Source organism: Saccopteryx bilineata, chromosome 11 (genome assembly GCF_036850765.1).
Source record: "Saccopteryx bilineata isolate mSacBil1 chromosome 11, mSacBil1_pri_phased_curated, whole genome shotgun sequence".
Taxonomy (NCBI): domain Eukaryota; kingdom Metazoa; phylum Chordata; class Mammalia; order Chiroptera; family Emballonuridae; genus Saccopteryx; species Saccopteryx bilineata.
In genome coordinates this window covers 10,584,885-10,725,910 of record NC_089500.1, presented here as the reverse complement: position 1 = coordinate 10,725,910, position 141,026 = coordinate 10,584,885, and the positions used below count along the sequence as shown (strand labels likewise).

The 141,026-nt window shown below is 45.8% G+C and overlaps 1 protein-coding gene across 3 annotated transcripts; it reads left to right on the top strand.

Moving 5' to 3' along the window:
• The first annotated feature begins 61,567 nt into the window (after nt 1–61,567).
• On the top strand, nt 61,568–130,799 carry ZCCHC2 (zinc finger CCHC-type containing 2). 3 transcript variants are annotated; one of them, XM_066246509.1, is made up of 14 exons: nt 61,568–62,505; nt 79,535–79,646; nt 82,338–82,414; nt 84,845–84,916; nt 88,946–89,058; nt 91,666–91,760; nt 94,683–94,766; nt 96,368–96,425; nt 99,709–99,844; nt 100,933–100,997; nt 101,381–101,475; nt 106,937–107,065; nt 111,223–112,659; nt 130,100–130,799. In XM_066246509.1, exons 1-14 carry the CDS (start codon nt 61,579–61,581, stop codon nt 130,171–130,173), a joined length of 3,474 nt encoding a protein of 1,157 aa, XP_066102606.1. In that variant the 5' UTR covers nt 61,568–61,578; the 3' UTR covers nt 130,174–130,799. The 3 variants fall into 3 exon arrangements, with proteins under 3 accessions (XP_066102606.1, XP_066102607.1, XP_066102608.1); XM_066246510.1 differs by lacking the exon at nt 130,100–130,799 and adding an exon at nt 113,581–115,639; XM_066246511.1 differs by lacking the exons at nt 79,535–79,646; nt 82,338–82,414; nt 84,845–84,916.
• The last annotated feature ends 10,227 nt before the right edge of the window (nt 130,800–141,026 follow it).

The window sequence follows — 141,026 nt, the reverse complement described above, 5'->3', positions numbered from 1 at the left end:
TTTTTAAAGGGCTTATAAAAAAAGGAAAGAAAAAGATAAAAGGGACAAAGTATGTTCTATAAGGGCAGCACTTAAGACTTACATATATGCATGTGTTATCAGTGACGAGGCAGCCTGGATTATAAAAAGTATAAGAAATGAGAGTGTGATACACTTTTTTTTTTTTTTTGTATTTTTCTGAAGCTGGAAACGGGGAGAGACAGTCAGACAGACTCCCGCATGCGCCTGACCAGGATCCACCCGGCACGCCCACCAGGGGCGATGCTCTGCCACGACCAGAGCCACTCTAGCACCTGGGGCAGAGGCCAAGGAGCCATCTTTGCTCCAATGGAGCCTTGGCTGCAGGAGGGGAAGAGAGAGAGAGGAAGGAGGTGGGGGGTGGAGAAGCAAATGGGCGCTTCTCCTATGTGCCCTGGCCGGGAATCGAACCTGGGTCCCCCCCCGCACGCCAGGCCGACGCTCTACCGCTGAGCCAACCGGCCAGGGCCGAGAGTGTGATACACTTTGTGCAATAGGAACTATTAAGTTATTTATCAAATAAATAAATAAGGAATCCTAGATAATGTGGCTGAGAGTTTCTGCATCTTTCACGTTGACTCCCTATTACAGTGGAAATGCACAGTGTTAAACAGGTCAGATTTATTTCTTCTCCACCCTCTAAAACTAAAGGGCAGTATGTTAGTGACAAATATAAACTAAAAGATGTTCCAAATAACTAATGAGCCTTTCTAAGGAAACAGCAGGTCTTTAAAATTATATTTCTAACCCTCTCAAAACACTGGTCAGTGCGTGACCTCATGGTCTTGTCTGGTGTTGCCCACCTAGCCGCATAGACCAGGGGTCTGGATGGACGAGGATGTGGGAACTCCGGACAGTGACCGCGGCACTGTAGAGTTCCTGCTTCTGCATCCTCTCCCGCACCTGTGACCGACTGGTCTTGTGGGCTTCTTTCTGCCTGAATCCCTGACATCTTGTGGGTTGCATGTGTCCCCATAAGACATGTTGAACTCCTACCCCCCAGGCCTCGTGAATGTGACCAATCCAGAAATAGGATCTTTGCAGGTGTCATCACAGTGTCAGTCAGAGGAGGGCATATTGAAGGCAGGCGGACCCTCATCCAGCCTGCTGAGGGCTGCTATGAGAAGGGTTGCAGAGACACTGAGTGCCCACGGGAAGACCCAGGTATGCATGGTGGGAAGACGATGGGAAGGCACAGCAAGAGCCTCGTGGGATGCTGGCGGGAGACACCTGAGTGCTGTGTCCATAGGCTCAGGAACGCCAGGCCTGACCGGCAGTGCCAGGCTCTGGCAGGATGGCACGCCCTCTCCCCGGGTGCCTGCAGAGAGACCTGGCCCCACCAACATCTTGATCTTGGACCTCTAGCCTCCGGAACTGGGAGAGGACACATTTCTGTTGCTTTAAGCCAGCACTCTGGGGTAGTCTAGTCTACGTCACTGTTCCTAGCAAAGAACTTCCAGGGTAGCTGGGTGGTGGGTGTTTGTTCATCTGGGCAGTTTTTAGTTCTCTGACTCTCTAACCTTATAAGATTGTGGCAAGCTGCCTCTAAACAAAAGGGATGGAAGGGTTGAAATCGTGTGTGTTCAGGCCACGCTGAGCAGCAGGTGATGTGGGGAGGACAGGAACACATAGGATCTGTGTACGGTGCCAGCCCACCTGGGCGGGGCAGAGACGGGAGTTTTCCTCTTGGTGGCTGAGAGCCAGCTCCTGAAGCCTCTGTTTCAGGTCACCCGCCTGCCTCTGTGTTCGTGAGGATGACATCCGTTTAATCTGCCCATGCCTGATGGCCAACAGAAATTTCCAGGACATTTGCCTTGTTCTCTCCTCTCCTTCCCTGCTTCCTTCCCTGCTGCCAGGACTGTGTCCCAGCGGGGATAACAGATGCATCTGCTCTCTCCAGTCGGGAGCAATGGAATCCCAGCTATGAGGCTTGGAGATGTCCTCGCTCCATTAATATGCGCCCTGTTAAAGTCCATGATGTGTTAACTCGGCTTATTTGGATTTAGGAAATGCCCAATCATCCTGTTGACACAGCACCTAAAATAGGAAGCAAATGCCAGGCCCCTGACGCAGAGGGACGACCTTGGCAGCATCTCGCTTGTATTTGAAGACAATTCCACTAGAGGGAGCCCCAGTGAAGGCTGGGGCCAGGATCCTTGCATTTCCCTTTGAGTCTGGGCATCTGGAAATGAATGAGGATCTCAGGAAGGCAAACCTAAATTGCTCTGGCATTCCTTATTCTTAACGTTTGCCTTCATCTTCAGATTAGACAGAACTTCTGGCTGCTTGCCTCCCAACAGCCTCATCTGTCATCAAGTTCTCCCTCCCTCACTCCTTCCCTCCCTCCCTCCCTCCCTCCCTCCCAGGCTCAGGGTCAACACACAACCAAACCATAGAGTCAGACGGAGGCCAATGAAGGCAGGCTCTCAGAGCTCCAGGATTAACATGGGAGGAGGCACCTGTATGAAGAGAGCTGGTGCCCAGCCTGGAGGTGGTTGGGGTGGGCAGGGAAGACACTGTCAGCCTCTCGTCGGTGGTGCCACCTGGTGCTGGTAAGACTAAGCAAAGGGCCACAGGAAATGACCACTTTGTGCCCAAGACCACCTTCTGGAGTATGCAGAGAGTGACCAGCTGAGAAAGACAAGATGACTTGATATGACAGTCGGACAGAAGGCAGGACCTGAGCCAACGTCTCCCATCAGGATGGCTGTCAGCTATTGGAATTTGGGAGTACAGACAGACATCAGACTGGAAACAAAAGGGACAGAAGAGCAATGACATTCTGAGTAGAGCTCTTCGGTCACCACATGGTGTACCCCTTTGTATGGGTTATAGAAGAGTTTGTTTTTTCTAAATGGCAAAGGTCTTATTCAACACCAGCTTCATGACATCCTCCTGAGCTTCAATTTCCTCCACTGCGAGTTGGGAAAAAATAGATCTTTCCTCACGGCGCTGTGCTGAGGCTTGGGAAGAAGCCAGGAAGCATCCGAGCAAAGGGCTCGGACCCAGCAGGTCCTCCATCAACAACTCCTCCTCTTCCTGCTGCTCTCCTGAGAACTTTGGAGGAAACAGACTTATACACACAAGAGATAAGTCTTAATCATTGCACATGAATTACCAAAGCTAAGCTGCTAAACACCCAGGTGCAGCTTTCCACAGTATGTATGGCTGGTAAAAACCCTGCCGTCTCCACAGTCCCGTTTCAGTGTTGGTCACTGGTTTATGAATGGCCCTGAGCAAGGACCCAAACAGGCAAATCCAGGTGTGCTGCTGCCCCCAACCCCGCCCCCCATAAACCTAGTGCTGCAGCCTCAGGGGCGGGCTGCATGCTGTGCGTCATCCCACTGCCACTGGACAATAGACAAATCTGATCCTGGGTCCCTTCAACTGCTTCTTCTATAAACCTTTCTTTCCTCTCTCATCGGAGTGGCAGGCTCCCAATCTCTTCACTATTCTCCTTTGTCAAAACTTGATCTCAGGGAAAAAAATTGGTTTTCAGTCACTCTTAAGTTAACAGACATCTGTGCACAACTCTCTCTAGACAGCATTTACCCTCACTGACCACCAAGAAGTTGGCAGGAGTGTTTTGGGAAACAAGGGTCTCTGGTATCCCTGAGATCTCCCCAAAGGACACCTCAGCCCTGTGTCCTGTCTAAGCTGATGGAAGCGCTAATAATGCATCTCAGAAGCCTCTCCTCAGACACAGGCGGAGGTCTGGAATAGCTGGGTACTTGCTACTGGAATCCCTGAAAAAAAAAAAAAGCAGCAAATACCCATGAATAAACGTTAGAAATAAAACATGGAACACTTGGCATTTAACATAATGTTAAAGCACTGTTTACCAATTCTTCCCCGCTTTACCAACTATTAGTGTTGCCAGGCAGCACTTTAAGATTTGGCCTGACCTCACCTCTCAGGTTATAACCCTGGCTCGGGGAAAGCATGATTTGAATTCAAACAAGCCCAATGTGTATTTACACAGGGGTTACTAATCGGGCCTCGGTGTTCAGTCTCAGGGAGCAAGGACAAAGGCTCGTGGTCCTTCCGGTGCAACTATTTGAGAGTGGGCGTTGAGATAAAACCAATCAGACTTTCATGTGGGTCCCTAGTGGGAAGGGCCAAGGCCATCCACTGGTAGTTCCAGTCTTTAAGACAGTACAGAGCAGGTCTTCCAAAAGAAACAACTGATTACCCCTAAAATTCCTCCCAACCTGTTGGCTAATACCTCAAATTCTGCCATTCGCACAGCCACCCCTGGAGTCCAGAGCCTCAGTGCCTACAGGGGAGTCACAGTACGAAGTCCTCCAAACATGTGTGCTCACTTAACTTTCCTAATCTGCCATTATCCCCGGAGAACGGGCTGCCCAAGGTCATCATGCATCCAGTAGGTGGCAGAGCCAGGATTATCAAAACGAGGTCCACTTTACCCCAAGCCCCTCGATTCCTGCTCTGTATCCCACAGACGTCTGAGGGTGAGAATTCGAGAAGCAGTCCAGGGACCAGAGAGTGTGGGAGGCAGGGGAATTCAATTCCCGAAAGAGGAGGGAGCAGAAGGAAGGCTGCAGGGCCACAGATAATCACCCACGTGGTCCAGTCCTGCCTCTGCTGGTCATGGGTTGAAATATGGAAACCGGAGAGTGGAAGCTGATATTTCCCAAGTCAGGATGCATTCAACAAGCTCCAGCTCTCTCCCTTGGGTCAGCCATGAGGAGAAGCACTGTGATAAAGGTAACCACAGGAATGGAAGCATCAGCGTCGTTGCCTCTGTTGCTGTAAAATTATACGTCCTTATTCTTCTCTCCATGCAGGGGAGGGCAGGAGCTCCTAGAATGCTCCGCCTGCTCAGGTATTTCACACCTGGAGCGGATTCTTTTCAAGAGCTCTCCTACCATCCAACAAAGTTAGCAATAGCAGTAATCATGAAGTTGAAGAAATAACAGCAGGGCAAGACATGCAAACAATGCAATGTTTCTTTAGTTAAACTTTAACTCTATAATCATGGCAGTTAGCTCAATAAGTGAATAAATAAGTCAATAAACAGGTCATGGCCAATAAAAAGGGGGGAAAGTAAATATTTTTAAATTTAAGTCCTTTTATTTTAAGAAAAGGGGAACACCTTTTGCCTACATGTTGGTTACAAATAGAACACAACAGTTTTGTTTTTGAGCCTTCTGCAAGTGTGTTGATTTCATCAAAAGTGATCTTCCTAGAATAGTCACACACAATAGGCAGCGTATCCAGTTTCAATCTATCTCACAGTTGATTGAGGAATATTTTCCATCCACTTTGATTTCTAAAGTTTTCTTTCATCTGCAACAAGAGACATAAGTAGTTAAGCAGAGTCTTATGCGTGAAACTAAGTTTGGCAGAGACCCATGTGAATCTCGTGTCCCCAACTTCCAGAGACAGCAATGCAACCCACATTCTTTGTTTCTTCGGAATCAATTCTAGCAGCTTTCCAATGTCCCTCCAGTTGAAATATTTTTCACCAAAAAAATCCCCCCCAAAAAACAACAAACAAACCCATCACAAATAGAAACTAATCACAAATTTCTACTGCATTTAGGTCTCAAGTTCTCCTTCTGCAAAAATCAGAGAATGGGTTGAATAACATCACATAGGGACTTATTCAGCCCATTGCATTCTTGTCCAGGTCCTGGTAAAAGTGGCTCAGGTTTCGGACACAGTTCTTTTCATTTCACCTGACAATGTGAGACCAGCACCTTTGGTCAACATTTCTTCTTTACATTTGATTCTCTTTTCTATGTAACTGTCTGTTGCCTGATTATTTATTTATTTCTTTTTGCTGAAGTAACAGCCCTCTCCACAATTTCTCTCACTGATCTTCAAGGAAAAGATCAGTACCTTGTTCGGTGCAGATTCTGACAGTTGGCAAATGCTTTCGTGTGGTCACGTAGAAAAATGGGCTTGAAGTCACTCGAGCTCATGGCTCTGTCTCCGATGGCTCCCACTGCTTACCTCTCACGCACTGTTTGGAAACAAAAGCACATAGCTGAGTCCTTGCGAGCTGATAGCTACATTGATTTCTACCGAGATTACAATATTTATTAAAGGAGAGACAATAAGAATGTGCTAGTTTAGGTTCAAGTGTTTAAGATGAAACTCAACAGTAACCCCAGCTGGTTCGGACTTAGACCGACAGGATTATTCAGGGAGGAATATTATATCACTGAGTTAGAACTGCCAAAGCAGGATGAAAACAAAAGGCACACCAACTCCTAGGTGGTTTTAAGTGTTTTTAAATTCTCTAAGGGCAATGCCTCCCTCCCCTTATTCCTGCATAAGTCAGACTGCTCCCACCACCCACTTTTATTGTGTGACAGAGACAGAGAGGGACAGACAGGGAGGGAGAGAGATGAGAAGCATCAATTCTTCATTGTGGCATCTTAGTTGTTCATTGATTGCTCTCTCATATGTGCCTTGACCAGGGGGCTACAGCAGACCGAGTGACCCCTTGCTTAAGCCAGTGACCTTGGGCTCAAGCTGGTGAGCCTTGCTCAAACCAGATGAGCTCGTGCTCAAGCTGGTGACCTTGGGGTTTCGAACCTGGGTCCTCTGCGTCCCAGTCCAACGCTCTATCCACTGTGCCTCCGCCTGGTCAGGCTCCTTCCTATTTTTTGAGAGTTCCTGGATGCCTCCCATATTTTATCGGCCGGGAGAAAGAGATTCAGGTCATGCCTTTTCTTTAATTTATAATTATTACTGGAAATAATAGGAAAGCCTTAGCCACCTATGCTGTATGCTTTCATAAACTTAAATAAAAGACCAGCCAATAGTCCTTTATCCCCTTTGCAAAAGAAAAATACTTTATCCAGCAAAGAAGTGTCCTCGTAATGATGACTTCAATCTCCGTGGCATTGTTTACTCCTCTTTGGGGGTGGGAGAGGAGCCATCTTCAGAGCCCTGATAGTTTCTAGACAGAACAGTTGCCTGGCCCCTTCTGCTCCCATTGGCCCTGGTAGGTGTCTATAAAACCAGGACTGGAAAGGGTCAGCAGGAGCAAACGGGAAGGGGGACAGACAGGCCACAGCATCTTTGTGTCCCTGGGGTATGCTGTGTTCCCCCGCCTTCTTCCCTTGGACGAAGCCCCCTGTGCCCTACTCACCCACCTCTTTGCTCCGAGTGTGTCCCTGAGGCTGGCTCAGGGGCCCTCTGGGCCCGGGACCTCCTGCAGGCCGGCAGGGCAGCCCGTCCCTCCTTGAGCAATGAAGTGCAGCCAGAGGAAGGCCGTGGGAGCGACAACAGGAGCAGAGGCCCCTGGCTCCAGGCTGCCAGGAATGGCAGCGGTTTCTGTCACACCGCCCAAAGAGCCAGCGGCCCGGATGGCACGAACCCTGGCACTGTTTACGTCTCCCTGCCGGGAGGCCCACTGCCCACCTCACCCGGGATGGGGCTACACGGGAGCAGGGAACATGGCTGAACTGCTGCCACCTGCTAACAGGGCCTCCCCGGGGGCCCTTTTGTCCAGGAGTCCTCCTCCTCTGCCGCTTCTCTCTGTGGCTTCAGTGACACCCTGTGTCGACTGCAGCCTGAAAATGTTAAGTAGAAAATTCCAGAAATAAGCAATTCGTAAGTTTTAAACTGGAGGCCATTCTGAGAAGAGGTAGGAAGTCTGGCGTGGTCTGCTGTGTCTAGCCCGGGGTGTGACTCATCCATCTGCCTGGTGTCTCCACTTAGTAACCCTCTCAGTGAGCAGGTCGGCTGTTTGGTATCACAGTGCCCTGTTCAAGTCACCCCTATTTACTTAACAATGGCCCTGTTTACTTAACAGGGCAGACACCCCACCCAGGAGTAGTAAACTACTCTCTTTACATAAAAAGGGGAAAGTTCTCGACTTCATGAGGAAGAGGGGAAAACATGTGCTAAGCAGGTGCTAAGAAGGCTGGTAGGAATGGAACTTCCAGCCGTGAAACTGTGGAGAAGGTACAAGAAATTCCTGCTCGTCTTGCTGTCACTCCTCAAACTGCATAAGTTGTGGGCGCAGCACGTGGTAAGTGCTTAGTTAAGATGGAAGAGGCATGGAATTTGTGGGTGGAGGACCGAACGAAAGGCATGTTCCGCTCCAGCGCAACAGTTGCACCAGAAAGCCTTGAGCCTGGAAAAAGGCTTCAGCAAAGGATGCCCAGAAAAGAGTGACACCAGGCCACTGACTGCAAGGGAGGGATGGTTACAACAGTGGTTGTCAACCTGGTTCCTACCGCCCACTAGTGGGCATTCCAGCTCTCATGGTGGGCGGTAGTGGAGCAACCAAAGAATAAATAAAAAGATAGATTTAACTATAGTGAGTTGTTTTATAAAGATCTATTCTGCCAAACTTAGCGAAAATCCAACATAAAGTACTTGGTAAGTAATTATTATTATATGCTTTAACTTGCTGTAACTCTGCTTTATAAATTTTATAAAGTAAAGTTACTTCCCTACTTTATAAATCACCATTACTGTGGAACCGGTGGGCAGTTAGAAAATTTTACTAACAGAGATACAAAGTGGGCGATAGGTATAAGAAAGTTGACTACCCCTGGGTTACAAGAATCAGGACTGGGTTTGCCATTTTTTGCATCTCACGTCATCACAAGAAGAAACAGGGTGAGTAGTGTACAGTAAGATGTTTTGAGAAAGACCACATTCCTGTAACTCATTGCACTATATTGTTGTAATTGTTCCATTTTATTATTGGTTATTGTTGTCAACCTCATCTTGTGCCTAAATGCTAATGTAAATGTCACGATAGGCATGTATATATAGGAGGAATAGAGCATCTGTATGTAGGGTTCTGCACTATCTGCAGTGTCAGGCATCCACTAGGGGTCTCGGAAGGTATCCTTGTAGATAAGGGAAGAACACTGTATTTTCAAGATGTGCACCAAATCTATGCTTTATTTTCATGAACGCTGAACCATATTTTGGTAAAGTGGAGTGATTAATGGGATATATTTTAAATAGAGATCCACTTTTCCACCCACCTGGGCATCACCTGTCCCAGGATGCTGTGTAAAAACTCAATCACTCCAGAAGGGCAGTATCTTCCAAAAGTCAGAAGAGACTCACAGAGCTGCCTGGAAACCTGCCATGATGTGTGTGGTGTGTGGAGGGGACAGGGGTCAGGAGCCCCAGCGGGGCAGGGACTGCGACCGGTCTGGATCTAGCTCTTTACTAACTAGCTTTCACTACTAACTAGCTCTCAGGTGTGGAATTGTCCCCCTCTTGGTCTCTAGAGAGCTCCCCTGCAGGGTGGGCAGGTGGTGCTCTATGATGAACCAGGCCCCATCTACTCCCAGTGTTTCCTAGGCTTGGAACTTGCTGAGCATCCAGGTTATCCTCAGACTACTGGACAAATGCCCAGTGGTCTTCTCGGATGGTTCAAAACTCTTCCTACCCCCCAAAAAGCTTGTAACTGAAACGGAAGAGGAAGACAGCTGGCTGCTGGTCTCCCTTCCCGAACAGTAAGCTCGGAGAACAGCCCCCTTCCTGGAGGCGTGGAGAAAATGGGTCGCTTAGAAATAAGGGGGTGACAGTTCAGGACAGGAGAGAATGTACAAGGGGCACCTCCAGGCGTGCTGTTAAATAAAAAGAGGGCTGCAGACTCCCTTTCCCTAAATTGTCACAGAACTAGAGGAGCAAACCGGTCATCATGCTGTTCGCTAAGTGACTATGTGAGCAGCAGCTGGGTAGAGGTGGGGAGAGAAAAATGCTACCCCAGCTCCCAGTTATGCTATGATAACTGTTTAAATTTTATTGAATAATTATCTCTGTGGGTTTATAAAAAAAAGAAAAGAAAAGAAAAACACAGCGTGACACCCATGAGTCATCTGTCTGAGGCAGGGCTTAACTATATATTGAACATTCGTGTTTTTGAATTCAGCGCCCTGATTCAGAGCAAAGCCTGAGCTAGTCATACCTCCAGGGCCTAAACGACTAGTTCTTTTGATAAATTAGGTTTTTGTTTTCATCTCTTGTTAGAAGTTGTGTTTTTGGTTTTTCATTAATTGGGAGCCAAAGGTAAGAACAGAGCAGAATAGGCAGGTTTCTGGCCATGACTTTTGTGGGGGTTGGGTGTGTGCTGTAGGAGGTACTGCTAATCCAGGGGTGTGACCGCTGGTCCAGTTCCCAAGGAACCAAGAGGCACAGGAGTGTGCGGGACAAGAAGGGAGGTGGACAGCAGAGCTTTGGGTACACTGATTTGTCTTTCAAAGGGCAGCTAGTCAGCCCTCTTTTGTAATGTCTGCGCTGGACTGAACACAAAGGACAAGAAGAGCAGGTGCAATATTGAGATAAAATAGAGGGGTGACTTCTGACGATAAGACGTCAAATGAAACAAAGCTTTATGTGTCGAATCAGGGGACAGTTCTCTAATTAACCGGTGAGAACTGGGTCGTCTTCTGGGGTACTTAGTCTCTGAGGTCTGGTTTCCCCTCTGGAGTCCTTCTTGGTCACAATTTACATCTAGATGTTCTTGTTCACACCATACAGATTGAGGGAGTTGAGATTGTCTTGGGAATGGGGGTGATTACAGGGACTTGAGGCTGAGTGGCAAAGCTCTGTCCTCACACAGTGGAAGGCTGTGAGACTCCTGCGGAGAGGTGCCAGGGAACTCGGAGTGGGACCCCTTGGCGAATATGGCACGTCTATACAGTGTCATGTTTTGGACAAGTTTAGATAAGGCTGAGCCTTCTGGTAGAACTTAATGAAAAATTTTGTGTTACATATGGATTTCTCCACCACCAGGCACCACTTCCTGAAGAATCCTTTTATCTTGGTTTGCTACTAAGCCTTGGTTTCCTCATGGGGAAAGAGAAAAACAGAAAAGTTTTCCTCTTTGTTGACTAAGCCATCTTGTTCTAGCTGGAATCTCCTGGAAGCATTATTTGGTTGCCCTGGGCACCCACCCAGGTGCTCTTTACCTGGCCAGCACACCTGTTCCCCAGTTGCTTAGAGCCAATTCCCTGGAGGGTTGGCCTGGCACATAGGAACCACCTTGCTCGTGGCTGGCCGGCCACTAGTGTACAATAATGGGGTACAAAAGGCTGGTCCCCTTACATCATGGGACATTTCTGCCATGCAGTTAGTGTTTCAGAGCTTTCTTCAAGTGGAGTGACCTTAGGTCCCCATAACTCCTTGGAGAGTTTTGTGTAGGGGATCATGGTGGCCTGGACAAAACATCAGAGCCTTCTGGGTGGAATCCTGCAGTCAGGAGTGGTGGCCCGGTTCTCCCCTTGGTCAGAGAGGTACTGAGGACTTACTCAAGCTGAAGGTGGCATCTGCCCTTCGTAACCAGCTCATCCCGACGTGCAGCTATGTAGGAGAATGGTGCCGGGAGCCGACGGAGGCAGCTGACACCAGGCAGACAGCATGGTCTCAGGAAAGGACATGCTACCAAAGCCAGAGCTCATGGCAGTAATAACAACTTTGACGTAAACCAAGAACTATTCACACATAATATTGATTGCACCTTGAGCAGTGGGCTTAAATGAAAGGCAAACCAAATCTGATCAGAACGCCAAAAGTATCTTATTGCCAATAGTCACCATTTAGCTTTTCCTGCAATAACCTGGTAGGATTTATAAAACTAGTTGAATGTACTGAGCATTGTGTTCAATGGCTGTGGCTCATTTCTGTCTATAAGGAGGTCCAGGGTGAAGGCACAAAGCCGAAACCATGACACAATGTCAGTTCTGTAAGTAGAGAGTAAGACAAGAACACGAATGGGTGAAAAAGTAAATTAGATATAGTTGAAAGACTATTTTATTTAAAGGGGTGGGTGGCATCATCCCTTGTTATCCCGTAAGACCCCCAGGACTTGCCCCCTTACCTTTCCATCCACATGGCTTCTTTGCCAGGCAATCACATTTACCAAGTGTATTCTTTTCTCTGGGCCACTGTACTCTCTGTTCCCTTTGTCCAAAATGCTTTTCCCCCCACTGTTTTCATGAGTTGCTTCATTTTCTTCAGATCTTTACCCAAATTTCATCTTCTCAGTGAGGCCTTTTCTGTTCTTTCTACTTAAAATACAGCTCTGCTCACACCCCTTCCCTGACTTACAGTTTTTAAAACATGATGCTTTGTATTATATTACTTCTTATAATCTATTTTGTAACCTATGTGCCTGCCAGCAGGGGCTTTCGTCTATTTTCTTCACTGCTATATTCCACGGCCTAGAACAGTAGTTGACTTGTGGTAAATAGTTAATAAATATTTTTCCAAGGATTAAATAAAATAGTCTTTTCAACTATATCTAATTTACTGTTTTACCCATTCGTGAAGATACATTTTTTAACTTTTACAACTCTCTTTCATTTTTCAAATCTACTTTCCCCCAAAATCTTCCTTGTCATTTTTATAGACTGTTGTTTATTTTTGTGATTTTTTTAAGTCTTTAAAACATTAGGCACATTGTTATTTTATATATCTTTTTAGTCAGATCATTTCATTACCTGGGGGGTGGGGGCTGAATTCTATGGTTCTTAGACTTGGATGATTCTCACTTATGGTGGCCTATTTGCTTATATTTTTTTCATGTTCTTGGTTCTGAACTCATTGGTTGATCAGAATTTCTGGGAATCCTGAGGGCCTAAGGATAGGGATGCTTTTATCCAAAGAGGACTTGATTTTGCTTTTCCTGAGGGCTGGGAGGCCTCATGCAAGAGTCCTCATTTCAAAAAAAAATTTAGTTCAATTTTTCCATTGATTTGAGGAGAGGGCGGGGAGGGAGAAAAAGAAGCATCAGCTTTGTTGTTCCACTTAGTTGTGCACTCACTGACTGTTTCTCATATGTGCCCTAACCGGGGATTGAACCTGCAACCTCAGTGTGCCAGGACGAAGCTGTATATCCAGTGAGCAACCTGGCCAGGCCAAGAGTCCTCATTCCTGCTCCCCAGCCATTGGGCTGTGGCTGGTGGCTTAGCCTAGTCCTTTCAGTGCTGGCCGTGTGGGGCCAAGCTCAAGGCAGTGCTGTCACCCACATTAACTCGCTCCTCAATCTTCCCACTCTGGGTTCATCTCACTTTTCCCCTCCTTATCTAAAACGAACCTAACAACGCAATAAAAAAGAAAGTCTATTGTATACAGGGTTAGTTGTGGGGTCGTATACAATACTGCCAGAGTAAATCTGTTTTCCTTCTGCCCCTGTGTATTCCCCTGTAGTTGAAGTTGTGTGTGTGTGGTGGGGGTTGGGGGGGCATTAGGACGGTCTCGTGGCTTTATCGCTCAAGCCTAGTGCTTCGTAAATAGGAAGTGTCCCATACAGAACTCCTGACTTACTGTGTAATATTCAAACATCAGATCAGGCGAATTCACAGGCTTCCTAGCTGTGCCCTTGTAGGGCCAGCCCCCTTTGTCCGAGGTGTGGCAGTTGGTAACCACCGGGCGCACATTGTTATCCAGCGCTTCCTGCCGCCACTCACAAGGATCAGCCCCGCTGTTGGTGCAGCTGCCCACTGCCACCTCCGAGCCCAGCCGAGACCTCTGGGAGGCCCCCTGGCTTGTCCTGGTAGTCACTGTGTCTTGGTTGCCCTCCCACCCGCTGCCCGTGCGGAGTTATTTATACCCAATCCCAGCAGCTTGAGTGCGCTTCGCTGTGACCACTCACCCTCAGAAACCCTGCATCCCCAGGCCCTTCCCACGTGGTAGCCTCACAGGAAGCCCTTCCCCGCAGGGGAGGGGCAGCTCCTGTTGCCTAGGGGTGAGGTGAGGGTGGGGGTTGGGGAGGCAGCTGCTCTGTCCATCTGTCCATCTGCTGGGGCTGATAGGCCGTCTATATTCGGACTGGGAGCCCGGCCCACAGAACATGCCCTGGCTGGAACAGGCCCAGAGGCCAGGGCAGCTGAGTCGCGGAGAACCACGTGGACGCTGCAGTCCCAGGGACAGGAGAGCGCCGCTCAGCCCAGTCCCTTGCTGGGTGCCGAAGCTTCCGGCAGCAGTGCAGCTGGTTAGAAGTCCCCCATCTTCCTGTGGCCACGCCTGCCCCTGAGCTCTGCAGCACCATGACCTGTGTGTGCCCCCCTCAGCGTGACGGTCCTCAGTGTCACCTTCTGGCTGGAATTCATCAGCTCTCAGGTGTTTTTTTTTAATCAAGGTAACTTCATTACTTCCATCGTTTCCCGGGGACAGACCCAGATTGGGACCGAAGGAAGGCCTTCTGATGTTCTGACGGTGCCCTGCCTCAATTAACAAATTAACCTGAGTCTGCGAGGGCAGATCTCTAAAGAAATTAGATCACCTCTGAAAGGAGAGGGGTGTGGGGAGGTCCCTGATCACCGTGAATGAGCTTGGGCAGCGCACTGACAGTCAAAGCCACACTCTCCGTGGCTCTGGGGAAGGGGCCGGTGAGAATGTTGGCAGCCTGGCGAAATTTTATGCCGAAGATGAATATTCATAGCAAGTTTATTTATAAATTGGCAGACTATCAAATCATTATGCAGGGAAGCTGTTACCAGGAAGCCTGCTCCTCTGTCAGCCCTCTGGCCTCTGGGAGAGAGTTTCTGCCCAGGGAATAATCAACATTGCCCCAGCGAACCAATGTTGAAATTCAGCGGGTGCGGGGAGGTGCCGCGTGTAGGTGGTAAGTTTCAAAACACTCGCTTTGGAAACACCCACTGTGCCTGGCTGGCACCACAGGTCTGCGTCAGGCAGAGTCATGCTTGCTGTTTACACATCCACAGAGGTCACTGGGATTCTTGCATCCTAAGCAGGCCGTTTCCAGTTCTGGAGGAGCAAAGCTGGCTGCTTCCGGCTGGGTCTCTTTTTTTTCCCCCTTAAATGCAGCGTGTGCCTCGGCATGTGGCCATCAGCTAACAGTGTCCCCTTTGCTCTAAAGGATTCCTTTTTCATTCCCTGAGGGTGAGTCAGAATAAATATTACCAGTTGGACTTCAAGCTTAGGACAAGCAGATGTTAACTGCTCTGTCATTTTCGTTTCTGGAGAAAGTGAAATAGGTTCTGGTTTCTAGACCTGGGTGGTGTTCTTAGACTGTTCGTGTAGATCAGTACTTTATTCCAAAGATAAAACAGTCAGAAATAAACTCTCCCACTCTTGTTCGTTAGGGAGCCTTTGAACGATTTTTAAAATTTGATTTGCAGCATAGAATATAAAAAATCAGGAATATTGGGGTGGGGACCTTTGAGTTTTGATTTAGGTTTTGTCTGTTTCTCTCCATTCTCACACCTTCAACATCCTGTTCCCCCTTTTGATTACTGGCAATTGATTGTATTTCACCTAGAAAATGAAAGGAATCGGAAGAAGACTTCTGTGTCCCACCTCCTCCAATCCGCTAGCCTCCCTATGTCCACCCTGTTGGCTTGAGCTCCACGCCATGACTCTGGTGACCTGTCCTCACACCCCTCCCACATACCCCAAACAGCTCCTGTGACTAACCGTTCTCTTTCTGGCTCCAGCTCCTTCCCATGAGCATACACACATGCTGTCATATTTCCCATCTTAAGAACCCCGCCTGACCCCATGTCCCTCCCAACCCACCCCTGCCCAAACTGCATGCAGTCCCATTTCTCTGTTCCCTTTATAGGGATTTCTTTAACTAGGGCTGGTTCCACCTCTTCTCCTATTCTTGCCCGAATTCAGTTGGACAAGCCTTTTGTTCCCTCTACAACAGCGAAACTACTCTTATTGAAATCAACCAACACCCAAGTCGTGTCTGGGTTGAGGGTGGCGTCTCCACCAGGCCACTTCTGTGAAATGCTCTGGGGCATCTTTCCTCTTTCAGAAACCCTTTGGCCAAGCCTGGTTCTCCAGCCCTCTTAATATTGTTGGCACCATTTCCTTTAATTCCATTTGGGTTTAAACTAGCTAGAGCTGGTTCCTGACACTTGTAGTCAAGTGCCCTGTACTTACTTATTGGGGGAGCTGGACCAACAAGTTTCTAAAGAGTCATTTCAAAACACAAAGATTTGGGAGATTTCCCTAGGCCACGCAGTGCTAGGAGGAGTGGGCAGCATTGCGGTTTCACTTGCTAATGGTTCAGCAGTAGCCAGTTCCCACCACCAGGCCTGTCGTCCTTTCCTCCCAGGGCTGCCCTTGGAGATGGCTCTCCCCTTGTTGGGATTGACCATGATGCTCATTCTGTCCAGGTTTGTTCATTTAAAAATGGGGCAAAAAATATGAAGGGGTTCACAGAAGCAGCACCACTGGCCAACAAACACATGCAAACCTGCTAGAATTCACCAGCAATGAGGGGCGTGCAAACCAAAGCCCAACAAATAAACACAACCTGAAGTCTGGTGCTCCTGAGTTAATGAGGCTCTAGAGCAATAGGAACTCAGAGGCACAGCTCTCTTGGACAGCGAAGGTGCAACGCCTAGAAAAGTTAGTGCTGTGCAGACCTTCTGACCCCAGCTGTCTAGAAACCCGAAGGAATTTGCATACGACTATGTACAAGAATCTGGTGTCATTGTCTTCTGTAATGAAACCAGGAACCGCCTAAATATTTATCATTAAATTTTTGGAAAAACAAATGGTATATACACACTAAGGAGTATCAAACAGCAGCAACACTTGAGCTACCTATTCAGCATGAATAAGTTTCATGGACATTATGGGAAACAAGGCAAGTCGCAGAAAAAAGCATGCAGTGTCCTTATAAAGTTTTAAAATATATATATGTATATACACACACACACACACATGGGAAGCAATGCTATGTTTTGTTTACTAATGTACACAAATGTAGCAAAGTATAAAGAAACACTTGGGAGTGATGACCACTAAATGGTGAATAGACATTATTTCTGGGCAGGGGGAGTGGAAGTAGGAAGAGGAGAATATAATAATGAATAAGCAAAATTCTACTTATAACATTGTAGTTGATAATCTGGGTTGTGGGTGGGTACGCCTTTCCACAAATCTAAGATATACTGTAGTAAAAATTTAATGAAACAAAGGGATGAGGAAAGAGAGTCAACCAAAGAGGTTTTCCCAGGTCATTCAGTGACATCTGTGGATCCTGCAAACACTGATTTTTCTAGAAGTGGCCTCGGAAATCAATCCAGGCTCTGATCCAGACAATGTTTCCACCAACATCCTCTAGTTTCCTGGTTCATGAAGTAATGATTCTGTTGATACTAACTACCTGCCTCCTGACTTGGTCAGATAGCTCGATTGGTTAGAGCATCATCCTGAGGTGCATGAGGTTGCTGGTTTGAGCCCCGATCAGGGCATATACAGGAACAGGTCAATGTTCCCCCCCCTCTCCATCCCCCTCTCTCTAAAATCAACTTGAAAAATATTTTAAAATATGCAGCTCATATTACAAGACTTGTTGGGAGGAAATGTGAGCAGCTAACAATTAGTTTGGTTCATTTCATCTCCACCTTTCCTTCCCGTTGTAGATTGGGTTTATTGGGGGGGGGGGTAGGTAATTGATGCCTGGCAACGCTTCCTGCTCTCTGAGATCTTCTCAGTCTTGTGCTCACTAGCCTTCTCCAGCAGCAGTTGTAAAAACAATAAAGCTTTTGAATAAAATAGGGGGGAAGCTGTTACTGTGGGCTTAGTGACACCATCGTACCATAGAAATGATGGGGAAGTTAGTTCATGTCCCCTGTGTGTCAGGACACTGGTTGTTGGGCTCTTACTCAACCAAGAACCATCTGCCCGTATGTTGGGCACCTGCAGTACAGATGTAAGTCAGCACTTAGATGTGGAAGAGACATAGGTATAAACTTTCTGGAAATAAATTAGTATTTATCAAGATCCTTTCAAATGCTCATGCCCTTTAACCCAGAAATTCTACTTTTTGGACACCAACTAAAGAAAATAATCAAATTTTATCAAACATTTATGCTCCCTCCCATTACAAAACAAATCTAAAGTTCCTAAACAAGGGAACAGTTAATAAAATTCTAGCAAATCTCATCAGGTATGATTATGGTACCATTGCGTATGATATGTATAAAAATTTTAAGTGACATGGAAATAAATAATAGCACTTTAATTGGAACCAAGTAGGATATGAAATCTAAATGTATCTACTATCTATCAACTCAGATACATAGGAGAAATCAGAAACAATATACAGGAACATTCGCAGTAGTGACGTCTGGTTAAAGAAAGAGATTACAAAAAAATTTAAAATATATTTTCTGATGTTTCCCAAGTTTTATATAACTATGTGTTACTTTTAAAAATGAGAATAAAAGTTATGAAAAGAAAAAGCACTTTTGGATTGAGAAACAAGTATACTGAATGGATTAGCAAATGCTCTTCCACAGTTCTCTTCTGGGTCTCCTTGTCCCTGCTGTAAGTAGAAATAATATCTCTCCCTTGCCCAGGTAGGAAACCCTGAATGGGAATTGATCAATTGCTGGTGGCGCAGTCGGGGCAAGTCTGAGAGTTCAACACTCCAGGGGGACCCTGTGAGCTTACCTCCAGGAGCTCAACCAGGTTCCCTCCGGAAATCCAGGGGGAAAATCCCCTCCTGCTTCAGGCAGGAATAGCTAGACTCTATCCCCTCAGGGGATGAAGTTAAGCAGAGTCTAAACTAACAGCCTGAGGGAAGAGAAACACTGGACTCGAGCCTCCTCTAACCATCTGGCCCCACCTACGGAAGGAGATAGAAACTGAGAACCACCGCACCCCCACATTATAGCCATGCACTGAGGAACAGTCGGTCAGTGACAGGCCACACATATGGTGGTGGTCCTATAAAATTATAATTACAGTGGAGCTGGAGAATTTCTTTTGCCTAGTGATGTCATAGTTGTCTTAACATAGTATAATACACTATACAAATACTTACCATTGTGTTGCAATTGTCAGCGTTCAGAACAGCAGGTTTGTAGCCTAGGAGCTCTAGGGGAACATTTGTGTCATCCAAAATATGTCTCTTTGGCATAAAGATTATGTTAGACTGGTTAATTTTAAGAAACAGCAGGCATTGGAGAAGCTCTGAATACCAAGTAGAAGTTATCCTTTGTAAAAGGTGTTTCCATCGGTGAGGGTGTCTGCCTTCTTATACAAGGAAGAGGCGTTGACCTCATTTCTAGAAATTCTTACTGATGCAGAAGGCAAAGACTTAAATCTGCATAATAACCTTACACTTGTTTACTGTGCTTTTCCTGGTCCTGTCATAACTGACTCTCCCCTAACCCCAACATCTTCATTTGTCTTCAGCTGAAGATGGTGTTTAAGGTAGTGGCTTCAACCGTGTTGGTGAGTTACTCAGTTTTCCTGGGTCTCTTCCATGTAATCAGGAACTGTATGTATTGTTAAACTTTTGTTTATGATGTTTACACAATGATGAAATCACCTAGTGATGCATTTCTCAAAACATATCCCTGGTGTTAAGAGGCATATGAATCTTTTAAAGGCATATTTACACCAGTTACTTTAACCTAGCACATCACATCTGGCTATCAAGAAAAAATAAAATTACAAGGCACAAAACAATTTAAAGACACAGAACAAGTATGGAACTAGACATAGAGATATCTGACTAGGAAGCTTAAAGAACTATGATAAATAAGGGCTTTAGTGGTTAAAGCAGGCAAGAACAGGTGAGCAGTGTAAGCAGAGAGATAGAAATTCTAAGGAACAAAACAACACAAAAAAAATGCTAGAGACCAAAGCAGAGACCTGTAATAGACACGAAGAGCACCGTTGGTGGTCCTATCAGTCGAGTAGACATGGCTGAGCAAAGAAAATCTCTGAGCCACGGGACATATCAGTAGAGTCTTCTAAAACTTAAAAGTGAAGAAAACAAAGACTGGAAAAACCACAGAACAGAATATTCAAGGACTGTGGGACAGCTACTGAAAATATAACATGTATAATGGGACTATTGGAAGAAAAGGAAGCAAGGAAGGAATAGAAGAAATATTTAAAACAGTAATGACTAAGAATTTCCCCCAAATTATTGTTAGACACCAAACCACAGATCCAGGAAGCTGAGAGAACACCAACCAGGATAAATACAAAAAAAGAAAAGGAAAGAAGGAAGGAAGGAAGGAAAGGAGGGAGAGAGTGAGGGAGCGAAGGAAGAAGGGAGGAAGGGAAGGAAGAAGGGAGAAAAAGGAAATTGAGAAATCACCTACACCCAGGCATATCATTTCAAATTATGAGTAGTCAAAAATTAAGAAAACATCCCAACAGAAAGCAGAGGGCTGATAGCTGCAGTGTCTGAAGTGTCAAGGTCACCTACAGAAGGGATTTGGACTAGGTGAGCTTGAGGTCTGACATGAAGACTCCATGATTGTGCGCTTTGCTCCTCTCGTGAGAATTAATTCCCGATCCTTTCTCAGAAGGAGATTTGGATAGAGGCTGCACCTACGCCTCTGTTATCTGAGGAAGGGGGAATGAAAACAAGGGAAAGCAAACCACATTTGGGGTTCCTCACCTTCGTTTCCACACAAGTTGGCTCTCTCCTCTTCCAGGGGCGGGGCTGGAGTGGGGAAAGCAGGGGAGGCATTTGGTCTCAGGGTTTGACTTGAAGAAACTGACAGTCATGGCAATTTACTTGCTGCTCCGGGACGAAGAGCCTGCCAGGATGAAGAGCCTGCCACTGCAAGATGGGGAACAGGATGAAAGCTATGGGTTGAATTTTATCTCCCCAAAATTCATACACTAAAGGCCTAACTCCTGGAATATCACGATATGACCTTATTTAGAAATAGGGTCATTAAGGATGTCATTAGTTAGGATAGGGTCCTACTGGAATAGGGTGGGCCCTCATCTCATTAGCGTCCTTTTGAAAAGGGGACATTTGGAGACAGAAGGCAGAGCCCACGTGAAGACTGAATTTAGCCACCGTGAGCCAAGGGAGGACCAGATGCTGGAAGAGAGAGGTGGAGAGGTTTGTCCCTTGCGTCAGGAGGGAGAGCCCAGCCCCGCCAACATCTTCATTTCAGACTTCTGGCCTCCAGAGCTATGTGAGAATCCACTTCTGTGTTCCGAGCCACCTCGTTCACGGTCATTTGTCACAGTGACCCTAGGAAACCGATACAGCCACCTCATTCACGGTCATTTGTCACAGTGACCCTAGGAAACCGATACAGTGAGCCTGCAGGGATTCTGGCTTGGTGAGAGAGAGAGGCTCATCACGGGTCAGATGGGGTGCAGACTGGCTCCTTGGCTGTCTGCAGCCCCATGGGCACTGGCCTGAGTACATCAGAGTTCCGGGGCCCCTTTTCCAAAGGGAGCCCACCCCCCAGGGGATAGGAAGGGTCACCAGAACCCCCACCACACAGGAGCCCTGTCCTGGGGCATAGTTTGTTTAACGGTCTATTCCATGGTTACTACTGATGACACAACAGCGTGTCAATGGCTCATAACACTGGATATAAAAGGGGGGCAGTATTGTTCTTAATACCTTTAATGTAATGTGCGAGAACTAATCATTTATCACAGCGGACGACAGAAAGCCACTCAGAAAAGGTTCTCTCCTTCTTGAAACTTGGCAGCGGAAAGTTCGCTCCCCATGGTTTTTTCAAAATCTTTGCACCATTTTTTTTAAGCTTCTTCCATAAAGAAGGCCCTAAGAAGCAAACTGGAAACCAGGAATGTCACTCTGCAGACGTCAGCATGAAAAGAGAATAAACGACCAGCTAGCCACTCAGAAGAGAAGGCCCGGGTCTCATTCACTCACTACTCACACTCAGCAATTGCTCTCTCCTCTCTACTGAGGACCCCTAAATGCTTTGCAAAGGGAACTGGAACTTCTTAGTGACCCATGGATAGACATAATTCAGCTAAATTTGCAACAAAGTAGGGTAAAGGAACATACATATGGAGACAGGGCCGATGGGGCCAGCTGGGCCACCCAGATTGGCCGGGTTCCTGGTCCAGTGACTGCCTATGCCAGCTTGGCCCTGCAACCACCCAACCAACAGGCGCTCAGTGCAAGGACATCAGTATCCCTCCCCGGAGATGCTGTTTGTCTCTTTAAGGCTCATCCCTGCCCCTGACAAAGCCCACACTGCTCCCTTCACTGCTCAGACTCAGCCCAGAGAGGCAGCCATAAAGAGCCGGATGTCACCAGCGACCACACTGCGGGGGCACAGCCAAGGTGGCATGGCAGCACGCGGCCCCCGGCTGCCAACACTGCTGCCATCGGTGTCGTTTACAAGGCTCCTGCCGCTGTGGCATGCGCCAAGCTCACCAAGTGAGAGGAGATAGGACCAGTGCCAGGCAACCTAAAACGCCAAAGACCAACACATACAACCACCACCGAAGGGAGTTGTTAAAGCTACTTAAAAAAAAATTCTCTGGCCCTGTTCGTGTATTACAGATTCAAATGGCAAAGTACAGGAATGTTTCCAGCGTTTTTGATTCAAGGATAAATGGTGGTTCCAAGAATCGGGCCCTTTTGCTTCCAATAAGGAATGTAATAAACCGGCAGGTCACGCAGGACCAGAGGCTCTTTGGTGTTTTTGTGAGCTGCCTCCTGCCGCCTTTTGTTGACCAGGCTGGGAAACCTGGCGAGAAGGCCCCACCCAGCGCAGGCGGCTTCATCTCCATCAGCTCGGGGGCCACTCACGTCTCCCTGGAGTTGGCCTGTGAGCTGTGCCCTCCACAGACTCCTGTGCCGCAGCCCACGGTCCCTCCCGCCTCCCTCTCTGGAAGGCCAGCTGCTCTGGAGGACACGGTCTGACCATTCCACAGGTGCCAGGCGTCCAATGTCATTTCTGCTCTGCATTCCATCTGCAATTTGTTGGGTGTCTACCCTGTGCCCAGTCCAAAGCACAATAAAAGACTTGGGTATGGTCCATTCTGAAAATGGCTTATGTCACCTAGACCCACGTATTTCATATAAGAGCATGCTTCGGTGTTCACATCTCTTCACTTCTTGAGTTTTGGAAAGTGATAGCAAGCCATCAGATAGCAAGGGGCGTTATTTGTCCGAAGAGCTCCACTTCAAAATTTTTATCTAAATGCTTCAGTTCCTGGGTAACAAGGAATAAGGACATAGCAGACGAAGGAGCAATTGATAAGATGCTTCCAGAAGAACAAACTGATGTTCTAAGACAACATGTATTTCCGACTTTTGAAAATGCTAATTTGACACAGTCCCTCCCAGGAATGGATTTTATTGTATGTGTGTGTGTTTTTTTAAATTTTATTGCTTGAAATATTAAAACAAAAATAACAGAAATACTAAGTCTTTAAAAATAATGCGAAATTCTTCTGCACTAGCAAATGAACCATTTCATTTGGCATATTTCCTGCTGGCCTTTTTTAAAATGTAGACTTATTTTAAACGTAATTGCACAACCGATGGAAATTTATTGTCCTGTTTCCTTCATTTTGACCCCGAATCATAAGCATAAGTCAGAAACCAATCCCCCATTTTGACCTTAAGTTATAAGCATCTTTCAAATTTCCATACTTATTCATGTTTACTGATTCAAGATATTCACGAATATCATGGACTTAAAAAAATGTCTAGTAAGGCCCTGGCTGGTTGGCTCAGTGGTAGAGCGTCGGCCTGGCGTGCGGGGGACCCGGGTTCGATTCCCGGCCAGGGCACATAGGAGAAGCGCCCATTTGCTTCTCCACCTCCACCCCCCTCCTTCCTCTCTGTCTCTCTCTTCCCCTCCTGCAGCCAAGGCTCCATTGGAGCAAAGATGGCCCGGTGCTGAGGATGGCTCCTTGGCCTCTGCCCCAGGCGCTAGAGTGGCTCTGGTCGTGGCAGAGCGACGCCCCGGAGGGGCAGAGCATCGCCCCCTGGTGGGCACAGCATCGCCCCTGGTGGGCGTGCCGGGTGGATCCCGGTTGGGCGCATGCGGGAGTCTGTCTGACTGTCTCTCCCTGTTTCCAGCTTCAGAAAAAAAAAAATGTCTAGTAAACACGCCACAATTAACCTACCGTTATTTGCTGTTACAAATAGCTATAACAAAGATCTTCATGTATCTATTGTTTCATTCCTTTGATGGACACCATTTCCTTAGGAAAATTCCTAGGATTTGGATTATTTGTCTGAAGGGCCCTTTATTTTATTTCACTGTTTTCAGTAAATTGGAATGTGTTTGGTTTGGAAAATTTCACAACAGTTTTTGAGGTCACAGGAGCGTGAAAGAGTTACAAAACCAAGGCTGTGGACCTTTGCGCCTGACATCCCGTCTGCTCTGTCTGCTCTGTCCCTGACACAAGGACACACCCGGACAACAACCTTCATGCCCAAAGGAGGGACTTGAAGGAAGAGAGAAGGAAAGACTGACATCTAGAACCGCACAGCCATTACATACAAATGGCTAGATGATAAAATGATCTTTTGCCTTCATTGATTTTCTTTTTTCTGCTGTTGTACTGCATGTTATGAAAGTGGAATGAGTGTCCAGTTTTCATTTATTTGTGACTCATCAGAAAATCTTTTCAGCGACATCCTGGGCCAGCTGTAAGCCTTGTCATAACAGGCATTCAACAAATATTTATGGAATTAAAATGAAGGGAACTAAAAATTTTTTATGACATTATTCCATGTTTGCAGTGCAATGGACATACAGCATGTGCAAAAGAATAGGCCACTGTTGTTGTTAGCACAGCGAGTAGGGGCTTGTTTGTTACTCCGGCATAACCTATACTCTCTGCTGATGTACCACCTGCCAAGTGCTTTCTCTAAAAAATGGCTGAATGCACAAAGGTATTTATTGCAGCATTGTTTATACTTGTAAAAGAAAAGAGATTGGGAATTGAGAAGTAAATAATGCAATTTCATTCAATTTACTATGCAATCATTAAAATTAACATCTACAAAGACCTTGAAATTACATGGAAAATTCTCATACTGTATGGTTAATTTTAAAAGGAAGACAATGGTTTATATACATTAAAAGTTATACATATGGAAAAAGGATGAAAATAATTAACCATATAGCAATAGCTTTAAATTTCAGAGAACAAAATTGATTTTATTTCTTTTTAGTTTTATTTGTCTAAGTGTTTTTTAAGAGTGTGCATTGTTCTTATACGTAACAAAAATGTTTTGCAAAGGGTGATTGCCCCTGGAGACCAGCTTTTTCTTATCTATTTATCTTACAGTCACTCATTCATTCAACAAATATTTATTATGGAGCATGTACTATATGCTTCCTACGGTTCTATGTGCTGAGACACAGTCATGAACAAGACAGACAGTAATATTCCTGTTCTCACAGTGCTTGCATTTCAGTAGAAATCTATAAGCAGAAAATTTCCATAATAATTAGTTACTTGAATTATTTTGAGACTTTCTGGGAGAAATGGAAGGAGAGTAGTATCTCAGTGGGAAATGTGATCCTTTTTTAACATCAGATGTTTAAGGATCTGGGTGATTTATTTTCTCCTTTAATGAATTTGTTAACACTTTTAAAAATCTGCAACCAGTTTTAGAATGGTGTCCATAGTGTGCAGTTTTAGTTAATATTAATAATTGTTATTAAAATTTAGAAAAGCAGTCCCCATAGAATACTGGTAGATATCACCCAGTGTTCTCATAAAGATGGTGACTGTGGACATAAACAGTATGTGACAGGGACATGTTTTCTGGAACCCAAGTTTTATAGAAAAGCTCTGCTTGGTTCTCTGAGCTCAGAATCCAAAGCCAGACTCACGAAGTAGCAGAAAGGCCTTGTCCAACCGGGGCAGGAAGTGGGGGACCAGGGTTTCCTCTGTCACACTTAGACTCATTTTCCTCAGTTCTCCCAAGCTACCAAAGAAAATTGCTCTGATTAACAAGTTTGTTGTTTGTTTTCCTAAAAAGGGTATACAACACTTCAAAATTAAAAACAAAGAAAAATCAATAGGACACACCATCTGATTTTCTAATAACATTTGTCATTTCACTGATTGTAAAAATGTTCTTTGTGGAAAATTAGAATAATCCCGAACATCAAGGAGATGATAAAGCTCATCTGTAATCTGCCTCGTGAAGATGATGGCCGCTGTGGTGAGGATGGTGAACGTCTGTGCAGTCCTCCAGGGCGGGGCTTGGCACACCTCCTGGGCACAGGGCCAGATGGTAAATATTTCAGTCTCTGCAGGCCTTTCCTGTTGCAACGACCCACCTCTGGCACAGTGAGAGAGCAGCCACGCAGGACGCCTAAATGAATGAGCTTGGCTCTGTTCCCGAGGAATTGCATTCACCGAGACAGGCGGCAAGCCTGATTTGGTCCTATCCACAGTGTGCTGCGCCCTTGTGCCTGGGCCTTCTGTATGGAGAGGGGCATGCGTGGGCCTCCACGCTGGTATTTCCTCTCCCTTCCTGGTCATTCTCATTATCACACACACACACACCCATGACCGGTAGGATGGTTCTCATTATGGTTCCCCACGCTCATGGGCCAGGGATTCTTCACAGAAAGCTTCCTACTGATGCACTAGACCCTGGAGAGTGGTGAGGGAGCCACCCCCTCCACCTCTGCCCTCTTAGGGAAGCAGGCAGTAAGAAAACCATTACAAATATGGACAAGTAATGGCAAGTGCGCCCAGGGGAACGGGAGGCAGTTCCGGGAGTGTGTAACTGGAAGGCGTAGCCCCATTGAAGCTGCAGTTGGAATGATGGGCAGGGGTTGCCTGGGCTCCTTGCTGAGAGGAGCTTGCCAGGGAGAGGAACCTGGCTGCCTTGGGGGCAGCCCGACTGCCCAGGGGCTGAGGGAGGCCCCTGTGGTCAGAGCACGGAGTTACCACACGGCTGGCCGGTGAGAAGAGAAGGCAGGGCTTTTATGCCTCCAAACACAGTTTGGACTCGATCCTGGGGGCAGTGGGAAGCCTCTCTAAGAGTTTTAAGCAGGGGCCTCATGAGACCAGTATTATTCGATGGATCCTGAACTGGGCGCCCACACCCCCAGCCGTGGGAGATCTCCCTGCCCATCCCGTCTGCGCATGTCCGCAGAGTCAGTGCCGGACCGTCTTCCCCTGCCGCGGCTCTGCCTGGACCGCCTCACCAGCACCCTCCACGCGAATTAAAATCCAGATGCCTAGGTCTGGGTTTACAGCTGCACAATGACCCAACACTGCTTTTACTTTTTCTTCTCTTTAAACCAAGGCATTTGCTTTTCCCTGTATAGACCCCCTGGGCTTTGGTTCAAGCTATGTTCTCCATATAGAACGTCCTTACTCTAAATTGCATAACCGAGGCCCACTCCTAAGGTAGCTCCCTGTGTCCCTTGTTCCTGTTCAGGAATTGCAGGAATACTTGGTGACCCTCTATCCTGAGACTTCTGTAACAGTACTTTCCCTCCCTCTTTCCACCCACATCTTCATTTGCCTTGTATTAGGTCATTTGTGCGTTAACCTTATCCTCTCCTTGATGGTATGAAAGAAGGGGACCCTGTCACTTTACTAACAATAACCAGAACTGCTCTTTGTAGAGAACTTGAACCTATGGCAGGTGCTGGGCTAAGTAGTTTACATGTTTTATTTCATGTTTATGACAACGTGGAAAGTTTGTGATAGTGGTACCACTATTTTACAAATAACATTGAGTTATTTGCCTAAGGCCATCAAGTAAATAAAACAGATGCAAGGATTTGAACCGAGGTACACCCAACTCCAAAGACTGTGTGCTCTTCTCTCTGGAAGCCTCCACCACTGCTTACTATGTACTGGAAGTTCCGGTTGGCAAACAGAGCAATAAGAAAGAACCATTAGAAAGGCCTGCAGCCTGACAAGGCAGTGATGCAGAGGATAGAGCATCGGACTGAGATGTGGAGAACCCAGGTTTGAATCAAGACACCTATGCAAAAGCAATCAATGAACAACTAAGTGCCGCAACCAAGAATTTATGCTTCTCATCTCTCTCCCTTCCTGCCTGTCTGTCCCTATCTGTCCCTCTCCCTGTCTCTATCTGTCTTTGTCACACACACACACACACACACACACACAAACAAAAACGAAAATAAAAATAAAAAAGAAAATATAAAAGAAAGGCCTGCAGAACAGTTCCACCTAAAGCTTGACTTTCCTTGCACAGCCCTCTCTGAATTCCCACCCCAACAGGGATGGTGGACCTCTCTCTGCGGTGCAGACAGTGACCCACAAGAAAAGACCCATCACTGTTGTGGTTGCTAGGTTTAGCAAATAAAAATGCAGAATGCCCAGTTAAATGTGAAATTCAGATAAACAACAAAAACTTTCTCATTGAACCAAAGACCAGGACTATGGAAAGGGAAAGGAGGAGGAACTGCAGCCCATCAAGAGTGTGGAGAAGCGGAAAAAATGAGGGAGAAACACAGGGAAGGAGAAGCTTCAGTCCGTTCAAGCGTGGGCTTGATTGTTCGTCTATAACCTGCTTGGGGCAAAAGGAAACTGAAGTAGAAACAGATGAAGAGAGAACCCTGTTAGGTGACAGTGAAGTTGCCGAGCTCAAGTCCTGGGAGCCCATGTACAGAGGGCTCGAGTGAAGTCTTCTTTGTTTTTAAATATTTTTAGTGGAAGCATAACCCGTGGAAAGGCACACTGATGAATTTTGACAAAGTAAACATGCTAGTGGAACCACTACCCAGAACAGGAAATAGGACATTCTTAGCACCCCAAACCTTCCAATCCATTCCCTGCTCTCCCAGCAACGACCCCTCTGAAGATAACCACTATCCTGACTTCTACGTAATGGATTAGTTTTGCTCGTGTATCCTCAAACCTTATATATACATTTAGATATAAATGAAGTGAGATGATATACTATATGTACTCTTTGAGATCTGCTTCTTTTGCTTAATATTATGCTTGTGATATATGTCAGTATTGCTGTGAGTGGCCATATGTCATTTTCATGGTTATCAAGTTTTCCTTTGCATTAAGTATTCAACAATTCATTTATCCCTCTGACTTGAATAGACCTTTCTCCAACGAAGATACATAAATAGCCAAGAGGCACATAAAAAGATGCTCAGCATCATTAGTCATTACAAAAACGTGAATCAAAACCATGAGGAGATACCACTTCATCCCAACGAGGATGGCTTAATAAGAAACAAATCCAAAACAAAACCAACAAAAATAAAAAATGACAAGTGCTGGCGAGGATGTGGAGACACACACTCATAACATTGCTGAAATGTAAACTTAGTTACTGTGGGGGAAAGTGTGGCAGATTCTCAGAAAGGTAAGCACAGAATTCTATGTGATCCATAAATGTCACTCCTAGGTCTATACTCAAAAGACTGGAAAAGATATTCAAGCAAATATTTGTATGGGGATGTTCATAGCAGCATCCATAATAGGCAGAGACAACTCAAATCTCTGCCAGACAGTGAATGGATAAACAAAATGTGGTATATCTATACCCAGGGCTATATTCATTCATAAAAAGAGTTGCAGTTGCACAAGTCTGTGAATGTACTAAAAGCATTAAATTATACATTTAAAAAACTTAAGACTGGGACCAAAACTGAAGCTCATTCACTAACTTTCAAGTGATCAGTCTACAGCTTACGTGTGTTGTACTGTTATCTCTGGGAGAGTGTGAATGAAAAAGTCATGTAGAGGGAGGGTGCGTTTTAACAGGGAGTGCAGCCCTAAATTGAAGTCCCGAAGCTCTGAGTACATTTCCTGCAGAGAATCGTATGTCCGAAGTGAGGGTTGGGGTCTCCTAAAATAGCATCCAGCCGTCCCTCAGAGAAGAAGTCTCATCAGCTTTGCTTAACACCATTATGATTTGCTTTCAAACCTATTTGACTTCAGTTAAGGAAAGTCTTGCTGTAAACACGCCTGACTGTGAGCCATGTATATGCCCTAATATAGCCTTTACACTTCTGCTAAGATATATGTGGATCATGTCAGGACCGGCTCAGGGCAGCACTGCGTCATCAGGATCATGACGGAATTAATACATACAAGGTTTTTCTCATTGCATCCTCAACATCCCTTTTAAAGTAACCATTCCTCCGTGGCATTTTTTCTTACTTTCCCCTTCCCACCGGTCCACAGCATTTGTGCTTAACTCTTCCCCCCCCACACACACCACCCCTTCCTCTAGCCCAAGATCATTCCAATGTGTCTACGAGATCTCACGCTTTTAGAAGAGCGATTCTTGGAATGCCATCTGGATAACCCTGAGATGTGTCCAGACAGACACGTTGCACATTATTGCCAGGAAGGAAGAAAAATAGGAGAGAGACTCAGAACTATTTATACAATCATACCGCCTGGAAAAGAAGAAACTAGGTCTTTAAGGTTTTGATTGCATTTCTTCTTTCCTGTATTTCATGAAGTTTAAATTATAACCATCTGTTTCAGAAGATATAAAAATCCTGAGTTCCATCTTCTTCAGCATTAACAGGGCACTCACCATTTGAGGTGCTCAGGAATGATGATACTAAAAGTCACAGTGTAAAACAAGGACCAGGTAGTATCTCATTACCTGTCTCCCTCATTTGCCTCTTGACTTCAGTGAGGATGCATCTTCTAATGCGGGATGCTTGCCCGTGGACTGATAACTGACGTTTCACTTTCCGCTTGTTTAATGAAGGTGTTGAGGATGATGGTGATGATGACAAAAAGCTCTCTTTCCTCTGCTTCCTACTAGAGACCCTTAAATGACCTTGGGCTTATTCTTGTGTTCATCTTTAGTTCCCAAAATATCCCCCAACCATTCCTGGTGGATTCAAAGGCATTTCACACTTGGTGATTAATTTAATTTGCTTTTATTCATATAGCCTAGAAGCTATCGGGCTATGAAAAACACTCTAAAAGTCACTATCTGCAATGAGTCTAGTCCCATTCCCCACGTTGCCCCCCCAACTCAGAAGGTAATCATCGGTACCTTTCCAATTAGCTGGGGTTGGGGTACAAAAACATGACATTACGACTGCATAGAAAGCCTTTCCTCTGGTGACAGACAACCACCGAGTTCCTTTCAGTCGGTGTGGTAGACTGCAGTTTTCTCTCTCAGTAGGCTTTCTCCGGTGTTCTCTCAGAAACCCTTTCTTGCCTTCTTCCCATTAATAAACCTTTATTGAACATCCACTGCTTTCTAAGCCCCATGCTGGGTACTGCAGATGCTGAGATAAACAAAACCTGGCTTTTATCCCCGAAAAACTGAAATTCAATGAGGAACAAGCCATGTAAATAAATGCCGACACCACCATGAAACAAGAGCTTTAAGAGAGAAGAATTGAGCGGTGCAGAGGAGGAATGATTCATCAACTCTAAAATCTTATTCTTTTTTTTTTCTTCTGCCATGCACGATTTCCTAGTATTTAGTGGTGAATTTATTTTTTATTATATCTTTGAATTCTCTGTGTTCTCTAGACTTATGTTTTTCATCGCTTTTATTAAAACACTCTCTTCTGTGGGTCTCAGGTACATATAACCTTTTATTGCATCACTTGGGTTTTTACTTAGGATCTAGAAATCACATAAAGAGAAAGACTTGAAATGCATGGGGACACCTTGTTGGTAAAAGAAATCTTGAGGGCATTGCTGAGGGCTGAGATGGAATGTGAAGCGTGTGTGCCACACCCTGGTTGACATGTATCTCAGGAGGAAGGCACAGCACCATGAGTGAGAGGCCTGAGGAGAGGAAGTTTCCCACCTCACTGAGAAGAGGGAGGAGAAAGCCTGGGAGGCTGGGAAGGGTTCCCTCGTTGTCTTTCGAGAGAATAACAGAACACATGCCTGCACAATTCAACAACTGCCCAACCAAGGTGAAGCATTTTTATGGTTGTTTTCTTTTTCTTTCTTTCTTTCTTTCTCTTTCTTTCTTTCTTTCTTTCTTTCTTTCTTTCTTTCTTTCTTTCTTTCCTTTCTTTCTTCTTTCTTTCTTTCTTTCTTTCTTTCTTTCTTTCTTTCTTTCTTTCTTTCTTTCTTTCATTTTTCCGAGGTGAGAATTGGGGAGGCAGAGAGACAGACTCCCACATGTGCTCTACCAGGATTCAGCTGACATGCCCACTACGGGGCGATGCTCTGCCCATCTGGAGCATTGCTCCCTTATAAGCAGAGCCATCCTCAGCACCCGGGCCAACTTTGCTCCAATGGAGCCTTGGCTGTGGGAGGGTAAGAGAGAGATAGAGAGAAAGGAGAGGGGAAGGGTAGAGAAGCAGATAGGCACTTTACCTGTGTGCCCTGGCCAGAAATTGAACCCGGGACTTCCATGCACTGGACCAATGTTCTACTATTGAGCCAACCGGCCAGGACCATTTTTAAAAGTAAAACTAAAAGCAGGTGAGACCTACACAGTGCATTGTTTCTAATTGTCAGGGCCCTAAACCCAGGAGGAGGCTAGAACAAGCTTCATAGAACTAAAAGTAAACACTTAAAAAAATTTTTTTTTATTTATTGATTTTACAGAGGTAGGGGGAGTATCAACTCATTGTTGCTTCACTTTAGTTGATCATTGATTCCTTGTTGTAAGGTGTCTTGACCGGTCAATCCAGGGTTTCGAACCAGCGACCTCAGCATTACAGGTTGATGCTCTGTCCACTGCCTCACCACAAGCCAAACAAATTTTTTTTTGACACTCTTTCTGATGAAAGGCAGTGTCTTTCTTTTTTTTTTTTAGAGAGGAAAGAGAGAGGGAGAGAAGGGAGGAGGAGCTGGAAGCATCAACTCCCATATGTGCCTTGACCAGGCAAGCCCAGGGTTTCGAACCCGCGACCTCAGCATTTCCAGGCCGACGCTTTATCCCCTGCGCCACCACAGGTCAGGCAAGCCAAACAATTTTTTAAGCAGCTGTCTGAGAGCTGAGAGAATAGAGAAGTAAGTATATTACTGTGGAAGATCAGAGAACACAATATCTCTTTTTATCTTGAAAAGGTAATTGCGTTTTGCATAAGAAGAGCAGCTTACTGTGGAAGGAAACAGAAGGAAAGGAAAATTAGAATATTCTGGAAAGCTTTTCAGGCCTTGACTGAACTAAACACAAGATCCACCCTTGGGATCATGTAGAGTTCTGGTCAACTGCCCTCCTGTACCTGAGGGGCTTTGGCTTGGGGAGGCTTCTTTGCACTGATGGGTAAGTCTGAACACAGCCAGCTGACAGTGGCTCGGGGCCAAGCACCAGTGTGCTACTGTGATGATCTGAAGCGTGGTCCCACAACTGGCGGCAAAGCAGCCAACTGGGAATGCTCTCTAGGGACTAGACAGGACAGAGGTCCTTTGCGTATATCACTGGGGGCTCATGAGCAATGGGCTATGTGCCCAGCCCTGCCTGGGGCACTGTGCAGGGGTGAGGCCCTGTGGGATCAGAGGACACAGAGCCAGCAGGCTTTGGGAAGTCTCGTTCTGTGAATAAAACAAGATACCGAGGTAAGGATGCCACTGTGTCAGTGGGGTTGGGATTGGAAGGTGCGGAGGTCCAGCAAGTTTAAGGGGTTTCCAAGCAGTAGAAACAGCAGGGCAGGTCCGTCCCCGCAAAGCCGGTGACTTGGAGTGAAGCATCAGGCAGTCCTTCAGTGGGACAGGCCCTGAGACCCGACAGCAGGGCTCCCGCGGAGGGAATTCCCACAGGTCCTCACCCGAGGCAGCGCCAGGCCCTGGGGCGGGTCAGCAGGTGACCTGCTGCTCCTGCCCAGCGGCCACGGGATTTTATCTAGTGTGTTTTATTCATTGTATTAAATCTCGACCTTTGGAATGTTCCGTGGGATGAAACAGAAGAACGGACACAACACCTGTGCTGCCACCATGGTGACCCCTGGGGAGAGCCCCCGCACAGTCGTTGGCGGTGTGAGTGGAAGGGACTATTTTCTTTTCTTTACGGGACACCTTTTTACCTGAAAGAACCACTGGCAACCGCGGTTGCTCAGACTTGACAGCTTGGCAGCCATTTTCTTGAAAATGAACCAACTGAGTGTGTCACACCAAGGAAAAACAACCGCGAGTATTTGCTGCTTTTGAGCTTTGAAGCAAAAATTAGATTAAAAAAAAAAATCTCGAATCAGGCTTCATCAGCTTGGCTGCTTCCCAAAACTTAAAGGCTTTGCAGAAGAGATGGATACTGATATGAATGAAGGTGGTTTTGTGGTACTGGGTAATGAAATGGGTCAACGTTGATCTCCACGCCGCAGTACACCAGTCTTTTCCAAAGAGTCAGTGTGTGATGTGATAGGATTATGTGTGGGCACAGGCGGAAGATCCATTCCAAGAGGGCGATAGAGCAATGGATTAATGCAAACAAATAGGCAAATTTCACTGATCCAGTTTCAGATTCCATATTGCAACTAAGTGTAAGAAACTGCTACTTGTCTACTTTTGGTGAAGTTTCAAAGAAGAATATCCACAACTATATGAAAAGGCTATGAAAATGTTTCTCTTTTCTGAATATGTATCTATCTGTATAAGGCCACACTTCTTTCCTCCATACACTTAAACTGAAACATTACAGCAGAGTGAATGCAGACATGGATGGGAGAACCCAGTCAGCTGGTTAAATTAAAGAGATTTTAAGGCCTACAGTTAAGAGATTTGTCAATATGTATAACAACGCCACATTTCTCACTAACTGTTTTTGATTTTGGAAAATGTAGCTATTCTTCACAAAAAATAAGGAATTTATGTTAAAAAAAATAATGGATTTATTGTTGCTTTTAAATGATTTAATAACCTTTAAAAATTTTATAATAGAGGAAATAAGTATAGCACCATTACTCACAAACCAAAGCCCTTTGGAGAAGTTCCAATAATTTTTAAGAGTATAAAGAGATCTTAAGGCTTGGCACTGGCTGTGTAACTCAGTTGGTTAGAGAATCGTCCTGATATGCCAAGGTTGTAGGTTTGATCCCCGGTCAGGGCACACACAAGAATCAACCAATGAATAAATAAATAAATGGAACAACAAATCTGTGTTTCTCTTTCTCTCTGTCTCTCCCTTTCTTTCTCTCAAAAATCAATTTTTTTTAAAAAAGGAGATCTTAAACACAAAAGTGAAGGTATGACTTCTATCAATAATGTGTAAAGATGGTGGCAGAGAGTGAACTGAAATGACAAGCTCTTTAATTGAGCAGAGGCATCAACTAGGCAGCCACAGGGAACAGCTGCCCTCTGATCTGGCCCACTAACCATGGACCTTGATGCATGGGCCTGTTCAAATGTGTTTGCACAATTTTAAAGCAACAGAAACTCAATAAATAGACTTGATAGAATATGTTACATAACCTCAGAATACTCTGCATTTCACAAATGAGTGAGACTCAGTGATCTTGAACGGGCACTCAAGGAGGGCAGGGAACTAGGTGTGTCTTGTTCACTGATGTCTTGTCCTCTTGCCTAGGACAATGCCTGCCTCATATGTGTGCTCAGTAAACATTTATGGAATGAACAAATGAATGCATGCATGGCATGTTAACTTTTATACAATGTGATTTAACAATCAGTCAACCATCAAGTATTTATTATGCAGCTCTTATGTGACCAAAACTGACCTAGGAACTATAAAACACCTATGCTATAGACTGAACATTTGTGTCCTCCCCTCCAAAAAAAAATGTACAGGGTACATTTCCTCTGCCCTTCCACCAAGTGCAGACACATGGACAGTCTGCCTGCTATGGACCAGGCTCTCATCCGGCACAGAATCTGCCGATGCCTTGACCTTGGACTTCCCAGACTCCAGAGCTATGAGAAATAGATTTCTGTCGCTTATAAGCTACCTAGTGTATGTATTTTTATTAGAATAGCCCAATTGGATTAAGGCAATATGTTCAAGTCATAGGGCATGATCTCTGTTATCGAGCTGTTTAAGTTGGGAACAGAGACGATGACATGCAAAGAGTAACCCTCATTAAGACAGGCTCTCCCCCACATGCTGAAGTAATTCAGAGCTGAGCTGCGATCTGGGATGAGAAAAAGAAAACAAGAGAGGTCCCCCCAAATCTACAGAGTGAAGACTAGAAGATATTTTTGATTAGAGAGAATAGGATCAAACTGTGAAAGCCCTTAAAAATTAGGTGATTGAACCAATAATAATAATAATAATTATAATAATTGAGCTGGAAGATAACTTAATACGATCCAGTCTCATCTCACCATTGTAGACGGGAGGGAAGTCAGGCCCAGGAGTCAGGCAAGTTGCCCAACGACACATGTCAATTTGCAGTCAATGGGACTGGGTTCTCAGAGAGGGTAATCTTTCCTGTATTCCTGTATCTCACTGCCGAGATCACATGGGACCTATTACCATGAGTACCAGAAGCCATGGTGGCCCCTGGGTCAGGAAAGGGACATTTAGTCCACATCCATTTACTGTTGAGCAAACGAGGAAAACATTGTTCCCTGGAAGAGGAATGCAGGAAGACCTTTGAGCCAGGTGTCCCAGTCCGCTCCCACTACTATAAACAGGGTGATTTATAAACAACAGAAATTTATTTTTTACAGTTCTGGGGGCTGGAAGTCCAAAATCAAGGTACTGGTAGATAGAGTGTCTGGTGACAGCCTGGTTCATTCAGGGAGGTCACTTCACTGTGTCCTCAAATGACAGAAGGTAAGTGAGGGAGGTTGGGGAGGTTTCTTTTTTAAGAGAGCTCCACTCTCATGACCTCGGCGTCTCCCAGAGGTCCCTACCTTCCTATATTATCATATGGGGGTTAGGATTTCAACATGAGTAGGGGGGCACACGCTCAGTCTACGGCACATGGTTAGACAGTATCTGTATTCAAGCTGGCAGCCCTCTGCTCTGGCGGGCGCCGTGGGATTGGAGAGGAAAACTCACCTCTGAAACACAGGAAAGAGTGACAACTTGCAAACTGAGATAGAGCATTCAGAGCACACAAGGACGACCTCCAAGGCTGCTAGACTCCCAAGAGGGACATTGGACGAGACCTGTTGGAAGGTAGTGATGGGAAAACAGCTGTTTTCGAAGTGCACCTCAATTAACACCTGGTTCTTGTTATTCATTATTCTTAATAAACCTAAAAAATTGTTTTATTTGGTTTAATTCTACAAAGATGTATATTTTTGCATTTTCCTTGTTTTTGCTTTTCTCTTAAATGGTTTTCTGTTCTTTGACCGACAGGAACATCTATACCACTAGGAGAGGCCACAGGACAGTGCGACATCACTACAATGAAGGACTACAGTGAGTATTCAGCTGATTTACCGGAGAACAGCTGAGTGAATGTGGCTCTCCTGAATGGGCTGCCTTGGTTCTGTATTCAATTAAAGCCTCGGTCCTGTTCTCTGCTTTCTAGGGAGCACCATGGGATTGTTCAGCAAAAGCAAACAAACAAAGCCCTTCATTGATGACTAATATGATCCAAGCAGGGCCAGGGGGCATGTGACTTGCCCAAGTATTGTATGATAGTCCATGTAATAATAAAAAAGGCACTCAAGAACAAAAATAATTCTTTTGATGCAAGTTGTTCTTTTTAATCTAATGCTGACTGCATGCACTACACAGATCACATTGCTTTTATAAACCTTGTTTTGGACACAGATCAATCTGTGGAATGTCTGGAGTGTGGCAGGACTATTGGAGATTAGCGGTAAAGAGATTTTTAAAGGTCTGTGAAAGATACTCTGCTGTCACGCGTACTGGTGTCCTGGGTTGATCTCCATCTCCTTCTCTCAGTACTAAACTCAATCTAGGTGGCAGGAGTGGTCTCAGGCTTATATACAGTATCTTTGTAAATACCCAGTGTTTACCTTGTCACAGGCACTAAGAAGTTTGATCTTTTTTTTTTTTTTTTTTTTGTATTTTTCTGAAGCTGGAAACAGGGAGAGACAGTCAGACAGACTCCCACATGCGCCCGACCGGGATCCACCCAGCACGCCCACCAGGGGCGACGCTCTGCCCACAAGGGGGCGATGCTCTGCCCCTCTGTGGCGTCGCTCTGTTGCGACCAGAGCCACTCTAGTGCCTGGGGCAGAGGCCAAGGAGCTATCCCCAGCACCCGGGCCATCTTTGCTCCAATGGAGCCTTGGCTGCGGGAGGGGAAGAGAGAGACAGAGAGGAAGGAGGGGGGGTGGAGAAGCAAATGGGCGCCTCTCCTATATGCCCTGGCCGGTAATCGAACCGGGGTCCCCCGCACACCAGGCCGACGCTCTACCGCTGAGCCAACCATCCAGGGCCAGAAGTTTGATCTTGACCTGCACTATCTGATGTAGAGCCACCAACCATAGGTTGCTATTTACATTAATGAGCCTAAAACAAAATTCAGTTCCTTGTTCTTGACTAGCCCCACGTCAAGTGTACAGTACCTCACATGGCTACTGGCTGCTGTATTGGAGAGTGCGGTGGAGAGTATTTCTCTTGTCCCAGAAAGCTCTATTGAACAGTGATTCTCTAGGACATGATCAGTAGCTTTCACTTATTAATATACAGCTATATAAAGATCCTGCCTAATTCTTAATGTTTGTACCTCGAAAAGGTTTTTTTTTAATTTATTTATTTTTTATTTGATTTAAAGAGGGGAGGCAGAGACAGATTCCTGCATGCACCCCACTGGGATCCACCTGGCAAGCCCAGTAGGGGGTGATGCACTGCCCATCTGGGGCGCTGCTCCATTGCTCAGCAACCGAGCTCTTCTCAGTGCCTGAGGCAGAGGCCATGGAGCTATCCTCAGCACCCAGGGCCAATTCGCTCCAATTGGGGAGGGGAGAGGAAGAGAAAGAAGTGAAGGGAGGAGAGGTAGAGAAGCAGATGGTCGCTTCTCCTGTGTGCCCTGACCAGGAATTGAACCCAAGACATCCACACACTGGGCTGACATTTTACCACTGAGCCAACCAGCCAGGGCCAAAAATGTTACTATATATTTTTAAAAGACTGAATGTTTGTTTTGGAATTCTGGTTACAAACCCATGTTTCTAAAGTAATTAAAATGAATACGGAAAAGCATGTATTTGCAAAGCAGCTTTCTTCCAAGTTGCATAGTTTACTCCGCCAACATTCTTTTTTTTTTTACTCAGAAAATATTTACTGGGTGACTTCTGCGTGCCAGGTACTCGTTTGGACCTCAGAGCCAAACAAATTCAATTCCTGGCCTCATGGAGCTTACATTGTAAGCAAGGGGGTGAGAAACACATGGTTCTGTCTTCAGGACCAGATAGGAAGCTACTATACACCAAAGCAGGGAAAAAACGGGAGTGTTCCAATATATACATTGTTGCTCACTGAGAGTTACCAAAGAGGCAAATAGTAGGACTATGACTGTGCGTTTTCAGACACATCCTCACCATCAAAAACCAAAACAGCCTTGCAAATAATTTAAAAATATTATTTCTGAAAGGCTCTCTATGCCTGGCAATGTGTGTCAAGAACTTACGCACATTTTCCAATGTCACCATTCTCCTTTGTGGCATCAGAGCATCTCCATTCCAGCCTTCTCCCACAACATCCATCCAGCCCAGTAACCTTTCTGTCTGTAGCTGAGCATGCCAAAGTAATAAACAGCACGTTTTCATCAGTACTAACTTTCATTATGTTATTATTATTATTATTTTATTTTTATTTTTTTACAGGGACAGAGAGAGAGTCAGAGAGAGGGATAGGGACAGACAGACAGGAACAGAGAGAGATGAGAAGCATCAATCATCAGTTTTTCATTGCGACACCTTAGTTGTTCATTGATTGCTTTCTCATATGTGCCTTGACCATGGGCCTTCAGCAGACGGAGTAACCCCTTGCTCGAGCTAGCAACCTTGGGTCCAAGCTGATGAGCTTTTTTTTTTTATTTTTTGCTCAAGCCAGATGAGCCCACAATCAAGCTGGCGACCTCGGGGTCTCGAACCTGGGTCCTCCGCATCCTAGTCTAACACTCTATCCACTGCGCCACCACCAGGTCAGGCTCTTTTATTATTATTATTATTATTACTATTATTATTACTATTATTAATACTGTGTAGTATTACATATCCATAGTTAAAAGTTTAGCTATAACATATAAAAATAAAAACGTTAAATCTGTTGTATTATCACTAAACAGAGTGGTAACCACCATTAGCGTTTTGATATATATTCTTTTTTTTTTTGACAGAGACATTGAGAGAGACAGAGAGAGGGACAGATAGACAGGAAGAGAGATAGATGAGAAGCATCAATTCTTCATTGCGGCACCTTAGTTGTTCATAGATTGCTTTCTCATATGTGCCTTGACCAGGGGCTACAGCAGACCGAGTAACCCCTTACTCGAGCCAGCAACCTTGAGCTCAGGCTGGTGAGCTGTGCTCAAACCTGATGAGCCCGCACTCAAGCCAGTGACCTTGGGGTTTTGAATCTGTGTCCTCTGCACCCCAGTCCAACTGCGCCACTGCCTGGTCAGGCTTGATATATATTCTTCAATAATTTCTGTCTCTGTCTTTCTCTTGCTATCTCTTCCTCTGTGTCTCTCTCCATCTATCTATATCTATTTTTACCTATCCGTATCTAGATTTATATTTATATCTATATCTATCTATATCATCTATATCTGTATTTCTGTTAAAGTGGTATGATTTATATCCTGCTTTTTTCTACTTAACCATGTAGTACAAACATATTTTCATTCAAAAACTATAACTCTACATCACCATTTTAATAGCTGCATAATATTGCATTTAATGACTATATCATGAATTCCTTAAGCCCTTATTGTCAAAAGTTTATGTAGCTCTAAATATTCACTGTTTATAACCAATACGGTGTCGAACATGTTCATACATGTATCTCAATGAGGCTGATTAAATGTCAGCAGCCAAAATGTAGAAGAGCAATTCTTGGGTCAAAGCTTCTGCACATATTTAAGACTTTTCATCCATTTTACCAAATCTGTCCTAGAAAAATATTGACCTTTACCCTATTCCAGCAGTTGGGAGAATGCCCTTCCCCCACACCCTCACCCATGATACTCTTTTGGGTAGAACGTTACCTTTTCTATGGGTTTTTTTTCACTCATTGGTCCCCAGCTTGGCCCGGGACAACCTTTCTAGTGTCTACACAGAACTGTCATGTCCCAGCAAAGCCTCCTCCTCTTTAGATGGAACATCCCTCCAGGACGGATTAAAAATTATTGTCCGCCTGGGACCTGGAGGACCAAGGTTCCATCCTTGATCTTTCACTGCTCCGTGTTCTAGGAGGTGACTTGGAGGAAGCCGTGGGAAGCAGGTTTGCCAGTTCTGCTCCATGTTTGTTCAGGGCCCGCCAGACGCCGGGCATGATGCCTTGTTCTTAGGACATCAGTACAAAAGAGTCCGCTTCCTGGCCCCGGGAGAGCTCTGGGCACTCTCTCCAGAGCGAGAGGTGATTTCCAACATGGATCAAATAGGGAGCAATAACATCTGTGACCAAGGGCGGCAGCTGCCCTGTCACTTTCCCGGGCACAGCTCGTGGGAGATTCTGCTCTCTTCAACAACTATTTAGGGCGCCCTGTCTGTGTGCCCGCCCTGTTCTTCAGAACGGTCCTCTGTGAATGACTGTCTGCAGTGTTATGCCCTTTCCCCCAGTATGGCCACCAGCAAAAGCAGGTTTCCACTACAGCTGGACCCAGGCCTCCTCTTGATTACACCTCTCCCTCCTCAATGATTTATTTCCTCTGAAAAGTTCCCAGGGGAATTCTGGGCTCACTAATATAAAGGCAAATGCATTTTGAACACTTTTAGGACCCAAACACATTAACCTTAAAGGGAGATCCAGCTGCTTTTAAACCCTTTTGGAAGGAAAACTAGGCAGTGCATAAATACCTAAAATGGTAATTCTGGAAGTCCACTGTGATATATAAATTAGGCTGTGATAGAAAAAGAAGTGCTCCAAACTCTAACACATGCAGCACTTCGTGACTGACAGATGATTTTGTTACAAATATTAAATATCCAGACATTTCTTCTACACCCTACTCTGAGATCAGCCCTTTCCTACATCCTGTTTCCTCCTGGGGCCATAACCGCCACACATCCTAGGTTACCTTCATCCTCAGAGAAGGGGGCTGTTACACGTGCCAGGAAACCCCTGTGTCTGCAGGGCCTGACACAACAAGCAGCCTCTCTAGCCTGTGGGCCTCCTGGTCAGATGTCCTAGCAGCACCAGAAGGACCTGCAAGAGGCTACAGTCCTTTGAACTCTTGGGGGTCGGATGCCAGAAATCAACAGCCCTTCTTTGCACAGAGTACAATCAGCTCATGTGTTGAAGTCTGAAAGCATGAGACATGCCTGGTTCTATTTCAGATTTATGTGCTTTAATTGTTGGATGGGTGCCTGACATTTTGTTGGCTGTCACAGTCCTCTGTGGTTGATTGGAGCAGAACCGGTTGACCTTTGCCTCTTGCGTGTTTTATGAAGCAAGGTCCACTCACTAGAGTTCAGGGTGTGTATTATGGGCTGGCTCTGCCTTCCTCTCTCTCTCCTTCCCAGAATTTTATAGTAGAAAGGGAGAGATACAATGCGTCTGTTCCCCTCCGGCACCGGGTCACAGCCATGGGGAGTTACCATCAGTCTAAGTCTTCATTTTCCAAGTCGAGCTCTGTTCATATTCCACCGCTTGGCCTGCCCTGGGCCTAGCGGAGCACAGAGCACCAGCGCCAGGAGATGACTCAGGAGGATAGCGAGGAGGAGGATGGCAAGGGGAAAGGGCGGGCAGGCCCTGGAAGTGGGCTGAGCTCTCGCTCTCTCTGCAGGGCATTCCCGGGCCCTGGTTTGGAGCAAGTTCTAGATAAGCCCCTCTAGCCTGTGGGCTCCTTGTCCTGCGAGGCGAGGCGGGGCTGCAGGTGGCCATAGGGGCTTTGTCTAAAGCAGGCAGCCAGCATGGGGCACCCTGAATGCAGGTCAGTGGGCCGCACTGCACACACACGTGCACGCACACACACTGACTCTCTCTCTCTTTATTCCTCCCTCTCCTTCTTTTTATTTTATTGAGATAGTTCTCAATTCCAATGCAGTTGTAAGAAACGATACAAAACCTGGACATGGTGACTGGAGCATCCACGTGTATGTGGAAGGTCCTTCCTGGAGTAGGGCGAGAAGAGTGATGGGCAGGCCATGGGCAGGGGTAGAGAACTCCAAATTGGGACCTGCTTTCCTTGTCATTATAAAGTTATATTTATCAAGGAGGAAGGATATAAATGTTGTTGAACAGTCTGTTAGCTTGATTTATAACTTGATTTATAGATATGTGGCATTCAGGCCTCCATTTGTACCATTGCCCATGACCCCGCAGAGATTGGGGGTGGGTCTAGGGTTTTGGGGGTGTTACCCCTGAATCAGTTACCCCAAGAGAGAGTCTGAAGATTCTGAAATCTACCTGGACCAGTCTATTAGCTCCCAGAAAAGGGCTGATTCGTCCCTTGCAGAGCCCCTGAGAGTCTGACAGCCAATGGAGGGAATGTACTAGCAGGCCTGAGGGTGGTGAGGACCACGGGGGTCTGGGGGTAGATTCTCTTGGTAAGACTGACGTGAAGAACTCTTCTTTCCTCGGGATAGATGGGACTGTCCTGTCTGACCTTGTGCCCAGGGTGTGTGTGCTCACCCAGTGTTTGTTGAATGAGTGAACAAATGTCTTCATCTAGCACGGGACACAGAGCACACACTCAACAAATCATAGAGTTAAAGAATTACTCTTAAGCATTTTAGTTAATGATTAATAATTATAATGAATAATTAATACTTTAAATATTATAATATATAGTATAAGTATATAAATAACATAAGCATATTAATAATATAATTAATAGTAAATTAATAGTTTAGTTAAAATTTAAATAGTATATAATAAAGTATTTACATAGGCCATTTGATTGAATTTATTTGAACTAAACTTAGTCCCAGCTAGTTTGATCACTTTGTTAAAGAGAGAAAAGCAAATTGTTATGTTACCAAACTGAAAATAGGGGGATGGATAAAGAAAAAATGAAAACAGGGGAATAATGTGAAATAGCTTCAGGCAAATGCATCGTAATTTCTTCCTGGTTTTACCTACTGAGCGCCATGTCCTGAATTGTTTGCGTCGTCCTCAAGCAATCTGCCCTCGCTGTTCGCACATATTTGTAGAACAGTTCAGCCAATAGGATAAGGGCCTTTGCTCCTACTGCCAGTATGCCAGGTACCCTGCTCAGGTTTTCTATATATTTATTTCACATTCTTGACAAGGTTCCTAATTTGTTGTCTCAGCATATGTGTTTCTAGAATTCGTGCTTACTAGTAACAGCTCTACTCTTTTTTTTCTTTTTTTTTTTTCTTTTCTGAAGCTGGAAACAGGGAGAGACAGACAGACTCTCGCATGCGCCCGACCGGGATCCGCCCGGCACGCCCACCATGGGGCAACGCTCTGCCCATCCTGGGCGTCGCCGTGTTGTGACCAGAGCCACTCTAGCGCCTGAGGCAGAGGCCACAGAGCCATCCCCAGCGCCCGGGCCATCTTTGCTCCAATGGAGCCTTGGCTACGGGAGGGGAAGAGAGAGACAGAGAGGAAGGCGCGGCAGAGGAGTGGAGAAGCAAATGGGTGCTTCTCCTGTGTGCCCTGGCCGGGAATCGAACCCGGGTCCTCCGCACACTAGGCCGACGCTCTACCGCTGAGCCAACCGGCCAGGGAACAGCTCTACTCTTTTATCAAACATACCAAGCACTATGTATCTGATTTTTGGCCAGAATGTGTTGATAGGTGACCATGACTCTGGGCAAGGCGGGCTGCAGCCCATTCTGACACATTCTGTCCACATGGATTAAGAATAATAAGAGGCCCTGGCCAGTTAGCTTAGCGGTAGAGCGTCGGCCTGGCGTGCGGGGGACCCGGGTTCGATTACCGGCCAGGGCACATAGGAGAGGCGCCCATTTGCTTCTCCACCCACCCCCCCTTCCTCTCTGTCTCTCTCTTCCCCTCCCGCAGCCAAGGCTCCATTGGAGCAAAGATGGCCCGGGTGCTGGGGATGGCTCCTTGGCCTCTGCCCCAGGCGCTAGAGTGGCTCTGGTCGTGGCAGAGCGACGCCCCAGAGGGGCAGAGCATCGCCCCTGGTGGGCGTGCCGGGTGGATCCCGGGCGGGAGTCTGTCTGTCTCTCCCCGTTTCCAGCTTCAGAAAAAATACAAAAAAAAAAAATAATAATAAGACATACAGATCAGTCTAGATGTAAACCCATGTATCCATAGCTAATTGACAAGGGTGCCAAGACAATAGACCAAGGAGAGAACAGCTTTTCACCGAATGGAACTGGGACAGCTGGATAGCTACAAGCCAGAGAATGATGCTGGAAATCTATTTTACAGCATAAACAAAAAAGTTAACTCAGAATGGACCAAAGACATAAATTTAGAAGCTACAAAACTCTTAGAAGAAAATAGAGGGGTACATCTTCCTGACTGCAGATTTGGCAATGGAGTCTTAGAAATGTCATAAAAATATAAGCAACAAAGGAAAAAACAAATTAGACTTCATAAAAATTAAAAGCTTTGGTGTATCCCGGGACTATCAAGAAAGTGAAAAGACAACCCACACAATAGAAAAAAATATATATAGTGTATTTACAAAATATATATCAGATAAGGGGCTTGTTCCCCGAACGTATAAAGAACTCAACCAAAAGACAGATCACCAAATTTAATAATGGGCAAAAGACTTGAACAGACATTTTTCCAAAGGAGATACATGGTGTCCAATCAGCTCATGAAAAGATACTCAAGGTCATTCATCATTAAAGATATGCAAATCAAGGCCATAATGAGATATATTTCACACCCATGATGATGGCTACACTTAGGGAGAAAATGGAAATTAACAACTGTTGGTTAAGAAGTAGAGAAGATAGAACTCTTGTACCTTGCTGGTGGGAATGGAAAATGGTGCAGCCCCTGTGGAGAACAGTGTGGTGGCTCCTCAAAGAGTTAAACACCGAGTTACCATATAATCCAGCATCCTAGGTGTGCACCCAGGAGAACTGACAAGACTCAAACAAATTCCTGCATGGGAATGTTCACTACAGCACTATTCACAGTAGCCTGAAGGTGTAAACAACCCCCGAATCCATCAATGGATGAATAAATAAACAAAATGTGGTATATCCATAAAATGGAATGGAATGCAGCCATAATGCCACAATGCTAAATGCTATATTCTACAATGTGCATGAACATTAAGCTAAGAGAAAGGAGCCAGAAAAATAGGTCACTTAGTGCTTGCTTCCATTTATATAGAACACGCAGAACAGGTAAATCCATACAGACCAAAAGCAAAGTAGTGGTTTCCGGAAGTTGAGGGGAGGAGGGAAGGGGGAGTGACCATATGATGGGGACAGGATTGCCCTGTAAGTGGATGAAAATGTTTTGGAACTGGCTAGAGGCAATGTTTGCACAACATGGTACGAGTATTAAATGCCACTGAATGTTATACTTTCAAATGGTTACTTTTACATTATGAATTTTAACTCAACAAAATAGAAGGAAAAAATGACAAGCACAGCCCTGGCCGGTTGGCTCAGCGGTAGAGCGTCGGCCTGGCGTGCGGGGGACCCGGGTTCGATTCCCGGCCAGGGCACATAGGAGAAGCGCCCATTTGCTTCTCCACCCCCACCCCCCCTCCTTCCTCTCTGTCTCTCTCTTCCCCTCCCGCAGCCAAGGCTCCATTGGAGCAAAGATGGCCCGGGCGCTGGGGATGGCTCCTTGGCCTCTGCCCCAGGCGCTAGAGTGGCTCTGGTCGCGGCACAGTGACGCCCCGGAGGGGCAGAGCATCTCCCCCGGGTGGGCAGAGCGGCGCCCCTGGTGGGCGTGCCGGGTGGATCCCGGTCGGGCGCATGCGAGAGTCTGTCTGACTGTCTCTCCCCATTTCCAGCTTCAGAAAAATACAAAAAAAAAAAAAAAAAAAAGTAAAAAAAAAAAATGACAAGCACCAGGCCCTTGCTCTTCTCCCAGATTTCTCTGTGGAGCCAGCTCTGTGGGACTGAGTCCTAGTCTCCACAAACTCTCCGAGGCAGGAAGCGCAGGGCAGCCCTGTCCTGCCTTGTATTGGGGATTGGGGAGAAGTATCATGTGTCAGGGCTGTTCCTAATCTCCCTGGGTCCCCCTCCTCATTTTCCCATAGCCCACTGCTAACCAAGTCTTGGGTGTCATACCAGGACTAGCTATGTAACTTATGAAGCCTTGTGCAAATGAAATTGTGGGGCCTTCTTTTCAAAGCTCATGAAGAATTTCATGGTTGCAGTAGCATTTAAACAACCACAGCACTCTTCTGAGCACGGCATCCTTTCTCCACAGGTGGTCCTGGCTGCATTGTTACTTATTTATTTTTTCTTAATTGAGAAATGGGGAGGCAGAGAGACAGACTCCTGAATGTGCCCCACTGGGGTCCACCTGGCAAGCCCCCTACCAGGCGATGCTCTGCCCATCTGGGGCCACTGCTCTGTTGTTCAGCAACTAAGCTATTTTAGCACCTGAGGCGAGGCTATGGAGCCATCCTCAGTGCCTGGGGCCAACTTGCTCCAACCATTCAAGCCATGGCTGCAAGAGAAAAAGGGAAGAGAAAGAAGGGGGAGGGGGAGGGATGGAGAAGGAGACGGTCGCATCTCCTGTATGCCCTGACTGGGAATTGAACTCGGGACTTCCACACACCAGGCTGACACTCTATCACTGAGCCAACCAGCTAGGTCCTCGTTGCCACATGCTCCCTCTGTGACAGTGATGAATGTTTGTGTCCTGCCCCAGCTGCTTTGGGCCACTCAGCTGTCCCCCCAGAGCCATCTTCTGAAGCCAGGTCAGTGTATCGTCCTCCCCTCTCTCCCCCACCCTCACATGGCTTGGGACTCAGATTGCCTGAGCGCTCAGTGGGACTTGCAGAAATGCTAGCTGCCACAGGGGCTCACTATGTGAACAAGAGAGATGTGGCCCTGAGTGTGAGGGAACCATGAGGAAACAAGGCAAGCACGCAGCCTATGCTGGTGGAGACAGTCGGACCTATGAGCATTCCCCTCAAGCCCTGAGATTCTACGTTAATACAGGCTGGTGTGTACAATTGCCCCTATTCTTTCTTTTTCTTTTTTAAAATGTATTGATTGATTTTTGAGGAGGGGAGAGAGAGAGAGACAGAAACATCAATTTGTTTCTTTATGTGCCCTGACCAGGGACCAAAGTGGCAACCTTTGAGTATCTGGACAATGCTCCAACCAACTGAGCTATCCAGCCAGGGCAGATTACCCCTGTTTTTCACAGATGAGTAAACTGAATCTTAGGCGAAGTGACTTCAGTGAGGTCACATTTTTTTATTTGGAGTACAACTGTAACTTTGAAAAATTAAAGACACTTTTTTTACTTTCTTTAATACTGGCTCATAAATAGTTATGAACTAGGACTCGGTTAAAATCAGGATTTTTTTAAAAATAGGTTTGCTGGCTAAGTTTCAGTTTCGTTTCGCTTTCTACCAGTGGAGTTTCAGTTCTGTTTCTCAGGATACTCTCTTTCCCTTTCTAGTGGTATTATCTGATCCTGTTTGCTATAATTGTTCCTTTGTGCCCTCACGATCTGATTAAAATACGCCAGTTATTCTAAGGCAGGCATGCCTAAACAGGAAGTTTAAACAGATTTAAAGCTCAGTGCCGTGCAAATTTAATCTAGCATTAAGCAAAGTGCATCCACTTTGTTGGTAGCCACGAGGGCTGCCTCAGTATCTCTGAGTCTGTGGCTTCACTTGCCCTCTAGTACATGTCTTGAGGTGCCGTGCAAAGTCTCTGACTCTGAACCTGCCTAACACAAGTGAACCAAGTGTTTCTGTCTTTGCTGGGGAAAGGACTGATGAAGAAGTCTCTGAACCAGCTGGTATTCTGGGCGTATGGTGGAGGAAAGGAGGCCTGGAGGCTCTTTATTTGCTTTTCTTCTCTCCTCTATCAAAATCCAAACAGCCCAAGGACTCCATGGGATGCCAGGAACTGGGGAATTTGAGGAAAGGACTCAAAATAGTGACCAAGTTGTTAGGTCGTTCTTCAGGCTTGACAATGCTCAGAGAGAGAAAAGATTGAACTTCTATGTAGACACCTACACATACTTCAGACACTACGTCACTAAGATATTTAAAATCTAAAAATAATTCCGCTTGAAACTTAAATCCTTGATGTCCTCAGATTTGAAATTATATTGTCTTCTATTCCAAAATTAACACAAGCTCCATTTTGACAATTAGGAAAACAGAAGAAAATGTAGAAAGAGAAAGAAAAAAATTTAAATTGCTATTCTGCCGTTAAAAGATAATTCCTCTTAGCATTTTGGTATACTGTCCTGTATTTGTCTTCTCTACTCATATCTTTGCATTTCGTTTTGACTGTGCTATACACCAGTGGTCCTCCGGGCCGCAGATCGGTACCGGTCCATGGGCCATTTGGTACCAGTCCACAGAGAAAGAATAAATAACTTACATTATTTTCGTTTTATTTACATTTAAGTCTGAACGATGTTTTTTATTTTTAAAAAATGACCAGATTCCCTCTGTTACATCCGTCTAAGACTCACTCTTGATGCTTGTCTCAGTCATTTATCCGTCCCACCCTAAAGGCCGGTCCGTGAAAATATTTTCTGACATTAAACTGGTCTGTGGCCCAAAAAAGGTTGGGGACCACTGCTATACACAAACTTTTATACCCTGATTGTTTTCACTTAACATTTTAACATTTCTCTATGTGGATACTAATTTTACACATACCCACACAACATTCTTACAGAGTCAGAGACTATAAGGGGAGGGAAACACTAGGTAGGAATGATTATGTAGATATAGGGAGGTGGACAGCTTCAAAGTTTAATTTCATGCCTATGTTAGGACATTTTGTGTGCAATGATTAATGATAACTATTGGAATTGTTTGTGTCTTGTGTACATAAGTATATTTAAAGAAAGTCTACAAATATAATCATCAGATTAATTAAATTTTTTCTTGGACCCTTACTAACAGAAGTCACCTTTTAAATTTTATAAGGAATGCAAGAAATGATAAGGTGAAAGGCTGTGGCCCCAGTCAACTCACAACTTAGCTGAGGGAATAAGACATAGCAACATAGCTACAAGTGGGAAACTATTGGCTACAGACAACTGTTAGTAAGTTCTGTTACCTAATTCATGTTACCAAGAGTGGGCCCTCAGTACACCTTTCCTAAATGAATGAATGAAGGAGAAAAATGACTATATCTGGGTAGGTAAGCCGTGGGAGAATGGAGATTTAAGTTTGGTCTTGAGGATGGTTAAGATTCAAAAGAATGAGAAGGAGATAAGAAACATTCCAGACAAGGAATAAAACAGAAGTCCAATGTGCCTATTCTTGGCAAGTTAGATAAACATGTTTATCTGGTCGCTAAAAATTAACTTTCCCAAATAGATAAATGTGGTATAACCAGGCACGTGAACATAAAATTAACGGTACATCTCTCCAAGCGACAACTTTAGAGCAAGAGAAAAAATATATTCCAAAATATAGCTTTGAAAAGTAAATATTTGTCCTCCAAAAAGTAAACACAACTAAGCAAAAACCAAACCTTAAACACAATTTTCCCCAATCATACTGCTATAAAGTAGAACAGTCAGGAATGGGAAAATACAATGATACCTCAGTTTTCGTGGATAATACAAACAATCCACGAAATCTGACACCGATGAAAACTGAGGCAATTATTTCCATATGAATCAACGTAAATCCAATTAATTCATTCTATACACTCCAAAATACATACCAAAAACACATTTTATAGAGATAAATGTAGTGTTTAATACTAAAACAATAAGAAATTAATATAAAATGAGTACAAAAGACTAATGTAAAGAATAAATGGAAACTTTCTTTGGTCCCATGATGGAGCTAAAAGGAAAGGGTTAACTTATTAGTGAGGGAAACACTTAACAGGGACAATGAGATTTGAGCACATGTGATTTTATCTTACCGTGCGTTATGTACATTTTGAAACTGAAAAATGCAAAATAGACACATTACACCAAATACTGTACATGCAGTAATCACTTACATGTAATTGTAGTATTAGCACTGGCAATCAATAAAAAAAGCACAAAAACACTGGAAAGCAATGGAATTGTTTGGCTAGATGCGCAGGGTGATGCTCACACAAGGAGAAACAACCCCCACATTGAGCAAGAGAACACGTGGGTGGCTCTTTGTTCTTGCAAAATCAGCAGCGAGGTCACATGGGCACACAGACAAAATCCGAGGCAACCGACGAAAATCGAGACAAAATTTTAGCTGAGAAAATCAACAAAAACTGAAACCAACAATAACCGAAGTCAATGAAAACCGAAGTATTATTGTATACCATTTTCTGCAATGTCTAAGAGATATGAATGATTAGTAGTCCCAGGGTCAGAAAAATACTGGTGGATGCTAATTCTCTCCTGGTGTAAAAGTTATGCAAATTCAGTTCTGCAAGGGGCAAAGTTGCAAGAACACACTGATCACTCACTCTGCACACAATACCTTTGCCCTAAATAATCCTCTGCACCTTTTATTTTATTTTATTTTATTTTTATTTTTTTGTATTTTTCTGAAGCTGGAAACGGGGAGGCAGTCAGACAGACTCCCGCATGTGCCCCACTGGGATCCACCCGGCACGCCCACCAGGGGGTGATGCTCTGCCCATCCGGGGCATCGCTCTGTCACGACATGAGCCACTCTAGCGCCTGGGGCAGAAGCCAAGGAGCCATCCCCAGCGCCCAGGCCATCTTTGCTCCAATGGAGCCTTGGCTGCGGGAGGGGAAGAGAAAGACAGAGAGGAAGGAGAAGGGGAGGGGTGGAGAAGCATATGGGCGCTTCTCCTGTGTGCCCTGGCCGGAATCGAACTTGGGACCTCCGCACGCCAGGCCTACGCTCTACCACTGAGCCAACCGGCCAGGGCCATCCTCTGCGCCTTTTAGACAATGAAAGAATTAGGCTTGTTATTCTAGGCACTAGTCCCTAAAATATAAAGGCTTTCTTTCCTTTTTCGCAAATATTAAACAAGATGACATGTGATATTGGCAGATGCAGAACCCATGAGAAGAGTTTTTGTTGTAAGTTTCTCTCTCCATTAAAAGCATTTATTTTTTGAATAAAATGAGGCTTCATAGCTATTGAATCTAAATCTTAAAAGTTGTTTGTAGAAGTATTAATCGGTATACGATCACACAGTATAAAGGGCAGGAGATGGGGGGGGTGTTTGCACACCCTATAAAGGGTCAATGAACCATTTATGACCTTGTGACCATTTATTACAAGGTAAATAAACCTAAGCAGTGGTAAATAAGCCTATATAAAATAAGGCCTCTATATTTTGCATGAAAGTGGAAATAACATCAACTAAAGTAGGCTGTGAAAAGTTAAGGGCGAGTACTGTATCCCCATAGAAATTGGCGGTTGTGGGAGAGGGGAAAACAGGGGCTGGATTACTGGAATCACCAAGGGAGAAGCCCCCCCAAATAACAGTGTATATGTACTCTGCACACCTGTACATACACACACATGTGCACACTCACACACATACAAGGTCAGAAAAATACTGGAAATGAACTGTATAGCATTTACCCATTGGTAGTAGAATCATGATTTATTTGAAATTTTTTTCTTTATTAATAAACATTTTAATAGTGAACACATGTGGTTTACAGAGTCAGAAACAAATGGTAGATTTTATTTTAAACTCTTTGGGTCCTTGAATTGAAAAACATTCCACATTATCTAGACGGTTGAAAACAAAGTTGTGGAGTCACCAAGTAGGATTTGAATCATGTCTTAACCTTTTTCTTGCTCGAGACCTGGGGAAACGCAGTCCTCAGTAAAGGGTCTTACACTGTCATCGCTGTGGCTGTGTTTAGAGAGACGTAGGGTTTGCTGTGGAGAAGTGGTCCTTTTCTCCTGCCTGTTACTTCTTTGCTCAGTCTGACTTCATCAAGTCATCAGAGTAGGGAGCACCCTGGACAATAAGGATTAGGCGGAGATGGAAAAAAACAATGCAACTCTCTGCGTTTTTAGAGCAACTCTACTTTGGTGCCATTCAGTAGCTGTACAACCCAACTCTTCTGGTCACTGCTCAACCTCACAGGCAGAATGTTCTAGAGAAGTAGCGGAGCTGTGGTACGGCCATGGGCAGAACTGCCCTAAATGGAGATCGGCTGCTAGGGTGATACCATTGCGGGGTGGCCCTCTTTGCCCCCTTTTGCTCGTGGGATCTGGCAGCCAAAGGGTGTGGCAGCAGAAAGGGCATTGGGGGAAGGATTTTGAGAAGTGACAATGTGTACACGCATTGTAATTTAACACCACATCATCATCCCTTCCATATGGCTGATTGCCTGAGTCACCAACTGGGACTTCATGATGGAAAACCTCTGAAGTTATAATTGTTGATGGAACATTTTAAATACAAATGTTACATGCAGGAAAAATAAACTTTGACTTCAGGTTCAAATTAAGTATCTTTGAATACTTCACGTACAGTGAGACTGCAAACCCAGTGTTCTGATGTGTGGACGCGCTCTGGGACAAAGCGGACTGCAAACCCAGTGTTCTGATGTGTGGACGCGCTCTGGGACAAAGCGGACTGCAAACCCAGTGTTCTGATGTGTGGACGCGCTCTGGGACAAAGCGGACTGCAAACCCAGTGTTCTGATGTGTGGACGCGCTCTGGGACAAAGCGGCACAAGTAGCGCTGAACTCAGGCTCTGTCTGCTGAACTTGTGACCACACTGTCCCAGCATAATTGGTGGAAAAACTGAAAAATAAACAAATATTGTTTTTACATTATAAACAAATTAGATGGGTTTTAATTCAATAGTTTTAAATGCATTAAAGAAAGTCCTTATTTATTTAACATAATTTAAGCATACTTTTTTGTCGTAAAAGTCCATTTTTCAAAACTGATTAAATCTTAGAGCAGTTGTTTATGAGCATTAAGTAAAAGTTTTTAGTATGTATTTCTCTCTTTATATAAAGGTTTGTAACCAGCCCTCTAAAGTTGATAAGTAACACTTAAAATTTTATAGGTTTTTTAAAATTCTTCCAAACAGATTTTCCCCCCAAGAAAGATCAGTATTCTTGAAATGGTATCGTTTCGATCTAAATGACGAGTTACATTTACATAGTGTCTAAATTAAATTGACATCAAAGAACAAGACAGGCTGCTCAAGTCACCATATACAGGCCAGGATCCAAGAAAGTGATACTTGCTTACCCGGAATTGATAAGATTCAGGGCACATGGCCCTTCTAACTAAACTTACAAGGCACTGCTAAATTAGAAAGTCAGTGTACTTATTTACAACGTGGGGTATCCCTTTCTTCGGAATGGATTCTGTCTCTCCATTCTCCAGGGTATCTACACTCCCAGCACTAAGTCATGGGAATCTGAATTGCTAATCAAAAGGTTGTTGGCTTCTGAATCAGAATTGCAGTGAGAAAACTGCATGGTCTGAGATTTTTCATGAGGGTATGAGGGAACAGCCTAAAGAACCAGGTCTTCTCCAGGACGGTGTGCGTCCTTCTAGTGATGGAAAAGTCATGTCCACCAGACGTGATGGCTGTTTACCTTGAAAAGTCTGCATCAGCCTTAACCCATTTATGCCTCATGTTCCGTTATTGGAACGGTAGTGACGTGAAAATTTTGTATATCCTACTGCTCAAGGTCACCGCCGAGGTCTGACTTTTCACACATGTCTGCCTCCTGAGGGTACATATTTTCACGTGGTGCACAGAGTTAGTCTCTGCTGCAGATACTGACATGCTGGGAGCTTGTCAAAAAGTGATGTGAATTTTCAGAAAATTTTTGAAGAACTGAATTTCAAAAATTTCATCCTCCGGCATAAATGGGTTAAATGCATGAACTGTCTGTTGTTCCTATTTAAGATAACAAGCAGTCTCCTTAAATCGCTTTTGAAAGAAAGGAGATTATAAAAATTAATTAAGACAGTTTAATTATACTCCACATGGAACACCATCCTCCTGGTATTTCCCGGTGATTCCGTGTGGGTAGTTCGGTTCTGGCATGATTATTTTGTTCCATTCCTTAGGAATGTTTCCGTCTGAGGATGACCTTGCCTGCATTTGGCTCTGCCCCAAGCTGCCTTCAGAAAACACTGACAAAGTGGCTCTTGGGACACCTTCTGACTGCAAGCCATTACGAGGTGATTCTAACCAGCTTTACTCTGAGTTTTTTGAAAGACCAATAGCCTGGGGTAAACACTTCAGAAAACCAGTTCTCCACTAAGCATCTATGTTCCTTTTACATATCTTATTATTCTATATCATCCATCGTTTTAAGGGCCGCTTGATTAATGTTTTGACCCATTTTCAAAACCAGTTGAACAACGTTAAATGTGTCCAAGTGCATTTGTAAGTGTAATGCCTTTTGTTTTATTTATTTTTACTCATCCTGTGGATGTGTATTTGTGATCCCCATTTTCCCACTTCATTTTGAAAAAAAAATATTGCACCTACAGAAAGGTGAAGTAGTCCAATCTTTGTCCATAAAACCTTCACCTAGATTGGCCTATTGTTAATAGTTTGCCACATTTGCTTTCTCTTTATATAAGTTTTTAATTAAAAAGTTATACATATCATAAAATTTTAACCTTTGGTACATCAGCATATACCAATGGAAAATGAGGGGATTTTTCTACACAACCACAATGTCCTTCTGTCACCCAAGAACATCAGCACCTGATACAGTAACCATGTCTAATAAGTCCATATTCAAATACACCTAATTATCCTCAAAATGTCTTTAGGGCTTTTTGTTTGTTTATTTAACCCTGGATCTGGTCATAGTTTATGAATTGCATTTGGTTGTCATGTCTCTTCAGTTTTCTTTAATCTAGAACAGTCCCCTACCTGTATTTGCTTTCATGACATGAATATTTTTGAAGATTGTCTCATAGAATGTTCCACAATCTAGATTTGTTTTATTTCCTCATGATTAGGGCAAAAATACCAAGAACTTCCAACGATATCTGATATCCATGACATGGGGAAGATATCAGATCGTCCTGTTATTGGTAATGCTAATTGAGACCACACAGTTAAGATGGTGTCTGGCAGATTTATGCACATAAAACTACCTTTCCTCCCTTTTAATTAAGGTGTTATTTTGAAAACATGTGAATGTGTCACTTCCCAACAACTTTGCACCCAGTGGTGAAAATACCTTAATTATTACATTTGGTGGTTGTAAAATTATACTTTCTTTCTAAATTTTTAGTTGACATTCTTCTATAAAGAACAGCTTTCCCTGCACCCCCCTCCACCCCTTTTTCCATGAGAATCCCTGTGGACTTGGACTTCTTTTTCATTCACTGGTACCATCTTATTCATTTTAATATTCAAACTGTTCCACATTTGGCCAGTGGGAGCCCCTTCATGTAGAGTTTATTGGCTTGTGTGTCCTTTGGGCACACCCCAATCTTTCAGGAATTCTGAACCAACTGGCAAGATGTATGGGCTTTCTTGACTAGACTACTGATCAAGATCTATCCACAAAGCTGGTGAAGGAATCCCCCAAGCCACAGAGTGTCTTTAAGAGAAGGCTAGATACTTGAAAGGAAATCAGGTTTTTTTTAATGAAGGCAAAGGGTAAGAGATGACAGGGTTTAAGCTGGGTTGACAATCAACAGCTCACCAATAATTTGATGTAACCATGTACTTAAAGAAGTATATGAATCCAGCAAATTCCATCCCAGAGAATACTGCTGGAGCAATGATTACATATTTGTCTATATACAAGCCAACCTTCCAGGACTTCAATACCCCCTCCCCTCTCCACGGGTCCCTAGAGAGCCATGTTGTCTTTTGAGGGAGCCAGCCCCGCCCTTTCATGAACAGTTGAGCAAAAGGTCTATTTGCAGACATCCCATAGAACCAAGCAAGTGTGCAGTGTTCTCCTGTTCTTTAATTTCTAACACAGATCAGTAGCCTGAGGATTTTCCAAACCAACCCTCTTTAGAATCAAGTTTATTTCTGGAAAGGCTTCAAGATTTGTTGGATTGCAGTTTCTCCAAAAGTTTAATGTACAAGTGGGAGAACTTGGGCAGCCTGGTCAATCTAAATCTCTAAGAACCCCTCTGACACAGGGAACCATAAATCTAGGGAGACTCTGAATTTAACCCAATGGCAGTCTTCCAGAAAAGGTGCCGTACACCCCAAGTGGGCACGGACGCCAAGTGTATCAATGGGGACATTGCTATAGCATCAATACTGATTTCCATCTCAAATCTGTCTTAGAGGGTGTTTTTGTAACCTTACAAAATTTTTAATATGCAATTTTTCCCTAAAGTTGTATATCAATAGATAATTTATCTGTGTTGTTTATAATACTGTTGGGCCAGCTTTTCACTCATCTATCTTTAAAAGCAATTTAAGGGAGCACTTGAGATCTTGCTTCTCAGCAAGTCAGTTTTGTCTCAAATAGACTCAGAAAAATTCTCTAAGAAATAAAAATAAAGAATTTGATATTTAATAATATTTCTCTTAAATGCATGGTCTAACTAAATAAAAACGTGATAAAAATATGGGACAATTTAAGTGATCAAAACTACAGATAGTAAGTACAGTGGCATTGGACACCTGTTGGTTGCTTCCCCATTGTCATGCTTCCCTTCCTCCTTTCCAGCAGCTCTGGAGTTTTGGCGGGTGACCTGTATGATTCTGAAGAAGCTGACTCCACTTCTCAGGTTCCTGTGAATTCCCAAGAATGGGCATGTAACCTATGCCAATTCAGTTAAAATGAATCGCAGGACTAGTATGGGTTCGGACACAGATGTTTTCCCTGCTCAATATGAACAAGGATTCAAGTGACCCCAGGAGATGCTGGCAGTTACTTTTGGTTCCTGGAATATTATTCAATCATTTGTTTGTTCAACAAACATCTGCTATGTCCCAGATATCAAAATATAAAATTGGGTAAGATGTGATCACTAATGTAAAGCTTTATTCTAATGGAGGAAACAGACAGGGAGGTGTAACATAAAAGGGAGCAAATAGGTCAACATTCATAAGAAACAAATCCTTGGTATGAATCAGATTGGCTGCTTCAGGAGGTAGAAGGGACTGTATCTGGGTATCCTTTTTTTTTTTTTTTTTTTCATTTTTCTGAAGCTGGAAACAGGGAGAGACAGTCAGACAGACTCCCGCATGCGCCGACCGGGATCCACCCGGCACGCCCACCAGGGGCTACGCTCTTCCCACCAGGGGGCGATGCTCTGCCCATCCTGGGCGTCGCCATGTTGCGACCAGAGCCACTCTGACCAGAGCCACTCTAGCGCCTGAGGCAGAGGCCACAGAGCCATCCCCAGCGCCCGGGCCATCTTTGCTCCTATGGAGCCTTGGCTGCGGGAGGGGAAGAGAGAGACAGAGAGGAAAGCGTGGCGGAGGGGTGGAGAAGCAAATGGGCGCTTCTCCTGTGTGCCCTGGCCGGGAATCGAACCCGGGTCCTCCGCACGCTAGGCCGACGCTCTACCGCTGAGCCAACCGGCCAGGGCCTGGGTATCCTTTTTATGGAATTGATTTCATTATTCATTTGCTCTGAACCATCCAATTAACTGTGGTTTTAGTGAAATTTCTTGCAGTAACCTAATTGCAAAAGGGAAAGTCTCCTCAACCCTCAATCACTGGCTCCTGTCTTAATCTGAGATATATAACCTTAACTTGAAAGTCTCTAGTTACATGTAAATATTTGGACAGTAATGTCAATAATAACATCTTCATTCTTAAAGGGGCAGATCAAACAAAGTATATTGAAGAGGCATTAACTATCATCTAGGGACAAGAGAAAACAATACTTTGTGTCCTTAGAGATGCCTTTCTGGGATATATCCCTTATGAAAGATTTGTACACAAACATACTCCCACCATTACCACAGTAATGCTATCTGGTCCATCTGAATGGTTTGACAGGTAATACCTAGGTGGGTCTGGTGGGAGGAGTATCTTCCTACAGCACCTTCTTAGAATCTTCTAGGTAGTTTTCCCAACTAAAACACCTACACATCGCCCTGGGATATCCATCTGTTCCTCCCATCCCCTTTCCCCCCAAAAGCACTACAATAGTCCATCATTCTTACTGAAGTTGTTCTCTCTCACTTTTGTTAGGGTAGGAAACCCACAGAGACCATTTCTAGTGAGTTGCAGTATGGAGAGAGGGCCCTGAAACAATGCACTGGAGGACAAAGAGCAAACTGCCCAGCAGACGGTCGATGACCACAATCATAACATCATGCTTGTGTCACATATGTGCAAGAACTTTGATCATGGCATTTTTAAACACTGGCCAAAGATAGACGTATAGAAGTCATCATTACTGATTACAAATTAAATTTGGACACAAAATTTATTGATGAAGTATTGTGGACAGTTCATTCACACCAATGGCTTCTTGTTGCCAAGGGAAATGAAAAGACTTTTGCCTGGATCACATATAAAACTCACCTCAGAGGTAAAAATATTAGCTTACTACACAAAACATCCCGATCTAGACTGAGTGACTATCTAGCAAGAGTAATAGGACTGGTTGCCTAAGGTATTTCACATAAGCTTTAGAAATGTGGGAACAGGAGATGAGGAAGGGTAGAAGATTACAGGGCAAAAAAGGGCAAGAATTGTTAAAAGTCTGTAAAATTTTTTCTCCTGATTGTAAGGATTTCTACATAACACCCAAAGAATGCAAGGAAATGACAAATTACATGAAAGAATGGCTTTCATTTATAGGGTGGAGCAAAAGTAGGTCTACAGTTGTTCATATGGAAAATAACAAATAACCCCACAATACACTGTTTTGCTTCTCACAACTGTCCACCTACTTTTGAGCCACCTTGTATTTTCCCAGGCTCAAATGTGCTGAAAATCATTCTCTGTCTCCCCATTTTATCAATAAAACTGATTTAGGCTTCAGTTCAGCCTTTTACTAAATTATAAATTAGATTCTTAGGGCATAAAATTGTGCAATAAGGAGGGCTAAGCCTAGGTTCTCCCAACAGACGGCTGATGTTTTATTTTAAATCTTAATTGAATTTATTGGGGTGACATTGGTCAGCAAACTACACAGGTTCCAGGTGCACAATTCCACAACACATTACCTGTAAACTGCATTGCGTGTTCACCACCCCAAGTCAGGTCTTATGTTTTCACCGTATTTCCCTCCTTTCCCCCCTTCTATCCGCCCCTGCCACGAGCCCTCTGACGTTTCAGAAAAAAGTAACGTGATTTTTTTTTACATACGTCTACTATGTAGCTGTAATAGAACTTAATTTAAAACAAAGATTTTTTTTTTTTAAAAACCCCTCCTTTTAAAATTAACCCTCAAAAGATCCAGCTGGTCTTAAAAAATCGAACTATATTACTTTAAAAAAGGGAGGGGCGCCACTGATATATTTTGGGGGTCTTCAAACTTCAGAAATGTAACAAAACTTTTTTTTTTAAGTTGAAAGCCTTTCAAGGTGATAGCTTCTGGCATTCCGCGAGTCAGAGGGATTACACACCTACGCAAAATTTATCAATAAAATGTCATCCTTAGGCACAGTAACTTAAGTTGGCAAATAAAACGATCCTCAAAAGATCGGGAGGGTCGGGAAGGGGTGGTGGTGGTGGGGCTTTTGCTAAATTGTCGTGGGAATGATTTCCAAAGAGCATTACAAAGTAGGAGCAAACGTTTTATGTCAAGGGCAGTCACTCCAGCGCGTCCCTCCTCGGCGCAGAGGCCTTGGAACTTCCTCGGGTCGGGTCGCGACCGGGCGGGTCGTTTCTGCACCCCCAGGGCCGCGCGTCCCACCTCCGCACGGTGCCGCCCGCACTCGCCCGGGATCGAGGTGTCCCGGCCCCCGATCCACGGCCATAATTCTGCCTCCTGCGAACCTCAACAGAGTCATCACAACTGATCCTTGTAAAGTTGTGGTGGGAACTGCTGACTTCCCGGAGGCCGGCCAGGATGTAGATGACAGAAGCTCCTGTTGGGGTCTGCGTGCTCACTTCAGAGGAACCCCCGCTCCCGGGACGCGCTTTACGCGGCCGCGAAAGGATCGCGTGGTGCGGGCGGAGGTGGGGCGATGGCCCAAGATGGTAGCGCAGACGAATCAGAAGTAAAAAGTGGGGCTAAGGCTGGTGGAAAAGGTGAAATTCCTCACTTCCCTCCTCTCACGTGAGCCTCGCACGTTCTCCGCCGCGCCCCGGCTCACCTAGCCGCCCCACGCCGTCCCCTCACCCGCTGCCACCAACCAGACATTAAGACCACGCGGAAACTGTCGAGAGGGAGGTGGCCGGGTAGCAGTTGGGCGTGGCTTCCAGTGAGAGGCAGCCCCTGGGGGCGGGGAGACACGCAACCGTCGGCTCAGCCCGCTGATTGGCTGAGGTTCCGGCGCGGAGCCCGCAAGCGTCTCCACCCAGACCGCCGCTTCTCCTTTTCTACCAGCCACTCGGTCCGCACCAGCTCGCGGGAAAACCGCTTCGGCGCCACCGCCATAGCACGGTGAGGACGACAGGACAGAGGGAGGTGGAAGGAGGACCCGCTAGCTCGCTCGCTCCCACTCGCACCGCGGCTCCCCGAACCGGCGCGGAGCCAGGGGGAGGAGCCGCCGCAGGCACGTCCCCGCCCCTGGCCCGGGAGGACGACGCCAACGACCTCGCCGGCCGGCCGGCCCCCGCCCCTTTCGCCGGCGGAGACCCGCCCCTGACCCTCCCCCGGCGGCATGGAGGAGCCCCGCTCCTGAGGGCCGCGCCGCGCCTCGCCTAGCCTAGCCTCGCCTCGGCCTCCGCCCCTCCTCCCGGCCCCTCCCTCCCGCCCCCGCTCCATGTCTGCGCCGCCTTAGCCGAGGATGCTGAGGATGAAGCTGCCGCCGAAGCCGACGCACCCCGCGGAGCCGCCGCCCGAGGCGGAGGAGCCCGAGGCGGATACGCGGCCGGGAGCTAAGGCTCCGCCACGACGACGCCGCGACTGCCGCCCCCCGCCGCCGCCTCCCGCGGGCCCGCCGCGGGTCCCCCAGCCACCGCCGCCGCCCCGGGGGCTCGGGCCGCCTGTTGCTGGCGGAGCGGCGGCTGGGGCGGGCATGCCGGGGGGCGGCGGGGCCGCGGCGGCGCTGCACGAGCAGGAGCGGGTGTACGAGTGGTTCGGGCTGGTGCTGGGCTCGGCGCAGCGCTTGGAGTTCCTGTGCGGGCTGCTGGACCTGTGCAACCCGCTGGAGCTGCGCTTCCTCGGTTCGTGCCTGGAGGACCTGGCGCGCAAGGACTACCACTACCTGCGCGACTCGGAGGCCAAGGCCAACGGGCTCTCGGACCCGGGGCCGCTGGTCGACTTCCGAGAGCCCGCAGTGCGCTCGCGGCTCATCGTCTACCTAGCGCTGCTGGGCTCCGAGAACCGAGAGGCCGCCGGACGGCTGCACCGCCTGCTGCCCCAGGTGGACTCGGTGCTCAAGAGCCTGCGCGCAGCCCGGGCTGAGGGCTCGCGGGGCGGCGCGGAGGACGAGCGCGGCGAGAACGGCATCGGCGAGGAGGACGCCGAGCTGAACGGCTCTGGCCCAGAAGGCAGCGGCGCCGAGTCCCGGGCCGGCGATGGGCTGGGCTTCAGGGCCCAGGAGGAACTGCTGCTGCTCTTCACCATGGCCTCGCTGCACCCGGCGTTCTCCTTCCACCAGCGGGTCACCCTCAGGGAGCATCTGGAGAGGCTCCGCAGCGCGCTCCGCAGGGACCCCGAGGACGCGGAGCTGGAGGTGGAGCCGTGCAACTTCGGCGGCCCTGGGGCCCAGGTAGGGCGCGCGAGCCTCTCGGCCCCGCGGGCGGTCCCCGCCCCGGCTTCCTCCCCGGCCTAGCTCTAGGACACCCCTCGGCGGAACCCGATCGGGCGCAGGTGGCCGGGAATCCCCACCCCACGCTCCCTGCCCCGTGGTCCTAACCCTTGTGTCGTTGGGCCGCCTCAATGCCACGCACCCCCGCCACCGCCCCCACCCTCACCCTCCCGCATGCACAGGCACCCGCCATAACAGAAGGCTCTAGAAGTCTCTTCCGTACGGAGTTGACCCGGTAAACGTGGTGCTTTCAGCCTGGGCCCCCCTGTGGTATAAAGGGTCTCGGGACATTTTTGGCGTTGAGCATCCCTCAGGCCCCGGTGCTGGGAAGGCGAAGCGCTGGGGAGCCCGCGAGGTGGCCACCGTCCAGCCGCGGGTCTGTGCACGCTTTAAAGCCCGTCCTCACCCCGCGGCCGAGTGTCCCCAGGTGCGCTCCCGGCGTTCTGGCCTGTCTTTCGCACCAAGGGGCTCAGTGTATAGTTGAACGACTCGGGGTCGTAAGGGTCTTTTAGCTCCTGCTCAAAGAACTTGATTTTCAGAAGAAATCTTAAATGGAGACCTGCGAATTGGCCGAAATTAGTTTAGTAGCGCTCCCTGTCTGGGTAAGGTTAGACCTCTACCTATGGCATAACGTGCCACCAGATTTGGGTTCGGGAATGTTTGTGGGGTCTTTACTATAGGCATAGGTGTTGTTTTCTAAAGAGTTATTAAATGCCTAAGTGTTGTAGACGAAAGCCCACATGAGTCACTTGTCGCAAACATTAAGGAAGATGCGATTTTTATAGAGCATGAAAACAATTCAGTAATAAGATAGGCCCCATATAAAGTACTTGAGCGTGACACTTGGAGGAAAGGGGAGGTTTCCGAGTAACACTGTACAACCAGTTTATTTTTATGGTTCACAATTATTTAAGAGGTGTTAACTTGTATATTTTATTTTTCAACTTAAGTGGATTCCAGGATTATATATTAGAAAAGTTTTTTCCTCCCCCTTCTTGCTTGAAAGTTAATTTAATTTATACATCTTCTGTCATTCACTGTCCACTTTACCTATTTACTGACTGTGAATTCATTACCCATAGAATCAGGGAACCGCGGGAAGACACGCAGTGGTAATCTAGGTTGATTTTAAAACAAGGTTTCTGTGAAGTGACAAACTCAACTTTAGGATATAACATCCAACTCAGATATAGTAATGCCTAATTTTCTTGGCATGCTTGAAAATTTATCTTAACGTGTTTATTAATCAGTAGCATGCAACTGTATACTGGTGGTAAAAAGCCTTTTAGTTCTCAGCCTACTCACTAAAATAGTGTTCTATATGCCACTGCCATTAAGTTTAAGGGAAAAACAGCCTGCACGCAGGAGCAAGACTTACCTCTTATTTTTTAAAAGTTTCTTGGTATACCTTACATTGTGAAGTTAACCTTAGACTGTAAGTATAATGAAAAGGCTACAATGGAACTGTTTATCATTCCATTCATATTATTGCAACAGTGGTAACCGATTTCTGATTTTATTGGAAAGAGTCATTTTTCCTTTTCCCCTTTTTCCTTTAAATTTGGTTTGTTACACAAGTGTTGGAAGGCAACTAGACAAGGGGGGAGATGCGTACCAACCAGGGTAATGAGATTTTTATCTCAACTGCAGTGTGTGACCTTTTCCGGCATCCAGTGTGTGCTGGGGAGGTGTGGAGAGAATGAGGCCGGGCATGTGGGTTAATTTCAGCACGCCGTTACTTGTCAGGCAGGCAGTGCCCAGTGCTGCGGCCATGAGTGGAAGTGGGGGAACAAATAATAGGGGATACACGTATTACTAGTGACACTGAAGGCTATTTATTCCTAGACACTGGTGGTGTGTTCTACTTTTTCCCCCAGTAGTTGTGCACAGTAACCCTGACAAATCATTTGTGTCTCATTAAGTTGTTAGGACCCCACATTTTCTGCTTGTTAGCGTGAACTCCGGGTCCCCCAGCTGTGGCAAGCTCTGGCCTTGAGGACATTTCCGCTTTTGTTGCTCCCAGCTGTCACTCCAGAGCTGCTGATGGGGGTGGGTTGCTTTCCATCCCTGTTAGCTGTAGTCCAACCCAGCTGTTCCTCGACCTTCCACCGATGCTCCGGGGGACGGGGTGCTCACCTTGAGTCTTCAGGGAGGCGCCCGAGTCTCGCTTGTCCGTGTCTGCTGTCCTTCGTGCGTCGGTGGCGTGGCTTGCGGGTGAGCCCCGCGGTCACGCCCGGCAGTGGGCCGGGGAGGGCGATTGGGGGACTCGTCCTGCGGAACTCCTCCCCTCCCCCGCCCTGCAAGATGGCGGCCGCGCACCGCCCACGTGACTGGTGTGCCAGCCTCGCCTCCGGAGGGGGCGGGTGGAGGGCGGGACTCGCTGGGATGTCCCCTCAGCTGGGCTAGGCCGGGGAGCAGGCCCGAGAGAGAGCCACGTAGGTGGTGGTGTACTCCTGGAATGGGGAAAGGAAGACCGTGTGGCCGCCTTTTATGGCCACGGAAGTAATCTTTTAGACACGTGTGTAGCTTTTTAATTGCTTAGGAACCCTTTCTGTTAGTTACTACAGTCTCAGTGTCAACCATACTAAATGGATAAAGTAGAACTAATCTTTTAATTTTCTTTAGTGTTAGAGTAAGAGTGTACTGGCCCAGATAGTGTTCTTGGTTCTTTCAGGATTTGTTTTAGTAACTAATATACAGCAGCTTCTCTTTTAAAAAATTTTATTTTTCAACACGTTCACAGGTAAACCATGTGCTTTAATACAATTTTTATGTTAATTACACAGGGTGGGGGAAAAGTAGGTTTGCAGTTTGTATAGAAAATAATAAGATTTAACAAGTAATACGAGAATAAAGTTTGTGTTTCCGGTACTGACAACTCGAAACCCACTTTTGCCTGCTGTTTGTGCCTTCTTGTTGACCAGGCTGAGCAACTGTGTAGTCAAGTACCATGGGTACCCTGTAAATGGTTGAATTGTTAAGTCCACGACTTTACTAGACTGTACCTATCAAGCCATTTCAGAAAAATGGAGGACGATTGAACAAGTATATTTGTAACGTAATATTACTCGAGTTTTCCTATGTGAATGGGGGGAGTAAATGTTACATCGGAATGTAATTAAGCATTGGCATTACTTTTTGGAGCTTGTTTATAACGCTGATATTCTTCATAACTGTAGTTGACTACCAGTCACTTGTATAAAATTCAACAAATAGACCAGAGGGCAGTAGTGAAAATACTCTTTAACAGTGTTCTTGGAGATTTGGGTGATTGATGTAGTTACATGTTAAGAATGTTACAGGCTGGGTATATAGCATAACTGAAAGACCAATTTTAAAAATGGGTCCCTTCTTGTTAGGAACCCAAAAACTATACAAGATGTATTAGCAATAGTAACAAGAAAACTGCATAAATATTTTAAAAGGTAATAACTTTGGTGGTTTTTCATTGAAAGGAGAAAAGACATTCCTCTCTTTGAATGCCTAAAGACACTCTTTAACTGTTCATGAAAACGAGTATTATAATTGTGGAGACTTAACCCCCAGTTAGCAATACAAAGGTGAAAAAGAACAATGGTTAGTGGTTACTGTTGTTGGTATAGCTGTGTTTCTCTGAAGATTAGGTTTTCCATATCTTCAAAACTTAGCTATTTGGCAAGGAGAACCAAAGTTTGAGTTAAGGATAGAAACTGATCTTAAGATTTGTGATCATTCTGGTCATCAGTGTTATTTGACTTCACAAAACATATTTGAACTCACAAAAATTAAGTGACCATGGGTCTTTTACTTATAGAAATCAATGGAGTTGTTAAAAAAGAAAACTGCAGAGTTGTTCCTTTCCCATAGTATAGGTTAATTAGCTAGTTGTGTTTGACAGAGCACGTACTTCACCTTATTTTAATAATACAGATCATGTATTGGAAACATCAGGGCCTGAAAAGGACATTTTTCGAAGACTCTAACATAAACGCCCTGCTCTAAGATAACTGGAGTGTGTATATGGCAACTAGAACCCTAATAAGACCGCTGGCTTAAAATGAGAGGGGAAAGGATAGTGGTTAGGATTTTAACTGGTATTGTATTAGGCGCTGAAGAAACATTTCCTAAAAGTGATTTTTAAAAAGAACAATTCTAAAGCTCACAGGTAATAAATACCTTTAATTTCTTGGCCACTGCTAGGAGTTTTTACAGCCGGTTGGCTCACTAGGGCATTGGCTGTGTCTGAGAAGGCTTTCTCACTCCTGCAGAAGGGATAATAGTGGTGCTGACATTAGGATTGTTGGCATTCAAGGATTAAGCGCTTGTAAAAGAAGGCCTGGCTCAGGGTCTTCAATACATGTTAACAATTACAGGAAAAAGTTAAGCCTCGTTTGGAAGGTGGTAGAAGAGTGGGTATAGCATCTCACACATAGTGTCAGAGCCAGCTAGCCATGTCTTTTGTGGGACATTTTAGGTTGATTTGGCTGCAGCAAAGAATAAAAACCCTTCAGTTATAACTGCCTTTTGGAGCGGCTTTTAGTCTATCCGATTTAAGCAGTTATTACTTGAGTAACAAACAGAAGCTATTCTGTGTTCTCCCACAGTTACTTATGTTTTTCTATGCGGTGGTTTTCTCACTGAAGGGAAAACTAGGAAAAGCCACATTGACACCTCAGTGGAGAAGAAGAGTGTGGAGATGGACAGGAAGCTAGGTCTTTTTTCTGAAATAAAACAGTGAGAGAGAGATTTTTTTTAAAAAAACTACCTTTTGTGCTATTTTGTGGAGGGAGTGGACAGGAAGTATGTGGCAGAGACTATCAGAGGTCTTGAGTGATAGCCATGTTTAGTAGATTCTAGACTTGGAGGCTTGAATTCCAGCTCTGTCACTGGCTCTTTGGTATTAACCAGGTCACTTAAATCCCTGTACAGTCTTATCTGTAAAACGGATAATAACGACCTTTCGAGATAAAGTGCAAATGAGATAAGGTACAAAATAATTCACATACTATCTTTTATTTATTTATTTATTTATTTATTTATTTATTTATTATTTTTTTAAAGATTCTATTTATTGAGTTGAGAGAGAGAGAGAGAGAGAAGGCGATCAGGGGAGCGAGAAGCATCAAGTTACAGTAGTTATTTCTTGAATGTGCCTTGACCAGGCAGGCCCAGGGTTTCAAACCAGCGACCTCAGCATTTCAGTGCGACACTTTATCTACTGCGCCACCACAGGTCAGGCACATACTATCTTGAGTACAAGGTCTCTGTTGAAAATGATGCTCAATGCATTTTCCTTTCCCACTAAGATGCTGTTGTTCAGATTGTTTACGTATTAGTTGTTTTGAGGGATGGGTTTTTTCCCCCCACTTAATAAAAGTTCATATGGTGTACTATTTTCTATTCTCTATTACCATAACTCTAAATTGATTGGTGTTCAGGAAGGATGGGTAATTGAAAAGGTAGTATTTGAGACACATTTATTCAGGGCAGTTATTTTTGTGAATACTTACATTGTTAAAGTCTGGTATGCTACAGATAAAGGAAACCCAAAGGAAAAGAAAAAGTAAGAGCCCAGTATTTCTCTAAGTCCTAAATCATTAAAATATATATTCTCCCCATACTAGATTTGGGAGTGGGAATGGGGAAAATACATGTGGATTATCATTATGTGCAATTGTAATCTTAGATCTTTATCCAGTTTTCATCTTTAGCTAGAAAATGATTCTATAATTTAAAGTTGTTTTGCAGTTTTGCTAAGTTACATAATTTTTGTTAGTTTATAGCACTGCCTGGAATCCATGGATGATTAAAGAACATTTTTGTCTTTATGCTATCAAATTGGCTAATTTTTTAGTTTATTTAATATTTTTGTCCTTCCTGTAGAAATTCTGAGTCAGTATATTTTTAAAGCAGAAGCAAAAGGCCCGCACCCCCTCCAAGCGGGTGAGCTTCACTTTCCCAGACTCTGTTCTTCATTATGGAGGACTGTGTGGAACAGCGCGCCTCTCCCTCACAGAGAATGCTTTGTCCCCAAAGCCTCCTTCATCCAGTCTATGTAAACAGTCACTCTAGAAGGGAAGTGCCTCCTCGGGTGTTTATGTCACAGGTGGCAGGGCCGCCGGGCACTCAGCAGTCCGTTTCCCTCTGTGCTCCTGGAGCATTTGGCCTTCAGTTCCTTTCTAACTGTCTTAGCGCATTAGAAAGGTTTTATGTTCATTCAAGAAATCATTTGTTTGAGGTCAGATTAGGTTTTGAAAAGGTCACTTTGACAGGTTTAGTCTTTCCAAGTTTGAGAGTGCCTGGTGTAAAATAAGGATGTCATCACCATTTATTGTATATGTAACTGCTATGCAGATGAGTGTGTATGTGAAAACACTTGTAGACAAGGTGTGTGTGTGTGTGTGTGTATATATATATATATATATATACATATCAGTTGTTCAAAGAGTGACTACAGCTCAATTTTGTTGCAGTGGATGAACAGAAATAGAGATGTTTGAAGAGAATAGTAAGGGTTGGGTTCAGAGGGTCCCAAATTGAAGGTCAGGTAAAAGGGATTAGTTGCCAACAGGCTGCAGTGGGATGGGAGACAGTACCTATTTATGTGAGTGTGTGTGTGTGTGTGTGTGTGTGCACTTGTGCGTGCCTATGGTATGTCTGCTTGAAATGGCTACTGTCACTTTAAACTTAATATGTATGAAAAGAATGCATCATTGATTTAAAAAAAAAATTTTCCCGAGTCATCCAGTTTTCTCAATAGTACCATTATATATACACATCTAGATCCTCTCAGATTTGCTGATAACCTAAATCCCGGCTTCCCCTCATATCCCGAATCCACCCTTTCCCTGTCCTTGCTGACACCTTTCCCTTCTGGGACGTTCTGCCTAGACGTTCACAGTCTTCTCCTGACCGGTTCCCTGCTTTCAGCCTCCCCATCTCTTACCGGCTGGGTGCCGGCACCGCACCGCTGCCAGATCCATCTTTCTAAAGCAAGATTAATATCGCATTTTCTTGCGGTGATGGCTGGAGCCTGGCCACTGATAAGTCTTTGGGCTCAAATCTCTTTCTCCCACAATGTCTTCATCCATCCTGATGGTGCATACCGCCACCCTCCATGTGTAATGTTCTCTGGGGTTGTCCCTGTGCTGGTTTTCTCTTAAGATGTGTTTTCACCTCTGAATCCCAGAATGTGTCTTCTGTTGTAATTTTGGTACTTCTTTTATAATTTTTGAATTCTTTTTAATATATGAATTGACTTTCCCTCCTAGATTTTAAGTTCTCTGAAGGCTTGGGCATCATATCACATTTCTTGTCAGTGTTGCGTATACCTTACGTACTCAGTCAAAATCTTCTATGCTTAGGCTGTCCACATATAGCTCTGAAAACCCCAATATGATAAGTTGCATTAATACAAAATGCATTGAGAGTGATTTTTTTTTTGGTCCTGTATTGAATTACACTTATCAGCGATTTTATAAAAATATTTGCAGCTGTAGAGCATAAGCAAAATTGTTTTGGAAATAAAAGGAATTGTTTCTTTAGGTAAAGAGCATGGAACAGTGTAGATTTGAACTGAATCTTCACTAGGTGAATGCTGAATAGTGCTTGTTGATTCCTCTTCCGAAGTCAGACATTTATGCTCCATAAGTTACCTAAGTATTTTGGGGGGGGGTGTGCATAAAAAACAAACTCTTCTCTTACTGTTCGGGTAGTTATCTGTAGTTGTCTGGTGTTGATCTCCAATTTATGATTTGCTTGGAGACGGTGGGTGTCAGATGCAAAGTAGAGATTGTACTTTGTTTATGATCAGAATGTTAAAAACTTACTTTGGTTGCTGAGTGAGCGATCTATAAGAGTTGGTGGAATTTTTATGATTTCTTGTTAGCAATATCTAAATTGGGATAATAAAGAAACCTAACTTGGCCCTGGCTGGTTGGCTCAGTGGTAGAGCGTCGGCCTGGCGTGCAGGAGTCCCGGGTTCAATTCCCGGCCAGGGCACACAGGAGAAGCGGGCACACAGGAGAAGCGCCCATCTGCTTCTCCACCCCTCCCCCTCTTCTTCTTCTCTGTCTCTCTCTTCCCCTCCTGCAGCCAAGGCTCCATTGGAAAAAAGTTGGTCCGGGTGCTGAGGATGGCTCTGTGGCCTCTGCCTCAGGCGCTAGAATGGCTCTGGTTGCAACAGAGCTACACCCCAGATGGGCAGAGCATCGCCCCCTGGTGGGAATGCAGGGTGGATCCCGGTCGGGCTCATGCGGGAGTCTGACTGCCTCCCTGTTTCCAACTTCAGAAAAATACAAAAAAAAAAAAAAAAAAAAGAGAGAGAGAGAGAAAGAAACCTAACTTTCCTGCAGTTTAATTGATTCTTGCTTTGGGTATCAAATGATTGAAACTCACTAGTTTGGTCATCTTAGAAAGGACAGCATGGCCACATGTGAATCAAAATGCTGTGCTGTTTGGGCCCTGGCCGGTTGGCTCAGTGGTAGAGCGTCGACCTGGCGTGCGGAAGTCCCGGGTTCGATTCCCAGCCAGGGCACACAGGAGAGGCACCCATCTGCTTCTCCACCACCCCCTCTCCTTCCTCTCTGTCTCTCTCTTCCCCTCCCGCAGCCGAGGCTCCATTGGAGCAAAAAGATGGCCCGGGCACTGGGGATGGCTCCATGGCCTCTGCCCCAGGCGCTAGAGTGGCTCTGGTCGCAACAGTGTCGCCCTGGATGGGCAGAGCATCGCCCCCTGGTGGGCGTGCCAGATGGATCCCGGTCGGGCACATGCAGGAGTCTGTCTGACTGCCTCCCCGTTTCCAGCTTTAGAAACAAAAAAAAAAAAAGAAAAAAAAATGCTGTAACGTTTAGAGAGTACGTCCTGGAGAACGAGGTTGTCACGCTTCAGCAGAGGTTGCCTGATGATAAGGTGGTGCTGAGTGGTTCATTTGGGGAAGAGGCTTTTTCTGAAAGGAGCATTAAACAAAGTCCTAATTCATCGTTCCCCAACATGGTAATGTTCACCAACCTATAAACCAGTCCAGATATGTCCTGCTGGTTCGCAGAAGAGTTACTGTAATCGTCCTAATGTTCTAAGACCCAGTGATCTTAGTGGAATTCGCTTATACTCAGGGTGATTTCTGCCTTAGCAGAATTTCTGCCTAGATAATTCTCCTATTTTCACCAGTTCCCAAGTGTGAAAAAGTTGAAGACCACTGCTATAAGCCATTTACTGCCAGGAATCCTTGTTAAACCATATAAGCTTCCATTTCCACGTGGTACCAGAAACATTTCTCCCCTAGGGGTGAAGGCTGTGGCTCTGCTGCAGGAGCCAGGAGTCCCAGTAGTGGCCCTGGTCGCCTGAGCCCTGGCTCCCTTCCTCCCTAGGACTAAGGATACCTTCTCCTCCTCCCACATGCTCTCAACCCCGTGGGGTGGAGCTGTGAAGGACAGGACAGCTAGCTAGTATGTGGTGTGGTTGTGAGGAGAGACACACCCTCTCTTGCCCTTCTTGTACTCGTGTTCATGGGTGCATTGTTTGCACTTCACCCAGAAACGTCCTGGCAGAGTGAGGATTTAAAGATACAGGGGCTGCTATCCCAGGAATGGAGCGATTTTTGTTCCACCTCCTAGTTCTAGATGAAAGGAAAGCTCCTCCCTTCTGTGGTAGGAGAACGGGAGGTTGATAAAGAAACAGACCCTGGTGCTAAGGGGGGAGGGGCCCAAGCTGTGGTCCAGGCAGGAAGCCATTTCCAACTCTCCTCTGTGCTTTTTGGCTAGACCTTTGTATAATAGTTCTGTGGCCCAATAACGTCTCTTTTTCTAGGCCACCTGTTATGTACAGATGGCGATCTTCAGGTTGAAATAGAAACAGCAAGGCCAGTTCTTGGTAGAAACTGCTGCCCTCACTTCTCTTTCATTCTCCACTTCCCTCTTGCCAGATCTTCCCTACTTATGCATCCTGCAAGTTCGGTTCTCTAGGGAAGGCATGTTATAGTGATGTTTCCCTCCCCCATCTTGTTCCACCCACTGCTTACAGTTTACCCTCCCCCCCCCCCCCCCCCCCCCGCACACACAGATAACTGCTGTCCACAGATGCCACGTCAAGAACAGCCTGCATAGCTGCTGTTGCAGTGGCCCAGCCTGGTCAGTGGGCTGTGATGGGGGGGGGGAGTTTGCATGGATTCAGTGAACCGTCTGGCCCTTCACTTCATGTTCAGTAGCTGGTGAGCATTTAGCCATTCTTTAAAACATTCTGCCACTTTGGTCTTGTGGAATCACCTTATCCCCACACTACTGGTTAAACTAAACAGTAAGTTACATAGAAAGGGCATCCACAGTCGTAGCTAAATCCCTAGCATGCTGTTTCTGAGCTGTTGACTCATTGGTTTCCCTTTCCTCGGCGCTGCTGTGTTAGTTTGGTGGTTTGAGAACCACTGGCGTGCATTTACCATGTTTCTCCTCACACCTGAACTGCCTCTTATTAGACACTACAGGGTGATTCAAGGCATTACTTTGGAGTGGGTTGTGCTGTTTCATTGAGGAAAGGTGAGACAGACGTCTTTTCTACCACATCCTCGCAGCTAAAGAGACAGGCAGTAAGTCATTCTTAAATTCTCCCTAGCGTCTTCTCTTCTTCCACCAAAACGAATAAAATTAGACATCTCAGTAATGTTTCTAATAGTCATTTTCCAACCTTCAACACAAGACCATGAATCTTGCTTATTAAATAAGAGCATTCACTTTGATTGCAGCCCTGGTTATTTAAAGAACAGAATTTGAAACCTGTAACTGTAACAAGTTACCCCCAAATTGAGTGGCTCAAACCAACGACCAATTATTATTTCTCACAGGTCTGTGAGCCAGGGATTTGGACTGATAAGGTGATTGGTCTTTGCTCCAGGATGTGTGAGGACGGAGCTGGGGACTGGAAATGTTTTCTCCCTCTCTTCTCTCTCTGTGTAGTCTTTCTAGCATGGCCACCTGGGGGGGGGGGTGGCAGGCTTTTCTTACATGGCGGCTCGGGATTCCAAGAAAAGTGCACCAAGGGGCCCAGGCTCTAAGGCGGGGTAGTCAACCTTTTTATACCTACCGCCTACTTTTGTATCTCTGTTAGTACCATTTTATAACCGCCCACCGGTTCCACTGTAATGGTGATTTATAAAGTAGGGAAGTAACTTTATAAAATTTATAAAGCAGAGTTACAGGAAGTTAAAGCATATACAGGTATTGATCGACTTACGGCCTTGATGCAACTTATAACCATTCAACTTTACAACCACAATCACTAACCACGACTGTTCCGTGTGTGGCAGCGCAAGCGTTGCCCAGCTGGGCGTACGACAGTGTGGACTAGCTTCTGCCAGCACTACCATCTCCACGTGCACCATTTCAACTGTTATCCCAGACTCGGTACAGCAATTTGTGTTTTGTGTCTTGGATATTTTTCATCAAACCCCTCCCAAGATGTCAACCAAGAGGAAATTGTCTTTGTCTTTGACTTAAAGATTTTTATAACACCATTTCACAGTACTGTACATATAGCCTACTCAACTTACGACCAAATCGTGTTACGACCAGTCTTTCGGAACCAATCATGGTCGTAAGTCGAGCACTAGCTGTAATAATAATTATCAAGTACTTTATGTCGGATTTTCACTAAGTTTGGCAGAATAAATCTTTATAAAACAACTTACTATAGTTAAATCTATCTTTTTATTTATACTTTGGTTGCTCCACTACCACCCACCATGAAAGCTGGAACGTCCACTAGTGGGCAGTAGAGACCAGGTGGACTACCACTGCTCTAAGGCTTCTTGTCACCTACCCTCAGCAGTCCATGAACATTTCCTTCCAGCACTGTCTGCTGGTCAGGCGAGTCTAAAGGCAGCCCAGGTCCACCAGGTGTAGAATAGACCCACCTTTCAGTGGGAGGAGTCTCAAAGTATGTTTGACTATCTTTACTCTACCTTGAAAACTTAATAGCATGTTGTTGTTTTATGCTAATACTTATATTCTCATTTGAAGGATGTAAAATCTTGTGAAGAAGTTAGTAAATTCAGTAAAAAACAAAAACAAACTCAAACTCTTAATTTCTGCTTTTTTTTATATAGAGCATGCAAGTGACATTTAAAAATTGACCCACCTGCATCAAAGGACTAGAGAAAATGTGGAGAATATTGTTAATGAGCTAAGTCAACTCCACCTGTGGTTAGACTGGTGTTAGAGTCAAGGAGACCCTGTGGCCCAGCTCCGTTCTCAGAATGCTTTCAGAGAGGGGTCCTTCCAGGACTGCAGCGGCCTGATGCCTCACAGACTAACCCCATGTTTCACGAACTCTCAAGTGTGAAACTCGGAAGCACTTTCATGTGTGAAAACGGAGTCTCGGAGTTGACAAGATGGCCAGCTCACTGTGGACCGGAGCCGACTGGGTGCTGGTGGAGAAGCCGGCCGTGGGGCCGGCGGACTTTGCTGAAATGAGTTACAGGAAGAGAAGTGCACACTCATGCTCTTTGTGTTCTTGTGTGTATTTTTGCACATGTGGAATTTTTAAATTTTGTCCAAGCATAGGAAAGTTCTCTGCTTTTTGTTTGGTCCTAACACTGACCTTTGTAAATGTGTCCATCCTGGCCTGCCATCTCCATGGCATTTCCATGGGAATCTGAACTTTGTAGAGAAAGTGGATATAGTTCCTCTCGAGAAGATTCTGTTAAACCTGTAATTCTCAGGTTATGTGGTGCCGTTCCCCTGCTCAGAGTAGAGGAGAGCCTATGGAACATGAGGAAAGAGGAGACGGCAGAACTTACCGGATGGGGACCTGGCCCTTTGGGTCGGCCCCTGCCAGCCGGTGGTGTGTGGGTTCTGGACTTTGTGCTGGAAGCATTTCACAGCATGAGACCAGGTGATTTGGAGAGTCAGTTTATTAACACTGGGGACAGTGAAACCAGGGGGGTCCTAGAACAGAAGAAGCAACAGGAGGCCTCAGCGGGGCTGCTTTGGGTTGCAGTGAACTCAGAGAAGAGGGAGGGGCCTTGGAGATAGGTTGAGAGGGTCAGCCCAGATCAGCTGCCATTGCCTACTGCTCCCCTGGTTGCAAGTCTTGGGAGGACCCTTGGAGTTGAGGAGATACAGGCCTGTGGGGGGACAAAGGGGGAAGGGAAGGTTGCTAGTGTGCTCCTGGAAGGGAGGGCAGACTGGGTCCCTGGGTTGTCCTCCCCCCCATCCCCTCCCATCCCCCGAGGGCTTTTAAGGGTAGAGATCTCAGGGGAGGTCCTGGGGAGGATCTCAATAGAATATTCATTAGTCCTCCAGGTGTGTCATTTTAGGGTCATATTTTCACTGATTGGCTGGTGTCAGGTCAGGGGGTCATTCATTAATGCAGCTGGTCCTGAGGTCAGCCATGGCATTTCTTGTCTGCTTTCGCTGGTTTTGCGGGCCTGGAGCTGAAACACACTTGAGGCCTGGACGTTATGCCTAGCGGTTCGTGCTTAAGGGCTGTATGCTGGCTCCCTTGGTCACTCCCCTACTAAGGGGTCTGACCCACATGCCTAGCAGCACGCCAGGGCAGGAGAGGCCAGGGGAGGGTCTGAACCACATGACCAGTGATACACTAGTGGAGGAAAGGTCACCTGGGGCAAGATCCTTGTTTTTCCAGTTTTGCCCATTGCTGGGCACCTGGAGCTTCCTGCCCTGGTGCCCTTCTGTGCCTGGCGTGTAGTCCTTGTTCTGTCTCCAGCAAACTGACCGTTCACCTTCGGGACCAGTGAACTACAGGATTCTGATCTCTGTAGCTCATGAGGCCTTAGATGAAAGCTTTATTAAAGTTAATAAAATTTCAAATTTTAGGCCTGACCTGTGGTGGCGCAGTGGATAAAGCGTCGACCTGGAAATGCTGAGGTCGTCGGTTCGAAACTCTGGGCTTGCCTGGTCAAGGTACATATGGGAGTTGATGCCTCCAGCTCCTCCCCCTTCTCTCTCTCTCTCTCTCCTCTCTCTCCCTCTCTCCCTCTCTAAAAAAATGAATAAATAAAATAAAAGTAAAATAAAAAATAAAAGAAGTGCAAAAAACCCCAAAAACATGTAATTAAAAAAAAATTCAAATTTTATAAATAGTTTCTAAAGTTAGTGTAAAAGATTTTGTAGCATAGATACATGTGGAGCCTTGGGGTGGAAAAGAAAATTTAATTAGTAGGTATTTTATGGGCTAATGACCTTAGGTCCTGGGATAGAATGAAACTCCCATTTTCCTCCCTAGTTTATTAAACAGGAGACTTTTCTTGCTTGCTAGATTGTGTTCTTTTTTTTTTTTTTTTGTATTTTTCTGAAGCTGGAAACGGGGAGAGACAGTCAGACAGACTCCCGCATGCGCCCACCCGGCACGCCCACCAGGGGCAACACTCTGCCCACCAGGGGGTGATGCTCTGCTCTGCCGTGACCAGAGCTACTTTAGCGCCTGGGGCCGAGGCCAAGGAGCCATCCCCAGCGCCTGGGCCATCTTTGCTCCAATGGAGCCTTGGCTGCAGGAGGGGAAGAGAGAGACAGAGAGGAAGGAGGGGGGTGGGGGTGGAGAAGCAAATGGGCGCTTCTCCTATGTGCCCTGGCCGGGAATCGAACTCGGGTCCCCCGCACGCCAGGCCGACGCTCTACCGCTGAGCCAACCGGCCAGGGCTAGATTGTGTTCTTAAACCCACTTCAGACTTTAAACATGTGATCTTGATTATAAAGCCAACTACTTTCTCATGGTTACTTTAATATTTGTGGAGGCAGCATAAAATTTTTTAAATTTACTTTTTATTGTGATAAAATATACATAACATAAAACTTGCCATTTTAACCTTTTTTTGGTTGTATAATTCATTGGCATTAAGTACATTCCCATTGTTGTGTAGCCATCACCAGCATTCATTTTTAGAACTTTTCCTTTACCCTAGCTGCACCTCTTTATCTATTATGCAGATGCTCCACACCTCCTCTCCAGCCTATTCTGCTTTCTGTCTCTGAGTTGGACTGCACTAGGACCCTCAGGGAAGTGGCATCGTGCATGTGTGTTGTCTTGTGTCTGACTTACTTCACTTAGCATCATGTCCTCCCGATTCATTCCTGTTGCAGCATGTGTCAGGGGTTTATTTTTTCTTAAGGCTAATATTCAGTTGTATACACACACACTCTCTCTCTCACACACACAGCACATACATTACATTTTGTTTATCTGTTCCTTTGGGCTGTTGTGAATAATGCTGCGGCATAAACCCTGGTGTACAATTATCTGTTCTAGTCTCTTCTGTGTGTACATCTAGAAGTGAAATTGCTGGGTCATATGGTAATTCTGTGTTCAATTTTTTGGGGAGACTGCTACACTGTCTTCCCTTAGCAGCTGCAATATTTTACATTCCCACCAGCAATGCACAAGGGTTCCAATTTTCACACATTCTTGCCAATACTTGTTTTCTGTTTTTTGGATGATAGCCATTCTAACGGGTATGAAGAGGTATCTTGTGGTTTTGATTTTTTCATTTCCCTATTGAAAACTATGTTTTTTTGCCTATTTGGCATTTATTTATATTTGAAAGGATGTGTACTTTTTAATTTATGAAACACATGGTAGAAAAGTATTTTATAGGAAATGTTTGACATGTTTGACTAAACTTCCAATTAACAAGTATTTGCGAGGATTACAATGCTTTATTTATATTGATATTAAAGTATGTATAGCAGTGTTAGGCCAATGTGGTGTTGTTACTTTGTACTAAATGATCCTGCCGTCTGGGTTAGGATATACAGTACATTGATTGTGTTCTTGTTAGAAGAATTCTCATGTACAACTTGTAAAGATCAGTAATAATGGAAAGTGGTGATTGCCATTATGCTGAGTGTTTCAGAAGTTGGGTGTTTACTTAAGAGGTCTGTGCTGTCCTCGTGAAGGGGTTCTCTGTAGGCAATCTTTATTTCTGTGGTTTTCTAGAGGAAGACAGACTACTGTATAAGGCTGAAACTTAGCTCCCCAGAGTATCAGACATGATACTTTATTCCCAGAAGTGGAGCTGTCAGCTGGCAACTCATACTCATTGCCAGGCCAGAGTGCATAATTAGACAGCAGAATCAAGTATTTTAAATTAGGATTCTTGGTAAGAGTAGGCTGTTCTGTTTGCTTCATTTCTTGACACGGTTTTAAAACATGAGTGTATATTACTTATTGCAAATTTGTGAAATTGTAATTGGTTCTTGAAACTGAGGTGATTTTGGTTTGAATAGGGTTTTCAGATTCTGAACATGAAAGGGGGTATATGGTGTGAGTGTTGATCCAGAGCCATTTCACTTTGCAGCATAACCAGTGTGTTATAGTAACAATGTACACACAGCAGTGCTTGAGTTCTGGAGAGCCGAACGTAGACGAACCTGCTGTTACTCCAAGCAGCGGTTCTCCTAGGAGTACAGCTCAGTCCACTTCACTAAGGATTGGCTTAGCAAACTCAGATTTAGAGCATCCAGTTCCCTTTAGGTAGCTTAACATCAGTAATCAAATCACTGTCCATACACATTCTTGTTTAGAAAGACCTGACAGATATTGATGAGACCTTTTGAAAAACTTTTTCCTAACAAAGCATCTTGTTAGACTGTCATAAAACCAAGTAATGAAGAAAAATTATATACTTATTCATGTGAAATATATACCAGTGCCCTCACATGTGGGGGATTAGCATGAAGGGTCCCATCTTTTACGTTCCTTCGATTCTGGTTTGCTTTGTTGTGGAATTGACATCACAGGCAGTTCTGCATAGTGACATGCAGCATGTCGCCCAAAAAATTGATAATTGATAGACTATTACTGTTAAGCAAAGATAAATATTGATACTTTTCCTTACTGCTGTGATACTTTGCACCTTTCTGCCCTTACTTTGTAATCACCTATTTGCTCTCTAACAATTGCTATTAAAATTATTGCTATTAAAAGTATAAGACTTTAATCTGGTTTATTTTTATGAACTCTACTCTTGTTAGTTGAATAACATGTGCCCCCTTTTTTGATCTAGAATGACTCTGCTCGTGGTGATTATATGCAAAGTAATGAGGCCAGTTTGATAGAACAAGCCCCAATACCTCATGGCGGACTTACTGTGGCACCTCATAGAACCCAACGAGAAGGTATGCTGTGTTTTCTGTTAACTTAAAGCATCTATCAGTGGAAAGATTGCAGAGTGCATTCACATTGCTTAGCCCTGACTCTTCTATCTCCTTTTTGGAGTAGAGAAATCCTGCCGGTCCTTGGTTTAGCTCAAATGCCAGTCCCCTGGCGTCTTTGAGTCCAGGCTTTGGCTCCTGCTGCGTGGCACTTGGCCCGTCCTCGCCTGTGCTCACTTGTCTGCCTTGTAGTCAGTTGTCTTAAGTCTGGTTGCACATCTCTGGGGTACAAAGACCTTAACACACTCCCGGGGTGTTTGGTATAGGGCTTCATCTGTAGTATAGTATCTTCATCTGTGTGCAGTGTCTACTGGGAAAATTACCGCATTCTCCCATGTATAAGATGCTCCTATGTATAAGACGCACCTTAATTTTGGGGCCTGAAATTTGAAAAAAATGTATTACATAAAGTTACTGAACTCAAGTTTTATTCATTATAAAATTCATACAACTCCTCATCTCTGTTAAAACTCCCATTCATTAGCTTGTCCTCATCTGTGTCTAATGACAAATCACTGTCTTCATATATTGATTGCCTCGTCCTCAGTTTCATCTATGGCGTTTGAAATGCCTCAACCACTGTATAAGACGCACCCAGTTTTTAGACCCCAATTCTTTTGAAAAAGGTGCCTTTTATACATGGGGAAATCAGGTAACTTTACAGAAGTTCACTGTAAGAGAGAAAAACATTTCTGAGAAGTCCATGCTTCCTGCAGCAGTGCGGTTTCAGTTGGGCCGGGCCAAAGGGATGAGAGACTTTGCGATGTGCAAAGAAGTGAGTTGAGACATTTTCTCGGCATCTGGGAGTCCATCCCCTGTGCTGGGGGAGAGATTGAAATGGGAAGTTCAGGCTGCCCCCCCGGGCTGCCTTGGGAGAGTGCAGGATGGAGGAGACGATCAAACTGTGAACTTGAATCATAGACTGCTTCAGCCAAGCTCACGGAACACGTGAGTCATCTGAAGCAGAGTTCGGTCCTTTATAAAAAAAGAAATAAAAATATTAAAAAAAATGGACTACGTCAAAATGCCAACAGTTAAATTGGTGCTATAGATAACTTTTCTTATATTCTTAGTTTTTAAGCTCACGGAGTGGTCCACGCTTTTTAGTTGAAAATGGCGAAGGTTGGAGGAGGATCCCGCATTATGGGCCATTGCTCACCACGTGCTCTCTTGTCCTCTCTTCTGGATTCCGATAGATCACGGCAGGTGTAACTGGGAAGCAGGCCACGATGCCTTAGTTCTCCCCTCCCCACTGACTTGCAGAAGTAGAGCTGCTTTATGTTCTGAACGCAGATCAATTCAGACGGCTGTTATTTAATAACTTCATCCTCTACATAATTTAATAGAGAACTTTTGCAAGCCACGACCCTCCCTTCCCTCTTGGGCCTTCACGGTACTGGTACTGCGGGAGCTCTGAGGCGCTGCCGCGTCACCCTCCCCAGGCTTTTGAGATTGTCTTTTGTCTGCATCCTCAACATTTCTCAGCCACACAGGGGAAACTGGCCCAGAAGCAGGCCACCTAATGCTGTATATTTGCAAACTTGTTCAAAAAATACTGGTAATGAGATCCCGTTAGTTTATTACAAATGTTTGTTTACCAGCCAATTTTTATATCTTATGTTTCCTGCTTTCTCATTGCCCTCCTTCCGTGATCTAAAACGTAATTCCTCCTATATCCTTTTGTTACTTTGTATATTCTACTTCATCTATTTTAACTTCTTCCTCTGTGGCGAAGTGAATGCTTCCCTCCTCTTCGCCATCTCCTGTCCCTGAATGCAACCGTGACGTGACACTAGTATGTTGAGTCACTTTCCTGATTTCTCCTGAGACTGTTACCATCTTCATTGCTGCCATCCCTATGGTTGTTTAAGTGCTGTTCCTAATGAATTAATCTGAAGTGTAGCAACCTGAGTAACAAACAGTTTTGATGATTATCATCTCCAGAACTAGTCTTTACTGCAGCACCTTTTTTTTTTTTTTTTTCATTTTTCTGAAGCTGGAAACAGGGAGAGACAGTCAGACAGACTCCCGCATGCGCCCGACGGGGATCCACCCGGCACGCCCACCAGGGGCAATGCTCTGCCCACCAGGGGGCGATGCTCTGCCCATCCTGGGCGTCGCCATGTTGCGACCAGAGCCACTCTAGCGCCTGGGGCAGAGGCCACAGAGCCATCCCCAGTGCCCGGGCCATCTTTGCTCCAATGGAGCCTCGGCTGCGGGAGGGGAAGAGAGAGACAGAGAGGAAAGCGCGGCGGAGGGGTGGAGAAGCAAATGGGCGCTTCTCCTGTGTGCCCTGGCCGGGAATCGAACCCGGGTCCTCCGCACGCTAGGCCGATGCTCTACCGCTGAGCCACCGGCCAGGGCTGCAGCACCTTTTATTATGTATCTTTTATTTTTAAACCTTTGGTGCTTAGCAGAGTGCTTGCAGCGACCTGGGCATTCAGCATGCTGAGGGACCTGGGAAAGACTACTTCATGGACAGATGGCACAGGGCTGTGCTTCAGGGTTGCTTGCTTGTTTGTTTTGCTTAATCATGGTTTCCGGGCAATGGTGAAGATGAAGAGCCGGATGGTGTCATGTTTGTCACGTGGGGTAATTGAAATGTGTGACCGGTCTCCGCAGAACGAGCCCGCATGTCTTCTTTCTTTCTTTCAGCCGTACACATTGAGAAGATAATGTTGAAAGGAGTCCAGAGAAAAAGGGCTGACAGATATTGGGAGTACACCTTCGAAGTAAGCTCCTCTCACCTACAAAACATGCCTCCTATGCTATGTTAAAAAAATCTTTCGGAAAGAATGAAACACTCCTGGCAGGTTTGCTAACTTAGAAAAGCTGTCCTGTGTATACGTCTGTCTGAATAAAGGGAAAGCATTGTGTCCCGTGTGTACTGCATGGTTGTACCACCACGTGAAAATTCCTCTCCAGTTTTATTAAAGAGAAGGAAGAGCCTCAGATGGAAGGTGTAAGGCATATCTTTAGAAAGGGAAAGGAAGCACGGTCCCAGTATTGTTAAATCAGGCTCACGGGCCTCGTCTTTCCTGGCCCTGTTTCCCCATCTTTTCCTGCTCTTTCTCCTTCTCCACGATGCTTCTATTCCTTGGCATTTGTAGCCTTGTTGTCTCATCTTTAAGTGCTATCCTGTCATTCTGTCCTCCATACAGCTCTGGTTAGTGCCCAGCTCTGTTAGGCCCAGGTCTCCTTCACGCTCATTCAGGCTCATGTGGATTACTTGGTCATGTCTTCCTTCTTCCTCCCTGCTTGGCCTCCCTCTTCCTCTCCCTCCCCCTCCTTCTCCCTTTCCCCTCCCCCCTCCTTTCCTCTCCCTCTTCTTTCCTGCCCCCCCTCTTTCCCCCTCTCCCCTCCTCCGCCCCCTCCTCTCTAAGGCGGTGCACGCCTTGGACCAAGTGGAAAGATGCCACGTTTCTGTGCTTCCGCACTTGGGTTCTTCCCGAGGTGTTGCTTGCACACACTGGCTGTGCCTTCTCATGAGGTCACTTCCGGTCCTCCAGCAGAGTAGTGTCTTCACTCCTCCCAGGTCCCCTGCCATCACACCGTCCACAGATTCTTCTGTCCGGGTGACATGCTTTTCCTTCCCCAGAGGCTCTTGTCTCACGGAGAGCAGGAATCTCCATCCTCTGTCATCCCACCTTCTCTGACTCGGCTTAGTACTTTGTTGAATGGATTTCAGAACTTGGGCTTCTGCTTTGTGGGAGAAATTTCCTCAGTTTGCAGATTTTAAGCCTTATCTCCACTTTTCACTGGACAGTTCTGTGACATGTGGCATAAGCCACTGTTTGCTATCTTCCTTCAGTTTCTGATAGCTGGAGCTCTTAGATGCTTCCTTCCTCAAGGTCAACGTCCCCTCGCTCTACTCTTGGACCATGGCACAGCTGATGTCCCTTCCGCTCACGGGCCAGCTCAGACGGATGCTCTGAGGTCTTTCTCGGCACCCATCTGGTCTGCTCCTGCTCCATGCCCACTGACGGAACCTTTGTGTGTCTGCTTATTTCTCCAGCTCCTGCGCTCGGCTCTGACCTTGGTCAGCCGTGCCTTCGGCTGTCTCGTCCACTCCTGTGTCCTTTTCCCTAGTCAGTGTCTGACACAGGTAGCTGCTCATAGCTAAAAATCATCTAAAAGACCTGTCAGTTAATCAGGATACTTGCTTTGAGGGTTGCCAGATAAAATTTTGTATGTCTAATAGTTCCTCGAATAGCACCTTTCAATTAACATTGTTTTATTATGACATTAATACATACCCTAAGAACTTAACCCTTGTTTATATCAGTTAGCTTGTGGTAAGATAGGTCTTATAATACATTGTTTCATTTAAGGTGCAGAACCTGTCAATGATGTTAAATGAGGACTTTAACTGTATTTTTAAAGTGTTTGATTAATTATGATACAATTAGTTGATAAACCTTAGATATTATCATAGTTCAGGTATCTACTTAGCTCAAATAATTGTAAAGTAGAAATTATTAGGGGGCAGCCATTGGTCCACTGAATTAAAAGTATCAAAGAGGTAAGGTAGCACAATAGATTTTTGTTCTGGTTTTCGTTTACGTAGGGTCGAATCTAAGTAAGTTTGAGATTTAGTTTCTCCATCTTTAAATGGGTCACACCTCCCCTAACCATAACCTTAATAGAATTTTAAAGAATTGAGGTAAAGATGAAATCTCTTCATAAATCCCCATAAAAATACAATATGATATTACCAGAGAGGGGTTAGTAAGCCTTAATTTCTCTTAAGAATGTTTGTTTCACAAGTTGTAGGAGTTGAAGTTTTTCTCTTCCTCGGGGCATGGAGCTGGCCCGGCAGAGCGTCATGGAGAGTCCTGCCACCACAGAAGGGAGGGATGTAAGACGTTGCCCTTCCTTAGCAATCCCTAAATATACTCACATTTTTAAAAGACAGCTTTAAAAATGAAAATGTGATTTGAAAGGGGTTACTAAAAATTTTTTTAGTAGAATTATATCAGTGTACAGTTAATTTGAACAATTTGGAAGAAATGATGACAAAGCCAGATTAACTCTAGATTTCTAATTGTTAATCTTAATAAAATTTAAGTAAGCCTCTTTGGTTTTACACATGGCTTTTCCCAGCCATTTCCCCACCTGAGAAATAACCATATAATATGTGTTTTTGTTTTTTTTTAAATCAGGTAAATTGGTCTGATCTTTCAGTCACAACAGTAACAAAAACCTACCAAGAACTACAGGAATTTCTACTGAAGGTAAAAGTATAGATTTTGTTGTTAAAATCGTCTTTACATAATCTACAGAGTCCAAAAACCTTTACATCAAAATAAATACCAGGAGTATAAAAAACAGATATACAGGTTGGAGAGCTCTCTGTGAACACTGGCTGTAGAAAAGGTCATGTTAGCCTGCACCTAAGCTTTCTTGCCTTACATTACCAATATAAGGATACAATGAAGGATTTTCAGCATCTTTTTAAAACAGTGGAGCCCTGTTCCAGCTTCTTTGCCGAGCTGTGTTCCGGCAGTGGCTGCTGGCAGCAGTGCACCCTACGAAAGCCTGTCTGCAAAGTGAGAGGAGCTTGTTTGCACTTGGTGGTGGTTCTCAGCCCTGACAGCTGTTCGGCTCCCCCTGTGGACCGCCTTAACTATGTCTCCGTTTGTTCCTTCTTTGAGTTGCAGGTCCTCCTTCACTCCCCACAATAATAGAACCTCCAGAGCATTGAGGACAAGGAATAATGGAAATACCTTCCAGAATTGCAGGGGCAAAACATGTCTTAGATCATTTTTGTTCCAACTCTCATCTCTTTCTTTTATAATAATTTTATTTTATTGGAAAGCACGTGGGTAGAGATAAGTATTAAAATAAGGGAATAGGTTTAAATGGTTAACCAATGAATTACTGTATTTCTCAGTGAGCAAAAGTTTTAAAATTTATTGTTAATAACATAAAACAAAGTCCAGAGCCAGGAAACATTCCCATCTGAGTGACTGACTTTCAGGGAAAGGTGTGACATAGTTAATGAACCAGTGACATTCAAAGTTTTCAGGACAGTGCTGGTGTCTGAGTTCTCTGCTGTTCGTCATAGATGTGTTCCTTCCGGTCACATGGGTGTCTCTTCACTCACAAAGCTAAGAGCTCTGTGGCTCTGGCTGCCCAGCTCTGAGCAGCATGTGGGTGCCAGCTGCGGAGCACACGGTCCCTAGGCCATCCGTGTCTGCCCCCCAGGTGCACACTCCCAGGGACAGCTGGAATAGTTCCATTTTCCTATGGCTTATTCTAAATGAACTCTTGGGTAGGAGCTGAGACCTCCCTCACCACTTCAAGGCAGTGAACTAACCGCGTGTAAAGATGGGGGGTTATTAATTTCTAGTTGCCACATGTCATATACACCTGACATGTCAGCCTCAAACAGGTGGGGAGGGAAGAGAGCAGTGGCAGGTGTGGCATGGGCACTGCTGTTGAGGGCAGAGTAGAAGGGGCTCCTGGCTGTTGCTCTGCTTACTGAGGGACAGGGAGGGGCGGCCCCACCCCACCCACACTTGCCCTTGTAAGCTGCATATCTGTGACTCTCCTCCAGTCAGAGAATAAATCGTGAGCAGGGCTCGTGGGTTAGAGAGAGCAGCACGCTTCATTGCTCTTCCTTCTGCTGCTGCCCCATGACCGAGTCCCAGTGCTGGCGGGTGGCTACAGGGTGGACAGCCGGGGTGGACAGACTGGGCATTGTTGGTGGTCTGGGTGGGTGGAGCCCAGCATTGCCAGCTGCCATGGCTGGGTGCTTAGTGTGAGTGGGGGTGCTGCTTACCTGGCCCCTGTGCCAAAAGAGTGCGTGCCCCATCCCCCACCGGGGCCTGCCCCCTGGGTGGAGTTCTCCCCCACTGGAATGCCCCAAAGTCAGCTGCTGGTTATCTTGACACACTTCACTTTCATCACCCACTTTTTCTAAAAGCTTAGGTACTTAAATGAAAATTCAGCCCCAAATAATAATTCACTCTTCAGAGTCATGGTAATTAATGATTCCCCCTGCTTAGCCAACATTTGAGTATAATATCTTTCTAAAATAGGACAAATGCCTTATCGACTTCTATGAAATAATCAGTCACATTGTGTACTTCCAGAAATTAGTTGCCTTTTTAAAATACACTTTCATGTTTACTATGTATCTTCTTTACCTTCCTTTTCATCATCTACAGAAGTTAAGAGCAGGACTGTCCTCTTGGCAGCCTGTACATTTGAACTTGTGTAGTTGCTGTTTACCAGACCTCCAGTTTGCTGTGATGGGCAAGGTTGAGGCTGTGGTCCGTGCTTCCACATTCTTTCTTTCCTGTGACTGGCAGCCTTTGTCTTCTGTGACCTCCCAACCGCCTTCACTTGCTGCTGCTTAGCCACTGTCTGACACCAGTCTGGTGTTTGTCGTGACCAGAGTGGACGCTCTGTGGGGGCAGGGCCTTGCTTCTTAGTCATGGCTATGCCCACAGTGCCTAACGCAGAGGTAGAGTTTGAGTGTTTGTTGACTGAACGAATGAACAAGGGAGTTATGGAAACTAAACTGTGATGAGGTCTTGTGGGTGGCTATCCATTTGGCCTCTGTGCTTTTAAAGAACTTGCGATAGCGAGGTGTAAACCTTGCAGCACTCTGAGCCTGTACTGAGGCTGAGCCAGGGCTCTGGAGGTGGGAGGCAGGGGGGCTGGAACGAAGACCAGGAGGGAGAAAACCCAAAGCAGTGACTAGAATAGAAGAAACATGACTTAAGCTATATTTTTAGCAAATGTGCCTTCTTCTAAGGCTGTAAATAGTCTCTGGAAATTCAAGATAAAAACCACTTGAAAGTAAATCAGTTTGCAAATAAATGCTGGTGACTACCCATCCGCACTCTGCCCGGTCACGTTAGCACCACTGAGCAGGTGAAATGGGTGTGCTCCCACCTTGCTGCTTCTGGTGGAGGCAGACCCCTCCACGAAGCTGGTTTTATTTGGCTGGAGACAGCTACTCGGAGAAATCCTGTTTAGAATGAGGATAGTAGATGTCTAGTGTCCTAAATCTATTAAAGCAGTAATAGCAAAATGTAAGTACTGGAATGAATAGTCATTTCTTTGGAAAATGTGTGGATTCAGAGCATGTTTCTCCCTGTTAGTGGTCATAGGACCAAAGTGGGCATGTGGAAAGCCAGCACAGACATGGATATCAACACGTCAGTACAGGATTCGGAAGAGATTCATTCTAGTGCAACATCTCGAGTCTAAGGTCTAACTGTGCCTCAAATTAATAATACTTTTTGTTACTTTGGTTGAATTTTTAATTTCTGAACCGTAGACTCAAAATTCTGATTTCTCAGAGCAGCACTTACTTTGGGCTCTGCAGTGAAAAATCAAGATGTAAATTAACCATTCTTAAAGCTTATGATGTTCCCGGGGCCCCTTTAGATACCTTGTCAGTGGTTTTGCTCTTAATTTTAGTGAACGTGCCAGGACCTCAGGGCTTAGTTGCAAGGACTGGTTATCAAAAGTCACATTTACAACCTGGAATTCTGGAAAGACTTGGAAAGTTAGTTTTATATAGAATTATTTTATTAAGATTTTTAAAGAGGAAACTAATTACTAAATATAATGACTTAAAATTTTGTTTTTAATTTAAAAGTTTTCTTGGCCAAGTGATTTTTTGGTGTGTGTGTGTGTGTGTGTGTGTGTGTGTGTGGTTTCTTGTACGTTGCCCTGTGGGCACCTGCACCACATCAGGAAAAGGATTTCTAAACCTTTAGTGTCTTTTTTTTAAAATGAAAGTTAGATGTGGAGTTCTCACCCCGTTTTTCACACCCCATTCCTTATTTGCTGTCTGGCACCAGTAACCTGACCTCCCCGAGATTCAAAGGAGGCACAAAACTGCTAACTGCAAAGGCAGAGATAACACTTTTGAGAAGACTGTTTGAGGATAAACATCATCCTCACTGCACTATGCAGTGTTCCCTGTAACCAAAGAACCCCGGTGTGGGCGTCACGTTAGTTAGTGTGGCGTATGGACGTTGGAGAGCTGGGTAGATGCAGGCATGTCTCAGAACCGTGCTGGGAGCGGCTGCCGCCTGCTCCCGGGAAGCCCAGGGTGTGTTTCCCTGTGGGCACACCTGTGCCGCTGCAGTACGGGGTGCTACATGCGGTGATGGAGGACAGGGCTGCCCAGGAGCTGCCCGTGCAGGTGGCTGGTCCCTCCGCCGAGCCTGCGGCTGGGCACAGACGTGCTGAGCAGCCCTGAGACGCTCAGCCCTGGCCCTGCTCTTGCTGCCTTCCAGCTTCCCAAGGAGCTGTCTTCGGAGACCTTTGACAAGACCATCCTGAGAGCCCTGAATCAGGGACCACTGAAACGGGAGGAGCGGCGACATCCCGACCTGGAGCCCATCCTCAGGTAACAGCGCAGGACACGCGGCACAGTGTCCAGCCGGGCACGGCTGGCCAGACTGCCTACCGGGCAGCTCCCAGCCTCCTTCTCGGGCCACTTTCTGGAGCAGACTTTCTATCTGCTGTTGTTTAGGCCTAGGCTCACAGTAAGGCACCCAGTGGACTCTTTTATCATTGTTCTTGTCACCTCCCTGAAACGATTGCTTGTAAAATATGCAAATATCCAGCAAAACCTCTTCTTTTCCTTAGAAAATATTTATTGAAAGAGGCCCTTGTCCAAGAGCTGAACTTTGGAGGTATTTTTGTGTTGTTTTGTTTGGTGTAAGTTATTGACTAAGATTAGGCCAATGGGTGGGAAAGTGAAAGAGACACTTTGTGAACACCTGCTTTTCTGTGTGGCAGTGGTGTGGGCATGTGGTGGTCCGGGCACCCGGCCATTCGGGCACGTGGTGGTCTGGGCAAGCCGTTCGGGTATGGCGGCAGTTGGGGCGCGGTGGTGGTTCGGGCATGCGGTGGTCCTGGCACGCAGCCGTTGAGTTTTGTTGGAGGTTAAGGTCAGGTCTTTGCCTTTGTGAGGCTGAAGCACTATTGGAAAATACAGCATAGGACCCAGTGATGACAGACTCCCTAGTCTTCATACAACACCAGGGTGGTTAACTCTTTGGAGGACGGGCTGTTGGACACCACTGGTGTAGGTATGGTGAGTGTTACATATGCTTTGCAATAGGGGCACAAGCTCTGTGTAGGGTTAGCTCCCAAAGCATCCTGTGTGCCCAGAGAGAGAGGAGGAGATGCAGATAGAGGCAGGGGACTGGGAGTGAGGGTGTCATTGGTAGCATAGGGTCCCTACCCAGACAGGGTGGGTGTGGATATAGATAAATGTGTTTGTTTCGTGGTGGGAAATTGAGGGGGTCTCTTGCCTATTGTCTTGTATTTTTTTAAACTAAGAGGTCTTAGTTTACAGAGGGGTAGACCGAGGGTGGGGCCAAATGTGTGGGAGTAAAGGGATATGAAACAGCAGCGTGGGCTTGTGGAGGACAGCCGGGTAAAGGGACAAGGGGACACTAGGAAGTCTTCAGGAGGTGATACTTCAGTTTATTTTATGGCCATTTTGGTTGTGCCTGAATATTTTAAAACTATAAACAATTACGGCAAATGCCTACATTAACATTTCATAACACATCTGATACATGTATATGGAAGAGATTTCTAGAATTGTTTGGTCAAGAGTCATACATTTTTTAATATGCAATATTTCCAAATCATTGGTAAGGAGGTAGCTAGCTACACTTCATACCTAGTGAGCCTTGTATGTCTGTGTTCACGCCTCAGCAGCCATAAAATACCCTCAATTTTTCATCTGCCAGTCTGAAAAAGGAAGGCTGTCTCTGTTTGATCTAATTTGCATGGCCTTTTTGCACTACCCTGTGAATGGCTTTTTCAGTCCTTCCCACATTTTTATTGATCTTAGTGATTTGTGTGAGTTATTTGTGATATTAAGAAAAGAGCCCTGTGTGTTATGTCTTGACCATGCAGATAGTTTAAAATTTTATGTACATATTATAGTTGGACTGATCAGTCTTTCCTCTTAGAATTTCAGGATTGACGTGGTATTTAATTTTGTAATTAATATGAATGATAGGTCAAAAATCTTGGGGAGATGTTTAAGGATTAAAATTTTATGTGAGCGTTCAAAGTGTTCAGAAGTAATGGCAGGGATTTGTGTGGTGAGCAGCGGGGTGGTGGTTCAGTCCCCCTGTGCTCCCTGAGTGTTGTCACCGTGAGGAATGTGGTGTCCCTGTGAGGAGACGCAGGCTGAGAGGCTTGCTAGGGGTGGCCCAGCTTTTAAGTGGGTGAGCTGGTGATTAGGTCCATGAGTCAACTCTCCATCAGATGGTGCTGTTATTGTACCCCTTTTTTGTAGGGTCCTGTTATAGGGAAGACCTCCAGTTGGAATCTTCAGTTACATTAATAACTAAGTATTAATATAATTAGTAATTAATATTACATTAATATGAGGAAAACTGGTTTTCAAAGATAACAGCTTAGAATCATGGTATGATACACAGTGACATGAATTATCACTTAGTCAAGCCTTAGGATGTGCTAATGTTGGTCACGAAACCGACCACTACCGACCACTGTGCACCATTGTTCCCAGGGCTCTTAGCATCCCAAACTCCGCTACCTCCTATGCAGAGTGTAGGAGGCTTTTCTCACGATGCTGCCAAGTGATGAAAAGTCACACCTATGAAGAAGAGGAAAGAAGTTGTAGTTCTTTATCTGAGCAGAAAGCCTGGGCTGCTTAGGCAAGAAGCTGAGATTGTGTGTGTGTGTCCACACTTTTTTTTGCCAGAATTGAAACCTTATCATTAGATTATATAAAATTAAAAATCAGCCTGTTTATTAGATTCTTGCAAATAAGTTTTGTTAACTTTTATTCAGTTCCTCCTATGAGAAATAACAATAGAAAATAGTATTCTTTTCCTTAGGATAAGTTTATTTTTTTATATACTTGAAAAAACTGTCCCTTAAGTTTGCTTTACAGTCTGACCCGAGACTCCGGCATGCTTGTGCTGTGTGAAGGTAACGGATCTCTCTTCTGTTTCTGCAGGCAGCTGTTTTCAACCTCTTCTCAAGCATTTCTGCAGAGTCAGAGAGTGCACAGCTTCTTCCAGTCGGTGGCACCGGACCCCCGGCATGGCCTCAGTAAGCATCTGTGCCTCCATAGTGCTAGGATCTTTTCCTGCCTGGATTTCTCGCTTTTCCAGGTCATCTCTTAAGGAGCAGTCATTTTAGTTACAGTTAAGGAATAATAGCGCATACAGTTAAGACACATTTGTAGTTTTAAGGGAGTTTTACACTGCAGTTTTAAAGAAGAGAATGTGTACAAGCTAATGTCACAAAACAGACTGGTTCCTAGGCAAGGACCACGTTTCTCAAACTCGTGGGCATAGAGGATGGCCAGGTTCAGATACTCGCTACAAGTGGTGAAGCGGCCACCATGCTGGTTGCGTGATGTGTAGCATACCTTGTAACCTGCCTTCCCTCCTCAGTGCCCCAGGCCCATGATGAGCTCCCAGCCTCCCAGGCTGCCAACCATGGCTCTGTTCTTTCCATTTGCCCCTGTCCTGTGCTGCTATTCAAGGCCAGCCAGGGCCAGACAAAGGGGACCTTCCTTCCCATCCTCTCCTTCTTGACCAGTCCCATTGCTGTTGGTGAGGTTTTTTTGTTGTGCAGACCCTCTGCAAAGCCTGGTTTCTCCCTCATGTTCTGTTGCTCACTGTACTTGAACCTCTCCCAGGATTATCGTGGGGATCAATTTGTTAATCCCCTGTTCAAAACCTTGAAAGTCGGGTGTGAAACTCAAGCCCTGCCGAGAGTGTCTTTGCTCCTCCTTTACTTCCTGTCCTCGTCTGTCCTGTGCTCCAGCCCTGGGGAGGCTGGCAGTCCTCAGTCCACCCTGCCACTTCCCGCCCCAGCGTCCTGGCTCATTCTGCACCCAAACTCAATATCCTTCCTTTTGTCACAGCCTGCTGAATCACACCTGCTTTAGGACCCAGCGGAAGTATCAACTCATGAAGATGGTTCTAGTTCTTTCTTGTTCCTTTGGTTTTTGCCCTTATGTCTCAGCCCATCACAATCTGCCTTGAGTTTAGTTTTTTGTGTTTTTTTTTTCTTTTTTTTAGATTTTATTTATTGATTTAGAGATGGGGAGAAAGGTAGTGGGTGGGGGGAGAAGTGGGAAGCATCAACTTGTTGCTTCTCGTATGTGCCTTGACCAGGTAAGCCCAGAGTTTTGTGTGCTTTAGGAGGGTTTCTGCTCATTTAAAGCACAGCCACTGTGGCAGGTAGCTGTGTTTTTGCTTGTTTTTAAATCTGCTTTCAAAATCATATTTTTCTGTATTTAAAGGGGAAAATAAACGTATTTTCTCAATATTAGGTGGAAAAGAGTAAAAAATAATAATATGATTGGATGGAGATATATATATACACACATATATATATATAAAAAATATATATATACATATATATATATTATCAAATGAGAGGCCAGGAGGTGGAGAGACACACTCCTGCATGCACCCTGACCAGGATCCATCCGGCATCCCCTGTCTGGGGCTGATGTTCTGCCTGTCTGGGGCCACTGCTCTGTTGCTTGGCAACCATACTATTTTAGCACCTAAGGTGAGGCCATGGAGCCATCCTCAGGGTCCAGGGCCAACTTACTTGTTTGAGCTATGGCTGTGGGTGGAGAAGAAAGGGGCAGAGGCTTGGAGAGGCTTGGAGGTCACTTCTCCTGTGTGCCCTGACCAGGAATCAAACCTGAAACTTCACTTGCTGGGCTGTCGCTATACCTCTGAGCCAACCAGCCAGGGCTGTGATTGGATGTTTTAACATATGGGTTAACTTTTAAAGTTTTTGAATCATTTGTGTGAGCTCTATATACATACACACACACACATAAATATGTATATTTGCTTTAAGTGTTTTAGACAGAGAATTAGCATTTGGAAATAATGACTCTTCATGACTCTCAGACTAAGACAAGATGAACAACTCCATGGTTAAATTCACTTCTGAATAGCAGCAGTAGCTGTTTTTGAAGAGAATCCTGGTCATTCTAGAGCTCTGTAGATTTAAAGCTGGTGCTTATGCTTAAACTAAGTTTAAGTACTTTATATTGACTACTTGTAGGTCATGGATGTTTAGCTCTAAAAAGGCATTGGAGGACGAAGTTAAACTTTTAATTCAGATTTTAATAGGCTGTCCTGGAAAACTCATGCAAGTGAGAGGACTTACATAAGTAATGAAAAACTCACCTTCACAGTTTGGCAGTGTTTAAATTACATGAGCAATGAACGTTAAAGGAGCTGGTAGATTTTAAGATACCAAATTGTTGTGAAAATAATGTATTAAAGTACATGTTTTGAGATTATGTAAAATCTGGTCAGGATGTCCAAGCCGTTTCACCAAAGAACATGCTGTTGTCCAAGCTCATTTGCACTCTTTTGAAAAATAACAGCCCTACCTTTTTTTCCCCTGTCGGATAGAGAGCAACATTCTGCATCCTGACAACTGAGAAAACAAAGGTTGACTCCTAAATGACTTAAACTGTTGAACGCTGGAATCCTGCTGGTCTGTGTTTAGCTGGAGAAGTGATTCAGTGCTGTTACAATGTGTTTTTGGGTTGGTGCTGGCCCCAAGTTGGCTTGTCACTGGTCTGTGGTAGGGGGAAAGGAAACTCAGAGTAGACACCCAGTCTCTTGTAGCAGTTGGCGTCGCCACAACGTTATTACTGTGTTTTGTGAAAGTAACAGCTCACAACAAATTAGGAATTTTAAAAAACCTTACAACACTGCACGTTTTTGAGAGGCACTTAGGCACACAGGGTGGGGGTGACAGATGTGCAGCAACTTATGGGGAGACCTGGCCCTACGAAGCAGGGCCCCACTTCCAGCTCAGCGTCTGTGCTGTGTCCCCTTGCTTTCTTAAAGGCCCTGTCTAGTAGAAATGTTCTTTGCTGCTAGCTCTCCGCTCTCCTCTTCCCTGGGAGGAGAATATTCACAGTATTTATTTCCTTTATCGTAATTTTTCTAAAAAGTTAATGGTACTGAATGCTTCCTACAGATAACTTACAATCCTCTCTGAAGACTTCCAAGATATTAGAACACTTAAAAGAAGACAGCTCGGAAGCTTCAAGTCAAGAAGAAGGTAAATATTGATTCACTGAAATAAGTCATTCTGTCTGATACTGGAACAGGGGTTGGCAAACAGACCATTAGAACAGATTAAGGAGCTGAGAATGGGTACTTGGAATGTGACAGGTGGCATTACAAATAAGTGGGGAAAGAATGACTATCCAATAAACAGTGTTGGCTGGCTTTCCAATGAAAAAAAATTATATATATAAAAAATGAGATCCCTACTTGTATCATGCGTGACATTTCAAGTGAATGACGAAATATATATAAAATATAAAACTTATAAATGTTAATAATCGGGGACAAAAAGATTTTCTTGACAAGGCAAAGCAAGACCTTAGTGGAGATTGTTCTAATGTAAACTAGAAATAATGTGTGACAAGAAATCAGAGAATTAGAAGATGTACAAATATTTACAGATAAAGACTACATCAGACCATAGAAAGATTCTTCTAAAAATCAATCTGGTTGGCCATATTTGCAAAAAACAGGCAATTCAAAGAAGAAACTTAAAAAACCATTAGATGGTGTTCAGCCTCATGAGTAGTCTGGAAAATGCAAATTAAAAAGCAATGAGATATGGTGAACACAAAATACAATATACAGATAATGTGTTACACGATTGTACCCCTGAAACTAATGTAATTTTATTGACCAGTGTCATCCCAGTAAATTTAATAAAATAATTTTATAAAAATTAAAAACAAGGAGAATTTCACACTCTTCTTACTGGCAAAACATTTCTGTCTGACATCAAGGGTGTGAAGTCCTTGTTATTTATAGTATATTACCATCAGCAGATGAGAAGTCCTGGGAATTCTCATCTGCTGATGGTAATATACTATAAATTGGCACAAGTGTTTTGGACAGAAATTTGACATTGTGTAGTGAAATTGGAGGTAATGAATTGCACGCTGCTGCCCAGCAGTTCTGTTTTTGTGAAAATTATCCAAGCATCGGGGGGTTGGAACTGAGATGCCTAAGGCACCATTGTGCGAAAGAGCAAATACGGCGATATTAACCCAAATGCTTTGCAGGTTAATAAAGTTATAAGTAATTTGTGGGTGGCATATTCATATTAACCCTAGGTGGCACTTAAAATAATTATAGGATATTCAGACACGCAACACCACTGGATGTGTTTGTGAATACGTGTGTGAGTAGTTAAAATAAAAGCAGGCACAAGGCTATTTCAGCTAGTTAACCTCAGTTGAGAGGGGGAGTTGAGGGGAACAGTAAAGGGCCTTCAGTTGCTTCTGTGATATATTGTCTTAGTAAAAAGAGGCATATAGAGACCACTTCATTTTCCTTTAATGGTTTAAAAAAGAGCCTGAAATTGAATGTCATAGTTTTGTGGTGGTATGCTCATAGTAAACTTTCATAGTTTTGGACAAAACTGATTTACTGTTTGGTGAACACATTTGAAAGGATATCTAAGGAAATTCAGTCATCTATTATGTCTTCTGGAAAACTGATTCTTTAAGGAATTTTCTGTGAAAAACGCTGTATAAGGTCTGTTGACACTGTTACAGTCACATAAATTAGTTGCATGATTCTTTTAGATTTCTGCAGAAGCATTTGATATAATAAATTATTTTTCTTTTACTCTAGATGTGTTACAACACACTGTAATCCATAAGAAACACACGGGGAAAAGTCCCACTGTGAAGTAGGTATCTAATTCTAAAAGGAGAAATGCCTGTGCATTTTAAATCAGCATCTCATTTACTTTAATTACTGATAAATAGTTGGTTATAATTCTATCATATTATTATTTGCTTGTTATTTGTTGTATATTTTCTGCTTTGGGGTGGTTTTAATATTTTTTTATTTTTTATTTTTGTATTTTTCTGAAGCTGGAAACGGGGAGAGACAGTCAGACAGACTCCCGCATGCGCCCGACTGGGATCCACCCGGCACACCCACCAGGGGCGATGCTCTGCCCACCAGGGGGCGATGCTCTGCCCCTCCGGGGGGTCGCTCTGCTGCGACCAGAGCCACTCCAGCGCCTGGGGCAGAGGCCAAGGAGCCATCCCCAGAGCCCGGGCCATCCCTGCTCCAGTGGAACCTTGGCTGCGGGAGGGGAAGAGAGAGACAGAGAGGAAGGAGGGGGTGGGGGGTGGAGAAGCAAATGGGCGCTTCTCCTATGTGCCCTGGCCGGGAATCGAACCCGGGTCCCCCGCACGCCAGGCCTACGCTCTACCGCCGAGCCAACCGGCCAGGGCCTGGGGTGGTTTTAATTTTTTTTCTTTTATTAGCCTTGGTTAATTATACATTGTTTTCCAATTATTCTAGTGATTACCCTGGAGATTATATTGTACATCTTTGACTTAGTAAGATGTGATATTAGTTGTGCTTGTACCAATTACCCGTGAGCATCTTTGATCACCATCTCCCATTTACAAACTATAGCTGTCATGTGTTTTAATTCTGTCTATATTTTAAACCTCATGAAACCTTTTTTCATTAATCATTTTCATTGACCATTGCCTTGTTCATGCTTCCTTCTGTGTGACTAGGAATACATCTATGATTGTTTTCCATCTAACTGAAGAACCCTAGAGTGTTTCCTGTAGTTATATCTGCCAGTGATGAACTCACTTAGTTTTTATCTGTAAAAAATACTTTTTTTGCCCTCATTTTTTTTTTCTCCCCCAGAGACAGAGAGCGTGATAGACAAGGGGCAGACAGACAGGAACGGAGAGATGAGAAGCATCAATCATTAGTTTTTCGTTGCGCATTGAAACACTTTAGTTCATTGATTGCTTTCTCATATGTGCCTTGACGGCGGGCCTTCAGCAGACTGAGTAACCCCTTGCTCAAGCCAGCGACCTTGGGTCCAAGCTGGTGAGCTTTTGCTCAAACTGGATAAGCCCGCGCTCAAGCTGGCGACCTCGGGGTCTCGAACCTGGGTCCTCCGCATCCCAGTCCAACGCTCTATCCACTGCGCCACCGCCTGGTCAGGCTTGCCCTCATTTTGAAGGACATTTTTGCTGGCTATAAGATTCTAGGTTGGCACTTATTTTCTGTTAGCGCTTTGAAACTCTGCAGGCATGCCTCATCTTACTGCATTGCACAGATATTGTGTCTCTTACATACTGAAGGTAAGGCCCTCCACCAGCAAATAGACTACAACTTCCCATAGGCTCAGATGTTGGCTAGGCTACAGCAGAGCGAATGACCCCTTGCTTGAGCCAATGACCTTGGGCTCAAGCTGGTGAGCCTTGCTCAAACCAGATGAGCCCGTGCTCAAGCTGGCGACCTCGTGGTTTCGAACCTGGGTCCTCCACATCTCAGTTTGATGCCCTATCCACTGCGCCATCGCCTGGTCAGGCTAAAGAATTTTTTTAATTAAGGTGTATACATTGTATTTTTAGACATAATGCTATTGCACACTTAATAGATTACAGTGTAGTGTAAACATAGCTTTTATGTACATTGAGAACCCAAAAAGTTTGTGTGACCCGATTTATTGTGATAACTCACTTCATGGCTGTGGTCTGGAACCAAACCCACAGTACATCTGAGGTATGCCTTCAGTTTCACTGTCTTCCAGGCTAATGCCTTTGGACCCTAATGTCATCAACTCTCAGCCCCGTCCTGATTTCTGCTGCAAATCAATCAAATAGTCAGTTTATGTGATAGTTCTGCCTCCCCTCACATTGCTGCTGTCCCACTGCAAGCCTATGTCACAAGGGTTTCCACCTTCTGCCTCAGAGCCTTGCTGTGTCTGTGGGACCTGCTTGGCTCTCAACAAGCACAGTCAAGAAGTGCAAATTAATTTTCCCAGGGGTCAGTCCTCAATTGATGGGGGAGCCTCCACCTTCCTGTCATTTGGGTGGGTCACTCTGGGCGGCCACATCTGCTTTGAGCTGCTGTCATGTGTCGTGGTCCCCTAAGTGATGGGCCTTCATGCTGGCTTTTCCTCCTTTCCCCACTCCTTCCTCCTGCCTCCTGGTCTCACCTCCTAAGCCCGATTCTGCTTTCAGGGGGCACTCACACTTAAGACAGCTGGCATCCATTGTTTCAGTCTTATGGTTGCTCTTTGCAAGTTAATGTACTTTTTGAAACTCTTACATCTTTTCAAGATTTTCTCATTGTCTGGTTTTCAGCCATTTTCCCACAATATGTTTGTCACTTTCTTTGAATGAATTCTGCTTCGTGAGTGTGAAGCTTGATACCTTTTGTTTTCATAGACGTTCAAGCCATCTTCTCTTTAGGTATCGTTTCTGCCCTGTTCTCTTGTGTCCACTTCGAAGACTTGGAACACTTATGTTAGACTTCTCACCATGCCCCACATCCCTTAACTTTGGGTTTTTTTTTTTAATTTTACATATTTTTTCCTCTCAGTGCCCCACTCTATTCTGACCATATTTTCTCTTCATTGATTTTTTTTATCTGTTTCGATCCATTGAGTTCTTAATTTCATTTTACAGTTTTATAATTTTAATTTGGTTCTCTTTTATATTTTCCAGTATTCTTCCACAATTTGCAGTCTTATAGTCATTGATCATTCTAAGCACTGTATTTTAAAATCCATGTACAGTGACTTCCTTCTCTGGATTCTCTTTGAGTGTATTTCTGTTGTCTGTTTCTCTTTCCGTCACATTATTCTGTCCCTCTGTATGCCTTAGTACACACAGCGCTGAGTGGTTCTCTCAAGACTGGGGTGATACCCCAACTGTGAGTGGTTGGTACAGGAAGACCATTGTACAGGGTCTAAGACAGTGCACACCCATTATTAATCTCCTTAGAGAGAAGGATTGATTATTAAACAAAGAAGATAGCTGTATACTGGTTTATTCTCATAGTATCCTTTTTTCCTTTAGTGTATTTTATAAAATAATATACTAAGGAAAGGGCCTCTATAGCTTCCGTATGATACGCTGTAGCAGGTTAGAGAGTACCAAGGACGGATTTTCACACTTGTGCACGAACTTTCCTCTTGGTAGCACTATTGGTACAAGTTGTTCTCCGCTGGATGGACTCTCCCTGCAGTACTCTCAGCAGAATGGCATTGTGGACTGGAGGGCCCAGAGCTGCACTGCCGTCCAGCACCCGGAGCACTGTGTGGCCTTAGCTGACCAGGTATCTGGGCTTTGTTTTGTCCTCATACTGTATTCTTAAAGCATGGCTACTTGGTAAGGGTCGAGTTCTGCAAGCATCGTTACATCAGATAGTATATCTGGTAAGAAGAACTGAAGGAATGTTTTAAGTGTTTGACTTTAAATGTAATTGGTTTATATAATCTAAGCTCTTCTGACACCTGGAAAGTGTATTTAGATTACTTTAATTACTCCAAAAATTAATACATTTTAATATGATGCCTAAAATGTTCATGCTAACTAGGGATACATTAAACTGTTATACCAATTTTTTGTTTTGTTTTTGAAATAATTATTTTCAGTTCTGTTACTATGGTGCTACTGCTGATGTGGACTTTGAAACTGACCTTCCCGCCTGAGTAGTTGGGCCAGTTTGCTGGCCCTCCCGAGTGTGATTAGGGAGTACTGCTTTAGTTGGAGTCGGTGTGATCAGAAAGCACCGTGGTCTCGAGTGTGTTTAGGCAGTGGGATCCACCGACATGAGGGGGCGTGGTGACTGCTCCTGTGGAGACAACCACTGTCTCTAGAAAATAAACTTGTTTACCTGATCTTTATTTCGGGACAACACTCAGATCCAACTGTTAACCGTGACTGGACTGCGTTTTTATAAACCACAGCATTAAAGCATCTTTGGAGCAGTTGTGTTATCTTAGCCATATTGAGGGCCTGTTCCCAGAGTTCGTGTGTGCACATCTCCAGCCTCCCCATCAGTGCCTACGCACCTTTCGTTCTCAGAATTGACAAACTCAGGTTACAGTTTTACCAGCCTGAACGTTTAAGAAAATACTAGGAAATGTAGAGCAAATACCAGTTACTTGGCCGTGTTTTATTTGTGGCCAGAAGAAACAATACTAAATAGATATTTTCTCATGATTTAATTACATTAAGCATTTGTCAGGGAATATAAACATATTAGTGGTTCAGGTAGGTAACTCCTAAAAATAGGTTGAAAATCAAAATATTTTAAACTACAGAACAGGGAATGTATTAATGTTGTTGATGTCAGGATAAGAGGACACCTAGAGGAGTGAGGGCCAGCTTTAGTCTGATTTCTTTTATTCTTTCCACCAGCATTCAACTGAAAAATGGAGCTTATCTTCAATAAATAAGAAGAAAGGAAAGCTACACATCGACAAGTAGGTTCAATTTATGTCCCCAGTAATAGAAATTGGTAAGAAAGGGCACCATACAGCATTTGATTATGGGCATGTTTAGCTTATGTAGAATACGTAGTATTTTTCCGTTTCTTTATATTTTTACTTTGGGGCTTTATTTTTCAGTGTAAAATAATCAACATACGTAAGCGATAAAAATAAAGCCATTGTCAAATGTTATATTCCATTTGGAGTGGCAAAACTCCCAGCACTGTACACGAAATCGTGCTTTTAGATTATACATTACCAACAATACTTTTTAATAACATATTTTTTGAGGGGAATTTTAGTAATAGTACAGTACTTACTGTTTTCTCTTCACAGCCTTATGAAAAATGTTGGTAACTTGTATACTCTTGGTTTAGGGAGAAAATTAAGAAAACCGACAACAGACTGAATAGTAGAATCAATGGTATTAGACTCTCCACTCCTCAGCTTGCCCAGGGTGGTTCGGCAAAAGGTAAGAATATTTGTTTTTATTTCAAATACCCATCACCTTACATGTGTTTAGTATGATACCTTTTATAGTACGTGGGGGCCGTTACGTCAGATCCTGATGTACTTTGTCCTGCATTGACATGAAGAGCAGCCCCTGAATTAAACAATTCCGAAGTGTATTAACGGGTTAATTTAGGAAACACGGTCCGGCCTTCCCACTCCGCGGGGTGGCAGTCTTACGTGGTCCTCTCCAGCCAGCCCACTCCAGGGCAGAGTTCCCAGGGCCGGACGCTCTCTCTCGCCTCCCATTCCTACGTAAACTCAGTTTTTCAGACTCCTGTTGGCTTTTTCACGTCTAATGCTATCCTCTGGAGGTTTCTGGGGCTTTCTGGCATGCGCACCTTCAGGTTCTTGTCCTGGGTTGGTTTGGTTTCCGTTTACCCACCATTATTTTAAGGTCCCTTTACTTTTAGGTGAAATGGTTTTTTTGTGTCCATTTGACGGAGACATGGCTCTTCTGTGAGTTCATTGATAACCTTTCTGTGTTGTGTTGACCTTTCCTGTTACTAGTAAATGTAAAAACAACACAAGTCCACAGACCTCTAGGAGAAGGTTTTGTTCACTTATGTACCCAACACATTTGTTGACTGGACTGGTCCCACAAATGAGGATTCACAATTTTAGGTTTCATTCAGATGTCACTAAAGTTGTGATGCAACATAAATATCCAGAATATTTTTTAATGGAGTGTTTTGGTTTTTTTAAACAAGGTTTAGAGAGATTGAATATTGATAAAGGAAGTGTGGTTCATTTTGACTGAAATCATCAAGCCAACTCACTGAAGGAATTCACTGGGCTGTCTTTGGGGGGGAATGACCTGGGGAAAGTAGCCATGTAGTTCACGAGGGTGCTGTGACCCAGGCGTGGCCTCCAGGGACGGCGGCTAGAGGGAGAGGCGCCACAAACACAGACGGAAGGTGTCTGCCGTGGATGACAGGAGCGGCTGCTGCAGGTCTCCCTCTGGTCCTGTCCTTCAAGTTCATTTCCCACACTGCCACCACAGTCTTCTAAAGCACACACCAAGTAAATGAGGTCAAATACCAGGGTGGGCAAAGGAGGTTTGCTTACAGTTGCTTGTATGAAAATAGCGGAATAAACTGTTCCGCATACGCTCAGCGCTGTAGACCTACTTTTGCCCACCCCTGCCTAGCCCACCCTCACTGATCCCTCTGTCCCTATCTCTCAAATAATTTGGGAACTTCTGTCACCAAAGAGGTTTATAACACGTCTTTCCCTTTTAGCTTCATTTTTTTAGAGGGGAAATGTGTGGACTTGGATCTGACAGATGTGGAGTTGATCCCTGTGCTTCTCCGGTTTCTTAGACGTGGAGCGTCTCCAAAGCCTAGGTTTTCTCACTTGGAGCGCGGGAGCATTGCCTCCCTCGCCAGGTTGTGCAGATTGAATGTGCCAGACAGCTGCCAGGAGCCTTTAGCGGGTACTGAGCGCGTAGGTAGGCAGTGATTTAGTTCTTTTATTCTAAATGAGAAGAAAACATATTCTTTAAGAACTGTTCAGTAATAACTCAAGCTCCAATTTCTCTATTTTCAAATATACGGCTCACAAAAACTAGGGGATATTTCAAAATGAATATGAAGCTATAAAGTATCCCCTAGTTTTTGTGAGCAGAATTAGGGGATATTTCAAAATGAATATGAAGCTATAAAGTATCCCCTAATTTTTGTGAGCAGTGTACTATGAAAGTAGAACCTCAGGATGTTTAAGATAATAAACATTGTATTTTATCTTGTATAAATCACTGGTTCATATATTTACATTTATAGATTATGATTATAACTGAAATGTACATTGTATATCCTGTGTCATTGATGTCAAATGTACGTCAAATGTTTGCTGAGGCCAAGTTACAAAGACCCCTGTTTATTAATTTCTTGTTAAAATTACCTTTAGCATTCAGTGAATTGAGGATATAAGATTTATTTTTTATGGCACAATCACACATAGAAACTGTAGATATTATGTATATTGAAACTGAAAATATTGGTTTCTGATTCGTATGTTCGAATCTTTAACAGTCTAGTTTAAGATAAGTATTTTTTAATTTAAACATTTTTAAATATATTTTTTTAATTAATTGATTTTAGAGAAAGAGTGAGAAGGTTGGGGGAGAGAAACATCGATGTGTTGTTCCACTTATTTATACAAGTTCCTTGGTTGATTCTTGGGTGTATGCTGACCCTGCAATTGACCCACAACCTTGGCATACAGGAGTGACGCTCTCATCAAGCTGCCCAGCCAGGGCTTAATTTAAAATTTTAACAACTTTCTTTTTTTGGGGGGGGGTATTTTTCTGAAGTTAGAAGCAGGAAAGGCAGAAAGACTTTTTCATGTGCCCTACTGGGATCCATCTGACATGCCCACCAGGGAGTGATACTCTGCTCATCTAGGGTTTTGCTCCATCACAGCCGGAGCCATTCTAGTGCCTGAGGTGGAGGCCATGGAGCCATCCTCAGTGCCTGGGCCAACTCTGCTCCAGTGGAGCCTTGGCTGTGGGAGGGGAAGAGAGAGAGATAGAGGGGGAGGAAAGGGGGAATGGTGGAGAAGCAGATGGGCACTTCTCCTGTGTGCCCTGGCCAGGAATCGAACCTGTAACTTCTATATGCCGGGCCAGTGCTCTATTGCTGAGCTAACCAGCCAGAGCCTAAAAGTTTAACTTCTATTTTGAGTAAATAATCTGTTCATGTAGTTCAAAATTCTGCTGGTACAAAAAGGAACAAGAGAACCCTGCACCATCTCCCTCCCTGTTGCTGTCCCTCCCCCAAGCTGTCAGTGCTGTTCATCATCTGTATTCTCTATAGTGTTTCCTTAAAAACCTCAAGCCACAGCTCCTGTGCTGAGCGGCTTGATGTGGTGCTCTGTCTGCACTGCCAGAACTCTGTTCCCACGCGTCACCCGGCCTCTTTCCCCCGCTCACATGTGCTGAATGTGGCACCAAAAAGTTTAGGGGGAAGTGTTTCAAGTGGTTGACCTCTCAATTTCTTTTAAAAAAATTTAATGATTTAAAGGTTCTCTGCCTTTTTTATTTTTATTTTTTGTGACAGAGTCAGACAGAGACAGATAGGGACAGACAGAAAGGGAGATGAGAAGCATCGATTCTTTGTTGCAGCGCTTTAGTTGTTCATTGATTGCTTTCTCATTGACTTGGGGGGGCTACAGCAGACTGAGTGACCCCTTGCTCGAGCCAGTGACCTTGGGCTCAAGCTAGTGAGCCTTGCTCAAACCAGATGAGCCTGCAGTCAAGCTGGCGACCTCAGGGTCTCAAACCTGAGTCCTCCGCTCCCAGTCCTACGCTCTATCCACTGCGCCACCGCCTGGTCAGGCTTTCCGACTTTTCTTTAATTGTGGTTCTGATGTTCCTAAACAGTGAAGTTTAGTGTCTGTTTGTTCGTAAGTACTAATAACCAGGACTTTTATTGTTAGATTGGTGGCTAATGTAAGCTTTTGCTTTTTTATCTTCTTGCATGATCTTTTCTCCTGTGAGACATGAGAACAAATAAACAAGTTTGTATCTCTCTTGAGAAGGGCAGTTTGTTGAGTATCTTTGGCACGTCCTCACCTTCACTCCTTCTGACTCTAGGGTACCGCGTAATTTCTCATAAAAATTCCCAAGACTACACAGTTCCAAAGCACCTTCTGGATGATCAAAGAGAGAAAATTATGTTTAGTATACATTTTGATTTATGTATTTAGTTCTTCAAAAACTGCAAATTAATGTATGATAATTTGGTGACTCAAATGTTTAGTAGCTGTATAATTTAAAGAAAATAAGTTTTAAATTGTGTCATTTTGAGGAATAGCTGCTTTAAAAAAAAAAACATATTCTGTAACTTACTGTATTTCCCCATGTATAAGACTCTCCCACGTATAAGACTCACCTTAAGTTGGGGACCTGAAATTTGAAAGAAAACAAGCGTGAAAAAGTGGGAAATGCAAGTAAAAACATCTACAACCACTATAAGACACACCCAGTTTTTAGACCCCAGATTTTTCAGAAAAGGGTGTGTCTTATAGCTCCCAAAAGGGAGATAACAGCCCTCTTTCGGAAGTTTCATTGTGTTAGGGAGCAAACTCCCCTCACCTGTCCCCACCGGTCCCCTTTCATCCTGCCATTTCTGGTTTGAGACTGTCATATTGAGTCTGTGATTCTCATCTTTAGCTTGCTCCTTTTGTTCTGTGCTGGTTGAAATATTTATGTGCAGAATCTCCGTTTGTGCCCCAGTTTCATAGGTTTCGTTTTCATTAGTCCAGTTCAATGCCAGGGTTTGGCCACAACGGCACCTTGGATTGTCTCCAGATAGCCATTGGTGTTGACATGCTTCCCTGGGTCACACTGTGACTGCTGAGTGAGTTCAAAGCCTATTACTGAGTGTAAGTATGCTGCAGATCCCTTTTATTAAAAGTGTTACTTGCCCAAGTAACTCCTCTAATTCCTCTGCCACTTACAGCCTCATGAGATTGGTGCAGTTTCCCTTTGGTGGTTTGACATTTTATTACTCAGAAGGAAATAGCACTTGAGTGGCTGGGCAAGGCTACATCATCTTTAACGATCTTAATACAGTTACAAATTTACTGCCTTCAGAAGAGACAGATCAGTCAGCTACCTGGGTCAGCACAACCACATCTTTTCTGGAACTCCTGTTTTGGCCAAGTGACTAACAGTTCTACCAAGTTGCCATGGAAACAGTTCACTCATCTGTAGTTCCCTAGATCCCTCTGGAATCCCTTTCAGGGGGATTTATACACTAAGCAAGGTGAATGCTTGCGGCAAGGTAGAAACATGGTCGCTACTGAATTTACAGACATGAACAGGACAGCGCCCTAAGAGCCGGTGTAGGTGTGTCCAGCACCAGGTATACCAGCAGTCTCCCTTCTGGGCTCAAAACAGATGTCGCTAATTGTTCATGACCGGTTTTGTGCTCCACCCCAACCTTGCCTCTGTCACTTTGGCTTCAGGCAGAACCCCAAGAGCTACTCAGTCTGCTAGATAGGATTTTACTCCTTTTTGGAATACTCGGGCATAGTCATTTTAACTGAATAGGCGTTTTTGCAGTCCGTTCCATTCTTGAGGTCTTCTAAAGAAGGATGAATGTCTAGTAAGTTCTGAGAAGTTAAAATATCTAGATTTTTGAAAGCGGCCCAACATGCCGTTATTGGACAGACCTATGAAGACCCTTACATCTGAATCTTTTAAAGTCAGTAAGATTGCTTTTTTCCTATGCCTTTGTTATTTTAAGAATGCATTTATAAATTATTTTCCATTAAAATGGTGATTTAATAATGAATTTTTTACCTAGGTCAGAGACCAGTTTCTTAGGTAGTTGTAGGAAAGCTGGGGGAAAAAATTAACAGGTGTAACTAATTTTTTAACTCCTTAACATGATTTTCCAAAATGGAATTATTTCTAGATGTGACCCTGGACGTTGGATCTGGCCAGGACACGCGCGGAGAAACGTCCTCAGAGAGTTACAGCTCTCCCCCTAGCCCACGGCAGGATGGAAGAGAGAGCTTTGAAAGCGAAGAAGAAAAAGACAGAGGTTTGCTCTTTGGAGGAAACGTGGGGGTAGTGGAGGGAAATACGCCCTGTCTCTTAAAGTCAGTCAAGCAGAAGTGATTTTACGTTCTCGTAAATGTCATTACTGATCTTTAATTCAGTTGCTGTTAAGAGTGTGTGGACTGTTCACTTAGCAGGTCCTGGCCAGTGTTGATTAAAATAAAAACAAACAAACCATTTCACCGCATATGAAATTAAACAGAAGTTGTTAATAAAATATAGAATTAGTGTAGAAAGATTGACATTTTATTTAAATGCTCATATATTTATAAGTTTCATGTCTTCTGGACGAATTGAGCCTTTTATTATTACAAATTTTATCCTTTTGTCTCTCGTAACAGTTTTTCTCTTAATTTTTATCTGGTAGTAATAGTCACTGTAGCTCTCTCTTGGGTATTGTTTGCAGGGTACCTCTTTTTTTGTTCTTTTACTTTAAACAATCTATTTGTGTCTTTGAATCTGAAGTGTGTCTTTTATAGACAGCATATTGTTGGGTTATGGGTTTTTTGGGTTGTTTTTTTTTTAACCATCCTCCATCTCTCATTTAATTGGAGTGTTTAATCTATTTAAATTTACCATAATTAGGGCCTGACCTGTGGTGGCGCAGTAGATAAGGCGTCGACCTGGAAATGATGAGGTCGCCGGTTCGAAACCCTGGGCTTGCCTGGTCAAGGCACATATGGGAGTTGATGCTTCCAGCTCCTCCCCCACTTCTCTCTCTCTGTCTCTCCTCTCTGTCTCTGTCTCTCTTCTCTAAAATGAATAAATAAAAAAAAAAAACTTTACCATAATTATTGATAAGATAGGCTTTACATCTGCCATTTTGGTATTTGCTTTTTTGCATGTATTATACCTTCAATTCCTCCTTAAACCAGAGTTGGCCAGAAGTGCGAGTTTAGGACCCAGGTCTTTTCTGGGCATGCATGCGGCCCTACCTGTGAGTGTGGCTTTCTAGAAAGCATTTCAGAGCTCCCTGTTTTTCCTCTTAAGTTTTTTGGTCAGCCTTTTGTTAGCCCTAACTTGTCACTCCTTTTCAGGCAGCTACATTATTAAACAGTTGCCCGATTTGATTGTAACAGATACGGTGTGGGTAAAGGGCTGTTAACCTAGAGTGAATTCAAGCTGCCAGTCAGTCAAATAGTGACAGCTCTTTGGGGATAACTTTTAGAGAGCTCCAAATCCACACTGCGTCTGGTGGCTGCTAGGCTGCTGATTCTCATCACTACGGTGGTTGCAAGACGTTAGTTTACAAGGCTGCTTAAGAGCTGGAGAAAGTGAGAATTAGGCAAGATAAAGTGCCACTCGCAATTCTTAAGAGATTGCGACCGTTTTTCTTGAATAAACACTCCTCAGACTGCTTCAAGTCTTGATTAATTTCAAGTCAGGATTAATTAAGTCCTGAAAAATTTGATTTTGACAGTCTTTGCTAGGATTGTTAACTTTTAAAAAGTGGAGTATCAGAAGTCGGTATCCTGCTATTCCAGAAGTGAGATCTCAAAAGTGTGTAAGTCAGATGAGGATGTTAGTTTTTGTACATGAACACATCTGATTGGCAACATCTTGGTTATAATGTTTCTTATGCTGGTGGGCAGTGATTTCTCTTTGGTCACCTGAAGATCTATAGAGATCCTTAGACCTCAGCATTTCAGCCAGGTGTGGCTTCTTTGTGGGCAGTCCGCAGCTCTCTGAGACCCTAGCTTCTGCGTTACGTACAGGTCACATCTTAGGAACAGTGGGAATCACCCTGCTGTGTCACATACGGTTAAAGTGATTCTTCACTTTTGCAATTATTTCTGAGTTGTATGAAATGTCGCCTGCATTGACTCTACCCCCAGTTCTTTCTACCAGTCTGCGGGATGCCACACTTCTAATCTGCAGAGGCCATCTGAACACTCGGGTCTCTACTGTGTCCCTTTCCTGCCATCAGCAGGGTGAGCTGGTGGGCCTGAGTGGCAACACTTCCCTTCTCCAGACAGGCTCAGAGATTAGTGCTCGAGTGAGCCTTCTCTAAATGGAGACTTATGTGGGACCCTTTAAAACCAGCAAGGGGTAAAAACCCACTCTGATAAAAAGTGGATTTTGAGTGCATGGAAAGGTTGCTTTGAAAAGCATCTGGCTTTGCTGTTAATTGTTCTAATTGGTCATGATGGGGTATTTTGAGACTTGATACTTTTCAAAGTCAACACACACAAAAGGACGAGACCTGTCTCTAAATAGCTAGAGGAGCCGTTGTTATGCCCAGAAAACTGTCTGAGACCATTTAAAACTAGGGTGGCATCTGGTGTGACTTTAGATTGAGGCGCTGTCCCTCTGGGGAACGGGCTCACGCCTTTCCCCTCCCCCTCACCACCCTCAGGTATGGCTTTACCTTTGCTTCTCTCTCCTAAGGGCCAGGGGTCCTCCTCGGGCCTCTGTAACTTGTTTCCTGAGCCGGCTCACTTCACCCACCTCTGTCACTTTCTAAATGACTTTCTCTTACAATTTGGGGGTGGGGGGGATTTAAACAAAGCCCTGTCATATAGAAATTTAATCGACCATATGAAAAATGTTACAGCTCTTTTTGGACTTAAATGTTTACCTTGAACTCTACTCATAATGGTGGTACAGGGATAGATATAATGCCTTAGATAAATTATTAACTTTTGGATGCTTTTTGTTTTGTAAACTTTAGCAGTAAACACCTCAGGTATTGAGGGGAGTTTATTAGAACCGTTGACTCGTAAATTGAATCTCTTCCCCCAGTGTAAATTATAATAGTTGAATTAATATACTGTTGATGTTTTATCACTGAGTGGGTTCTCATTAACCTTTCTCTAGGAAGACTTGTATTTGTTTTTCTGTTAATATTAAAAAAACCCTTAGCATAATTAACTAGTTATTACCTTAATAAAGACTTAAGTATATACTGCAGTCCTCATAAATATAAGAGATGTTCAGATAGGCACTATAGTGAATTGCATGATCTCTGTATATATTACTGTAGTATCTGGATTTGTGATATTTAAACATTGTGTCTTAGATTTCATTTTTTGCCTCCTTTATACCAAAAGCTAAGAAGCCCAGGGGAAGTCTGGGTTGAAGTCACTTGTGCACACAAGCATAAGGGTGACGCAGCGAAATAGACAGTGTAATTTTGTATCTGTCGCCCCCTCCTCCCTCTGCTGGACAGAGAGGCTGTGCTCTGAGTCGGCCCTGCTTCCTCGTTTTCTAGCACGCTTGACTTACGGCTGTAGTAGAAGCTTTATACCCCCCCCCCCCCCACACACACACACACATTGCAACATTTAAAAGGATATTTATTCCATTCTGGAAAAAACTCTCTTCCATTTCCTACCTCGAGATATTTGAGTCAAATATGGTCTTAATTGAGCTCCTTTAAATTGTATCCTTTTTGTGGGACAAATAGGAAGACCTTGGGTTTGGTCCTGCTGAGTATAAATCAAGTGCATTGCCTACAGTTGGTTAAAGTTAAAAATACTTAGTCCTTTTCCCAGTAATAATGTGCTATTAAATAAATCTCTGTATTTTATACTATGCTTCATTCAGTCGCCAATCAACCTTTTGTTCTCTCTCCATCGGTTGTTATTTAATTAAAGACTATTTTTTAGAGCAGTTTCAGGTTTACAATAAAATTGAGAGGAAAAGACAGATTTCCCATATACCCCCGCTTCTCCCACACGTGTGACCTCCCCATTGTCACATGACTCACTAGAGTGGTACATGTTTTTGTTTTTTTTAAACAAAGGATGAACTGACATTGATATCTCGTTATCGCCCAAAGTCCATAGTTCACCTGAGGGTTGACACTCTTGGTGGCATGCTTTCGGTGCCTTTGGACAAGTGCGGAAGGACGTGGTCTACCATTATATCACTGCACAGAGTTTCCGCCTGTGCCCTCCTAGCTGTCTCCCCCCATCTTCTACCCTGGCAGCCACGGGTCTTTGTATTGTCTCCAGAGTTTCACCTTTTCCAGAATATTTAAAGTAAAATCTAAAGCCCAAACTTGAAGGACGCCAGTTTGGCAGTTAGGGAGTGAGGGGGATACATTTACTCCCGTTCCAGACTTCAGAGTTCCTTTTAGAGACACTGAGATGAGGTGAGAGCGCCTGTGTTCACACCCATGTGTATTGTTTCCCTTAGACACAGACAGCAACTCTGAAGATTCCGGGAATCCATCAGCAACCAGGTTTACAAGTTACGGTTCTGTCGGCCAGACTGTCTCCGTCAAGCCACCTGTAGAAATAGCTTCGTTAGGGAACAACGGAGGCCTCTTAGAAGACCCCTTAGACTCGCCCAAGTATCAGCACATTTCTTTCATGCCAACTTTACACTGTGTCATGCACAACGGTGCCCAGAAGTCTGAAGGTGTCGTCCCTCCCCCCAAATCTGCGGAGGGCAAAGCCATAGGCATGCTTGTTCCGGGCCCGGTGGCTCTTTCTGCAATAAGGGAGGCCACCAGCGCGGCCCCCGTTGGGATCCTGGGCCCTGCGGCTTCTCTTGGAGAACCAGAAAAGCACTTGGAGCTGCTGGCTGCCCCTTTACCTCTTCCGTCCACCTTCCTCCCTCAGAGCAGCGCCCCCGCTTTGCACCTGACCATCCAGAGGCTGAAGCTGCCTCCTCCGCAGCCAACGCCGCAGGGGTCCGAGGGCTGCGTGCCCAGTGGCCCGGGCCTGGGGGCGCCTGGTGCTGCCTTTGTCCCCGTCCACAGCGCTGCTGTGTTCCCAGGGCCTCCCGCCGCTGCTACCGCGGACCCCGCCCCCAAGCCCACGGCCCAGGTGGTAGGACTCAATCAAATGGTGCCTCCGGTGGAGGGCAACGCCTGCACGGCCCCTCCGCCCACCAACGTGAAGGTTGTCCTTTCCTCGCAGCCGCCAGCGCCCTATGCGCTTCCGGCTGGCGTGCTGCCCAGCCCGAGCTCTGGCACGCTGGGCGCTGCGGCCCCACCCGCCCCGTCGGGGGCCGGCCTGAGCCCCGCCTCTCCGGCCGCGGTCCCCACGCACAGCCCCGGGCCTGCACCCAGCCCGAGCCCCGCGCTGACACACAGCACAGCGCAGAGCGACAGCGCCGCGTCCTACATCAGCGCGGTGGGCAGCCCCAGCGCCGGGGGGACCGTGCTACCGCCCCCGCAGGTGGGCGCGGGGCCTTGCGGCTCTTGTGGGCGAAGGTGCAGCTGTGGGACCAACGGAAACCTCCAGCTCAACAGTTACTATTATCCTAGCCCAATGCCTGGGCCCGTGTACCGGGTCCCGCTCTTCCCTCTGCCGTCCATCTGCAACGGCAGCTACCTCAACCAAGCGCATCAGAGCAATGGAAACCAACTTCCTTTCTTTCTGCCTCCGACGCCATATGCAAACGGACTGGTCCACGACCCGGTCATGGGGAGCCAAGCCAGCTATGGCCTACAGCAGGTGGCAGGATTTGGGAGATACTACCCCGTCTATGCGGCACCCAGTGTAGTTGCCAACTCGAGCAGTTCAGGGCCCAAGAAGAATGGGAGTGTTTCATGTTACAACTGTGGTGTAAGCGGACACTTTGCACAGGAGTGTAAGCAGTCGTCCATGGAGGCCAGTCAACAAGGTAATCATGAGAGCTCCCAGAGGACTTGCTTTTAGTGTGCCGGGGTCTCCCCAGTTGGGGGTCGCGGGCAGTCTGGTGTAGCAGAAGGTCATTGTGTGCTTGTTTACGAATGTGGTGCTTTAAGTGACGAGTCACCAAGTGCAGACAGCAGAGCCTGGGGCAGACTGGGGTCACACAGCACCAGGAAGTTCAGAGTTCAGCTTCTAAATAAGAGAAACCATAAAGGCACTTTTTAAGGAGTATAATGGGAATTTGCATTCTAGAATGTCAAATCTCTGGTTTGCAGCACTTTTTTTTAAAAAAAAAAGCTACAATCGTCTTTCATAAAGCAAGCAAAATTTTTAAATCTTGAGGAACTAGGAAGTAATCTAGTCATCAGACATGTATGATTTTTAGTTGTCATTTAAAATGTCTTATAGCTGGCCTCTGTATTCCCACATCCTTCTTCCTGCTCAGCAGATGTTTTAAATAAAATGCTATTGCATTTTAAGGAACAGACTATTTTAAGCACTGGTTTGGGAATAAGGGAAATTGAACTAAGTTGAATATAATTACTACCAAGAAAAAAACTCCACCACCAAGAAGATTTCTTAAATAAGTATGAGTCAAATACCAAATTTCATACACACCTCAAACCATTATCTTTTACTTGCATTTGATTTTTGTCATTTTGCCAAATATTACCCAGAAATAGCCCTGAATTGGGAGTATATACTTGGCATTTTCAAAAGAAGCTGGAGTTTGATAGCTTTAGGTTGAACTTAGAGTGCAAACTTCATGTTACTTTTAAGAAGTCATTTTGGTATCATGGTGGTGCAGACGCTGCCTCCCGACCAGCATGCCCGTTTATACCGTGTCGTGGTTTTGTGATGCGTTGCCTTGGTGAGCAGTGACTTAGCAGTTCTGTCTTTCCCGTTTTAGGCACTTACAGACTGAGATACGCACCTCCCCTCCCCCCTTCTAATGATACGTTGGACTCTGCAGACTGAACCCAGTAGAGCTTGCCTACCTAACACACTGACGTGTGGGGAGTCATGCTGGGTGTGGAGGGGAGGAGAGGAAAGGTATTTTGTTTGTGTTTCTTTGTGTACATGTTTTTGAGATTTCTATGCAGTTGGGGTTTTTGTTTCTCCTGTACTGATGTCCAAAACAAAAAAGGACACATTGCTTATGAGCCGGTCTCCTGGTTCAACAACGGGCTTACCTGTATGATACATGTAATTTAAACATCCAAACAAACTGTCAAAAGGAAATGGATGTGTGGGGTGTTTTGTTGTTGTTGTTTTTTTACACTGACTACTTGCTGTGTGCAATGTTTACTGACTCTTTAAAACTGTGTATTTGACCTTTTTTTTTTTTTACAACTTTACAACACTGGTGACAGTCGTATGGTTTTGAAGAAAAGATACTTTGCTTCTTCCACAGCATTTCTCATTTTCCCGCTGAGTACACCTGCCTCCCTGCCCCTCCAGCTGCCTCCTGCCGGTGCAGGGGGTGGCTGATGTGTGGTCCACACTTTTATAAACTGCTCTGCACATAAATTGAGAGTCAATGTTTCACCTTCATCATAAGGGAGAAATCAGATTCCCCAAGTAGTTTGTATATATGAAACAAACAGCATCACGTAAAGACATGTGCAGCGCTTGTTGTCCAAGTAAAGATTCAAGTGGAAGAAGTATGAAACCATATGATGCTGAAAATACACAATGTGCGGATGGAGATCTTTTTCTTACAAACGACTTTTTTTACTTCATCCTACTTTTTTAGCCTGTTGCTGAGAGACATAAAGTGAACAAACTAGGGTGAGTGGTGTTCTGCGTGATTGTGTCGGTAATGGCTGTCGACAGCCCATTTTACATGTAGTCTACCACATGTCACGCTAAGAGACACAACACCAACTGTTACTGTGTTACGTCGTATTTGAAACCATGTGTGTCATTGTAACCTGAACAGAAGCCCTGCGTTTCTGTGCCAGTCAGGTATGGGTTCCCTAACCTATCTCTCGTGGCAAAGCCCCTTTTGTAACAGTTTACCTATGCTTGATCATAATGTGAAGGACTGAATTCTGAGTGTAAGATGGTATTAATCATGTCTGTGTCATGTCATTAAGTTTAATGCTGCTGTTAAAAAAGGGGGGGGGGTTGGGGTTTTTTATTTTTAAAAGTTGATCTATGTACTAAATTGCTTCCAGGTAATTTTGATGATTTCCTAAAGTGCACTGAGGTTATCTGGAAGATCGAGTGTGTGTTCTGGACTTCTGCCCTCACAGCGAGGAGCTCTTACAGCTCTGTCTTCAGCGGGGCAAGGGTTGGGGGCATGTTCCGTTTCTACCCTTCAGGACTGAGCGGAACCGAAGGGTTAGCGTGGTGTGCGGGACCATGCGTGTGCGGCAGGAGCGGCGGCAGCATCTGGTCTTGGTTCAAAAGCTGGATAGATTGCTAGACGAGAGGAAAAACTTGAAGAAAAAAGAAGCCTTGGTTAATGCTTCCTAGGTAGCGTTTATATTTATATAGCACCAATGTACATTTTGAAACCGTCTTTCAGGGGTGCGGGGCTCTAGGGGGAGGGGTGGGTGTGAAGGAGTAGGAGAAAGCTTTAATTTAAAAAGAATAAAAAAGTTTGAGTAAAGGAAATTATTTTGATTAATTCTATTTTATTTGATCTGGGTATTTTTGGACCACATTATTAAATTAATGGTTAAGGTGTAGCTGAGTTGTTCCAAGTGAGAGTTTTGATAAAGCTGCGTGTGGACCGCGTTGTGAGTCACTTGCCAGTTGTACTTTTATGGAGCTTATTTTATTATTTAAAATACTGTACTGTACATAGGAGGTGTGTTGCCTTCTCCTTATCTGTATGTTTACCATATACTTTGATATTTGAGATGTTATGTACCGGAAAGGCCACTTATATTTCTAGAACAGATTGGATTTTATGCAGCCTTTTTTTCCTTGAATTAACAGCAATAAAAAAAAAAGAAAAACAGCTTAAGAATTGTGCGTTATTACAAGTTTTGTAGAAGTGAAAGGTAGGAGCACTTCATACGTCATAATTTCCCCCCTTTTTAAAGAATCGCCCAGTATTTGCCGGCCACGGGGGCAGTTCCGTGTCCCTGCAAGCAGCCCCACTGTAAAAGGCAAGACTGCTTCTCTGTCTTCTTCTGCACATGCACTAGGCCAGTGCTTTCGAGGTGGCTGGACAGAGTCCTTGTCGCTCCGGAGCTTTGTCCCCAGTATGGGCCTTTCTCACCAAACATGTAGAGGACTTGATTTGTTTTCTCAAAGTTTTTAACATGGTTTTGTTTTCCCGGCACCTCTATCCATATGATACTGAGTAGTATCTTTATTTCATTGGTCATGTTTTCTATAATCCAGCCCCTAGTCAGTATCTACATAATCAATAATTTGTAAGAGATTACAGGGAAATGCTTTCCAAGTACCCGTAGCTCAGTCCTGTCCTCTGGCAGGGACGGATATCTTGTCCCTCAGGGTTTCCCCAGCGTTCTGTGAAGTCACTCAGGAGGGCTTCCGGTCTCAGGGCACTAAATGAGCATCTAGAACCGTGGTAGTCAACCTGGTCCCTACCGCCCACTAGTGGGCATTCCAGCTTTCATGGTGGGCAGTAGCAGAGCAACCAAAGTATAAATAAAAAGATAGATTTAACTATAGTAAGTTGTTTTATAAAGATTTATTCTGCCAAACTTAGCGAAAATTTGACATAAAGTACTTGGTAAGTAATTATTATTATATGCTTTAACTTGCTATAACTCTGCTTTATAAATTTTATAAAGTAAAGTTACTTTCCTACTTTATAAATCACCATTACTATGGAACCAGTGGGTGGTAAGAAAATTTTACTACTAACAGAGATACAAAAGTGGGCAGTAGGTATAAAAAGGTTGACTACCCCTGCTCTAGAGCATCTAATGGAAGTCCCTTCTGTCCCCAGCGGGCAGTGTGCGCAGTGGCTTCCCGTGCACCAGCTTTCCCCTCTAGCCAGCAAGTGCACACCTCCACGTACGTTACATACGTCACTCGGGCCACCTCTCAGCAAGCATGCAGGTGTCCGGCGGCGTTACCTGTGTCCTGTCCCATCCCTGTCCCTCCTTCCCCCACCATACCCAGGTAGCCTCTACTCCAAATTTCACTCCCACATTTTCTATCCCACTCCCCAAGGTACACCTGAGTTAGACAGAAAGGCTACCTGCGCCTGGGCTTCTGTGACAGTCTCCGCTCGTGAGTGTCCAGTCCCGATGCTACTTGCCTACAGTTCAGCTGTGTTTGCTGACTTGACAATATTCCATTGCATGGGGCAAGGGAGGACATAAAAGAGTATTGCAGGAAGTGCCATGCTGCTTTCTAAGAGGCTTGCACTCACACCAGTGGCATCTAAGTCCCCTGGTCCACCCTGTCACCTTCCTGAAATGGTACAGTCATAACACCATGCAAGATTGGCCAGGGAGGACCAAGTGTAAGCTGGAGGTGTTTGTGTAAGGCTCCGTGGAGGAGGTGAATGCGAGCCCTACCGTATGGGCAGGTACGGAGGGGCCCATGTCGGGGAGGAGACTGCATCCTGGAGAGAACTCCGGTAATGAAAAGCCCAGACTGGAGGTGACAGAGCTGTGCAGTTGGGAGGTGGGAGGAGGCGGAGACAGGCAGTTGTCATCATGGGAACATTTTGAAAGAGTTAGGAGATTTGTGGTTCAATAGAACAGACTTCGACTCTGGAGATTGTGGAGTTGACTGAATGAAATGAAAGTGGAAGTTACCAGGCTTTAAATAGAAGGGAACCATGTTGACGGGCGTGTTTGAGGAAACCGCTGGAAGGCCAGGTGTTCAGAGGCTGGTGGGGGTGAGACGGTGGGAAGAAGAGGAAGGGGGTGGAAGAGATGGGTAGAAGGCAAGTTGGGCCTCGCAGCTTCATTTTCCATAGATATAAAATGCGATTGTTTATTTAAATGATGGCTATGAAGATGAAATGAAATATTAAATGGGATGTGTCCGACATAATGGATGAAAAAAAAACCCCAGCAGGAAGGCACTGAGAGGTTAGTTCAGTTCAGTTTTGGTGAACGGGATTGGTTCCGGCTGAAAGGACTGGGAACGTGTGAAACAGGGTTGGGTCTAGGAGTGGGGCCGCGGGTCTCCGGGTGGAGGGGAGCCCAGCAAGCCACTGATAAAAGGCAGAGAGTACCCAAGGTCCTCAAAAGTGAAGTCTAGGTGGAGAGCTTCCCAGTTGATGCAGCTGTGGACTGTGTATGCAGGGGCTCAGGCCCACAGGCCTGACTTCAGTACCAAAATAGAGTTAACGTTCATTACAAGGCATTTAATTTTTTATGTAAGTGCTAAACATCAGATTTTTCTGAGATAGTTCCAGAAAACATTCATGCACCGTGTAAAGTAATCTTTCTTTTTTTTTTAAACAGGTAGCATCTGTTGCTTACGAGCATCCTCTGTGTGAGCTTGGAAAACATCTCTTTTCCCTTCTCCATACTGATCACAAAACCATTCTAGGGTTAAGGCAGTGAAACCAGATGGAGGCAAGCTGAGACGATGGGTCAGCCCCGTAACTCCAGCCCCTCCCACCATTTTATCTCAAATGAGAAAATGTGCCTACTTCCTCCACCCTGCCCACCGCACCAAAAAGCTTATGTATTTTTAGCGAAAGGAGCTGAAGGGTGGGGAATAAGGTCACAGAAGGGGTGCTCTGACTTTATACATGGTCAGAGCATCTCTGGATTTCGCTTCTCTGGGGTTGGGTGCTGCTGTTATGAGAACGAAAGGCTCTGGGGTCCGAGGGTGGAGAGGCAGGTGTGAGCTTGGGAACCTGGACCCTTCGCATGCCTGTGTGCAGCTGGGAACACCATCCTTCCCTGCCACATTGGATTCTTTTTTTTTTTTTTTTCCTGAAGTGAGAAGTGGGGAGGCAGAGAGACAGACTCCCACATGCACCCCACTGGGATCCACCCGGCATGCCCACCAGGGGGCGATGCTCTGCCCATCTGGGCCATTGCTCCACTGCAACTGGAGCCGTTCTCGCACCTGAGGCAGAGGCCATGGAGCCGTCCTCAGTGTCCAGGCCATCTTTGCTCCAGTGGAGCCCTGGCTGCAAGAAGGGAAGAGAGAGAGACAGAGAGAAAGGAAAGGGGGGAGGGTGGAGAAGCAGATGGGCGCTCCTCCTGTGTCCCTGACCAGGAACCGAACCCGGGACTTCTACATGCTGGGCCCGCGCACTATCACTGAGCAAACTGGCCAGGGCCTACATTGGATTCTTAAGGCCAATCTACCATCAGCCATCTTTTGAAAAAAAAGTGCATGAACTCTGTGCTAATGCCTGTCCATCTTGGAAGCACTGGGCTTTAGGCTTCCTTTTTCCTGCTCTGGGAAGGAGCACGTCACAGTGGGCAGTGAAGATGTGCAGTCACAACTCTGCTTCAGGGACTGCAGGCCTCAGGAACCAGCACTCTTAATCCTGATATCCTGTTCTGCTACTTGAAATCTGCGGGTAGGGGCGGGGCTGGCAGGGGACCTGGTGATCCTTCATCATTTTTCTTTTTCCTCTTGAAGCTCTAATTTGATCTCGCCAAAAGAAATTGCTTATTGGGAAGCAGCGCCACCTCGTGGGAGGACGAGGACAGTGCACGCAAGCCGATGTTTTTTCCCCACGGAAGTCAGAGAAAATCAAACGTAAGACAGAAAACATTTGAAATTGTAAGTCCGTGCCCCAGACTTTCAAGAGTGCAGGTGGATGGCCATAAAAGTAACCTGGACAGTCTCCTATTGGCACTCGCCATCTAAATTTGTTACAAACATTTAAACGCATTGATGGTACTCTGCATTTCCGTTTGTGCTTTTTCCTCCGTGGTCATTGGTCAGCACAGCAGCGTGAGGCAGGGACTCCTCCTCCGCCCTATTGTGCAGAGTAGGAACTCCGGGGGGCGGGGCTTGCACAGGGGCTGAGTACCACAGATACCCTGACCATGAAGGCCACCCCTAATTGAAGACTCAGTCTTACCTCCCTCCCGGCTCCCGGCTGAGGGCAGCGACCTTGAAAATCAGATAAAATGATAGCAACCCATGGCTGTTCATCCACAGCGCCCCTGGGATCCTGACACAGGACTGGGCCAGGTCCTGGCTGGTCAGAATGTCCCTTTTCTGTGTCTCTTTGAAGGCTTGGGGTGAAGGAATGTTTCTAGAGAGGTGGGGACTCCTGGGCTCTTAGAAGCAGACTTATACCCTTGCCTGTCGCCAATACATTCAGGGAGCAGCGACTCTCACCCATGTCCAAGGCTACAGACACACTCAAGTGCGTGCCCCCTGTTGGGACACCAAGTTTTGCTCTGCACAGCTTTTTATTTCCCCCAGGAGTCCTGACACATGGAACCTGAAGCGATTATTCATTAGTTTGAAGACTTCAGAAATTGAGGGATACAGGAGCCGGGTGAGCAGAAAGGACACATCACTGCTGGTATTTTTAAAGCTCTGAAAATCCGCATGAAGACTGCCCCACTGCTGGCCATCGCTGCAGGCCAAGCCCGGACCTCCTGACAGCCACTCCCACAGCAGAGTGCATGCAAAGGATGCAGCCAGGCTGCCCCGAGCAACTTCCTGCTCATTCTTGCCAGGGTGTCAGGGCTGGGTCATGTTTGCAACATGTAACTCCGCTGTGCATTGGATAAAGGTGTGACTTGTATAGGAGGCGGCACCGCCATGGCTGTGTTCCCAGCCCCCACCCACGCTGTGCAGGTGACCTTCCTCGGGCTTCCTTGCAGATCGAGGTGAGGGTGGGGAGAGTACCATTCATTTGGTAGCATAGTTACAGGAGTTAAACTTGGCAAACACATAAAGCAGTCATGTTGAACACATAGTAGGTGCACAGATGATTCTCAGTGGTAGGTAACACCTCAATGCCCTGGACAGGGCCAGCACTCAGAGCTCATTTCAGCCTCACAACAGCCCTATGAGGTGGGTACTCTGCCCCATTTTCAGTTGGGGAAGTTGAGGCACAAAGGCTAAGTCACGTCCAAGGATACATAGAAATTAAGTGACAGGGCTAGGATGGGAGCCCGCTGCTCCAGATCCCTGGGCTCCACTTCCATGCCAGTGGCAGGGGGCCCGCGCAGAGGGTCCCCGGTGGCTCGGCGCACATGCGCCGGCCTCAGGCTCACGGCACTCAGGCAGGCTCTGCCTTGGACTCTTGTCAGTCACAGCCAGCCCTCCTGGGCCTTCATCTCTCTTACCTGAGAGCAAGCGTTTGCCTGGGAGAGGGTGGTGGAAATCGAGCTCCATGATCTCAAAGCTCTGTGGCTGGAGGTTTTTCACTTTAAACGATTTATCAAGGTTTTCTAGTTCTTGGCCTTAACACTTAGGTTGGGTTTAACGGATCTGAGGTCATTCCTGAGGGTGGTCAGGAACACAGACCCCAGCTGGCACCATTGGCTAATGGGAGGTGAGGATGACTCCCAGGCCCTTGGGGACAAAGCTCAGAGGGAAGACTGCCCATGGGGCTGACCAGCCGCTAGGTGGCAGTATAAGCAGCCTTCCAGCTGTACTGGGACAGCTGCACCCGTGGTCAGGGTTCTAAGCTCTCCTCTTGTATTGGTAATGTCATTTGTGGGCCTTTCAGCCAAAACCTAGTCTTGTACTAAAGGACAGCACGAGGCAGATCCCGCAGAGGGGCTACCTGCAAACCACGGCCACAGCTAATGCTTTTTCCGTCCTCAAATAGTTGAGAAAAACACAAAGAAATGATTTTTTCATGACATGGGAAAATTAGATGGAATTCAAATTTTGGTGTCTACCAATAAAGTTTATTGCGGCCCAGCTGCTCCCATGAGTGTACATGTAGTTCCGGCGGCTCTGCCTGCACAGCCGAGTGAGCAGTTAGGACAGGGGCCGTGGTCCTCAGAGCCTGAAATCCTCCCTGTCCATCCTCCGCAGGAGAAGCTTGCCAGCCCCGGACACATAGGGACCTGCTCCCCACAGGCATGCCGGGGCCTGTGTCTCTGCGGTCCTGACGTGAGTGTGGGAGCTTGCACGCTGTCCTTTTGGGTACGTGGTGTCCTCCACACAGTAGCACCTGGTGCTCTAGGGGGACATGCACACAGCCATTTAGCAGACAGTTCCTGGCTGGGATCCCAGGGATGGCGAGGGGCATCACGAGCTTGTCACAACACGGCAACAGCCAGCAGTGGGGGACAGCGAGGGCGGCGGTGAGCTCTGCCTGCCGAGAGCTGGGCGGGGGGGGGGGATTTTCCAAGTTGGGCCGAGAAGGAAGAAGGGATGTTCCTTATCTAAGAGGTGAGAGTGTCGAAGGAAATGGCAGTATCAAAGATGCATCTTAGACAAAGCCCTGCTGGGGAATGCAGACGGGCGCGAGGCTGGGCTGGGGACCAGGCGGCCATGATGAGGTCTGGCGAGGACAGGCTCTGCCCTCACACAGGAGAGCGCAGGGAAAGAGGTCTGAAACAGAGTAGCCTGAGGTCCTTTCCTCCTGCTGGGCTGTGGGGCTTGGGTGGTGCCTGGCTGTCCCTTGTCCGTCTCTAAGCGCGACCTGGGAGCGCCTGCAGCCGTCCGGCCGAAGGGCTGAAATGAACGTGCAGGTGTCAGAGCTCTCCCTCCTCCGGCTCGGACTGACGGGATGGACCAACTTCTGTTGGTGGGGGAGGTCGGAGTAGCGCCTGCAAAGGGGGCTGCGCATGAGCATCCAGAGATACTGCAGAAGACGGAGAATATGCCCTAGAGACCAAGAGAAAGCTTCCAGGAATCGAGTCATTGCCATCTGCAGCCGAGATGAAGAATCCTCGCCAGCGAATTTGACAGTCAGTTCACTGGTGATGCTAGGAATACGGTCACTAGAGGATCGGTGCCGAGTGGGGCAGGGGACAGACCAGTGCAGGGGAGGACTCCCAGACCAAGGAAGGACACGGAAATAGAACTGTTGCCACAGGCACAGTGTAAATGGGCGGGAGGGGAAAGGGACCCAGTGGCCTCTTCTCTCTGGTTGTCAGGCCTGAGGTGAAGCCCCAGCATCCCTGAGGGTTCCCTGAGGCTGTGGCCCCTCATTTGAGGTGTGGCCAATTGCATGGTACATTAAAAGATTTTTCTAAATTTTTATTGAATGATTGATTTTAAAGAAAGAGGAAGGGAGAGAGAGAAACATTGATTTGTTGTTCCATCCATTCATGCACCCATTGGTTTTTGTGTGTGTGTCTGTGAGAGAGAGAGGGAGGGAGAGAGATGAGAAGCGTCAACTTGTAGTTGCATCACTTTAGTTCACTGATTGCCTCTCATCTGTGCCCTGACTGAGGGGAAGGGGCACAAGCTGAGCCAGTGACCCTTTGCTCAAGCCAGCGATCTTGGGCTCAAGCCACCAACCATGGGATCATGTCAATGATTCATGCTCAAGCTGGCAACCTTGGGGTTTCAAACCTGGGACCTCAGCATCCCAGGTCAATGCTCTATCCACTGCGCCACCACCATCAGGCCATTTATTGATTCTTGTATGTACCCTGATCAGAGAGAAAACCTACAACCTTGGCATATTGGGTCGACGGTCTAAGCAACTGAGCTACCTGGGCCAAAGGGTTTTTCTCTTCAGGTTGAAGGGGTTTCCTAATGGAGAAGGACCTCAGGTTCCAGGGTGGAGATCTGAGTTCCCGTGAAGGTTCTGTGCTGGTTTCACTGCGCTGGCCCACTTGGTGGCCTCTGTGGGGCTTGCCTTTCCTCTTGTTCCCTCACTGACCCAGCCAGCTCTGCTCGGTTCCATCCCAGGGCCTGACTGCCCAGTCTGCTGTCAGAGGCCATGGCCAGGGCCCAGAGTGCTGTCGCCTCCCATCTCATCAGCCTTCACTTTCCTGGCCCTCGAGTCCAGGGCACAGTTCCCAGGCGAAGTCCCAGGAGACCCAAACCTTGTCCACAAGTCACTAGTAACTCCCAGCAAACAAGCAAGGGACAGGAGAGAGTCCTTAGGCCACCGCAAGAGCTGTCTTAATACAGTGTATGTGGGACAGCGCTGAACTTGATGAGCAGCAGGGTCCACCCGGAGACGACCACCCGGCACAGCACCAGTTTGGATTTACAGAAATACGTATGAAAAGATGGGTGGCCGACCTTGCCCGACACTGTGTCGGATGAGGGAGTGAGGGAGGGCAGTTTACTAAACACGGGCACCAATTCCATTTTGCAGGCAACGTTAATACCACTAGGGCGAGCATTTCAGAAGGACCTATTTACTAGCAAAGAAGTGATATTATAGTTCAACTCTTTTTAAGGAGGTCCCTGAACAACCTTATAGCCTCAGTCTAGTTGCTGATTTTTTAAAAGCAGGATGCCAGAGTGGTTACCAGCATAGATGTTTGATCTTCCAAGTTCCTTTAACAATATCTTCCTGTTCAAAACCTGCCCTCCTGTTTCAGAGCCAGGCAAAAATTAGGAACGCCTCCTTTCTTCAGATTAGGCTGTGCTTTGTGCCTTTGTTAGCTATTCTTATTTTATACAACCTCTCTTTACATGCATTTTCTGTCTGTCTCTTTATGACTGATGAGCTGGTGTTGGTACTTTATTTCTAAAGTCCATGGTCTACATTAACATTCACTGTTTGTGTTGTACATTCTGTAGGTTTTGACACATGTATAATGACACGTATCCATCACTACAGCAGCACGCAGGGCCCTCTGTGCTTGGTCTGTTTGTTCCTCCTCCTTCCCAGCGCCTGGTGACCGCTGACTATTCGCTGTCTCCATGGTTGTGCCTTTTCCAGAACGTCATGCAGCTGGAGTCATACAGTGTGGACCCTTTTGGTTGGCTTCTTTCACTTAGGCACAGTCATGTAAGCTTCCGCTATGACTTTTGATGGCCTGATAGCTCATTTCTTTCTTTCTCCTTTCCCTTCCTTCTTTCCTTCCTTCCTTCCTGAGTCCATCCTTCATTCCTTCCTTCCTCCCTCCCTTCCTCCCTCCCTCCTTCTCTCCTTTCCTGAATAGCCCATTGTCTGGACGCACTGCAGTTTGTTTATTCCTCACCTGCTAAGGGACATCTGGCTTCTTTCCAGGTTTCGGCAGTTAGGAAGAACGTCTCTCTAAGCATCCACACGCAGGTTTTCGTGTGGACGTCACTTTTCAACTTATCTGGGTGGAGCCCAAGGAGCACAGCTGCTGGGTCATATGGTAAAAGGATGTTTAGTTTTGTAAGAAACTGCCAAGCTGTCCTCCAAAGTGGCCACACCATTTCGCATCCCCCCAGTGAGGAAGGGGACTTCCCATGGCTCCAAGTCCTCACCAACCTTTGGTGTTCCTACCGTTTGGGATTCTAGCCTTTCTGGTAAGGATGTAGTAGTATCTTCATCTCGTGTAAATTTGCAATCCCCTAACGATGTAAGATGTGAAACATCTCTCTTGTGAGGTGTCCATATCTTTTGCTGATTTTTTCCAGTTGTTTTTTTTTGGGGGGGTAGATTGATGAAATTGCTAATTGGTATTATCCAATCAGTAATTTTTTTTTATAAATAAATTTTTATTTTAATGGGGTGACATCAATAAATCAGGGTACATATATTCAAAGAAAACATTTCCAGGTTATTTTGTCATTCAGTTCTGTTGCATACCCATCACCCGAAGAGAGATAGATCGCCATCCGTCACCCTCTCTCCAGCTCTCTTTGTACCCCTCCCCCTCCCCCCCTCTTGCCTTCCCTCCCCCCACCCCCCGTAACCACCACACTCCTGTCCATGTCTCTTAGTCTCACTTTTATGTCCCACCAATGTATGGAATCCTGCAGTTCTTTTTTCTGATTTGCTTATTTCGCTCCGCATAATGTTATCAAGATTCCACCAATCTGCTGTAAGTGATCCGATGTCATCATTTCTTCTAGCTGACTAGTATACCATGGTGTATATGTGCCCCATCTTCTTTATCTAGCCTTCTATTTTTTTTTTTACACTAGTTAAAAGCCTTTAAGCAAACTCTTGGCCAATACAGCAAGAATCCATAAAAGAGTAGTGTCCTTAACATGTTCACCAAGTCCAAGTTGGCCCCATCACCATGTCAAATCCCTGAAAAATGCAACCCAACCACAGTTCAGTCTGTAGGCTCTGTCACAGGGAGCAGGAGTCCAGGAAAAGTCCACATCCAGGAAAAGTCCGCATGGCACTGGAATTGTTGTCACCATTCTATACTTTGCAGCTCATGTCCAAGTCCCAGTGACCGCTGCTTCTAGCTGGGAATGATTCAGGTAGACTGGAGAAGCCATTTGCAGCATGCGTGGATATGGAGCTTCTGTTCTCCTCTGCCTGGAGAGATGAGACCAGGTAGCTTTTCCCTGGAGCTCTGCGACTGTGGCATGGTAAAGAGAACCTTGGGATACACTAAGCTGGGTGGCAAAGGTAGATTCATAATAGAAGTTGGCAAAATGGGGAAAGAGAGCTCTAAATTAGGAGTAGGTCCCAGTCTGAAATATGAGTGGGGCATTGAGGTAGGAGGGATAAAGGAAACACTATATATTAAGAAAAGCAGCAGAACATAGGGCTATCAACACCCACAACAGAGATCTTCGAGGGAAGAATAAAAAAACCTGACTATTCAGGCCAAACATAGTTAAGTGGCCCTTGTGCAAATGAGATCAGTTTACCTGCTTCTTGGAACAAATACCCTGGGCTCGTCCACAGTGTCGTAGATGGGGCCAACGGCCCTGGGCACCTTCAGCCTTCAGTGGCATACCCCAGCTTTCTGGGCAAGGTTAGGTGATAGGTGGCTGGAGCAGGGCTGGAAGAGACTGAACCCTCCCTTAGAGGAGCGAGGGGGAAGCCTACCTTCCAGTGTCCCTGTTTCCTCACAGTAGAGGCATGTAAGCCTGGCAGGCTTTAGCTCAATGACCTTCCTTTCCACTATTGAAGCAGGACCCAGATGGCCTCCTAGGAGACCCCTTTGGGGTGTTGGAGCCTTTAAGGGCATATCCTAAAAGCTGGTAGTTCCCCTGATCTCTATTGGGCTTTTTCTGCCTCTAGATATCTTAAAAGCCATGCTCAGAAGATCTCGCTGAGGGGTTTGAGGATCCCCATCCGCCTATATAAATCTTTTCCATATATCTGGACAGTTGGGTTTTTTTAATTGTTGAGTTTTAAGAGTTCTTTGTGTATTTTGGATACCTGACCTTTGTCAGATGTGTTTTGCAAATATTTTCTCCTTGTCTTTTTGTTCTTTTTAACACTTTGATCCTTTTATTACAATGAAATGGGAATGCGGGCATACCAAGGGACCAACACCAGTCAGAGGGTCACAGATCTGTCTTTATTCTTACCAGAGGTGGCTCCCCGCAGCCCCCAGTGGTGACTCCCTGTGCATTCAGAGCATGCCAGAAATGGATGACTTCCCCAGTGGTTGCCATAGCCTCAGCCCAGAGCCTGTGCTGCTCATGGACAGCGGGGATGGGTCCTGAGGGTTTCCAAGTCCCATTCTTGTGGGGACAACCAGGCACTGTCAGAGGGCTGGGCCACTGCTGACCTTTTTCTGTGGTTTGCCCAGAGGACAGAAGCTGTGAGCTGACAGTAACATCCCCTCATAGCTTCCTCACCCTGACTTTGGGACACGAAGGACCGAGTTCCTCCCGTGTATTTATAGAGACAGCAGAGTAAAAGGAGAAGCAGGCAGTTTCTAATTCAGGCTTCACTCAGGGGCTACAGGTGTTGCCTGTCGCCGCTTGGAGCAGATGTGCCTCCTTTCTGGACACAGACCTTGGCAGGGCCAGGGCAGAACAAAGGACAATGGCCCAGACCAGCGGTTCTCAACCTGTGGGTCGCAACCCCGGCGGGGGTCAAACGACCAAAACACAGGGGTCGCTTAAAGCCATCGGATTTTTAAAGCCATCGGATTTTTACATATTTATTATACAATACATTTTTAAATAAAATCCGATGGCTTTAAGCGACCCCTGTGTTTTGGTCGTTCGACCCCCGCCGGGGTTGCGACCCACAGGTTGAGAACCGCTGGCCCAGACTATCAATCCTGTCTGCCTCCCACAGGATGGAAAATCATCACATGGCCGCGGGAGGGAAGTTCAGCTCCACAGAGGGGCTTTTTCTGCAGGTCTCCGGAACCGGAACGTCCCTTCCACCGAACCCACTTCCTGATGGATGGATGCAGTGTCCTGAGGCTTCAGTGTAGCTACGTGATCTTCTCTGGAATCAGCGTTAAAATGTACACATTTCTGGCTGTGTTGACAAACACACCGCCAACAGGAAGTGAGCTGTCTGGAGTGCCAGGACCCCGATGGGAAATCACTGCACCAAGCCGTTTCAGAATCCCTGTGTCCTCTTGAATCAGCCTTACCACCTGATGTGGGGGGTGATTACCCTGGCCAAGGGGGTAATCATTCCTGGTGGGAAACAGTCAGAAATGGTCCCTCAGGTCCAGTGACAGTGGAGGAATGCAATGGGTCACAGCATTTCCTCTGGTGCCATCAAAGGAGCATGGGGAGCCCATGCAATGCAGGCTGCACAGCCTGGATTGCACAGACTGCCTGCGGCCTGAGAATGTGAATTTCACAAGCAACCAAGATGTTCAGATGCACATTGATTTGCAAAAATCATTAAAAGTACACACTTTTAGAAGCCTTAAGAATCTGGATTTAGATCTTGACTGGGTCAGCTGGTAGCCGTATCATATTGGACAAATACTTAAATGCCTTCGTCCTGCTCTGCAATATAGGACTAAAAATACCAGGGTTTGTGGAGATGCACCCTGTGCCCGAACAACCACCAGACGTATGGAAGCAGAAGCGTTTGACGTGGGCACTGAGGCGCGAGGCGGCGAGGAGCGGCAGGAAGGGGACGTGGTGCCACAGCTTTGGAAAGGCTTGCCAGTGTCTTCACAAGCTAGACGTGCACCTCCCACCATCCAACCGTTATACTTCCAGGGATTTCCCTGAGAGGAGCGAAAGTGTGTGTGTTGACACAAAGATCTGCGCAGGGATGTTCATAGAAGCTTTATCTATTTGTTCGTAGCCCAAACGTGAGAACAACCCAAGTTGCCATCAACAGGTGAAACCGTGGTGCTGCCCAACAATGGAACATTTTTCAGCACTCCAAAGACGCTGAGACCACAAGATGTCTGAATCTCAAAATAATTGTGCAGAGCGAAAGAAGCCAGACACAAAAAGGCAGGGGGAGCACAGACAGTGATTTCATTGAGACCGTCTGCTGGGAAGTGCAGGCTAACCTCCAATGACAGACAGCACAGCAGTGGTTGCCCGCATGCAGGGGCAAAGGACAGAGGGACCCCAGGAGACTTCTAGATATTCACTATCTTGATTGCAGTCATGGTTTCACGGGGATATATGTCAAAACATTAATTTTTTACACTTTAGGTGCAGTTCATTGATGTTGAGACCTCAAAATAACTGTTAAAATTCTTAAACGTTTAAAAAATTTTTTGAAATTCTGTCTGTGAGTCGCACCAGCAGTGTTTCAAGTGCTCAGTAGCCACATGTGGCCAGTGGCTCCCATATTGAAGAAGACCGTTTCCATCGTGGCAGAAAGCGCTTTGACTATTGCTGGTCCACATGCAGGAGCCTGTTCTAGGCTGGCAGACAGTTCTAATTTTTAAAAAAAGTTTCTTCTGGCCATAGTGCTCACTGCCCGTTTTATCTGGAGAGCAAAATGGATGATGGCAGGAAGGGACATTTGTCAAGCATTTCCCAGCCGTTGGGACAGGCCATTGGCAAGGGGCCAGGTGGGCAGGTGAAGCAGAGGCCTAGGGAACGGAAGAGGCCTCCTGGCTCGGAGCTCTGCTCCTAGGAGACCACCTGAGGGGAAGCTGGGTGAGTGGATACGTCCTGCTCAGTGAATCAGGAGAAGAGGAAGGGGAGAGAGAAGTAAGGGGGTGCAGAGGTCGGGCTGATACATGGTGGAATCGTAGTAAGTTCTGGCTCCACCTGCGATCTTTGGGTTCAGACTGGGTGAGGGAACTGAGCCCCGTGATGGGAAGGGATGGGCCCAGGTCCTATCAGGATTAAAGAGAACAGTCAGAGCCAGGGGGATCTGGCTCTCCTGGAGCCGGGCATCTAAGTTTTAAAAGCTAGAACCATAAGTAGAAATGATCACGGAGCGATAAATCATGTTCAGCTTGCTGCCTCCTTCCGTTGTGCCGACGGAGAGCACTGGTGTCATGCATACTAGTCACACTCTTTACACTCTGGGCTCCCCACTGTCATCTACTCAGTGTGGACACCGGGGCCTTGACCCCTTCATGGCCCAGGGAAGCCACAGCCCCTCCTCAGAATGTTAAGTTTATCAAATCACATGCAGAGTCACACAGAAAACTGGGGGTGGTCCAACACAGTTTTGTGCCCAGAGCCTATCTGTGAGGGACCACAGGTGTCACCACAGAGGAATGAGGCCACTCTCACTGAACCTTTTTTGACAACTTAGCCATTTTCACCCCATATTCCAGGACGCAATCAAGCAAGGAGTTTGGCGTCCCTAGAAATCGGGCCTTCTGTGGGTGAACAGAAGGAACTGAGATGACAAGAGGACCGTGGAGAAAAGAGGGGCCTGCTGTCCTCCCCAATTCTGGACTGTGACCAAGGTCGCCCCCCAACGCCAGGCTGGACCGGGTCTCTGAGCTGCCTGCACCACCGGCCTGAAGTGTGGGCAGGGGAGGGGTGTGGGTATTCCACCAGCTGCCCAGCAGTGAGTCAGTACGCAGGGCTCGCAGTGAGTCCGGAGGCCCGGGATGGAGATTGCCAGGGTTGGCCATCCAGAAATTGCTCCTCTGCTCCCTGCCTGGTGCCGAGCCACCCAGGTGCACTGGGCCTTGAGCCCCATCTGTGGGCAGCCCCACAAAGCCAGGAAACACTATTCCTTTGGGTCATCTTCCCCCTGGCTTCTAACCCCACCGGCTCCGGTCTGGGTTCCCAGGTGTCTAGATCACCCCGAACTTGAGTGGAGAGAGACATCGCCCTGGGAATATCAGCAGAGCAAGCGGTGTCGCGTGTCTAGTGGGAGCTCGGTTATTATAAGGCAGGGGTCCCCAAACTTCTTACACAGGAGGCCAGTTCACTGTCCCTCAGACCGTTGGAGGACCGGACTATAAAAAAAACTATGAACAAATCCCTATGCACACTGCACATATTTTAAAGTAAAAAAACAAAACGGGAACAAATACAATATTTAAAATAAAGAACAGTAAATTAAAATCAACAAACTGACCAGTATTTCAATGGGAACTATGGGCCTGCTTTTGGCTAATGAGGTGGTCAATGTGCTCCTCTCACTGACCACCAATGAAAGGGGTGCCCCTTCCGGAAGTGCAGCGGGGGCCGGATAAATGGCCTTAGGAGGCCACATGCGGCCCGCAGGCCGTAGTTTGGGGACCCTTGTTATAAGGCCTCGGTGGAGGTTAAGCGAATGAATCAAGGAAGGGAACCCCCCCACCCCAAGTCTCCCTGTTATTCCTGGAATCAAGAAGTGACATATTCTCTTTGACTTAGGATGTGAACACACAACACAGTCTAGAGGAGGTCTTGTGCAAGGGCACACCTGAACCCGGTGTGATTTTGTTAACCAGTCTCACCCCAATAAATTCAATATAAAGGGAAAAAAAAGAAGTGATGTATTCTCTGGGTGGACATTCTGGGACCGCAGCCCTGATGAGAAGGAATAAGGAGGACTTTACACCCCATGGGATTTTTTCCCCCTTTGAGACAAGAAAAGGACTGTTGAAGCCAGTAACTCCCTGACAACAATCAGAGGAGGCAGGAACCATACCCTGAAAGCAAAAGCAGATGTCCTCATTTACTTCTGAAATGACACATGTAAAATGTGAGGACAAGTTCAAAAACTATATTTAAAGAATATATATTAATATATATTATATATAATATATGACAATATATTATTTATATATTATATATGAACATTATAGTATATATGAACATATTATTTAATATATATAAACTATGTTATTTAATATATATAAACTATATACATATTTAAAGAATGAACATTGAACAGTTACAATCCCTGGTCCCCGTGCCCTGATCTTAATCCTCTCCCAGGAGGTGCTAACCACTGTGAATGATTTGTGACCAAGCTCATCACATAGCTCCTCGCTCTTGGCCTTCCCCTGTGGGTTCCGGGCTCTTCTTCAAGGGAGACTGTCCTGTCTACAGGCTCTGCGCCCATTATTCCTTCTACCTGGAAAGCAGCTGTCCCCCACCCTTTGTTTGTTTTTTATTTGTGTGTGGGGGACAGAGGAATATTTTGTTTTATTAATGCGTAACATTTGTATAGCAATGTGCGTAAACTGTAAGGTATTCCGCTTCATGAATTTTTACATAACTTTCACATAGTCACCCACATCAGGATGTGACGGTCCCCAGCAGTCCGAGGCTCCCTCGCACCTTCCTTGGTCAGCACCCTCGCAGAGGTGGCCGCTGTTCCGGCTGTGTCACCGGATCGCACTCTCTGTTCCTGGAAATGAACGAATGTCCTTCTGCACCTGCAGCATGCCCCGTGGGGCACCTTCTCATCCTCCAGGCCCCAGTGCAAGTCACCCCTCTTGCATTCCTTTGCGTAGCAGTGGGCTGCACCTGACTTCAGAGACTGCAGTTGGCAGTTTCTGTGTCCATTCTGTGTGGTTCGTATCCCTGATCGGACAGTGTCCACTCCTGTCCCCTGCTGTCCCCGGAACCTCGAGTTCGGATATTTATCCGCCAACAGATATTTATTCAATGAGTGGCTGTGAGTTTGTGTGAAAGGGAGAAAGGCCCCAGGTATCAATTGGCACGATCCTCAAAAACTAATTTCAGTTGTCTGAATGCTGGCCTGCGCCTCAGGCCCTGCGCTTCTGGTCACAAAGGCAATGTTCACAAAACTCCAACGTGAGGACTGAGAAATACTGGAGTTGAGCCAGTCCCCCTGGAAGTGGGCAAACAGTGGGCTCATTCCCACTCTCTCCAGTCGTACTGCTTTCTCCACCAGGCCCCGGCTTTCTCTTTATCCTGGCAAACTGATGCTTTATGAATGAATTCCACTCTGGCTACATCAAAGGACTCTGAACAGTGGTACTCTTTATTGGAGTGATAGATGATGACTTTTTAAAACTTCCTTTATATTTTGTCATGTTTTAAAAAATGAGCACATAACTTTTTGAAAATGAACACATTTTAAAGTTGTGATAAAATATCATCTTAAGCATTTCTTTTCTTTTTTTTTTTTTTGTATGATATTTTTCTGAAGTGAGAAGCGGGGAGGCTGAAAGACTCCCGCATGCGCCCGACCAGGATTCACCTGGCAAGCCCACTAGGGGACGATGCTCTGCCCATCTGAGCCATTGCTCCATTTGCAACCAGAGCTATTCTAGCACCTGAGGTGGAGGCCATGGAGCCATCCTCAGTGCCTGGGTCAACTTTGCTCCAATGGAGCCTTGGCTGCGGGAGGGGAAGAGGTAGAGAGAAAGGAGAGGGGGAAGGGTGGAGAAGCAGATGGGCGCTTCTCCTCTGTGCCCTGGCCTGGAATCGAACCCGGGACTTCCACATGCCGGCCTCTACCGCTGAACCAACTGGCCAGGGCCCCATCTTAAGCATTTCTTAAGTGTACATCTAGTTCAGTAGGGTTACGTCCATTCACATTATTGTGCATTCGGTCTTCAGAACCCTTTCATCCTGCAAAACTGAAACTCTATACCCATGAGACAACTTCCCTTCCCCTCTCCACCCCCAGCCCCTGGTACCCACATTGTCCTTTCTGTCTCTGAACCGGACTGCTCTCGATACCTCGTGCGGTGGAACCAGGAACCCAGTATTTGTCTGAGTGATTGACTCATTTCACTTAGCATAATGTCTTCGAGGTTCAGTCATATTGTAGCATGTATCAGAATTTCCCCCCTTTTTCAGGCTAAGTTACATGCTGTTGTAAGTAGAGACCACATTTTGTTCATCCATTCACCCACCTATGAACACATGGGGGGTTGCTTCCACCTGCTGGTTATTGTGAATAATTCTGCACCAACGTGAGTGTTTGGCTTTTTCCTCAAGACCCTGCTTTCAATAAGTTTGTGTGTATATCCAGAAGTGAAATTGCTGGGTCATATTTCTGTTTTTTTCTTTAAATTTTTTGAGAAACCACCATGCTGGTTTCCATAGCAACTGCACTGTTTTAAATTCCTACCAGCAAGGCACAAATAGTCTAGTGTCTCCACATTCTCGGCAACAGTCGTTATTTTCTGTTTTGGTTTTTTTTTTTTATAGCAGCCCTCCTAATGGATATGAAGTGCTATTTCAGTGTAGTTTTGATTTGTATTTTCCTAATGACTAATGATGTTGAGAGCATCCTTCTTTTGTGCATGCTGGCCATTTGTACATCTTTGGAGAAATGTCTACTCAGGTCCTGTACCCATTTTTTAAAATCAGCTAGCAATTTGTGTTGTTGCTGTTGATTTTGGGGCACATATTGCTTTTAAAATCAGAAAACAATTTTATTTCATTTAGAAAGGGGGACAGAGCATACAGAAAGCAAGTCGGAAGAGGAGTAGTAGTTAAAAGCTTGGGCTCTGAAAATAGCACATTCAATCACCATAATTATCGAGCACCAACTGTAGAAGTCAGGGTTGGCTAACCAACACAGCCCTTGTAGCTCGGTGACCCAGGACAGGAAGAGCATCGCTTGCCTGCTTCAAGCCCACTGTGTTCTGAAGTGGAGGCGGGGAAGGGCGGGCGTTATGGAGAGACAGTAGGGCTCTGTGTCCTGTAGTAATTCTGCAGGACTGAGGCTGCATCCATCCTGGGACATCCTCACCGTGTGGCCTCCAAAGTCACACGGGCAGGGATGAAAGGGAGGATGACACCAGGGTAACTTTTTATGGACCAGTCCTCGCCTGTCTTCCCTCAGGCTAAACTTGTAACAGCCCACCCTCTACAAAGGCGGCGGGGAACGTCCTCTTCCTGTGTGCTCAGGACGAAGGGAGACTGCACTGTGTCTGTCTCGGTGCACCTCTGGTCACCAAAGCATCTCATTCCTGTTCCCACACGTGGGCGCAGTCACTCCTTCTCTGGGGAAATACCCCAAAGTTGCAGCCAGGATTTCCAGGTTGTGCACTCGTCTGGCTTGGGAGTGGGTACCGCTTCTGCGTTCTGATGACCAGCGACCTAAGGGGGATGGGTTGTCTGCCCCCGCCCCAGCACCCAGTGTACAGTGGTGAAGTAGGAATCACGACACTGGTATTGAGAAGGGGGCAGGTGCAGTCATCCCTGATCTGTGGAAGTGACCACTCCTTCCTGTGAAACAGGCTTTGTGAGGGTCCCCTGCCCTGGCAAGGGGGATGTTCTTGGTAAGGTTCTGCTCTGCCCTCTGAAAGACACCCCCTACCCATTTTTCTCTATAGCTCTAGGCCTCCACCTTCTCCACCTCTTGTTTTTAATGTTTAATGTGTATTTACTGATTTTAGTGAGAGTGGAAGAGAGAGAGAGACAGGAGCATCGAGCTTTTCCTGTATGTGCCCTTACCAGGGATCAAACCAGTTTGATTAGTGCTCTAACCTACTGAACTATCTGGCCAGGGTACCTCTTTTTGTTTTTGTGGCTCCTCTGATTTATTTATTCATTAGTTGATTGCTGTATCAGCCCTGCCCAGGGACTGGACTTGCAACTGTGGTGTACCAGGACGATGTAACCCACTAAGATGCCTGGCCAGGGCCTGTTCCCCTTCTCCATCATTTTCCCTGGCTGCAGCTGCACTGCTCCTTGGGGATTAGGCCCTTCTCCTGGGTACTGTCTGGTTCTTGGAGCTTTCTTCCCCCTCATGGAACTCAAAGGGTTAAGTCTGTCACAGTCAAAGATGTTTCAGGGCAACTGTGATTTCTCTGCCAGTAACTTTTTCAGAAGTTAGTAGGTTGAGTGTGATGGAGAGAACTCTGGTTGGGGTAGGTGCGAGAAGCAAGACCCTGGCTCTCAGGGGATCCTCCAGACCGGAGAGTCCCTGGGCATTCACTGAAGAAAGGGACACGGGCAAGGTCTGGGGTGGGGAAGGGGGGTGGGGTAGGGTGGTGGCAGGTAGAGTCAGAGGACGCTAGGGGGAGTGTGACCGCTGGGCAGCTGGAGGGCCCACATGATGATTGTGGTCACACATTTAATGAGAGACACTCCTCCCCCATCATGGCTGTGTGTCTCTCTTCGGCCAGGCATAGCTGGTGGGCACTGGCACGGAGCGGGCAGAGAGCTGGATGGAACCAAGGCTGCAGTCTCTGCCACCTCTGTCTCCCCTGGTTCCCAGGTCTTTGGGGTTGGGCTGGAACGATGCTGCCAGCCTTGCTGTCTCCGCCTCCATAATCGTGTGAACCAGCCCCTCATATTAATCTCTCTGTACGTCTATGTGTATCCTGGGGTTCGGTCCCCGGACCAGTACAAGGCGTGTGGGGAGGGCAAGGGTGGGAGTGTGGCTGACTTAGGGAGGAGGGGGGGAATGTTCTGGAAGTGCAAGGAGGGAGCAGGAGGAAAGCTGGCTCTTGCTGGCCCAGAGGTGAGAGGACAGGCATCATTAGAGAGGCCCTGGGGGCAGCTGTGCCCTCAGGAGCCAGACGGGTGCAGGCTGGAGCATGAAGATGAAGGGAACGCCCCCCATGCAGAAGCCTCACCCGCCAGTGCAGCAGGACTCTTCCAGAAGGCTCCGGCCCCAGGGGGAGGGGTTTGACTTCAGGCATTTAATAAATGCAATTGTCCCTCCTCAGATGACCAGAAGCTCACCCTGTGACTGGGGCACGATCCTGACACCAAGGCTGGACTCTCTCCTCTGATCCAGGCTACTGAGGGGGACACTAGGGAACAACTGTCCACCTTTGGTCCCAGAAAACCCTGGGCCTCCAATCGTCTTTTATTTCTTATCACGAAGACCCCTTTATCAGTGGTTTTAACCCTTCTGGGCACACAGAGCTCTTCAAAGTGCCGAACAAAAATCTGTGGATATTTTCCTCAGAAAAGTACATATATCCACAAGGCGTCCCCAGCCATTTCCAGGGGCGAGGACTCTGACTCCCACCCACAGCCCCCTTGTCTGCCGGCCTCCGCCTCACGGAGACAGAGCTGGCAGCTGGGCCTGGACCAGCAATGGTCAGTTGCCCCGACGTGACCTCTGTAATGGCATGGGTTCTGAGGACCCAGGTGACCAAACCGTTTCCACACCTCACTGCCTTGGCAGCTCTCTCCCTCGCCCGTTGCCTGGACACCAGGACAACCTGGTCACAGGGACAAAGGAGACAGCGTTGGGATGGAAACGTGAGGAGCTGGCCTCCCCAGCAGGGTCCCTCTGGTGTTGAATTTCCACACTTAGCTCAGGCCCCACCCAGGGGGCTCGGGAAGTACCTCCTGCTGTCACCCCCTCCCTGCCAGGAGACACTCAGTAGGTCACCTGGCTGCCCGGGAGCCCTCTGGACGTGTGTCATCAATCAGCGGCTCACCCTTGTCTGGGAAGCCTCCAGGGGCTCCCCTTCCGTGGACACAAACCCAACTCCAAGGAGCCAGGCCTGGCTGGGCTGCAGCTAGGGCCTCTGCGTCCCCCCCCCCCCCCCCAGGCCCTCAGGGACGCCCTTCCAGGGACACCTCCTGCTCTTTTCCAATCTCTAAATGGATAACCGTCTCTGGGTGCAAATGGTTTCTCATGCCTGTGAACAGAGCAGAAAGGGCAGCCTGCCCCACACCCCATGGGCTCCAAGGTGCGTGGCCCTTACAAGGCAGTTGGGCTCAGTCGAAAGGGAACCTGTGTGTTTTAGAAGGCTCTGGGGCCTCAGGAAAGGTCTGCGATCCCCTAGGGAAATTTAGCAGAGCCTTGAATTAGCTCACTGGCCAAAGCGCCTCTTTCCCTCGTCCCCCAGGGGTACTGGGCATGGTCTGGCATTTCTTTTGATGCTGGTGAGAAGCAGCCCTTGTTCCTGGCTCTCTCCTCTCCCTGGAAAGGACCTGACCCATTTGCTCCCTCCCTCTCCCCGCTTTTCACTTTAGAACTAGGGAAGCTGTCCAAACCACAGTCCAAGCAGCCCTGCGCTTGGGACTGCTGACCAGGACGAGGAGCATCCAGGGAGAGCCGTTCTCTTAACCGGTAGGGTGCTCAGGTGTACTCGGCTGGGTGTTCCAAGAAAGCAGGGCCCTCTGTCTTTGGATGACAGTTTGGAAGGCCCAGTTTCCAGGTACTTGCTGTAGATTTCTTTCTATTTATTTGTTTGTTTATTTGGGTATATTTTTATTTTTTTATTTTTAAATTTTTATTAATTTTATTATGTTAACAGAAAAACAATTCAAGTGTCCCAATGAATATAATACCCTAACCCCCAACCCCCGTGTCCCTTTTTACATCCTTTGCCCCCTTCCCCCAACTCCCTCCCCCCTTTCTTCTGGGATTTGCTGTCCTGTTACCTGAATCTCTGTGTTGTGTATATAATTTCACTAATCCCTTCACCTTCTCTGATCCCATCCCCTCATCCCCCTTCCCTCTGTAGGGTAGGACCGTTTCCTAAATGAGCAAGGCTCGTATTGTCTGCTCTACTTGGCTCTTTTCATAGTAAGAGTCCTAAGTCACTAAAAAGAAAAAAAGAGGGTTTATTTTAAGGTCATCTGTGCTGAGTGAGGACTGGCAAGGGGCAGTGTCAGGCTGTGGGGTTCTGCACGGGGTGGGCAAGGAGCCTCTCCCCGGTGACCCACTGCTTCTCTGTGAACACCCTCCACTGGGCATTCTGCTCCCCTCCCCCAGAATCCTTTGCTGCTCACAGGTCCGGCTTGCTCAGGGGAGCCCATTACCCTCCCCGGACCTGGGTCCACCACTTCTTGCAGACTGCCTCACTCCCATCGTCTCGTAGCTCCAATTCCCAAAAGACACATGTGCACTGGCTCTTGTGTTAGTTTGCTCTGGCTGCTGTCACAACATTCCGTGGACTGGGTGGCTTAGGATAACAGAAATGTGTTCTCTCACAGTTGTGAAGGCTAGAAGTCCAAAACCGACGTGTCCTCAGAGTTGGTTCCCTCTGAGGGAGCAGCTGTCTCAGGCCTGCCCCTGCTCCTGGTGGTTTGCTGGCAATCCTTGGCATTCACACGCTTGTAAATGTATCACCCAAACCTCTGACCTCAGCTTCAAGTAGCATTCACCCTGTGTCACGCTGTCTCTGTGTCCAAACGTCCACTTTTTATAAAGATGCCAGTCATAGTGGGTTAGGACCCACTCTACTCCAGTAGGACCTCATCTTAACTAATGACCATTTGCAATGTCCTGTTTCCAAACAAGGCCCCATTTTGAGGCACTGGGGGTTAGGGCTTCTACATAGGGATTTAGGGGGCATGATTTACCTGTAACAGTCCTGCTTAGCTTTTGGAGTCAGGCCACATCATAGGCGGGTAGCTATGTCATTTCCTAGGGCTGCTGGAACGAATTATTATAGATTTGGCTTAAAATGACAAGCATTTATTGTCTCCCTCTGTTAAGTCTAGATGTCTAAAGTCAAGGTGGTGGTTGGGTCTGCTCCCTCTGGGCCCTGTAGGGGAGTCCTTTTTTGCCTTTTCTAGCTTCTGGTGGCTGTGGCACTCTCTGGCATTCCTTGGGTTATAGCTGCATGACTTCCAACTTTACCTTCATTGTCACGTGTCCTCCTTTCATGTGTCTCTCCCTCTGTGTGTGTATCTCTGGGTCTAACTTTTCCTCGTTTTATAAGGACACCAGACATATTGGATTAAGGACCCATGCTAAAGATGTCATATAACCTTGATGACTTTTGCAATGACCCTACTTCCAAGTATGGTCACATTCATGAATATCAGGGGTTAGGGCTTCAACATATATTTTTGGGAAACACAATTCAACCCATAACAGTGACCATCGTGTGACTGGCTACTGCCTGGATTGAAGAGATCCCATCCCACTTCTGCTAGTACAGTTCCAAAGAGTCTCCCACCTGCTATGCTTCAACTATCCAGATACAAGCCTGCAACCCTTTCCCCTCGTCCAGAGTCACCTAGTTATGGCCTCAAAACAATAGGGAGGGGCCATTTCAGAAACCCCTGGTCACCACCAAGTCGGTTTCACCACCAGTTATGTGGGGGTCTCTTTTAAGGCATCTCTCTCCATTCTTTCATCCATGTATTAAATGGTGATTGTCACCAACCACAGCCAATCCTGAACCCGCATGGCAAAGGGACAGAAGTGGAATAATTGCAGGGAGCAAGCCATCTCCTTCCCTCGGCTCCTGGACCCACAAATTCCAGTGATGGCAGGGTAAGCAACATCATTGCGACTTGTCCCCAATCTGTCCTGAGTCCAGCAGACACCACCACCTTGGCCTCATTGTGTTGAATCTCCATCCACTATTCGATTGACCGCCTGTGAGTGGTGGGAGAGCATGGGGGTCCCCAGGTGGCCTCACTTCTTCAGACTGCAGTGGGTTCTTGTTGCCAAATCTGACTCTGGAGCTCCTGCCCGCTGGGAGGGGTGTGCCACATTTCAGCTAGCACCCACATCGAGGGCAGAGTGATCTGGTTTTTCCGCTTTGTTCTAGCTTGTCAGGATTAACCAAGGGACTCAAATTCCCTGCCACCTTTGTTTGAGACATGCCCCTTTCATCGGGCTGGGGATGTTTATGATGCTGCAGCTCTTTGCAGAACCTTTGGGCGCTGCCCATCAATTCCCTCTCTGAGGTCTCTTGACTTTTAGATGAATGATTCTGGATCTCCATGCATCTGCTCACCACACCCTTTGGAGTGGCCAGCTCTCAATAGCCATGGTGGGGTCCCAAAGACCAGTCTCAAAAGGCCTTTGTTGCTTAGCAATGTGGCTGGCCTTCTCATTCTCCTCTGGGTGGGGGAGAGGGGTAGCTGAGTACTGTTCCACCCAGATCTGATTTTGACCTTGTTGCATGATTGTGGGCTGGACAGCTTTGTCGCAGAAGTTGTGGGTGGAGCAGTGAGAATGCACACTGAAGACTATCATTATATTATATGAAGTTTAACGACATTTAAAATTAATCTCAGTCACTTCAGCAAGCTGCCAGTAGGTTGGCATTTCCATGCGCAGTACAAATCGTCCCTCCCGAGGGCGCCTGGAGGGACACACCCCGCTTCCTCAGCCATGTCCAAACAACTCCCGAGGCTGAGTCTGTTTTAAGGGTTCCCCATCATACCCCTGGGGAAACTGAGGCAGAGACCATTTAAGTGATTTGTTCAGAGTAACAGAGCAAAAATAAGAACCTTCATTTCCTAACTTCTAACCCTGTTCTTGGCCTTTAGTTTGATGTGAACTGAGCTCTTTACATGTTTCTTTCTAGGGTGGGGAGGGGAGACCAGGAAGCAGAAGCAAACCCTTTACTGAGGAAGGACGATTTTTGGCAATCCCCTCTTCCCAGTTTCGGC

What these genes read in the sequence shown, in the direction of transcription:
- ZCCHC2 (XM_066246509.1), top strand. Translation starts at nt 61,579, where the DNA reads ATGCTGAGGATGAAGCTGCCGCCGAAGCCGACGCACCCCGCGGAGCCG. An exon ending in GACCTGGAGCCCATCCTCAG is followed by an intron (nt 89,059 to 91,665) that starts GTAACAGCGCAG and finishes CTGTTTCTGCAG; the next exon opens with GCAGCTGTTTTCAACCTCTT. An exon ending in AGCTTCAAGTCAAGAAGAAG is followed by an intron (nt 94,767 to 96,367) that starts GTAAATATTGAT and finishes CTTTTACTCTAG; the next exon opens with ATGTGTTACAACACACTGTA.